Raw genomic sequence first — 144,179 nt, forward strand, 5'->3', positions numbered from 1 at the left:
GTGAGGCTATGACAGTAGCGAGCCTATGACAGTAGCAAGGCTATGACAGTAGCGAGGCTCTGACAGTTGTGAGACTATGACAGTAGCGAGGCTATGACAGTAGTGATGCTGTGACTGTAGTGAGACTATGACAGTAGCGAGACTATGACAGAAGTGAGACTATGACTATAGTGAGGCTATGACAGTAGCGAGACTATGACAGTAGTGAGGCTATGACAGTAGTGAGGCTAGGACAGTAGCGAGACTATGACAGAAGCGAGACAATGACAGTAGTAAGACTATGACAGTAGTGAGGCTATATACAGTAGCGAGACTATGACAGTAGCGAGGCTATGACAGCAGCGAGGCTATGACAGTAGTGAGGCTATATACAGTAGCGAGACTATGACAGTAGCGAGCCTATGACAGTAGTGAGGCTATGACAGTAGCGAGGCTATATACAGTAGTGAGGCTATGACAGTAGCGAGGCTATGACAGTAGCGAGGCTTTATACAGTAGCGAGGCTATATACAGTAGCGAGACTATGACAGTATCGAGGCTATGTACAGTAGCGAGACTATGACAGTAGCGAGGCTATGACAGTAGCGAGGCTATATACAGTAGCGAGACTATGACAGTAGCGAAGCTATGACAGTAGCGAGGCTATATACAGTCGAGAGACTATGACAGTAGCGAGGCTATGATAGTAGCGAGACTATATACAGTAGCAAGACTATGACAGTAGCGAGACTATGACAGTAGTGAGGCTATGACTGTAGTGAGGCTATATACAGTAGCGAGCCTATGACAATAGCGAGGCTATGACAGCAGCGAGGCTATGACAGCAGCGAGGCTATGACAGTGGTGAGGCTATGACAGTAGTGAGGCTATGACAGTAGCGAGCCTATGACAGTAGCGAGGCTATGACAGTAGCGAGGCTATGACAGTTGTGAGACTATGACAGTAGCGAGGCTATGACAGTAGTGATGCTGTGACTGTAGTGAGACTATGACAGTAGCGAGATTATGACAGTTGTGAGACTATGACAGTAGTGAGGCTATATACAGTAGCGAGCCTATGACAGTAGCGAGGCTATGACAGCAGCGAGGCTATGACAGTAGTGAGGCTAGATACAGTAGCGAGATTATGACAGTAGCGAGGCTATGACAGTAGCGAGACTATGACAGTAGCGAGACTATGACAGTAGTGAGGCTATGACAGTAGCGAGGCTATATACAGTAGTGAGGCTATGACAGTAGCGAGGCTATGACAGTAGAGAGGCTTTATACAGTTGCGAGGCTATATACAGTAGCGAGGCTATGACAGTATCGAGACTGTGTACAGTAGCGAGACTATGACAGTAGCGAGACTATGACAGTAGCGAGGCTATTACAGTATAGAGGCTATATACAGTAGCGAGACTATGACAGTAGCGAAGCTATGACAGTAGCGAGGCTATATACAGTAGCAAGACTATGACAGTAGCGAGGCTATATACAGTAGCGAGGCTATATACAGTAGTGAGACTATGACTGTAGTGAGGCTATATACAGTAGCGAGCCTATGACAGTAGCGAGGCTATGACAGTAGTGAGTCTATATACAGTAGCGAGACTATAACAGTAGCGAGGCTATGACAGTAGGGACGCTACGACAGCAGCGAGGCTACGACAGTAGCGAGACTACGACAGTAGCGAGGCTATGACAGTAGCGAGACTATGACAGTAGCGAGACTATGACAGTAGTGAAGCTATGACAGTAGCGAGGCTATATACAGTAGTGAGGCTATGACAGTAGCGAGGCTATGACAGTAGCGAGGCTTTATACAGTAGCGAGGCTATATACAGTAGCGAGACTATGACAGTATCGAGGCTATGTACAGTAGCGAGGCTATGACAGTAGCGAGGCTATAGACAGTAGCGAGTCTAAATACAGTAGCGAGACTATGACAGTAGCGATGCTATGACAGTAGCGAGGCTATATACAGTAGCGAGACTATGACAGTAGCGAGGCTATGATAGTAGCGAGACTATATACAGTAGCAAGACTATGACAGTAGCGAGGCTATATACAGTAGAGAGGCTATGACTGTAGCGAGGCTATGACAGTAGCGAGGCTATATACAGTAGCGAGGCTATATACAGTAGTGAGGCTTTGACAGTAGCGAGACTATGACAGTAGCGAGATTATGACTGTATTGAGTATATGACAGTAGTGAGGCTATATACAGTAGCGAGGCTATGACAGCAGTGAGGCTATGACAATAGTGATGCTATGACAGTAGCGAGCCTATGACAGTGGTGAGGCTGTAAAAGTAGCGAGGCTATGACAGTAGCGAGGCTATATACAGTAGCGAGACTATGACAGTAGCGAGGCTATATACAGTGGCGAGTCTATGATAGTAGTGAGGCTATGACAGTAGCGAGGCTATATACAGTAGTGAGGCTATGACAGTAGCGAGGCTATATACAGTAGTGAGGCTATGACAGTAGCGAGGATATGACCGTGGTGAGGCTATGACAGTAGCGAGGCAATATACAGTAGTGAGGCTATGATAGTAGTGAGGCTATGACAGTAGCGAGACTATATACAGTAGTGAGGCTATGACTGTAGCGAGGCTATGACAGTAGCGACGATATGACAGTAGAGAGGCTATATACAGTGGGGAGATTATGACAGTAGTGAGGCTATGACAGTAGTGAGGCTATGACAGCAGTGAGACTATGACAGTAGCGAGGCTATGACAGTAGCGAGGCTATGACAGTAGTGAGGCTATGACAGTAGTGAGGATATGACAGTAGCGAGGCTATGACAGTAGTGAGGATATGACAGTAGCGAGGATATATACAGTAGTGAGGCTATATACAGTAGTGAGGCTATGACAGTAGCGAGGCTATAACAGTAGTGAGGCTATGACAGCAGTGAGGCTATGACAGTAGCGAGACTATGACAGTTGCGAGCCTATGACAGTAGCGAGGCTATGAAAGTAGCGAGGGTATATACAGTAGCAAGACTATGACTGTAGTGAGGGTATATACAGTAGCGAGCCTATGACAGTAGCGAGGCTATGACAGTAGTGAGTCTATATACAGTAGTGAGACTATGACAGTAGCGAGGCTATGACAGTAGGGACGCTACGACAGCAGCGAGGCTACGACAGTAGCGAGACTACGACAGTAGCGAGGCTATGACAGTAGCGAGACTATGACAGTAGCGAGACTATTACAGTAGTGAAGCTATGACAGTAGCGAGGCTATATACAGTAGTGAGGCTATGACAGTAGCGAGGCTATGACAGTAGCGAGGCTTTATACAGTAGCGAGGCTATATACAGTAGCGAGACTATGACAGTAGCGATGCTATGACAGTAGCGAGGCTATATACAGTAGCGAGACTATGACAGTAGCGAGGCTATGAAAGTAGCGAGGCTATATACAGTAGCAAGACTATGACAGTAGCGAGGCTATATACAGTAGCGAGGCTTTGACAGTAGCGAGGCTATATACAGTAGTGAGACGATGACAGTAGCGAGGCTATGACAGCAGCGAGGCTATGACAGTAGTGAGGCTATATACAGTAGCGAGACTATGACAGTAGCGAGCCTATGACAGTAGTGAGGCTATGACAGTAGCGAGGCTATATACAGTAGTGAGGCTATGACAGTAGCGAGGCTATGACAGTAGCGAGGCTTTATACAGTAGCGAGGCTATATACAGTAGCGAGACTATGACAGTATCGAGGCTATGTACAGTAGCGAGACTATGACAGTAGCGAGGCTATGACAGTAGCGAGGCTATATACAGTAGCGAGACTATGACAGTAGCAAAGCTATGACAGTAGCGAGGCTATATACAGTCGAGAGACTATGACAGTAGCGAGGCTATGATAGTAGCGAGACTATATACAGTAGCAAGACTATGACAGTAGCGAGACTATGACAGTAGTGAGGCTATGACTGTAGTGAGGCTATATACAGTAGCGAGCCTATGACAATAGCGAGGCTATGACAGCAGCGAGGCTATGACAGCAGCGAGGCTATGACAGTGGTGAGGCTATGACAGTAGTGAGGCTATGACAGTAGCGAGCCTATGACAGTAGCGAGGCTATGACAGTAGCGAGGCTATGACAGTTGTGAGACTATGACAGTAGCGAGGCTATGACAGTAGTGATGCTGTGACTGTAGTGAGACTATGACAGTAGCGAGATTATGACAGTTGTGAGACTATGACAGTAGTGAGGATATGACAGTAGCGAGGCTATGACAGTAGTGAGGATATGACAGTAGCGAGGATATATACAGTAGTGAGGCTATATACAGTAGTGAGGCTATGACAGTAGCGAGGCTATAACAGTAGTGAGGCTATGACAGCAGTGAGGCTATGACAGTAGCGAGACTATGACAGTTGCGAGCCTATGACAGTAGCGAGGCTATGAAAGTAGCGAGGCTATATACAGTAGCAAGACTATGACAGTAGCGAGGCTATATACAGTAGCGAGGCTTTGACAGTAGCGAGGCTATATACAGTAGTGAGACGATGACAGTAGCGAGGCTATGACAGCAGCGAGGCTATGACAGTAGTGAGGCTATATACAGTAGCGAGACTATGACAGTAGCGAGCCTATGACAGTAGTGAGGCTATGACAGTAGCGAGGCTATATACAGTAGTGAGGCTATGACAGTAGCGAGGCTATGACAGTAGCGAGGCTTTATACAGTAGCGAGGCTATATACAGTAGCGAGACTATGACAGTATCGAGGCTATGTACAGTAGCGAGACTATGACAGTAGCGAGGCTATGACAGTAGCGAGGCTATATACAGTAGCGAGACTATGACAGTAGCAAAGCTATGACAGTAGCGAGGCTATATACAGTCGAGAGACTATGACAGTAGCGAGGCTATGATAGTAGCGAGACTATATACAGTAGCAAGACTATGACAGTAGCGAGACTATGACAGTAGTGAGGCTATGACTGTAGTGAGGCTATATACAGTAGCGAGCCTATGACAATAGCGAGGCTATGACAGCAGCGAGGCTATGACAGCAGCGAGGCTATGACAGTGGTGAGGCTATGACAGTAGTGAGGCTATGACAGTAGCGAGCCTATGACAGTAGCGAGGCTATGACAGTAGCGAGGCTATGACAGTTGTGAGACTATGACAGTAGCGAGGCTATGACAGTAGTGATGCTGTGACTGCAGTGAGACTATGACAGTAGCGAGATTATGACAGTTGTGAGACTATGACAGTAGTGAGGCTATATACAGTAGCGAGCCTATGACAGTAGCGAGGCTATGACAGCAGCGAGGCTATGACAGTAGCGAGACTATGACAGTAGCGAGACTATGACAGTAGTGAGGCTATGACAGTAGCGAGGCTATATACAGTAGTGAGGCTATGACAGTAGCGAGGCTATGACAGTAGAGAGGCTTTATACAGTTGCGAGGCTATATACAGTAGCGAGGCTATGACAGTATCGAGACTGTGTACAGTAGCGAGACTATGACAGTAGCGAGACTATGACAGTAGCGAGGCTATTACAGTATAGAGGCTATATACAGTAGCGAGACTATGACAGTAGCGAAGCTATGACAGTAGCGAGGCTATATACAGTAGCAAGACTATGACAGTAGCGAGGCTATATACAGTAGCGAGGCTATATACAGTAGTGAGACTATGACTGTAGTGAGGCTATATACAGTAGCGAGCCTATGACAGTAGCGAGGCTATGAGAGTAGTGAGTCTATATACAGTAGCGAGACTATGACAGTAGCGAGGCTATGACAGTAGGGACGCTACGACAGCAGCGAGGCTACGACAGTAGCGAGACTACGACAGTAGCGAGGCTATGACAGTAGCGAGACTATGACAGTAGCGAGACTATGACAGTAGTGAAGCTATGACAGTAGCGAGGCTATATACAGTAGTGAGGCTATGACAGTAGCGAGGCTATGACAGTAGCGAGGCTTTATACAGTAGCGAGGCTATATACAGTAGCGAGACTATGACAGTATCGAGGCTATGTACAGTAGCGAGGCTATGACAGTAGCGAGGCTATAGACAGTAGCGAGTCTAAATACAGTAGCGAGACTATGACAGTAGCGATGCTATGACAGTAGCGAGGCTATATACAGTAGCGAGACTATGACAGTAGCGAGGCTATGATAGTAGCGAGACTATATACAGTAGCAAGACTATGACAGTAGCGAGGCTATAAACAGTAGCGAGGCTATATACAGTAGAGAGGCTATGACTGTAGCGAGGCTATGACAGTAGCGAGGCTATATACAGTAGCGAGGCTATATACAGTAGTGAGGCTTTGACAGTAGCGAGACTATGACAGTAGCGAGATTATGACAGTATTGAGTATATGACAGTAGTGAGGCTATATACAGTAGCGAGGCTATGACAGCAGTGAGGCTATGACAATAGTGATGCTATGACAGTAGCGAGCCTATGACAGTGGTGAGGCTGTAAAAGTAGCGAGGCTATGACAGTAGCGAGGCTATATACAGTAGCGAGACTATGACAGTAGCGAGGCTATATACAGTAGCGAGTCTATGATAGTAGTGAGGCTATGACAGTAGCGAGGCTATATACAGTAGTGAGGCTATGACAGTAGCGAGGCTATATACAGTAGTGAGGCTATGACAGTAGCGAGGATATGACCGTGGTGAGGCTATGACAGTAGCGAGGCAATATACAGTAGTGAGGCTATGATAGTAGTGAGGCTATGACAGTAGCGAGACTATATACAGTAGTGAGGCTATGACTGTAGCGAGGCTATGACAGTAGCGACGATATGACAGTAGAGAGGCTATATACAGTGGGGAGATTATGACAGTAGTGAGGCTATGACAGTAGTGAGGCTATGACAGCAGTGAGACTATGACAGTAGCGAGGCTATGACAGTAGCGAGGCTATGACAGTAGTGAGGCTATGACAGTAGTGAGGATATGACAGTAGCGAGGCTATGACAGTAGTGAGGATATGACAGTAGCGAGGATATATACAGTAGTGAGGCTATATACAGTAGTGAGGCTATGACAGTAGCGAGGCTATGACAGTAGTGAGGCTATGACAGCAGTGAGGCTATGACAGTAGCGAGACTATGACAGTTGCGAGCCTATGACAGTAGCGAGGCTATGAAAGTAGCGAGGCTATATACAGTAGCAAGACTATGACAGTAGCGAGGCTATATACAGTAGCGAGGCTTTGACAGTAGCGAGGCTATATACAGTAGTGAGACGATGACTGTAGTGAGGCTATATACAGTAGCGAGCCTATGACAGTAGCGAGGCTATGACAGCAGGGAGGCTATGACAGTAGTGAGTCTATATACAGTAGCGAGACTATGACAGTAGCGAGGCTATGACAGTAGGGACGCTACGACAGTAGCGAGACTACGACAGTAGCGAGGCTATGACAGTAGCGAGACTATGACAGTAGCGAGACTATGACAGTAGTGAAGCTACGACAGTAGCGAGGCTATATACAGTAGTGAGGCTATATACAGCAGCGAGGCTATGACAGTAGTGAGGCTATGACAGTAGCGAGGCTTTATACAGTAGCGAGGCTATATACAGTAGCGAGACTATGACAGTATCGAGGCTATGTACAGTAGCGAGACTATGACAGTAGCGAGGCTATGTTAGTAGCGAGGCTATAGACAGTAGCGAGTCTATATACAGTAGTGAGACTATGACAGTAGCGAAGCTATGACAGTAGCGAGGCTATATACAGTAGCGAGACTATGACAGTAGCGAGGCTATGATAGTAGCGAGACTATATACAGTAGCAAGACTATGACAGTAGCGAGGCTATATACAGTAGCGAGGCTATATACAGTAATGACAGTAGCGAGATTATGACAGTATTGAGGCTATGACAGTAGTGAGGCTATATACAGTAGCGAGGCTATGACAGCAGTGAGGCTATGACAATAGTGATGCTATGACAGTAGCGAGCCTATGACAGTAGCGAGACAATGACAGTAGTGAGACTATGACAGTAGTGAGGCTATGACAGTAGCGAGGCTATGACAGTAGTGAGACTATATACAGTAGCGAGGCTATATACAGTAGTGAGGCTATGACAGTAGTGAGGCTTTGACAGTAGCGAGGCTATGACAGTGGCGAGGCTTTGACAGTAGCGAGACTATGACAGTAGCGAGCCTATGACAGTAGTGAGGCTATATACAGTAGAGAAGCTATGACAGCAGTGAGGCTATGACAGTGGTGATGCTATGACAGTAGCGAGCCTATGACAGTGGTGAGGCTATAAAAGTAGCGAGGCTATGACAGTAGCGAGGCTATATACAGTAGCGAGACTATGACTGTAGCGAGGCTATATACAGTAGCGAGGCTATGACAGTAGCGAGTCTATATACAGTAGCGAGGCTATGACAGTAGCGAGGCTATGACAGTACCGAGGCTATATACAGTAGCGAGGCTATGACAGTAGAGAGGCTATATACAGTAGCGAGGCTATATACAGTAGTGAGGCTATGACAGTAGCGAGGCTATGACAGTAGCGAGGCTTTATACAGTAGCGAGGCTATATACAGTAGCGAGACTATGACAGTAGCGAGGCTATGACAGTAGCGAGGCTATGACAGTAGCGAGTCTATATACAGTAGCGAGACTATGACAGTAGCGAAGCTATGACAGTAGCTAGGCTATGACAGTAGCGAGACTATGACAGTATTGAGGCTATGATAGTAGCGAGGCTATATACAGTAGCGAGGCTATGACAGTAGTGAGGCTTTGACAGTAGCGAGGCTATGACAGTGGCGAGGCTTTGACAGTAGCGAGACTATGACAGTAGCGAGACTATGACAGTATTGAGGCTATGACAGTAGCAAGGCTATGACAGCAGTGAGACTATAAAAGTAGCGAGGCTATGACAGTAGCGAGGCTATATACAGTAGCGAGACTATGACAGTAGCGAGGCTATATACAGTAGCGAGGCTATGACAGTAGCGAGGCTATATACAGTAGCGAGGCTATTTACAGTAGAGAGGCTATGACAGTAGCGAGACTATGACAGTAGCGAGGCTATATACAGTAGTGAGGCTATATACAGTAGTGGCCTATGACAGTAGTGAGGATTTGACAGTAGCGAGGCTATGACAGTAGCGAGGCTATATACTGTAGCGAGGCTATATACAGTAGAGAGGCTATGACAGTAGCGAGGCTATGACAGTAGTGAGGCTATGACAGTAGAGAGGCTATATACAGTGGTGAGATTATGACAGTAGTGAGGATTTGACAGTAGCGAGGCTATGACAGTATTGAGACTATGACAGTAGTGAGGCTATGACAGTAGCGAGGCTATGACAGTAGCGAGGCAGTAGTGAGGCTATGACAGTAGTGGCCTATGACAGTAGTGAGGATATGACAGTAGCGAGGCTATATACAGTAGCGAGGCTATGACAGTAGCGAGGCTATGACAGTAGTGAGGCTATATACAGTAGCGAGGCTATGACAGTAGCGAGGCTATGACAGTAGCGAGTCTAAATACAGTAGCGAGGCTATGACAGTAGTGAGGCTATGACAGTAGTGAGGATATGACAGTAGTGAGGATATGACAGTAGCGAGTCTATGACAGTAGCGAGGCTATGACATTAGTGAGGCTATGACAATAGTGAGGCTATGACAGTAGCGAGGCTATGACAGTAGCGAGGCTATATACAGTAGCGAGGCTATGACAGTAGTGAGCCTATGACAGTAGTGAGTATATGAGAGTAGTGAGGATATGACAGTAGTGAGGATATGACAGTAGCGAGGCTATGACAGTAGCGAGGCTATGACAGTAGCGAGGCTATAACAGTAGGGAGGCTATGACAGTAGCGAGGCTATGACAGTAGGGAGTCTATGACAGTAGCGAGGCTATGACAGTAGGGAGTCTATGACAGTAGCGAGGCTAGGCTATGACAGTAGCGAGGCTATGACAGTAGTGAGGCTATGACAATAGTGAGGCTATGACAGTAGCGAGGCTATGACAGTAGCGAGGCTATGACAGTAACAAGGCTATGCCAGTAGCGAGTCTATATACGGTAGTAAGACTATGACAGTAGTGAGGCTATGACAGTAGCGAGACTATGACAGTAGTGAGTCTATGACAGTAGCGAGGCTATACACAGGCACCGGTTATTGGGGCTAATTGAGGTATTATGTACATGTAGGTATGATTAAAGTGACTATGTATATATGATAGACAGAGAGTAGCAGTAGCGTCAACCTTCTTATATGGAGGCCAATTTGTCAGATTGTCTTCATCATTACTATTCAAACTATTAAAATATGTTTAACAGTCATTTCTGTCTTTTGTTCTTCTGAATATGCTTCTGGATAGTTAGCTGTTGGTTAGTGTCAACTGTTGTGTTTGATACATTTGTTAGTGAATTGATTTGGTGTAAAACCAGTATACGCATATTAAAGCACACACAAATGTCTAATTATATCTCTTTTATATAGATCCAAGCCATGACATTTTCTACATTCATCCATGTCCATTGTATACTGTACATTCAATTGATTTGACTTTCATTGATAATCAGTAGTTTGCTGCTTTAAATCAATAGAGGATCAATATCAAATGTTTTGCTGATGAACTATTTCATCAATTGTTTACCTTCCCATTATTATATTCAACATGTATTTTTCATTACTTTTGAATCATTCAGAATGACGGTCTGAATCTTCTCAGACAGCCTCCTATCCTAAGATGGTGGACCTCCATTCCTCTCTGCTCTCCTACTAACCCCCTGTGTTATGAGGCATATTCCATATCATGAACCAAATGTAAAAGCAACTTAATCAAACATATTATGATCTTGATTGGTGGCCAACGTGGGAAGTCCTCTCTTCCAGGGGATTTGCTGCAGCTTTGGGTTTGTTGCATTGATTCATCAGGCCTGTGAAGAAAATACACATCCTTGTTGAAGTTCCATAAGAGAATAGAGGCTCACTACAACTAATGGCAGTATTTATGGGACTGGCCTCACCATTTGTTGATTCTATTAATGTTTATCTGACACTGAGAAAACTCCCATTGAAATTTCTTGAGTTTAATACCTGTGTAGAGATCCATAAACACTTACCAAATATTAGTTTGGCTGGTAACCTAAATGGGATGACATTGTAGTTCATATTTAGAATGTTATGAGGCTTACAGTAGCATATTCAGTAACTGACATGTACAACTGTTGTAACTTGAAGACAGTATGTTTTCACACTTGACAAAAACCTGTGTAGAATGTGTTTCAGTTGATTATATTCTCTTTCCTACTGTTGCATTAGACTTACAACTGCTCGAAGTTAAATGTCCATTCTGACATTGAACATCTGCAACAAGAGGACGACCCCAGTAATCCTTTTGTTTACAGTTCAATGTCTGACGTCCATCCTTTAGAAACAGATCCTGTATAAGATCCAACCAATAATAACTCCGTGCGTCCAGTTTGCAGCCCACTTTGTAAAAAGATAATGAATATAAAAGTATTAATGAAGGTTTATACATTGAGTTTGTGATAATATATTTTAGAGTGACTCATTTACAGTACACATTAAACATAATAAGCTAAACTAAATAATAAACAAATGAAAACATTGTGTTAATTAAGTACTGTATATTCTGTCTCTTATTGTTGTGAGTAGTACATCATACATACATGTACATCTGTCACTGGTCACTTCTCCATTCAGACATCGAACATCAGCAACAAAAGGTCGTTCCCAAGTATCTGTTTTTTTACAGAGAAATGTCTGACTCTCTCCTTCCTTCACAAACATATCTTTTTTAAGATCCAGCAGGTAAAATGTCCTTTGATCAATGGTACAGGGAGCTGGTATATAAAGAGTTGATATAAGAGTGTTAACGAAGGTTGATATATTATTAGACAAGACAATTAGGTGTGTGATGGTATCTTGGTAATTTTAGCAAGTGATTCATTTACTTACCTTTACAAATGGGTAGCTTTGACCACGTTTGATCACTATGACACATCACTTGCTCTGGGCCCACAAGTTGATAATAGTTAATGCATTTGAAGGTCAGTGCCATTCGATTTCTGTCAGAGTCACTGATAAAATCCCCATTATCAACTGTTGGCTTCTCTCCACATCTATCAACTGAACAACAAATACAGCTCTTCAGGATTACAAGAATAATGCTCATATTGTTCTGAGACATTTCAGGTCATAAACCAGGCCACTTCCAGGTGAAAGGAATTGTGGTAAAAATGTACTCTAAGCATCCATGTATAATTCATTATGATGCAGCTATAATGCATTATGAGATGTGTAATTAGCATATACAACCCCTGTATGTCTCTTGTAATGATGTCATAATGATCTGGACTAAATATCAGCCAGAAATTGCATATAGAGACATAACAGTCCCACCGTTACGCTGCCAGTGTGATTTAACATTTCTAACCCCTTTTTAAACAAAGTGTATTTGAGCTACAGACTTCTGGGTTGGACCATTGGATTAGTCTATTTCTTCTGCCTCCGTTGGTACCAACCTGTGTGATTAACGAGGGCGTAGCTAGAGTGGTGTCTGTGAGACAAGGGCGGATCCCAAAGGGACCTTTTTTACAAAAACGTCTGTAGAGTCAGAATAGTTTGAGCTACAAACTATTAAAAGCTGTCTACGAACCCGCACGTGTGTCACGACTTCCACCGAAGTTGATTCCCCTCCTTGCTCGGGTGGTGCTCGGCGATCGACGTCACCGGTCTTCTAGCCACCATTGATCAGTTTTTTCATTTTCCATTGGTTTTGTCTGGTCTCCTTACACACCTGTTTCTTATCCCAGTAATTACATGTTGTGTATTTAACCCTCTGTTTCCCCTCATATCCTTGTCGGTGATTGTTTGTTATGTTATGTACGTGTTGTTGATGTATCGGTGAGCGACGGGTTATTGTTTACCCGGATTATTTTTCTACGTTGGTTTTGGAGTTAGTTTTGTTAATAATTACTCAATTTTTTTTAACCACTCTGGTTTCTCCTGCGCCTGACTTCCCTGCCACCTACATACGTTGATTATGACAGAATCACCGACCATTTTTTTGAAGTCAGCAGGAGAAGATATCCCGGACAGGGAGGTGGAAGAGCGCATCCAAGAGAATGCGGACAGACTACTACATCTATGCGCTGCCATAGATCGCGCTGTTCAGATGATGGACCGCTTGGAGAGACGGGAGATTCATCCAGCGCCTCCACCAGCCCAACCAGGGTCGATCCAAAACGCCCCTTGTCAACCTGAACCGGGTGGTATCCGTCTCTAGCCATGCCTCAGGGTTACGACGGAAGTGCTGCCAACTGCCGGGGTTTCCTGCTCCAATTAGAACTTTATCTGGCCACGGTCCACCCAGTTCCATCAGACAGTGAGAAGATTTTCGCCCTTGTCTCGTGCCTCACCGGGAGAGCCCTGGAATGGGCCAGCGCTATGGTTGAAGGAGGAGTTCATCTGCCGTTTCCGGGCAGTCTTCGACCACCCACCCGAGGGCAGAGCGGCGGGTGAGCGCCTCTACCATCTGAGGCAGGAGACGAGGAGCGCCCAGGATTTTGCATTGGAGTTCAGGACCCTGGCAGCCGGTGCAGGATGGAATCACAGGGCCCTGATCGACCATTACCGCTGCAGTCTGCGTGAGGACGTCCGTCGGGAGCTGGCCTGCAGAGACACCACCCTCACCCTCGACCAGCTGGTGGATCTGTCCATCCGTCTGGACAACTTGCTGGCTGCTCGCGGATGTCCAGATCAGGGTCTGGTGGTTCCATCCTCCCGCACCCCCTCTCCTATACCCATGGAACTGGGAGAGAGGGTGCACAGGTAGACCGGAGGGGGTTCCTGCTCGTGCACCATCAGTGACCACAGAGGTCAAACTGCTGGTCGGTGCCGGGTAGGTTCTTCTGGGAATCGAGGTAGCAGGCAGGGCCACCCCAGGTGAGTAGGCACCATTCTCATCCAGAACCCTCTGTTGCCCATATATTTGTGTCTGTTACTTTTCCTGATTTTTTTTCCCCTCATTCCCAGCGTAAGGCACAAGTAGATTCAGGCGCGGTTGGGAACTTTATTTATCAAACGTTGGCTAATAGTTTAGGGATCCCTATTGTACCGGTGAAAGTACCTTTTCCCATTCACACCTTAGATAGTCGACCATTAGGGTCAGGGTTGATTAGGGAGGCCAACTGTTTATGTCAAATAGTTTTGTGTTCTACTTGTAGCGATGGTTGTCCTAAAAAGAAAATGTGAAAACATTTCATTGTGAGGCTAAATATAAGGGCTGGACATGCAGATACATACAAGTCAGATAAATGAAAAGCCAGTTTTTGTTGGGGTCTCAGGACTGATAGGGTTAACCTGTTGGGGATAGGGGGCAGTATTTGCACGGCCGGATAAAAAACGTACCCGATTTAATCTGGTTACTACTCCTGCCCAGTAACTAGAATATGCATATAATTGTTTGATTTGGATGGAAAACACCCTAAAGTTTCTAAAACTGTTTGAATGGTGTCTGTGAGTATAACAGAACTCATTTGGCAGGCCAAAACCTGAGAAGATTCCAAACAGGAAGCGCTCTCTCTGACCATTTCATGGCCTTCTTGATCATCTCTAACCAAAACAGGGGATCTCTGGCATAACGTGACATTTTCTAACGCTCCCATAGGCTCTCAGAATGCGCCAGAACGATGAATGGTGGCTTTGCAGGCCCTGGCTGAAAAACATTAGCGCATTTTGATAGTGGTCGATCTGAGGACAATGAGACTGGAGGCGCGTGCAGGAGCCGACACCATGTTTACTTTCTCTCTCTTTGAATGAAAACAACGACTCCCGGTCGGAATATTATCGCTTTTTTACGAGAAAAATAGCATAAAAATTGATTTTAAACAGCGGTTGACATGCTTTGAAGTACGGTAATGGAATATTTAGAATTTTTTTGTCACGAAACGCGTCGGGCGCGTCACCCTTCTTTACCCTTCGGATAGTGTCTTGAACGCACGAACAAAACGCCGCTATTTGGATATAACTATGGATTATTTGGGACCAAACCAACATTTGTTATTGAAGTAGAAGTCCTGGGAGTGCATTCTGACGAAGAACAGCAAAGGTAATCAAACTTTTCTAATAGTAAATCGGAGTTTGGTGAATACCACACTTGGTGGGTGTCAAAATAGCTAGCCTGTGATGGCCGGGCTATCTACTCAGAATATTGCAAAATGTGCTTTCACCGAAAAGCTATTTTAAAATCGGACATAGCGAGTGCATAAAGGAGTTCTGTATCTATAATTCTTAAAATAATTGTTATGTTTTTTGTGAACGTTTATCGTGAGTAATTTAGTAAATTCACCGGAAGTGTTCGGTGGGAATGCTAGTCACATGCTAGTCACATGCTAATGTAAAAAGCTGGTTTTTGATATAAATATGAACTTGATTGAACAAAACATGCATGTATTGTATAACATAATGTCCTAGGATTGTCATCTGATGAAGATCATCAAAGGTTAGTGCTGCATTTAGCTGTGGTTTGGGTTTATGTGACATTATATGCTAGCTTGAAAAATGGGTGTCTGATTATTTCTGGCTGGGTACTCTGCTGACATAATCTAATGTTTTGCTTTCGTTGTAAAGCCTTTTTGAAATCGGACAGTGTGGTTAGATTAACGAGAGTCTTGTCTTTAAAATGGTGTAAAATAGTCATATGTTTGAGAAATTGAAGTAATAGCATTTCTAAGGTATTTGAATATCGCGCCACGGGATTACACTAGCCCATAGAGTCTTGTTATAAGACATTATAAAGGCTTGTAACAAATATAAAGCATCACACTTGGAAGATTTAAGTAAGTGTTCCTGGACTAGCTTCTGTTTGGTACACTAAATAAGATTATAATATTAAGTCTAATGCTGAAAAGTGGAAAACAGAAAGTTTGAATTACCAGGTAAAAATGGGCCACTAGGTTGTGGTCTGGCAGAGGGTCTGACATTGGATGAGGCCTCATCACCTGTTGGAGACAGTTACAGCACATATCTGTAAAAATGAACCTGGTATGAAATGTGGCATTAGACATTGGAAACCACAAGACATTATAAATATATTGATTCTACAGCATTTTTACTTTTCCTGCATTAGTTTTTTGAGTGATAAAGGCCATGAAACGTAGGGCTCTGATCAATCTGTATCGTGGAATTGCAGCGTTACAGCCTGATGAAATTTAAAGGCAATGTTCCTGCTTTAGCGGAGACTGCATTCACGGTTAACTCTGCATATGTCGACTCAATCGGAAATTAGCTTTACATTTGTAACGCGCAACCTAGTTAAGCTGCATCTGGCCCAGAACAGACGTTTTGCTCTTCATTGTAATCAGAGGGCTGATATCAATACTATACATGCCAGTCTCTATTGGCTGAGAGCTGAGGAAAGACTGACTGCATCATTTCTTCTTTATATAAGAAACATTAAGGTGTTGAAAATCCCAAACTGTTTGCATAGTCAACTTACACACAGCTCTGACACACACACTTATCCAAGTAGACATGCCACCAGGGGTCTTTTCATAGTCCCCAAATCCAGAACAAATTCAAGAAAGCGTACAGTATTATATAGAGCCTTATTGCATGGAACTTCCTTCCATCTCATATTGCTGAAATAAACAGCAAACCTGGTTTCAAAAAACAGATAAAGCAACACCTTGCGGTACAACGCCTCTCTCCGCTATTTGACTTAGATAGTTTGTGTGTCTGCATTGATATGTAGGCTACATGTGCCTTTAAAAAATGTATGTAGTTCTGTCTTTGAGCTGTTCTTGTCTATTGATGTTCTGTATTATGTCATTCTGCATCAGGTTTTGTGTGAACCCAGGAAGAGTAGCTGCTGATTTTGCAACAGCTAATGGGGATCCTAAGAAAATACCAACAATTATTTTTATCAAAAACCTGTAACGTTTCAGCGATCCAGATTGAATAGAGACCTAAGGGTCTCTTACAAATAACATTGTAAATTCACACTATGTATTTAATTAATGAACCTGCTAAGACTTAGTTATAGCAGAATATTGTGGCATTATGGTACCTGCAATCGGTCTAATCAATGCCAGGTTTGTTACAATATTTATGACTGGCTGAACTAAACTGAGGAAGGAATAGGATATATTTTTATGGAATTTCTCATTTGGATGAGATTACCACTAGACGTGCTGTGGTCCCCTCCACTAGACGTGCTGTGGTCCCCTCCACTAGACGTGCCACCATTCCCTCTGTCACTCGAAGTGCTGCTGCCTCCTTCACCTGTTCCACACATGACATGATTAATAACATTAATATAACATGATTAATAACATTAATAACATGAATATAACATGGTTAATAACATGAATATAACATGGTTAATAACATTAATATAACATGGTTAATAACATGAATATAACATGATTAATAACATTAATATAACATGGTTAATAACATTAATATAACATGGTTAATAACAATAATATAACATGATTAATAACATTAATATAACATGGTTAATAACATTAATATAACATGATTAATAACATTAACATAACATGGTTAATAACATTAATTTAACATGATTAATAACATTAATATAACATGATTAATAACATTAATATAACATGGTTAATAACATGAATATAACATGCTTAATAACATTAATATAACATGGTTAATAACATTAATTTAACATGGTTAATAACAATAATATAACATGATTAATAACATTAATATAACATGGTTAATAACATTAATATAACATGGTTAATAACATGAATTTAACATGATTAATAACATTAATATAACATGATTAATAACATTAATATAACATGGTTAATAACATTAATATAACATGGTTAATAACATGAATTTAACATGATTAATAACATTAATATAACATGATTAATAACATTAATATAACATGGTTAATAACATTAATATAACATGGTTAATAACATTAGCTTGAAGGCTGTTACTACAAACTACACAGTTTTGGCCTCAACTGATGTCAATGACCCAATAGATTCATCAGTCTGGGAGGTCTTAGGAATATCAGGGGACATAATGTGTGCAATGTAAAACATCTTATAGAAATGTCACTCCCCAAACAAGAAACCTGCAGGTTTGTTTAGCTCGTTTGACCAGTTACATTGTTCAATATTGCTATTGCCAGTTTATTGCCATAGGGGGTAAACAAAGTTGTTCTTGCCTAAGATACAAAATGACTGGTCACTTTTACCTGTGCTGGGCCACTCTGTGGGGGATGGAGTTAGAACTATTGAGAGGGAGGCAGGGAACAAATATCAATGATTTATTCAGAAGGGTTCAGAAGATAAAACAACCAAAGAAACAGGAGTCACACTATAAAATGATGGCTCTAATGCCAGGACTTCACTTACTGCATGTGGGACCTTTGGTCCATCCTCCAGATAGGCAAACAGTAGAGTCAGTTCCTTCCAAAGTATATGAATCCTGACATTTATAATTTATCGTAGTGTCTTCTGGGAACTTGTCCTGATATTTATGAATGATAACTGCATGGGTCACAACAGGAGGAGGTTTTCCACACACGTTGTCTTTTTCTGTAAAGAACCAAGACAGTGGAAACAAAGACACTAATACATGTTGCTATGTACAGCATCTTTCTCATGCGTGACACTGACACATGCTGCTTCGACTGACAATCACTGGAATGTTTAACAAAATGAAGGAGAATACATGACGAAATGCCACCCTCTGTGGTGAAAGAGGTGAACAAATACAGAATGTAATATTTCATTAAATGTAATGAAAAAGTCCTCATCATGTCCACATAGTGGAGCAAAACAAGGGTTTTCTACAGAGACAACTCTGAGAACACACTCACCTACACAAAGTGGTAATTCTGTCCAGCTCCCATTCTCACACTTAGCTGAGGTAGAGCCCTTAATTTCATGTGTTGAATCACAATCAAACCAAACTCTTTCTCCATTGGGATACCATCCATTCACATTCTGAGGTTTCTCTTTAGCATTAGGGTTATCTGGAGGAATGCAGCTGTTCTCATCTGAAAAACAAAAACATCAACTATAAACATCTTATTGAATCAACTGAGGGAGAAAAGCTAGAGTGAGGTTTGAACCAAACAGCATGTCTGTATTTATCTTAAGGTAGACAAAGTAGATGGACTAGTCTACTATCTGTGCCGTGTGCCAAAAAGAGCTGTATAGACCTTTTCCACTGTCAGGTTTTACCCCGGTGCTTGACCCAAAGTCTCAGGATTTCGTGTTTACAAAGCTGAAGCCTAAGGGCGGCCCCAGAAGGCCATATACACTAAATCATGGCTGCCAGAGGGAGACTGGGGACTTGGGGCAGGGTTTGGAGATGTATTGTGATAGCATGTGATGTAGTTGGGAGAGTCCCTTTTAGGAGAGTTCCTGATAGTACTAGTGACCTAGTGCAATTAGGCTGTTGTACAAGGAGTTCCCTACACATTATGAAAAGAAAGCTTAAACAAAGTCATCAACAGTGTTTCCATCTTCACCTGAACAGAAAACGTGTTAATAAGCAATACAAGATTGTTGGTGACTTCCCAGTACAACATGCAGGTACTAACAGTGAGCAGTATACACTATACTCTATGAGGGCAGCAGGAACCCTCAAAGTCTTTTTTTGAAAGAATGCTCAAATCACTTACCTATGCACTGAGGTATGTGGGACCATTTTCTGTTCTCACACTTAACCATCCCCCACCACCCGTCAGCCACAGGTTTCCAGCCTTTATCGCAGGCATAGTAAAGTTCAGTGCCATGCGGGTACGTTCCTTCATCTGAGTCAAAATAACCTCGATCCAGTTTGGGTTTTAGGCAGCTTCGTTGGGAATCTTGAGCTGAAATGGAGCAACCTTGGCCTAATTATCAAAGGAACAGTAAAGCTGATAACAACCAGATTACTTTATTACACTTTGAATTGTGGCGTTGTGATGCATAAATACATCACAATCCAAAAGTGTATGAGAACACTTTTGACTTTTCAAAAACCTAATGCAGACAAGTTCTTCAGAAAGGGACACTTTTGTATTGTGAATTGTATTTCAGTGTTTGTAAGGTGTTTTAGACATAATTTCAGAATGAACTGTGCCCTATGGTGATAGTGACCAAACACAACATGACTATCAAATACCCAAGTAAGCAAAACACATATCCAAAATCTGTCTTGGGGATTCGACCACAGCCAAGGTGCGAGAAAAGCTTATGTTCAGTTGCATTTTGAATGAAACATCCCTTTAACAATTCCAATGCTTGTGATCGACCCAGAAAATTCATCCTCACCAATGAAAGGCCTTTACCCTGTAATGATCACATGTAATGGAATGGCAGTAAAGATGCCAACCACTTAGAAGTGTATGAAATGTGAGGCTCACGACCATGGAGTCCATCTGTAATAGCCCATAGACAACGTGGGAGCATAAGGTCCACTTGGTTATTTTAATCAAAATTGCCAACAAATGAAATAAACATTTTGTAAAATGAGAAGTGAATGATGCCACGTAACAAAAGCTCTTACCGTGTACTGTGCCGAGACACCAAATCAATAGAACAAAAAACAAACATTTTGGTTGACGCATTTCCCTACAAAATAGATAACCCATGCGACTCTGACAAATGCTTACTGCCGAATAAAGTAAACTGGATTTCACAAATAGTTTAGGTCAGCTGTGTGCAAGTTAATCATTGCCTAGGGCAGTTCCAAACTCTAGAGTTTCCAAATAGGCTATGTATTTTGGCGCATCTGACTGTGTTTCCAACAAAACAGAATTGTTTTGAACAGTAAGGGGTGTAGCTGACTTCAATTGCATTGTCTTATAAATAATGTTTGATGTTGTAGTTGTTGTAGGATTTTATTGGACTGTTCATCATAAATATTGTGAGTTGTGACAGTGCAGTGCCTTTTCGTTTTACAAAAACAAATACCACCAGCAATGATGTGATAAAAGCTGACTGTTTTGAACTCAGAGAGGTGTGAATAAAGCTGACTGTTTTGAATTCAGAGAGGTGTGAATAAAGCTGACTGTTTTGAATTCAGAGAGGTGTGAATAAAGATGAATGTTTTGAACTCAGAGAGGTGTGAATAAAGATGAATGTTTTGAACTCAGAGATGTCAATAAAGCTGACTGTTTTGAACTCAGGGAGGTGTGAATAAAGATGAATGTTTTGAACTCAGAGAGGTGTCAATAAAGCTGACTGTTTTAAACTCAGAGATGTCAATAAAGCTGACTGTTTTGAACTCAGAGATGTCAAGAAAGCTAATTGTTTTGAGCTCAGAAATGTGAATAAAGCTGACTGTTTTAAACTCAGAGATGTCAATAAAGGTGACTGTTTTGAATTCAGAGAGGTGTGTCAAACAGATGTATTCGAGCCTGTCTTATGTAAAGTGTTGGAGAAAGTCCTAGCAGAACAGCTCATGTCATATCTGGATAAGCATCAGTACTTGCACCAGGAACAATTTGGATTCAGACCAAAATACTCCACTGAAACAGCAAGCTGTGTCCTACTGCAGAATATCAAGAAATCACTGGATGAGGGAAATGTGGTCGGGGCAGTCTTCCTTGACCTGAAAAAGGCCTTTGACATAGTGAATCACAGGGTACTGCTCTCCAAACTCCACAAGTTGAATTTATCAGACAAAGCCATCAGCTGGTTTGGTTTACATCTTGGAAAACCGTGGACAATGTGTGGTCATCAATAACACTAAATCCACATTTCATGGGGCACCAGGGGAAACTGCATGGTCCCTCTATGAAAAACCTCTATAGGACAGTCCTCCTTCTCATACAGAGGAGCACATGCATGGAACACTTTATCAGAAGAACATAAACTGCTGAAACATTTTAATACATTCAGAAGAAACACCAAAAACTGGTTGCTATAGCTCCAACAGTACAATCACGTATGAACTGCTGCGTGCAATCAACAGATCAATTAAGACCCGTGTACCTCCATGTTGTAAATATTAGGGATACATACAGTATGTATGAGATTTGTTTTTGTGATAATGTACTGATAATGTACTGATCTGTGATTTTATGTGATTTTTCATTGATTATGTATTTATTTATTTTCTTTTGTGTCAGTTAGAACCCAAGGGGACGGGTGTTGCTAGAAACACTATAGTGCAATGCATCAGAGGACTGTTTGTTCCATGTGTTAGTGGGTTTGTTTGTATTTATCCAAATGGAGGCTGCTGAGGGGAGGACGGCTCATAATAATGGCTGGAATGGAGTCAGTGGAATGGAGTGAATGGAATGAAGTGAATGGAATGGAGTGAATGGAATGGAGTCAGTGGAATTGAGTGAATGGATTGGAGTGAATGGAATGGAGTCAGTGGAATGGAGTGAATGGAATGGAGTCAGTGGAATGGAGTGAATGGATTGGAGTGAATGGAATGGAGTCAGTGGAATGGAGTCAGTGGAATGGAGTGAATGGAATGGAGTCAGTGGAATGGAGTGAATGGAATGGAGTCAGTGGATTGGAGTGAATGGAATGGAGTCAGTGGAATGGAGTGAATGGAATGGAGTGAATGGAATGGAGTGAATGGAATGGAGTCAGTGGATTGGAGTGAATGGAATGGAGTCAGTGGATTGAAGTGAATGGAATGGAGTCAGTGGAATGGAGTGAATGGAATGGAGTGAATGGAATGGAGTCAGTGGAATGGAGTCAGTGGAATGGAGTGAATGGAATGGAGTGAATGGAATGGAGTCAGTGGAATGGAGTCAGTGGAATGGAGTGAATGGAATGGAGTCAGTGGAATGGAGTGAATGGAATGGAGTCAGTGGAATGGAGTGAATGGAATGGAGTGAATGGAATGGAGTCAGTGGAATGGAGTCAGTGGAATGGAGTGAATGGAATGGAGTCAGTGGAATGGAGTGAATGGAATGGAGTCAGTGGATTGGAGTGAATGGAATGGAGTCAGTGGAATGGAGTGAATGGAATGGAGTCAGTGGATTGGAGTGAATGGAATGGAGTCAGTGGAATGGAGTGAATGGAATGGAGTGAATGGAATGGAGTGAATGGAATGGAGTCAGTGGAATGGAGTGAATGGAATGGAGTGAATGGAATGGAGTCAGTAGATTGGAGTGAATGGAATGGAGTCAGTGGAATGGAGTGAATGGAATGGAGTCAGTGGATTGGAGTGAATGGAATGGAGTGAATGGAATGGAGTCAGTGGAATGGAGTGAATGGAATGGAGTGAATGGAATGGAGTGAATGGAATGGAGTCAGTGGAATGGAGTCAGTGGAATGGAGTGAATGGAATGGAGTGAATGGAATGGAGTGAATGGAATGGAGTGAATGGAATGGAGTCAGTGGAATGGAGTGAATGGAATGGAGTGAATGGAATGGAGTCAGTGGATTGGAGTGAATGGAATGGAGTGAATGGAATGGAGTGAATGGAATGGAGTGAATGGAATGGAGTCAGTGGAATGGAGTGAATGGAATGGAGTCAGTGGATTGGAGTGAATGGAATGGAGTGAATGGAATGGAGTCAGTGGATTGGAGTGAATGGAATGGAGTGAATGGAATGGAGTGAATGGAATGGAGTCAGTGGAATGGAGTCAGTGGAATGGAGTGAATGGAATGGAGTCAGTGGATTGGAGTGAATGGAATGGAGTGAATGGAATGGAGTGAATGGAATGGAGTCAGTGGAATGGAGTGAATGGAATGGAGTCAGTGGATTGGAGTGAATGGAATGGAGTGAATGGAATGGAGTCAGTGGATTGGAGTGAATGGAATGGAGTGAATGGAATGGAGTGAATGGAATGGAGTGAATGGAATGGAGTCAGTGGAATGGAGTCAGTGGAATGGAGTGAATGGAATGGAGTCAGTGGATTGGAGTGAATGGAATGGAGTGAATGGAATGGAGTGAATGGAATGGAGTCAGTGGATTGGAGTGAATGGAATGGAGTCAGTGGAATGGAGTGAATGGAATGGAGTGAATGGAATGGAGTGAATGGAATGGAGTCAGTGGATTGGAGTGAATGGAATGGAGTGAATGGAATGGAGTGAATGGAATGGAGTCAGTGGATTGGAGTGAATGGAATGGAGTCAGTGGAATGGAGTGAATGGAATGGAGTGAATGGAATGGAGTGAATGGAATGGAGTGAATGGAATGGAGTCAGTGGATTGGAGTGAATGGAATGGAGTGAATGGAATGGAGTGAATGGAATGGAGTGAATGGAATGGAGTCAGTGGAATGGAGTGAATGGAATGGAGTGAATGGAATGGAGTCAGTGGATTGGAGTGAATGGAATGGAGTCAGTGGAATGGAGTGAATGGAATGGAGTGAATGGAATGGAGTGAATGGAATGGAGTCAGTGGAATGGAGTGAATGGAATGGAGTCAGTGGATTGGAGTGAATGGAATGGAGTGAATGGAATGGAGTGAATGGAATGGAGTCAGTGGAATGGAGTGAATGGAATGGAGTGAATGGAATGGAGTGAATGGAATGGAGTCAGTGGAATGGAGTCAGTGGAATGGAGTGAATGGAATGGAGTCAGTGGATTGGAGTGAATGGAATGGAGTGAATGGAATGGAGTGAATGGAATGGAGTCAGTGGAATGGAGTGAATGGAATGGAGTGAATGGAATGGAGTGAATGGAATGGAGTCAGTGGATTGGAGTGAATGGAATGGAGTGAATGGAATGGAGTGAATGGAATGGAGTGAATGGAATGGAGTCAGTGGAATGGAGTCAGTGGATTGGAGTCAGTGGAATGGAGTGAATGGAATGGAGTCAGTGGAATGGAGTGAATGGAATGGAGTCAGTGGAATGGAGTGAATGGAATGGAGTCAGTGGAATGGCATCAAACACATGTTTAGGATACCATTCTATTCAGTTTCCAATTGGCTCATTCATCCCCCTCTTCTCCTCTGTAACTATTCCCCAGGTCGTTGCTGCAAATGAGAACGTGTTCTCAGTCATATTACCTGGTAAAATAACGGATAAATAAAATAAATAAATTCAGTCCATTCCTGGCCATTATTATGAGCAGTCCTCCCCTCAGCAGCCTCCACTGATCCAAATCAACCAAATAATAATGTAATATATACAGTGCCTTCAGAAAGTATTCACACCCCTTGACTTGGTCTTTTTTTTGTCAACGATCTACACAAAATACTTTGCAATGTCAAAGCGGAAGAAAAATTCGAACAATTGTAAAACATTTTGGAAAAATAAAACACTAATATGCTGTATCGTGATTAGATAAGTATTCACCCCCCTGAGTCAATACACGTTAGAATCACCTTTTGCAGCGATTACAGCTGTGAGTCTTTCTGGGTAAGTCTCTAATGGCATTATAGACCTGGATTGTGTAACATTTGCCCATTATTCTTTTCAAAGTTCTTCAATGTTTTAATTGGATTTGCCCCAAACATAACACTTTGTATTCAGGACAAAAAGTGAATTGCTTTGTCATATTTTTGCAGTATTACTTTAGTGCCTTGTTGCAAACAGGATGCATGTTTTGGAATATTTGTATTCTGTACAGGATTCCTTCTTTTTACTCTGTTATTTAGGTTAGTATTGTGGAGTAACTACAATGTTGTTAATCCATCCTCAACTTTCTAAATTCACAGCCATTAAACTCTGTAACTGTTTTAACTGGTTTCCTTCCTCTCCGGCAACTGAGTTAGGAAGGATGCCTGTATCTTTGTAGAGACTGGGTGTATTGATACACCATCCAAAGTGTAATTAATATATTCACCATGCTCAATGGGATATTCAATGTCTGCTTTTTTTTTACCCATCTACCAATAGGTGCCCTTCTTTGTGAGGCACTGGAAAACCTTCCTGGTCTTTGTGGTTGAATCTGTGTTTGAAATTCACTGCTCAACTGAGGGACCTTCCAGATAATTGTATGTGTCGAGTACAGAGATGAGGAAGTCATTCAAAAGTCTTGTAAAACACAATTATTGCAGACAGAGTCAGTCCATGCAACTTATTATGTGACTTTTTAAGCAAATTATTACTCCTGATCTTATTTAGGCTTGCCATAACAAAGGGGTCGAGTACTTGTTGACTCAAGACATTTCAGCTTTTCCTTTTTTATTAATTTGTAAAAATGTTGATCCAATTAAATCCATTTTAAATGCAGGCTGAAACACACCAAAATGTGGAAAAGGTCAAGGGGTGTGAATACCTTCTGAAGGCACTGTATATATTGAAATCATCCTTAATCATCATCACCAATAAACCGACGACTCCAGTGACTGCAATGTGCGCTTCAGATGTTGCGGACACTGATACCCACGCAAAGCGCCTCAAGAGGTTATAGAATGATGCAATTGGACTTTGGGTGTAGTCGCACGTGCACTGCCAAGGATGCTCAACAATGGGACGATTTTGAATAATTAGCCTATAGCTGCTTCCTTGTTTTCCAAATAATGTAACAACAGTTGTGTGATGTATGCAGTCTTTTCGAGCGCTTGGAGTGAGAAGACACACAATTGTTTTAAAATACAGTCATAAAAGTGTGCATTTGAGATCTGGATTGATGATCTGGATTTTTTTTCGGCTGATGTAGCTACAGCAGAGGAAAACTATGGTTGATTTGGAGAGCGAAGTACCCCCTCTTCCCCCGAAGTATAGATTCAGAGACTTACTCCTCGGGGACCAGAATTTACAAAATGATGACAGGTAGGTTCAGTTTGTTTGACATCATGTTAACTACAATTATAAAAAATGACGTGGTGAAACATTGTTGTAGCTAGTACAAAACCTAAGGTTGGTGGATACATTTTTAAAAACATGTTTACTTGTTCAATACAATAGTAGATTTTGTGTTGTGATTTTGTGTTTTGCAAAGTGTAGTTGGAGAGGGGAAGAGAATGACTATGCTAATGGTGCACCCCTTAGAACAAATCTGTGGGGTTTACATTTGTATAAAGACTTACAGTGTCATGGTGCTGGCATAAGAAGGGAACGAGACTATGATCGGCATACAGCAGTAGTTGATAGTCCAGGGTCAAAGTTTATTTAGAGTTTGTACCTGTAGAATCTTTGCACTTGTGTAGCCCTTTCTTTTAATGTGTGGAATGTTATTCATAATTGAATCATTAATAAACATGATTTGTTTTAAACCGCTGAAAATCAGGTGTTTCTATATCAAACAGTTTTGTTATATTTCAGTCTTCTGTGATGTATATAAAGTGTAATATTGGGCAGCAAACTCAAAATGGAGTACATTTCAACTCTATATCTGACATGGTACAGGTGTCTTCTTTTTTTAAGCCCATAACCATGTGTGTGTCATATACATTTGTTTCAAAGTAGATTTGTTTAAAACCACCAAGAATCACTCTGTGTTACCCTGATTTAGCCCACTGCAGTAAAATGTTAATACCCAGCCTTAGCCATGCTCCAAAACTTAGTAAATATGACATTATTCATTTTATTCACAGAAACAATTTATATTAATTTTTTCCCCAAGGGTGCAAGTAGAATTTTACGCCAATGAAAGTACTTTCAAAGAGAGACTTAAACTGTTCTTCATCAAAAACCAAAGATCAAGTAAGTAATCATTTTTTAAATGTGTAACGTTAGTCACAGTCGAACTACACTATATTCTGTGCCTAAATCTGATTTGTGGGAAACATACACCTTTTGCATCAGTAACAAATAGCATTGGTTATAACTGTTGAACCAGTTATAACCAAGGGACCCAGATGTTCTCCTGGTCAAGTCACATGGTGAGGAAGTACTCCTGACCCTAGGTATGACATTATAACCTCTCTGTCTCTCTGTCTCCCAGGCCTGAGACGACGAGTGTTCGACTTCTCCATAAAGGTCCTGAGCTGTGTCCTATACATGTGTCGTGTGTTGACAGATGACCCATCCAAAGGACATGGCTGGTAAGGACATTCATTCCATGTGTCGTAGGTCTCATTTACATACCACGTGGAGTTCACTGAATTGTCACAGAAAAAGGGATAATTCAAAGAGAATGTAGAAGTATCAGTCATTAGCAGTACTAAACCGTGCCATGGCAATTCTCAATGACAATGATTCTAATGACAATGACAATGATTATTTTATTTCTATGCCTGGAAACAGAGGAAGTGAATGCACTGAACATGTTGTAAATGTTAGAATCCACTGTCAATCAAGGACATCATAACCATGTCTGTGTGGTGACGTGGGAAATAAAACACTGTTGCATCTAGTGGCTGACTATGGGTGTGCTCTTGACCTTTAGTCAGTGTAGCTTTAGTTGGGTTACTTATGTAAGCTTTGTAAAAACTCTCGTGCAGTAAAGTCATCTCATCTGGAAACATAAGCGAATAACAGTCGGGTCGCTGTGTACTTAGTAAGTTGTGATAAAAGGATAATATTTGTATATACTGTCAGTTTACTCGCAGTCGTCCTCCAATCTTTTTTCTATTTCTCAAGTGTTACTGTTCTACTTGAACTTTTTTAATGTATTTTTTATGGTAATACTGATATTGATTACTACATTGTTGGGAAAGAGTGAGCAAGTAAAGGCATTTCACTGTACTTGTGCATGTGACAATAAAAACATGACTGTAGAATGTATTTTTATTCAATAGTATTCTGCACAGTTAGACATTGTTGTTCATTAATTGGCCCTCTTTTTGTTTTCCTTACAGCTGGGGATGCCCTAATCAAACGTACATATTTTTAAAGATTGACTGGTTAGTGTTTAATCTACCCTCTTCTAATCGAGTGTTAAATAAAAGCTAAAGAGAAGGTCCTGTGTAACTCAGTTGGTAGTGCAAGGTGCTTGCAATGCCACAATAGTGGGTTTGATTCCCGGGACCACCCATATGTAAAATGTATGCACGCATGACTGTAAGCCGCTCTGGATGAAATTGTCTGCTAAATTGCATATACTCCGAGTGTACAAAACATTAGGAGAAGCATATTCAGACATGGGCCTAATATATCAGTGGTTGCCTGGTAACAATGCATGGAAGCGTAATATGTCAGTGGTTGCCTGGTAACATGGAGACCAGATCGCTCTCTCAGAGAGGAAACGCACCAGAACAATGTGCTTCTGACCAGAATATGGGCCATTATTTCCTGGTGATTCTGCATGTTGAATTGGCACAAACAGTCTCTGGAACCCAGCAGATGGTCACTGTAACACTGCTTTTAGCCCGTCGTGGTGTGTCCAGCAGTTCAATCTTCTGCTGCCTTGGCTGATGGTATCCTTAATAAATACCAATACAAATCTCCAGCTGTGAACTAACGCACATCTTTTTTCCACCAGGTCTCCCATAATATGGGTCGAACGAAGTCTTGGTATATGGGCGTTACAGGTGAAATTTCTGTCAACCAATTTTCTTCACAATTCGTTAACTTGTAGCTGTGGTTGCGAACAACTGTATGCATGGACACTATGCAATTGCTACTGTTTGTTGTTTGCTTTCCAATAGTGTGAAACAGACTTCATTGAAACAAAGCTTCTACTTCTTCAACAGTTGTCTGTGGCAGTTATCTGTCTTTTTGAAACTATTTTGTTGACCTACCTGAGTTACAAGGTGAGTTCTATCCCACTTTATAGGATGACACTCAGTCTAAGGACACATTCATAGTAATGTCTATTCTACAGTCATATCAATATCACCACTCAATACACAATGTCAATAGATTGTTAAACAGAAGATAAGCCCCCAAAAGGGCTAAAAGAGAAAGAAAGACAGAAAAAAGAAACAGAAAAAAAAGACAGCAAAACAGAAAGAAAAAGACAAAGAATCAAATCAAATCGAATGTATTTATAAAGCCCTTCTTACATCAGCTGATATCTCAAAGTGCTGTACAGAAACCCAGCCTGAAACCCCAAACAGCAAGCAATGCAGGTGTAGAAGCACGGTGGCTAGGAAAAGCTCCCTAGAAAGGCCAAAACCTAGGAAGAAACCTAGAGAGGAACCAGGCTATGAGGGGTTGGCCAGTCCTCTTCTGGCTGTGCCGGGTGGAGATTATAACAGAACATGGCCAAGATGTTCAAATGTTCATAAATGACCAGCATTGTCAAATAATAATAATCATAGTAGTTGTCGAGGGTGCAACAAGTCAGCACCTAGACAGAAAGACAGACAGAAAGACAGACAGAAAGACAGACAGAAAGAAAGACATACAGAAAGACAGACAGAAAGACAGACAAAGAAACATGCCTGTTCTCTACTTTGTCCTCAGGGCAACATTTGGGAGCAGATACTTCGGTTGACGTTCATCCTGGAGACGGTGAACACAGTGCCTTTCCTGCTCACCGTAAGAAAACACACTCTAACAGGGCCTAGGATCAGTTTGACCTTTAAAATCATAATGAATAGGATGGGGGACCTGATCCTAGATCATCACTCCCACTCTGAGACATGAATACGGGCCTTGGACTCTAGCCTGAGAAACACAATGCTACTTTGCAGAGGTACTATGGCTGAAAAGACAAAGGACAAACACGGGTTTTTAAGTCAAACATTCTGTCTCCTCCCACAGTTGTCACAGACAAAGGACAAACACTGTACAGTCACATGGCTTTATATTGTTTTAAGTTGAATTCAAAGTGGTTTTAAGTCAAATTCATATACTGTACTGACTCGTTTTTGACCATGTGGGCAGCCTGACGACAACAACAGGCTGTGGATGGGGTGGCCTAATAACCTCTGTGCTCTTTCAGATCCTTTGGCTTCCTCTGCGGAACCTCTTCATCCCTGTGTTCCTGAACTGCTGGTTGGCCAAGCACGCCTTGGAGAACATGATCGTGAGTGTTAACCTGCCTCAACTCAGATATGGCTGAATCAGCATGGAATGCTGGTGTTGTGGTGCTGCCACCCTCAAATCATACATTACCCCTGGAGTCAGTGGTTCGATCCCCGGTCATGCCACTGATCTACCCCTCTATTTCAACTATTTTGTGATTACATCTACAAAAATACTTATTCTCCTTTACAAAAACAGAGAGTCTTACCAACCACCCATCTTAACCTGTCCTCCTCTCTCACGTAGAATGACCTGCATCGTGCCATCCAGCGAACACAGTCTGCCATGTTCAACCAGGTGCTCATCCTCATCTCCACTCTCTTCTGCCTCATATTCACCTGGTGAGTGAGTGAGTGAGTGTGTGTGTGTGTGTGTGTGTGTGTGTGTGTGTGTGTGTGTGTGTGTGTGTGTGTGTGTGTGTGTGTGTGTGTACCTCTCGGGCTAACTCAATAAGTGGACAGAGTAGATCCATTGGTTTGAACCATCTCTCCAAAAGGTCCTACTGGGTCAGCCCAGACTGAAGTGCTGGTCATTATCTGTGGTTTTCCTCCTCAGAGCTTCAAGCACTTTCAGTCACTTGCCACTAATGCACCACGTCTGACATCATATTTGAGGTCACCAAGTCTACAGACCTATCTTCTCCAGTGCACTCTGTGTACAGTACACGACATTACAATGTTACTTATCTGGGAACCATTCCATCAATATATGGCTTCCTGTTGACTACCACAAGACCATTATTGTAATGTGTGCGATGCCACAAAAGCAAGGTAATGGCAGCAATTACTACTACATCCTGAAGAAATTTGTTTTCTAAGTGTTTTAATGAAACATGAAGGCACAGATTTAAGACAACCAACCTGGCACTCAACAGTGTTTCAGAATATGAAATATCAGCCATGGTTTATATTGTTTATTTTATTTATTTATTTAACATTTATTTAACCAGGCAAGTCATTTAAGAACAAAGTCTTATTTACAATGACGGCCTACCAAAAGGCAAAAGGCCTCCTGCGGAGATACAAATATAGGACAAAACACACATCATGACAAGAGAGACACCACAATACTACATAAAGAGAGACCTAAGACAACTACATAGCATGGCAGCAACACATGACAACAACATGGTAACAACACAACATGGTAGCGGCACAACATGGTAGCAGCATAAAACATGGTACAAACATTATTGGGCACAGACAACAGCACAAAGGACAAGAAGGTAGAGACAACAATATGTCACGCAAAGCAGTAACAACTGTCAGTAAGAGTGTCCATGATTGAGTTGATGTTTCTAAGGTATAATGCTAGAACAATGTTGCTGGTGCTTTTCACTGTGGTAATAGTGTCTTGTCTTGTTACTCTTTGAGGTCTACTGTAGTGCCTGACACCTGTGGAAGTCTGTCTGTCTGTCTGTCTGTCTGTCTGTCTGTCTGTCTGTCTGTCTGTCTGTCTGTCTGTCTGTCTGTCTGTCTGTCTGTCTGTCTGTCTGTCTGTCTGTCTGTCTGTCTGTCTGTCTGTCTGTCTGTCTGTCTGTCTGTCTGTCTGTCTGTCTGTCTGTCTGTCTGTCTGTCATCCTTCCTGTAGACAGTCAGTCAATAGGCCAGATGGTAGTGGAATGAAAGGGTGGCGATTAGCCGTGTTATCTAAGACACTGTTTTCTGTGAATCATATAAAGTCATGCTAGTATTTGTACAGTATAAGAGATGCTGGTTTTCAGTGGCTGATAGTGAAAGCAATGCTAACAGCTCTTCTGAGTGTGCTGTGGTCTGACTATCTCATCTGAACTGATTGCCTTGGGGATAATGACCGCTAAGTGATCTCAGTGGTGCCATTTGCTGCCCTGCACATAATGTGTGTGTGTGTGTGCGTGTGTGTGTGTGTGAGATTGTATTGTTTGTCTCTGTCCCTGTATGGTAATAAAGTAATGCTTATGGTGATACACGCTCACCCACCCACGCGCACACACACACACACACGCACACACACGCACACGCACGCACACGCACACGCACACACACACACACACACACACACACACACACACACACACACACACACACACACACACACACACACACACCTGGTAATCCATCAGTTTCTCAACACAACGTATCTGTTATAGATATATTACGATGTGCTGTATATGATGCAAACAAAACAAAAACAGATATTAAATGAAGTAGCAGAATGTAAGTGTGTCAGGTTGAGACACTTCTGTCTGTGTGGACAGAATATTCCCGTAAAAGTCTGTTTGTTCTGGCTGGTAAATAGAGATTTACAGGAATGACAACATTGCTTCATTCCCTCCCAAAAAAATCCGTCATGTCCACAGAGGAGTGGCCAAGTCTTACTAATACATTTACCGGACCAGTGGGATGAAAGGTTAGGCTACTTCCTATATCAATACATGACTGACGTTCAAACTGAAAAACATAGCAGAGGATTTTTGTTAATAAATACGTCCTCAGATATATCACATGCAGCATACCATTATTAACAATGATGTATGTTGCAGAGGCTTTTGAGAAGATATGAGTGACTATTTACTGTATAGGGTGTTCAATTACACGGCTTGTAGGTTCAGGTTTCTTCTCGACTAAAAACCTTATGGGCCGGTTTCCCGGTCACAGATTAAGCCTAATTTAAAGTGCTTTTTAGTCCATGACTAAACTTAATCTCTCTCCAGGAAACTGACCCTGTGTGTAGCAACAGAAGTTTTTCTTGACCCACTTCATACAGTATGTTTCAATGTAGACACCAGTAGACATTTCCCAGACACAGAGTAAGTCTAGTCTTTGGGAGTCTCCAACGAAAATGCTTCTAAGTCCAAGACTTAGCTTATTCTGTATCTGGGAAACCGGCTCCAAATGACACCACTCCCTTCCTAGCCCCTGTGTTAATGCCTCCCTGTATCCTGGTAGCATCTGTGGCATCCAGCACCTGGAGCGGGCGGGCAAGAAGCTGACGGTGTTCGACTCCTGGTACTTCTGCGTGGTCACCTTCTCCACAGTGGGCTACGGCGACGTCACGCCCAACGTGTGGCCCTCCAAGCTGCTGGTGATCATCATGATCTCTGTAGCCCTGGTGGTGCTGCCCATACAGGTGAGAGTGATGGCCACAAACACACACACACACACACACACAGAGCACACACACACACACACGCTCACACACAAACACAAGTGCAAGCACAAACACACACACACACACACACAATATTACCACACTCCCATATGTTTTCTAAAGGGAAATCAACTGGACTAATGTTAGGACATCTACTATAGGAAATGCCAAATCGATAGAATGCATAACCCATCATATTTTTGTGAGTAGGGAATCAGCTGAACTAGACAAGTATAATATTGTTAGAGGTGTTGTAGACCCATGATATTGGTAGGCCAACAGTATCCATTCTGCTGATCCATGGTATTGGTAGGCCAACAGTATCCATTCTGCTGATCCATGATATTGGTAGGCCAACAGTATCCATTCTGCTGATCCATGGTATTGGTAGGCCAACAGTATCCATTCTGCTGATCCATGGTATTGGTAGACCAACAGTATCCCTTCTGCTGCTGTTTTGCCATTCTCCCTGTAAACAGATTGCCTTACTGAAGACAATAGCTGACATTTACCATGGCCTTTTGTATGGACCAATTTTCAGTGTTCTGTTGAAGCAGCGTTTTTCTAGAACTAGTCCTGGAGACCCACAGCTCTGTCCCAGCTAGCAGTACTAACACACCTGACTCAACTAATCAGGGCTTGATGATTAGTTGATCATCTGAATCAGGTGTGTTAGTATTGGGATGGGGGAAATGCACACACCATAGCTCTATAGGACCAGGATGTAAGAACACAGTGATAAAAGATCAACAGTCATAAATGTGTTAGATTGGGTAAACTGTATGCATTTAGTCATATATTAAAGCCTCTGATTGATTTGAGAATGGTTTTGTGCAGCATTAGCAGTATTGGTAATGTGTTCCTCTGCTGGGCGTTATTGGTCAGTTTGAGCAGCTGGCCTACCTGTGGATGGAGAGACAGAAGTCGGGGGGGAACTACAGCCGTCACCGCGCCCAGACAGAGAAACATGTGGTGCTGTGTGTCAGCTCCCTCAAGATAGACCTCCTGATGGACTTCCTCAACGAGGTCTACGCCCACCCCGGGCTGCAGGTGTGTGTGTGTACATGGGTGGGTGATTGGGTTGGTGTGTGTGTGTGTGTGTACATGGGTGGGTGATTGGGTTGGTGTGTGTGTGTGTGTGTGTGTGTGTGTGTGTGTGTGTGTGTGTGTGTGTGTGTGTGTGTGTGTGTACATGGGTGGGTGATTGGGTTGGTGTGTGTGTGTGTGTGTGTGTGTGTGTGTGTGTGTGTACATGGGTGGGTGATTGGGTTGGTGTGTGTGTGTGTGTGTGTGTGTGTGTGTGTGTGTGTGTGTGTGTGTACATGGGTGGGTGATTGGGTTGGTGTGTGTGTGTGTGTGTGATTGGGTTGGTGTGTGTGTGTGTGTGTGTGTGTGTGTGTGTGTGTGTGTGTGTGTGTGTGTGTGTGTGTGTGTGTGTGTGTGTGTGTGTGTGTGTGTGTGTGTGTGCTTGGGTCTTGTTAATTTGGGGAACGCAAGTAAGGTTTTAAAACACTTTGCAACATAATTTTGCATTTCTTATTGGACAAGCCCAGGTAGTCCCTTGCTGTTTCTGTCCATTTTGCTCCATTTGGTGCCGAATGAACACGTCCCAGGCTGTTCCTCTGTCTTCCTGTCTATCCAGGACTACTATGTCATCATCCTGTGTCCAACAGAGATGGATCCCCAGGTGCGCCGGGTCCTCCAGATCCCCCTGTGGTCCCAGCGGGTCATCTACCTCCAGGGATCGGCCCTCAAGGACCAGGACCTCATACGAGCCAAGTGAGTCACCAACACCAAGGGCTGCGTCTCAATCCGCTAAAACAGTTTCCTCTCTTTTGGTCTTTAGTCACCTTTCCTTCAACTGCACTTATGCGGAAGAGCTGGACTGGTGAAAGCCAATACTGGATAGGAAATGGGCATCCACCTCTTCTGTTTTCAGATCAATGTGGGTAGTTATACAGTTGAAGAGGAGATAAGGAAAGGAAGCCACTGTAGAGTATTGAGATGTACCCACTCAGTATTGAATGTTGTCCTTCTTTTCCAGACTGGACAATGCAGAGGCTTGTTTCATCCTAAGCAGTCGCTGTGAGGTGGACCGCACCGCCGCAGTACGTACATTGCTAATATTACCACTACACAAAGTGTTAAATCAGGGGCAGACTGGGACCAAGAAACCAGCCCACTGGCCTAAAGAGGGTCCAGCCTACCAGGCATTTGGCTGAACTGACCTATGGCCTGTCCATTTCTTTGTTAGATTGAGACTTGCGATTGAGACTCATTAACTTGCTGATACAAAGGCATTTTAGCCAGTCATATTATTAGATGAATAGGCCCATTTCCTATTTTTTTGTCCATCTATGATAATTAAAGGTACAGCTGTTTCCTCTTCTATTCACCCCACAGGACGTTAGTGGAACCTTAATTGGGGAGGATGGGCTCGTGGTAATGACTTTAGTGGAATCAGTAGAATGGTATCAAATATATCAAACACATGGTGTCAAGGTGTTTGATGCCATTCCATTTGCTCCGTTCTGGCTGTTATTATGAGCCGTTCTCCCCTCAGCAGCCTCCACTGAATCACCTACACCAGTAGACCTCCATCTGTCTGTCTGTTTGTTTGTTGTTCTCTCTGGCAGAGTTCTATTAGTGTTCTATTAGAGTTCTATTAGAGTTCTATTACAGTTCTATTACAGTTCTATTAGAGTTCTATTAGTTCTATTAGAGTTATGTTAGTTATATTAGAGTTCTATTAGTTCTATTAGTTCTATTAGAGTTATGTTAGTTCTATTAGAGTTCTATTAGTTATATTAGAGTTATGTTAGTTATATTAGAGTTATGTTAGTTATATTAGAGTTCTATTAGTTCTATTAGTTCTATTAGAGTTATGTTAGTTCTATAAGAGTTATGTTAGTTCTATTAGTTATATTATAGTTATGTTAGTTCTATTATAGTTCTATTAGAGTTATATTAGTTATATTATAGTTCTACTAGAGTTATGTTAGTTCTATTAGTTACATTAGTTCTATTAGAGTTCTGTTAGTTTTATCAGAGTTCTATTAGTTCAAATATAGTAATGTTAGTTCTATTAGTGTTCTATTAGAGTTCTATTAGAGTTCTATTACAGTTCTATTACAGTTCTATTAGAGTTCTATTAGTTCTATTAGAGTTATGTTAGTTATATTAGAGTTCTATTAGTTCTATTAGTTCTATTAGAGTTATGTTAGTTCTATTAGAGTTCTATTAGTTATATTAGAGTTATGTTAGTTATATTAGAGTTATGTTAGTTATATTAGAGTTCTATTAGTTCTATTAGTTCTATTAGAGTTATGTTAGTTCTATAAGAGTTATGTTAGTTCTATTAGTTATATTATAGTTATGTTAGTTCTATTATAGTTCTATTAGAGTTATATTAGTTATATTATAGTTCTACTAGAGTTATGTTAGTTCTATTAGTTACATTAGTTCTATTAGAGTTCTGTTAGTTTTATCAGAGTTCTATTAGTTCAAATATAGTAATGTTAGTTCTATTAGAGTTCTATAAGTTAAATTAAAGTTATATTAGTTATTTTAGAGTTCTATTAGTTCTATTAGAGTTCTATTAGTTGTATTAGAGATCTTTTAGTTCTATTAGTTCTATTAGAGTAATATTAGAGCTCTATTAGTTCTATTAGAGTTATATTAGTTATATTAGAGAAATATTAGTTATATTAGTTTTGTTACAGTTCTATTAGAGTTCTACTAGTTCTATTAGTGTTATGTTAGTTCTATTAGAGTTGTATTAGTTCTATTAGATTTCTATTAGTTATATTCGAGTTATATTAGTTATATTAGTTATACTGGTTCAATTAGAGTTATGTTAGCTCAATTAGAGATCTATTAGTTCTATTAGAGTTTTATTAGAGAAATATTAGTTCTATTAGTTCTATTAGAGTTATGTTAGTTATATTAGAGTTCTATTAGTTATATTAGAGTTCTATTAGAGTTCTATGAGTCCTATTAGAGTTCTATTAGAGTTATGTTAGTTCTATAAGTTACATTAGTTCTATTAGAGCTCTATTAGAGTTCTATTAGAGTTATATTAGAGTTCTATTAGAGTTCTATTAGTTCTATTAGAGTTATATTAGTTATATTAGTTCTATTAGTTCAATTAGAGTTATGTTCGTTCAATTAGAGTTCTATTAGTTCTATTAGAGTTCTATTAGAGAAATATTAGTTCTATTAGTTCTATTAGAGTTCTGTTAGTTCTATTAGAGTTCTATTAGTTCTATTAGCGTTCTATTAGAGTTCTATGTGTTCTATTAGAGTTATATTAGAGTTATGTTAGTTCTATAAGTTACATTAGTTCTATTAGAGCTCTATTAGAGTTCTGTTAGTTCTATTAGAGTTCTATTAGAGTTCTATTAGTTCTATTAGTTCTATTAGAGTTATATTAGAGTTCTATTAGTTATATTAGAGTTATATTAGTTCTATTAGAGCTCTATTAGTTCTATTAGTTCTATTAGAGTTATATTAGTTATATTAGAGTTCTAATAGTTCTATTAGAGAAATATTAGTTATATTACTTTTATTACAGTTCTATTAGAGTTCTATTAGTTCTATTAGGTCTATTAGAGTTATGTTAGTTCTATTAGAGTTCTGTTAGTTCTATTAGAGTTCTATTAGAGTTATGTTAGTTCTATTAGAGTTATGTTAGTTCTATTAGAGTTCTATTAGTTCTATTAGTTCTATTAGTTCTATTTGAGTTATGTTAGTTCTATTAGAGTTATGTTAGTTCTATTAGAGTTCTATTAGTTTTATTAGAGTTATGTTAGTTCTATTAGAGTTATGTTAGTTATATTAGAGTTATGTTAGTTATATTAGAGTTATATTAGTTATATTAGTTATATTAGAGTTATGTTAGTTCTATTAGAGTTATGTTAGTTCTATTAGAGTTCTATTAGTTCTATTAGTTCTATAAGAGTTATGTTAGTTCTATTAGAGTTATGTTAGTTCTATTAGAGTTCTATTAGTTCTATTAGAGTTATGTTAGTTATATTAGAGTTATGTTAGTTCTATTAGAGTTATGTTAGTTATATTAGAGTTATGTTAGTTCTATTAGAGTTCTATTAGTTCTATTAGTTCTATTAGAGTTATGTTAGTTCTATTAGAGTTCTATTAGAGTTCTATTAGTTCCATTAGAGTTATGTTAGTTCTATTAGAGTTCTATTGGTTATATTAGAGTTCTATTGGTTCTATTAGAGTTATATTAGTTCTATTAGAGTTATATTAGTTATATTAGAGTTATATTAGTTATATTAGATCTCTATTAGTTATATCAGAGTTATATTAGTTATATTAGAGTTCTAATAGTTCTATTAGAGAAATATTAGTTATATTAGTTGTATTACAGTTCTATTAGAGTTCTATTAGTTCTATTAGAGTTATGTTAGTTCTATTAGAGTTCTATTAGTTATATTAGAGTTCTATTCATTCTAATAGAGTTCTAATAGAGTTCTATTAGAGTTATGTTAGTTCTATTAGAGCTCTATTAGTTATATTAGAGTTCTATTCGTTCGAATAAAGTTCTAATAGAGTTCTAATATAGTTCTAATAGTGCTATTAGAGTTCTATTAGTTCTATTAGTTCTATTAGAGCAGGGGTTCTTAAACTTTTTCAGCCTGGGACCCAAAATAGAAATTCTGTGTTTTCCTGGGACCCAAGCTTAAGAAAACATGCAACTATACGTAAATATCGGTACACTTCATTGCCTTTATGCCTAAAAAAAAGCAAAATAGACAAAAACAAATAACAATGAAATACCCATAAATATATTTTCATGTTTATTTTTCCCCATTGAAAACACTCATACCTGTCTAGGTTGAAACTGTTGCTGTTAAATACAACAAATAATTTAATTCTGAACTGGAATAAACTGATTGATCACATCACACAGATGTATAACAGAACACACACACACACAGGCTTGTTGATAGTGGAACCCTAAGTAACAGTACAGATAAACAATTCAGGACTACTGTACATCTTTGTCTTGTCCTGACCATAGAAAGCTTTTATTTTCTATGGTAGAGTAGGTCAGGGCGTGACTGGGGGGTTGTTCTAGTTTATATTTTCTATGTGGGTTTCTAGGTTTATTATCTATGTTGGTGATTTGTATGATTCCCAATTAGAGGCAGCTGGTTATCGTTGTCTCTAATTGGGGATCATACTTAAGTAGCATTTTTTCCACCTGTGGGTTATGGGATATTGTTTGTTTTGAGTTAGTGCATGTAGCATCTCTGTAGTCACGGTTCGTTGTTAGTTTATTGTTTATTTGTTTTTGTCTTTGCTTAGTTTCACTTTCTAATAAATAATGTGGAACTCAACATTCGCTGTGCCTTGGTCCGACATTTATTCCAACGAACGTGACAATCATACTGTATACATTATTGCTGATGGAAAGTCTAGGTTGGAACTGTTGCTGTTAAAATATATATATGTTTTTATTCTGAACTGTAATAAACTGATTGATCACATCACACAGATGTAGACCAGAAAACACACAGAGTCCTAATGAAAGGTGTGTAGCTGGCTGAAGTTTTCAACAAGCATGTCTATTCTGGGCTCAGTTTTTGATAGTGCAACACTGAGGTCATGCTCAGCATTGACACTGTTTCTGTACTTGAGAACCCTGACTTGCATAGGTATGTGGTGCCAAACTGGACCAGATCATCTACTGCTTTCTCAGTCACCGCTTCCTGCAGCGGATGAACAACCCAGAACTGTGTGAGTGTTTACCTCAAAAAGCATCTTGCTTCAATCAGTTTATTCCAGTTCAGAATAACAGTTATTATTGTATTTTAACAGCAAGTTCCAATCTAGACTTGTTTTCAACAATAATTTGTACAGTAGGCCTGATCATTTTTAATCTTCATCTGTACTGTTTCTTAGGGTTGAATTATCAGTAGCTAGTTAGCTTGCTTTGGCTAACGTTAGCTAGGGGATTGTTTGAAAGAGAAACTCACATCTACTACTATGAGAGATGGTACTCCCTTATTTCTGCTTATCATCACCTGTTATTAAATTACAACAATGCCTTGCTAGTTGACTTTTCCACTTTCGAAGCACTGTTTCCTGAAGCATTCTGCCCTGTTCTGAAAGAACTCCCTGTGTTTACCGTCATGTTGTGCCTGGGTGTTTGGTCAGGATGTGTCGTTTTATTAATTTGTTCATAGTGAGAGACTCATTACTAAGCACTTACCCACACAAAACACATTGTGGGTGCTCCTCGTTATTTCTCAAAGTTTGTATGAAAGAGACAAAAAGTCATCACTATATTTGGGTGATTCTGCAACTTTGGGCACTTTGGCCCAGCAAGCTTTCAGAAATTAAAATGTATTGAAGCACCATTTTACCGCAGTCATTTGCGATCTCCAGCAGTTGATCTTCTTCTTGCATAGACATGCTGGATTCACCTGGTTTGTTGACAAATGGGTCGCAGATCCATTCCTTGGCAGTTCGTGGGTCTTTTGTGGTTGGGAAGTAGCGCGCAAACTCTTTTAAAAGCAAAGACAGGTGATCGTGCATCAGCTGGGACAATGAAGGCTCGGGCTCAGTCTTTTCCAAAATCCCTGCGAATGTTTGAAACATGTAAAATATACCTCTGTTCACGCGCCGTCCCCACAAATCCAGTTTGGCTTTAAATGCAGCTACTTTATCTGCCAACTTGAAGACAGTTGTCATTTTCCCCTGAAGTGACCGATTGAGTTCATTGAGCAGGTTGAATATGTCGCACAAGTAAGCGAGTTTTGCGACCCATTCCTCGTCACTGAATTGTGCTGCCAGCGGTGACTTTTTTCTGTGAGAAATCTCTGCAGCGGCTCTCGTAATTCAAACACTCTGGCCAGCGATCTCCCTCGGGATAACCATCTTATTTCTGTGTATAAGAGAAGGTGTCTGTGCTCCGCGTTCATTTTTCAAAATAAAACATCGTTCAGACTCAGATAATAAATAAAATGAAAATAATGTAAGTTATTTATTATTTCTCTGCGGCCTGGTACCAAATGACCCACGGACCGGTACCAGTCCGCGGCCCGGGGGTTGGGGACCGCTGTCGTATAGGATAATGTTTTATTTTGTTTCTATGTCTGTGCTGTTTTTATGTGGCATTTTCTAAAAACAAAGAAAAATACTACTTAAGTTTTCCAATTGTGCACACCTTGGAGCATTTCCTAGATTAAAGTCATTTAAAACATGATTAAATAAGATTTTTTTTTAAGTAAAAAGTAATAACATAATGGATTTTTGTCATTTCCACCACGTTCTGTCATTTCCACCACAGTTAAGTTTGTGATGGAAATGACTGATAGAAATGACTGTGATGGAAATGACGCTTCTGCTGTTTTTGGAGAAAAATGACAGACTGCTTAGCATGCTTTGGCCAGTATTACAGCTAGTATATGGTTTACACTAAATACATCAAATATATAAAAAAAAAAATAAATTCTACCACAAATTAAATAAATTGTAGCCTGTTTGGAAATGACTGACAGTAAAAATATTCTCTACACAAGCAATATTTACGTACATTTTTCTTCAACTTCTGGACATCACACCTGGAACAACTGTCCTCTACAGCCATGTGCTTCAGGGTCACAATACGTTTCCATGGTAACTAAATTAACATTCTCTTGACAAAACTTTATTAATGAGGAATTTGCCCTCAGTGGTGGAAATGACACCACTACCAAAGGACAGGTATATTTTGTGTAAATAACAATATAAAGGGCATACTCACAATAAATATTGATATGATTTTATTTAATTGACTCTTTCTCTAGAAGATAACATTACATAATGTGCAATTATTAATGTTTTCTCATAGAAAAACGTAGTAGAAGCTCAGTCTGGGTCAGGGACAAGGGCAAAACAGTGAAATGTAGGTATAAAATGCATCTGAAAAGTAGCTAAAAATACTTGATAGAGAGGTGTTGAAAAAAATATGGGGTGATTGTAGTGTGAACTTAACATATAAAGAATAAAAACATGTATTTTTTTAAATAAAATCCCCAAAATTGACCCTGAGGACATACAAGTTCCCGTTAGTTTCAGAATTACCCATTTGCGTTTCATGACGATTGAGCTCAGTCAGAACTTGTGTCTAGCATGAGCCTATTTCATGACAGCGGTGAGTGATGGCGACTGGGAATAACAAATCAGTGGCTTGAACGATAGCGCGTGGGTCGCGGAGTGATCTTCAAGAAAACTGCAGAAACACACACTTGCGCAGCTGCCAAACTGAGCAGACACCGCTGCTAAGCAGAGAGCGCACTGAACAGAGAGCACAGTTGCACTTGGCCAAATAAATTCCAGTAATTAATGAAATAATTTTACATTTACGTCGCTACCCACCATTCTTTAAGAAACGCTGAATTAGAGTTCTATTAGAGTTCAATTAGAATTCTATTAGAGTTATATTAGAATTTTATTAGAGTTCTATTAGTAATATTAGAGTTCTATTAGTAATATTAGAGCTCTATTAGTAATATTAGAGTTATATTAGTTATATTCGAGTCCTATTAGAGTTCTATTAATTATATTAGAGTTCTATTAGTTATATTAGAGTTATATTTGTTCTATTCGAGTTCTATTAGTTCTATTCGAGTTCTATTAGTTCTATTCGAGTTCTTTTAGAGTTTTATTAGTTCTATTAGAGTTCTATTAGTTCTATTAGAGTTGTATTAGAGTTGTATTAGTTCTATTAGAGTTATTTTAGATCTATTAGAATTCTATTAGAGTTATATTAGTTATATTAGAGTTCTATTACTTATATTCGAGTTTTATTAGAGTTATATTCGTTCTATTCAATTTCTATTAGAGTTATATTAGTTCTATTAGAGCTCAATTAGAGTTATATTAGTTCTGTTGGAGTCCTATTAGAGTTTTATTAGAGCTTTATTAGAGTTCTATTAGTTCTATTAGAGTTTATTAGAACTTTACTTCAAGTGACTGTAGGGTATGAGTCATAGAAAACATGCCTCTAATTTCTGATACAGCAGTTAATTCAGTTTTGTAGAGTTGAAGCTATTGTCTGATCAGACTGGCTATAGCATTGTGGCGCTAAAATACATCTGCCTTTTTTGTTTCAAAATATTTTAATTGCAAAGTGAGTTGACAATACTATGGTACATACCGGCAAGAGCATCACTTATAATAGGACAAGTACCTATACAAGGTAGACGGGGGGACTTTGTATTGCTCATCTTCCGTAAACATACATCTAGTGGCCAGTGTTTTAACCAATGCATAAAGCAATCAATCATAAAACAGTTCAAACAAATAAAAATGAACCTCTAATGTATTATTTTTGTCTTGTTTACCTTTAAGGACCATCAGACCATTTTGCGAGCTTGGGCTGTGAAGGATTTCGCTCCAAAGTGCCCCATTTATGTCCAGATTCTGAAGCCAGAGAATAAATTCCATGTGAAATTTGCAGGTAATGACAGACTAATGTCTTGTTAAGAGACATTTGTTTAGATGTTTCGGGACCTTGGCATACATCTTTCTGAATTGTGGCTCCAATGCCTGGGTAACCCCTCCTCTATGCATTTAGGTTAGTCTGAATAGCTGGGTTTCCATCCAATTGGCAATATTTTCATGTGAATATTCTAAAATCTGCATAAAAACAATATGCTAATTTTCCCACCAGAGATGTTCCATGAAATTTACCTGTTGCATATTGTCACATCCTGACCAGTATAAGGGGTTATTTGTTATTGTAGTTTGGTCAGGACGTGGCAGGGGTGTGTTTGTTTAGAGTGTTTCGGGGTTTGATGGGCTATGTTCTGTTTTAAGAAGGGTGTTTGTTTAGAGTGTTTCGGGGTTTGTTGGGTTATGTTCTTGTTAGTTCTATGTTAGTTCTTGTTAGTCTATTTCTATGTTAGTTCTAGTATGTCTATTTCTATGTGGTGTTTGTTGGGTTGACCTTCAATTGGAAGCAGCTGCTCCTAGTTGATTCTAATTGAAGGTCCTATTTAAGAGGGGTGTTTTTTCTATGGGATTTTGTGGGTAGTTGTTCCTTGTATAGCTGTAAGCCTTACAGGACTGTTTAGCGTCGTTGTTTTTGTATACGTGTGTTTTGTTTTGTTTTTCCTTCTTTCTGCCTAATAAAAAGAAGATGAGTATGCACACTCCCGCTGCGTTTTGGTCAAATCCATACGACACCCGTGACACATATAAAAGGCTCTGCGTGATGACGTAGTGCACATGACAATATACAGTTGAAGTCTGAAGTTTACAGACACTTAGGTTGGAGTCATTAAAACTAGTTTTTCAACCACTCCACAAATTTCTTGTTAACAAACTATAGTTTTGGCAAGTCGGTTAGGACATCTACTTTGTGCGTGACACAGGTAATTTTTCCAACAATTGTTTACAGACAGATTATTTCACTTATAATTCACTGTATCACAATTACAGTGGGTCAGAAGTTTTAATACACTAAGTTGACTGTGCCTTTAAACAGTTTGGAAAATTCCAGAAAATGATGTCATGGCTTTAGAAGTTTCTGATAGGCTAATTGACATAATTTGAGTCAATTGGAGGTGTACCTGTGGATGTATTTCAAGGCCTACCTTCAAACTCAGTGCCTCTTTGCTTGACATCATGGGAAAATCAAAAGAAATCAGCCAAGACCTCAGAAAAAAAATTGTAGACCTCCACAAGTCTGGTTCACACTTGGGAGCAATTTCCAAACGCCTGAAGGTACCACATTCATCTGTACAAACAATAGTATGCAAGTATAAACACCATGGGACCATGCAGCCATCATACCGTTCAGGAAGGAGACGTGTTCTGTCTCCTAGAGATGAACGTACTTTGGTGCGAAAAGTGCAAATCAATCCCAGAACAACAGCAAAGGACCTTGTGAAGATGCTGGAGGAAACAAGTACAAAAGTATCTATATCCACAGTAAAACGAGTCCTATATCGACATAACCTGAAAGGCCGCTCAGCAAGGAAGAAGCCACTGCTCCAAAACCACCATAAAAAAGCCAGACTACGGTTTGCAGCTGCACATGGGGACAAAGATTGTAGTTTTTGTAGAAATGTCCTCTGGTCTGATGAAACAAAAATAGAACTGTTTGGCCATAATGACCATCGTTATGTTTGGAGGAAAAAGGGGGAGGCTTGTAAGCCGAAGAACACCATCCCAACCATGAAGCACGGGGGTGGCAGCATCATGTTGTGGGGTTGTTTTGCTGCAGGAGGGACTGGTGCACTTCACAAAATAGATGGCATCATGAGGTAGGAACATTATGTGGATATATTGAAGCAACATCTCAAGACATCAGTCAGGAAGTTAAAGCTTGGTCGCAAATGGGTCTTGCAACTGGACAATGACCCCAAGCATACTTCCAAAGTTGTGGCAAATTGGCTTAAGGACAACAAAGTCAAGGTATTGGAGTGGCCATCACAAAGCCCTGGCCTCAATCCTATAGAACATTTGTGGGTAGAACTGAAAAAGCATGTGAGAGCAAGGAGACCTACAAACCTGACTCAGTTACACCAGCTCTGTCAGGGGGAATGAGTCAAAATTCACCCAATTTATTGTGGGAAGCTTGTGGAAGGCTACCCGAAGCGTTTGACCCAAGTTAAACAGTTTAAAGGCAATGCTACCAAATGCTAATTGAGTGTATGTAAACTTCTGACCCACTGGGAATGTGATGAAAGAAATAAAAGCTGAAATAAATCATTCTCTCCACTATTACTCGGACATTTCACATTCTTAAAATAAAGTGGTGATCCTAACTGACCTAAGACATTACATTTTTACTAGGATTAAATGTCAGGAATTGTGAAAAACTGAGTTGAAATGTGTTTGGCTAATGTGTATGTAAACTTACGACTTCAACTGTATTTTGTGGTTAAATTCCCATGCACCAAATAAAGACTAAACGTTAAATGGGTTTCTCTCGCATATTCAACTCTACTGATGGTTTTGTACCCCAAAAATGTTTCATTGTATTGCAAGTGTGCCCACTCTGGTATTGGCTCGTGCGCTCTAGCCAACAGCTTGCAGAAACAGTGCGGGTAGGATAGCCTACACTATGAGATTAATGTGGACGAAAGAGCTAAAGACGAAAGGTTATTTTTATTTGTCAAAAGGCAGCCCAGCATCGATCATCTTGTCTCCAGAATAAGACCCTCAATATTTATTGGAAAGGAACATCAATCACCGTGTATACTTTCACCACCTAGTAAACTGCATGCTTTCCCGAGTCGTAGTGGGAGGACCACACACTATATCATTGCGTGACTCCAAGTTTACTTCTTATATGACGGTTATTATATCAATATTTGCTCATTAAAGCATTTTCACCACCATTTCCTGCATATTGAACTTTACCGACACCAAAAAGATCCCACCTTGTCTAGCGTATTTTGTTTTGTCACCATTTTATAAATTTACCGACAAATTTGCTGTTTCCATCAGGCCTGTCGTGACATTTTTTTTTATCCGACATGTACTTTACTTGCATAAAAAGGTTAGATGGAAACCTGGTTATGGAGTCTCATCTCTGTAAGACTCTTTTTAAAACGACATCAAATCTTGTTCCTCTCTGTTTCCCCAGATCATGTAGTGTGTGAGGAGGAATTCAAGTATGCCATGTTGGCCCTGAACTGCATCTGTCCAGCAACCTCCTCCCTCATAACCCTACTGGTCCACACTTCACAGGGCCGGTAAGTTACACAACCACCCTGCACCCTCATATCTAGTCGACTCTTCAATGGTCTACACTCCATAGGATCTGCAAAGTACAGTAGGCAACCCACCTACCACTAAGTCTCTACCCAACAACCCACCAATTCTCTACCCACCAACCCAACCCCCTACCACTAAGTGTCTACCCACTAACCCACCTACCACCAAGTCTCTACCCACCAACCCACCAAGTCTCTACCCACCAACCCCACCCCCTACCCCCAAGTTTCTACCCACCTACCACTAAGTCTCTACCCAACAACCCACCAATTCTCTACCCACCAAACCCCCTACCACTAAGTGTCTAACCACTAACCCACCAACCCACCAAGTCTCCACCCACCAACCCACCAAGTCTCTACCCACCAACCCACCAAGTCTCTACCCACCAACCCACCAAGTCTCCACCCACCAACCCACCAAGTCTCCACCCATCAAGTCTCCACCCACCAACCCACCAAGTCTCCACCCACCAACCCACCAAGTCTCTACCCACCAAGTCTGTGAAAGGGAGAAATGCTACAGACCCTCATATTGTACCTATTTAATTGTCTGCAGCGAAAGCCCAGACTGAACCCAACTAAAAGTAACACTTCATATGAATACCCTCGTAGTGCTTTACACAGCATTATATAGCAGCTCATAAGATGTTATAATTATGCTTGTAATGCATTATGAATAGTGTATTCCCAGGAGGTGTTACCAAACGTTTCTCTGTGTGCTTCAGGGAGGGGCAGCAGTCTCCAGAGGAGTGGCACAGGACTTATGGCAAGTGTTCCGGGAATGAGGTTTACAACATCACCATGAGGGACAGCATCTTCTTCTCAGAATACATGGGGAAAAGCTTCACCTACACCTCCTTCCACGCGCATAAGAAGTAAGTAGCTAACACCAATACCTCTTAGCGTGGTCCCAGGGTCTAGGGTCGCATACTTTCTCTTATTAAGCCTCACTACTGACAAATGACCACATTTTCTTCTGATACCGGTTCCAATGGTTCGATTTTCTGTGCTATTTCAGTTGTATCCATGGATGGGAACAGACATGTGGGCTCAAACTCAATCCCCACTTTTTCACCAACAGTCCACGTATCCCGTACACACAAATAAGATTTAAAACCAGCCCTATTTATGAGTCACTCTCCCTCTTCGTATTGCCCTCTAAACCTCCAGCCTATGTGATCTAACCCTAACCCTATATCTCTATCACTGTCCTCAGGTATGGCGTGTGTCTGATCGGGGTGTGCCGGGAGGACAGTAAGAGCATCCTGCTGAACCCTGGGCCACAGTTTAGAATGAGCCCCAATGACAGCTGCTTCTACATCAACATCACTAAGGAGGAGAACACTACCTTTAAGACCCAGAGGGAGAGGACGGGTAGCCGGCCCTGCTTGCCAGTACACAGTGTAATCGCCTGCATGGGTCAGTAATATGAGTTCCAATACTACCTAGTATGAAGTGATGTATTGGACAAGTATATTAAGCAGTGGTGTAAAGTACTTCAGTAAAAATACTACTTAAGTATATATTTTTTAACTTTACTATAGTATTTTCGAAAAAAAATCATAAATGAATTGACATGTAAGAAACAGAAATATGCCCACAATAAATAGTATGTTGTAAACGTTGTATGTTCTTTGTATCCTTCCTTGTTCAGGCACTGTGGCCATAGACCTCCAGGACACAGGCTGTGGGCCCTCTCTCTGTCTCCCCCCGGAGGACATCAAGGGTAACAGCAGGAGGCCCAGCATCGGCCCAGTGCTAGAGGTGCCAGACACTTCCTCTATGCACACAGGTGACCTCTATAGCGACCAATCAGAGGACGAGACCATGCCCTCCAACGAGGACCTATCAACTGAGGGGTATGTTTTATTTTATTTTTCACAGGAGGTTGGTGGCACCTTAATTGGGTAGGATTCGCTGGTGGTAATGACTGGAGCGGAAAAGGCGGGATGGTATCAAATACATCAAACACATGGTTTTTAATGTGTTTGATGCCATTCCATTTGCTCTGTTCCAGCTTTTATTACTATGAGCTGTTCTCCTCTCAGCAGCCTCCTGTGGTCCAGAATGAAGACCATGCATAGATTGAATCATGTAGGTTAGTGTTGGGCTGGAACAAAAGCTTGCATAACCAGTAGATTTCCAAGACTGGAATTGGAGACCCCTGCGGTAGATGATGCATTGTGAGACAATGATGACATTTGTTTGGCCGTTCACTTGAATGGGAGATCCACATCCTACTGCCCACCCCTGCAGTAAGATATGAATTCTGTATCTGTTTATTTCAAGCTATATGAAAGGCTATCCTCCCAACCTGCCCTACATCGGTAGTTCTCCAACACTGTGCCATCTATTGAAGGAGAAAGTACCATACTGTTGCCTCAGACTGGAAAAGGTAAATTATGCAAGTCACTTATTCAGTTAAATCAATATACTGTAGGTAGTTTTAAGTCATGTTCACCATTTGCACTGTTGAGTCTGGTTTCCAGACACAGATTAAGCCGAGTCCTAATCTAAAAAAGCATGCACAATGGAGAATCGCTATCTGTGTCCAGGAAATCGGCCCACAAGTACAGCCTATGTTAAATATACTGTATATATATATATATATATATATATATATATATAATTTTAAAAAGCTACAACACACAAATATAGGTTTATTTTCCCCACAGGGTTGTGAGCATAACAACTTTGAGGATGCCAAAGCCTACAGCTTTAAGAACAAGCTGATCATTGTGTCGGCTGAGACGGCGGGGAATGGACTGTACAACTTCATCGTCCCGCTTAGAGCTTCCTACAGACTAAAGAAAGAGCTGAACCCCATTGTGCTGCTCCTGGATAATCAGTAAGAAGACCATTTCAAAACATCCTGTTATCCTTTTTATTGAGCTGCCCTCATTGGCCAGGTCTCCCATTTAAAAGAGGTAGGGTTGCAAGATTCCCTTTCCCCATATCCCAGGTTTTCCAGAATATATTCCAGAAATAATTAGGGAATAAGCAGAATCTTTTGCAACCGGAAAAAGAGGTGTCCTGACCTCAATGGGATGTCCTGATGAAATGAAAACATTTCGCTCTTTCTCCCTTTGGGGAATACATCGAAATCTTTTTGTTGATAAACGGAAAGAGACATCTGTTACGAAACACCTAAAAATGTAAGGAATTACATTCGGTGATTTTGAAATAAGCCTACACTTGTAACCTGAATTGATACGTCCCCGCACGATGATTGATGTGTCCATGCACGTCTCGTTCTCGGCCACTCATCTCTGCCTTAGCAAATTTGACACACATCATTTTGGAGTGTATTTTCCAGTAGTTTTCAAGTCCATTCGCTCATTTTTCATGCGACTGGCATGCGGTAATGATAAGTAATATTGTAATAGCCTACAGTTTTAATTATTGTGATAGGCTCATGTTTTACCAGTATGCCATACCCATGGCATACCCCTGGTACCGGTTTACTTTCACCTTGTGATTTTACCTTAAGAAAAGCAGCGCCTCCTACCATATTTAATGTTTTACAAAAGTAACTGTGTCTTTCGGACATGTCTGGTTGGGTACTGTGACATCAAAAATAACAATATCTGTGCATATGGACAATATATATCTATTGAATTTAATTCTATTAAATCCTATTCTGTTCTATTCTATGTTGTCGTGGTGTGTTCTGTTGTCTTTGTTTTGAATCAATTCTAATGTTCCTACACACCGAAGAAGGCTGTACAGCCAAAACGGCTGTAAATGCCATCCCTGATGCAGTAAAACATTGAATAATGAAGTCATCTTTATGAGACATGCAAACCCAATACACATCTTTGTCTGAATTGTGGGGTTTTACCCACCAGCCAAGCCTCTGGGAGAGCACCATGGTTCTCTTCTGATTAGTGTTCTGTTGTCTCACCAGGCCTGACACACAGTTCCTGGAGGCTGTCTGTGGGTTCCCCATGGTTTACTACATGGTGGGCTCCATCGATAAGTATGTGACACACAGCATCATCACACACCTTATAACCTTATACATCATCTTCTTTAGTGCCTGTTCTGCAATTGTATGTGGCACTCTTCCACTTCTTGTCTCCCTGTCATGAGTACATCTCAAGGAAACGGACTGAGTGAACCAAAAAAGCAATTTCTCATAAGTCCTGTGTAGATAGTCACCTTCTTGACAGCCTCCAAGATGCTATCAGTTACGATTCTCTCTCCACAGTGAATCCGTCACAGATAATCTGTCATAGCTAGCTTATATGCAGGGTCCAGAGTTCTTCCTGGTCAGGGAAATGTCTAGTCCTTTATGTCAAGAAGTCAAATGTGTGTGTGTGTGTGTGTGTGTGTGTGTGTGTGTGTGTGTGTGTTTTCCTAGCCTGGATGACCTCCTGCGTTGCGGTGTGTCCTTTGCAGCCAACATGGTGGTGGTGGACAAGGAGAGCACCATGAGTGCAGAAGAGGACTACATGGCTGACGCCAAGACCATCGTCAATGTGCAGACACTGTTCAGGTACCTCAACCCCTATCAATGTACAGACACTGTTCAGGTACCTCAACCCCTATCAATGTGCAGACACTGTTCAGGTACCTCAACCCCTATCAATGTGCAGACACTGTTCAGGTACCTCAACCCCTATCAATGTACAGACACTGTTCAGGTACCTCAACCCCTATCAATGTACAGACACTGTTCAGGTACCTCAACCCCTATCAATGTACAGACACTGTTCAGGTACCTCAACCCCTATCAATGTCCAGACACTGTTCAGGTACCTCAACCCCTATCAATGTGCAGACACTGTTCAGGTACCTCAACCCCTATCAATGTCCAGACACTGTTCAGGTACCTCAACCCCTATCAATGTACAGACACTGTTCAGGTACTTCAACCCCTATCAATGTACAGACACTGTTCAGGTACCTCAACCCCTATCAATGTACAGACACTGTTCAGGTACCTCAACCCCTATCAATGTACAGACACTGTTCAGGTACCTCAACCCCTATCAATGTACAGACACTGTTCAGGTACCTCAACCCCTATCAATGTGCAGACACTGTTCAGGTACCTCAACCCCTATCAATGTCCAGACACTGTTCATGTACCTCAACCCCTATCAATGTCCAGACACTGTTCAGGTACCTCAACCCCTATCAATGTACAGACACTGTTCAGGTACCTCAACCCCTATCAATGTACAGACACTGTTCAGGTACCTCAACCCCTATCAATGTACAGACACTGTTCAGGTACTTCAACCCCTATCAATGTCCAGACACTGTTCAGGTACCTCAACCCCTATCAATGTACAGACACTGTTCAGGTACTTCAACCCCTATCAATGTACAGACACTGTTCAGGTACCTCAACCCCTATCAATGTGCAGACACTGTTCAGGTACCTCAACCCCTATCAATGTACAGACACTGTTCAGGTACCTCAACCCCTATCAATGTCCAGACACTGTTCAGGTACCTCAACCCCTATCAATGTACAGACACTGTTCAGGTACCTCAACCCCTATCAATGTGCAGACACTGTTCAGGTACCTCAACCCCTATCAATGTACAGACACTGTTCAGGTACTTCAACCCCTATCAATGTCCAGACACTGTTCAGGTACCTCAACCCCTATCAATGTGCAGACACTGTTCAGGTACCTCAACCCCTATCAATGTACAGACACTGTTCAGGTACCTCAACCCCTATCAATGTCCAGACACTGTTCAGGTACCTCAACCCCTATCAATGTACAGACACTGTTCAGGTACCTCAACCCCTATCATTGTACAGACACTGGTACCAAAGTCACTGTCATGGTTTTAACCTTTGGTCAAACTATTCTATAATCCAATATACTGGACCACATGTTCACACATTTTATGCAGGCATTTTTATGATATCAAAAGTGTCATACAGGCTAATGTTTTATTAAATCTTTAAACACAGATTAACATTTTATAGGTGGGTTTCAAAGATTAATTATATGACAGTGATTTTCTTTCAACCGTGTAGATTAAAGTACACACTTCATAGCTAGTTTCCTTGGCAACCTTGCCACACTGCATCAGGGAATCCATTTGTTTTCTGATTGCTTTCTTGGTGTCAGACAATTAATCAAAAATGTCAACTCACTTTATAATTTTCACCAGACGACGTAGAAGCTTGCAAAAATACTGAAACACTTTGATTTGTGGTTTATGTTTCATGAATTGCTCCCACTGTTATTATATAACCTATATTTTAAACTGGGTGGTTCGAGTCCTGAATGCTGATTGGCAGACAGCCATGGTATATCAGACCGCATACCACGGGTATGATAAAGCATGTATTTTTACTGCTTTAATTACATTGGTAACCAGTTTATAATAGCAATAAGGTAACTCTTGGGTTTGTGGTATATGGCCAATATACCACGGCTAAGGGCTGTATCCAGCCCAAACGCAACCTTAGCCGTGGTAAATTGGCCAATATACCACGACTAAGGGCTGTATCCAGCCCAAACGCAACCTTAGCCGTGGTAAATTGGCCAATATACCATGGCTAAGGGCTGTATCCAGCCCAAACGCAACCTTAGCCGTGGTAAATTGGCCAATATACCACGGCTAAGGGCTGTATCCAGCCCAAACGCAACCTTAGCCGTGGTAAATTGGCCAATATACCACGGCTAAGGGCTGTATCCAGCCCAAACGCAACCTTAGCCGTGGTAAATTGGCCAATATACCACGGCTAAGGGCTGTATCCAGCCCAAACGCAACCTTAGCCGTGGTAAATTGGCCATATACCACACCTCCTTGTGCCTTATTGCTTAATTAGGTAGCTAGTATATACGGTAGCATCGGTATCAGTTGTTCACTAAATAGTGCTAATCCTATAATGGTGTTAGTACAGTAGATAGCGATGCTGTTTTTCTTCTTGGCTCTCACACGTTTATTAGCTAGGCTATTAATTCATAGTTATTCATTTCATCCAGTCATTCATTTAAGTGAGTATACAAAACATTAAGGACACCTGCTCTTTCCATGACATAGACTGACCAGGTGAATCCAGGTGAAAGTTATGATCCCTTATTGATGTCACTTGTTAAATCCACTTCAGTCAGTGTAGATGAAGGGGAGGAGACAGGTTAAAACATTTTTTTCTTTATCCTTGAGACAATTGAGCCATGGATTGTGTGCCATTCAGAGGGTGAACAAGCAAGACTAAATATTTAAGTTCCTTTGAACGGAGTACGGTAGTACAGTGCATTCTGAAAGTATTCAGACCCGTTGACTTTTCCACATTTTGTTACGTTACAGACTTATTCTAAAATGAATTAAATTGTTTTTTTTTCACTCATCAATCTACACACAATACCCAATAATGACAAAGAAAAACAGGTTTTTAGAAATAAAAATAAAACGTTTTCAGACCCTTTACTCAGTACTTTGTTGAAGCACCTTTGGCAGCGATTACAGCCTCAAGTCTTCTTGGGTATGACGCTACAAGCTTGGCACACATGTATTTGGGGAGTTTCTCCCATTCTTCTCTACAGATCCTCTCAAGCTCTGCTAGGTTGGATGGGGAGTGATGCTCCACAGCTATTTTCAGGTCTCTCCAGAGATGTTTGATTGGGTTCAAGTACAGGCTCTGGCTGGGCCACTCAAGGACATTCACAGACTTGTCCCAAAGCTACTCTGCATTGTGCTGGCTGTGTGCTTAGGGTTGTTGTCCTGTTGGAAGGTGAACTTTCGCCCCAGTCTGAAGTCTTGAGAACTCTGGAGCAGGTTTTCATCAAGGATCTCTCTCTACTTGGCTCTGTTCATCTTTCCCTCGATCCTGACTAGTCTCCCAGTCCCTTCCGTGCTGCAGAGATGATTGTCCTTCTGGAAGGTTCTCCCATCTCCACAGAGGAACTCTGGAGCTCTGTCAGAGTGACTTCTTGGTCACCTCCCTGACCAATGCCTTTCTCCACCGATTGCTTAGTTTGGCCGGGCGGCCAGCTCTAAGAAGAGTCTTGATGGTTCCAAACATCTTCCATTTAAGAATGATGGAGGCCACTGTGTTCTTGGGGACCTTCAAGGCTGGAGAAATTGTTGGGTACCCTTCCCCATATCTGTGCCTCAACACAATCCTGTCTCGGAGCTCTACGGACAATTCCTTCGACCTCATGGCTTGGTTTTTGCTCTGACATGCACTTTCAACTGTCGGACCTTATATAGACAGGTTTGTGCCTTTCTAAATCATGTCCAATCAATTGACTTTACCACAGGTAGACTCCAATCAAGTTGTAGAAACATCTCAAGGATGATCAATGGAAACAGGATGCACCTGAGCTCAATTTCGAGTCTCCTAGCAAAGGGTCTGAATACACATATAAATAAGGTATTTCTGTTTTTTATTTTTAATAAATTAGAAAAAAAATCTAAAAACCTGTTTTCCCTTTGTCATTATGGGGTATTGTGATGTCATTATGGGGTATTGTCTGTAGATTGATGAGGACATTTTTTTATTTAATCCATTTTAGAACAAGGCTGTAACGTAGCAAAATGTGGAAAAAGGGAAGGGGTCTGAATACTTTCTGAATGCATGGTTTTTCACGCTCAACAGTTTCCCATGTGTATCAAGAATGGTCCACCATCCAAAAGACATCCAGCCAACTTGATACATCTGTGGGAAGCATTGGCGTCAACATGGGCCAGAATCCCTGTGGACCGCTTTCGGCACGCTGTAGATATTAGGAAGGCGTTCCTAATGTTTGGTAAACTCAGTGTATTTTGGATGTCACATTTGATTACAAAGTTGACATTTTGTTCTGCCATTGTGATTTTCTGTTTTATTTTGTTCAGTTAATCTCAGCTATATTGTGTTTCTTCTCATCCAGGTTGTTCTCCAGTCTCAGTATCATCACCGAGCTAACCCACCCCGCCAATATGAGGTTTATGCAGTTCAGAGCTAAGGACTGGTACTCTTTGGCTCTCTCTAAACTGGAGAAGGTAAGCCGTCACTGAATGTACACCAACTGTACCTCAAGGCCGAGTTTCAGTCCAAGTCGCGTTATAGAAAAACACACTTGACAGCTGACAATTAGCATTTTAAAAGCAATGTCCCCGACCTTTGCGGAGATTGCATTCATGCTGAAGATGTCAACTCAAGCGTAAATTAAAAGGCGCGTTGTCGACTGTTCAGTGTGCTGCTCTATAACACGCCTTGGATTGAATCCCAGCCTAAACTATGTAGATGTTTCTAGCTCTATAAATGCACAGTTTACAACTAGTTATTCTTGTCTGCAGTAGCAAAGGCTATGGACCAGGGCTGGAGTCAATTCCAGTTAAATTCCAGTCAATTGAGGAAGTAGACTGAAACTCAAATTCTCTTTAATGCTTTTCAATTAGAAAAATGTATAATTGGAATTTGAGTTACTTTCTGAATTGACTGGAATTGAAATGGAATTGACCCCAACCCTGGTACGAAATGTACATTGAGTCGTCTTCAAAGGCTACTGACTATACATTGAGTAGTCTTCAAACAAAGGAAGAGAAGGTTAAACAATCATTATGTGAAGACTGGACAGGACATACAGTACAAGCATAGAATTTTTCCACTGGCCTCTCAAACAACACCAGACGTTGGATCTTTTCTTCTAAGAGAAATGATTATTCCCGTTCGTAGACACATGTGACATGTAACATTTTCAGGGGTAATATGACGGGTATTATGTTATGCGTAGGCATCCTTTCCTTAATAAGATATCAATATGGTTCCTGTTGCGGTGCGTCTTTCACCTCACATCAGTATCGACCACCAGCTGGCGCTCTCTCTCTTTCAAATATCCTAAGCTCTTGTTGAGCATCCCCATTTGATCTGTTCCAGTTGTATCACCTGAAGGACTTGATGATAAGGTGACCAGTTGAATCAGGTTATACTGTACTGCAATAGACTGGTTTATTCAAGGAAAGGTTTGCAGAACGCTGCCCTAACATCCCACTGGGAAAAACTGGTTGAATAAAAGTTACTCCACTTTATCTCATCCAAATAATTCAATGTGATGACATTGAATCAACATGGAAAACTGATTGGATTTGCAAAAAGTAATCAACCTAGGGGATTTTCTTTTTTATACCCAACTTTTAACCTAAATTCAATGACAGGGTGACATGTTTTGTTGAATTCACGTTAGATGACAACTCAACCAAAAGTAAATGAAAACTAGATGTTGAACTGACGTCTGTGCCCAGTGGGATTAGTGTGTTGGTGTTTCTGTCCCCCTGTTACATGTCTATGGGAGTTAAAAGAGCTTTGTGATTCTTGCATGTGTTGAAAAGAGCTCTACAAATAAAATGTATTATTATTTATTAGAAAGAGCGGGAGAAAGGCTCCAACCTGGCCTTCATGTTCCGCCTGCCATTCGCTGCAGGGAGGGTCTTCAGTATCGGCATGCTGGACACTCTCCTCTACCAGGTAACCAGGCAGGACCCACCTGTTCTGTACAGCAGGACACGCCTGTTCTGTACAGCTGGACACTCTCCTCTACCAGGTAACCAGGCAGGACCCACCTGTTCTGTACAGCTGGACACGCCTGTTCTGTACAGCAGGACCCGCCTGTTCTGTACAGCAGGACCCACCTGTTCTGTACAGCAGGACACGCCTGTTCTGTACAGCTGGACACTCTCCTCTACCAGGTAACCAGGCAGGACCCGCCTGTTCTGTACAGCTGGACACGCCTGTTCTGTACAGCAGGACACGCCTGTTCTGTACAGCTGGACCCGCCTGTTCTGTACAGCTGGACCCGCCTGTTCTGTACAGCAGGACACGCCTGTTCTGTACAGCAGGACCCGCCTGTTCTGTACAGCAGGACCCGCCTGTTCTGTACAGCAGGACCCGCCTGTTCTGTACAGCTGGACCCGCCTGTTCTGTACAGCTGGACCCGCCTGTTCTGTACAGCTGGACCCGCCTGTTCTGTACAGCTGGACCCGCCTGTTCTGTACAGCAGGACCCGCCTGTTCTGTACAGCAGGACCCGCCTGTTCTGTACAGCAGGACACGCCTGTTCTGTACAGCTGGACACGCCTGTTCTGTACAGCAGGACACGCCTGTTCTGTACAGCTGGACACGCCTGTTCTGTACAGCAGGACCCGCCTGTTCTGTACAGCAGGACCCGCCTGTTCTGTACAGCAGGACCCGCCTGTTCTGTACAGCAGGACCCTCCTGTTCTGTACAGCAGGACCCTCCTGTTCTGTACAGCAGGACCCTCCTGTTCTGTACAACTGACATGCCTGTTCTGTACAGCTAGACATGCCTGTTCTGTACAGCAGCAGAGAAGATAATAATGTTTCTTGCTGTTGAACTAGCTACCTAAAGAGGGTCATCTCTTTAATTAGCCTACAGAGGCTAATCTCTTTAATTAGCCTACAGAGGGTAATCTCTTTAATTAGCCTACAGAGGGTCATCTCTTTAATTAGCCTACAGAGGGTCATCTCTTTAATTAGCCTACAGAGGGTCATCTCTTGAATTAGCCTACAGAGGGTCATCTCTTGAATTAGCCTACAGAGGGTCATCTCTTGAATTAGCCTACAGAGGGTCATCTCTTGAATTAGCCTACAGAGGGTAATCTCTTTAATTAGTCTACAGAGGGTCATCTCTTTAATTAGCCTACAGAGGCTTATTAAAACAAGGTTATCTCTGTGACACAGACTGACTTTTCTTAAGGGCATGTACTGTAGTGATTATAGTTATTTATTACACAATTTTGTACCTCCCAGATATTTTATGTTAAAATGTGTAACATTCTTATTACTGTTACAATGTGTTCATATGCATCCCAGTGTCCATATAATATAATGCTGTTTTGATTTCTGGATGACCAGGAATGACCCTTCTATGTACTGACTATGCACATGTCCTGTCTGTCTGTCCGTCCTGTCTGTCTGTCCTGTCTGCCATCCCAGTCGTTTGTCAAAGACTATATTATCTCCATCACCAGGCTGCTGCTGGGCCTGGACACCACTCCGGGCTCTGGCTTCCTCTGCTCTGTGAGTTACTCTCTGGGTGCATCTCAATGGTCAAAAGTGGCTTCCTCTCCACGTCTCAGACAGAAGGAGAGAAGACAAAGAAAGGAGGCGTCTTTAGACTATTGAGATTCACCCGTTGTACTGTACAGTAATCCTATGTGTGACAGCACAGCAGCTAAGGACAGAAAATAAACTCAGTGCAGGCTTTACTTGCCTGTCCAAATCCTTACACTGACAGGTAAAAGTGGCTCCACGGTCATTTAAAATCATTGTACAGTTGTTCCTCCTGTAGAGAAATGGAGTTTGAAATGACCTTTTAGATGCAGATCTCTGAGGATGACCTGTGGATCCAGACGTATGGAAGGCTCTATCAGAAACTGTGTTCCACTGTGGGTGACATTCCCATCGGCATCTACAGGACCGAGTCCCAGACAGCAGATTCCTCTGAGGAGGTGCCCTCTAGACCGCAAGGCTGTTTTAACATTGTTGACATTCATTTGTTTGGCTGTGAAATCCCAGTTTATTTTTATTTTTTTGTGTGTGTTAATTACATATTACAGCGGCATTGATTATGCTGTCATTCTGTCGTGTGTGTGTTTTTAAACATTTTCTCATTTCTTACGTATACATGTTTAGTCTGTATGCTTTCATGGTTATTTAAGCATGTTACAACACAGTAAGCTACATTAATGTCATTCATCTCTTTTCTTTTCATTCCCCATCATAAGCAATGCGAGCCATCCTCCCAAGTAAGTTCAGCCCTATTTGTGTGATTCCATGATTCATATTTGTGTGATTCCATGATTCATATTTGTGTGATTCCATGATTCATATTTGTGTGATTCCATGATTCATATTTGTGTGATTCCATGATTCCTATTTGTGTGATTCCATGATTCCTATTTGTGTGATTCCATGATTCCTATTTGTGTGATTCCATGATTCGCGAAAAACAATAGATTTATTTTGCCTAATGTTTGTGCAGATGAGGTAGGTTTTCTTCTTCTGTAATGTGTCTTGGTTAAATTGTGCTTGATAAACGACGCCGAGACTTGCCACTGGTGGTTATATCAGGAAGAAATCAATGTCAAACCAACTTATACATTCTCTGTCCTCACTCTTGATCATTCGCTTTGTTCTGGGTCATTTCATTTGACCCTATTTGACTGTAGACATACCATAGACTTCATTCATGTATATGGCATTGTGTTTTGACCGTACTCAGTCACAGCTCTCGGTGTGCGTGGAGGACTTAGATGACCCCAAGGAGCAGAGAGACCGAGAACTCCCCCCTGTGGCCGGAGGGCTCCACCGCAGCTCCACCTCCAGCGACCCATCGGACGGGAAGGCTCCCCTGCTGAGAAGGAAGAGCGTGCAGTGGGTGCGGAAGCTGAGCTGGAGGGGGACTCGAGGGAACCAGCGGGGGGCTCAGAGGGGGGGACAGCAGGGTCTGAGGGCCAGACGCTCAGAGAGACAGGAGCTGGCCGAGCTGGTCAGCAACAGGATGAAAAGCCTTGGACTCTGGGCCACGGCTTGTGGTGAGAGACCCCACACATGGGGAGGGATGTTTTGGGGGGGATTGCGAGTTGTATTTTCAAGGCCTGGAACAAAATATGTCATGTGTTTGAAACATGACACTTAGTCTTTATGGATGGATGGACAGATAGACTAACAATGGAGATGATTGTCATTTAATATACTATGTCAGCCTTTTGACAGACCAAAATGGACAATGGTGAATGCATACAATTTTATCTGTATTCATGTGGCCAAAGCCTGAAGCTACGCATTCATCAGTGTCCATTTATTTCCATCAAAAGTTAATCTCTTGTCAACTATTTTCCGGTCAGTTGCATACGCAAAAAGGCAGTACGTCTTTTGTTGGACAATCATCTCTAATGTCCATCATCTGTCAAAAGACGACTTCCATTGAAAAACCATTTGTTCAATCAGACATTTTCTGACACAATCTTTGTATTGCCGTAGCCTAAATCATTGGACGTTTCAACTCTGGCCTGTCATTATTGTATTTTTCCAATTCCAGATGACATGAGTGAGAACCAGACCACTCACTCCCACACATACGTGTTGATCAACCCACCTCCTGACACCAGGCTGGAGCTCAATGACATAGTGTAAGTATGGCAGCACATAGAAAAGTAGGGGCCTGAAGAAACAGTTGATGAGATGCAAAAAAGTAAAAGCAATCAATAAAGTTGCAAACTCCATATTACTCCATATTATTACTCCATATTACTCCATATTACTACTCCATATTATTACTCCATATTACTACTCCATATTACTACTCCATATTACTCCATATTACTACTCCATATTATTACTCCATATTACTACTCCATATTACTCCATATTATTACTCCATATTACTACTCCATATTATTACTCCATATTACTACTCCGTATTATTACTCCATATTACTCCATATTACTACTCCATATTATTACTCCATATTATTACTCCATATTACTACTCCATATTATTACTCCATATTACTACTCCATATTACTCCATATTACTACTCCATATTACTACTCCATATTATTACTCCATATTACTACTCCATATTATTACTCCATATTACTACTCCATATTATTACTCCATATTACTACTCCATATATTACTCCATATTACTACTCCATATTACTCCATATTATTACTCCATATTATTACTCCATATTATTACTCCATATTACTACTCCATATTACTACTCCATATTACTACTCCATATTACTCCATATTACTACTCCATATTATTACTCCATATTACTACTCCATATTATTACTCCATATTACTACTCCATATTATTACTCCATATTACTACTCCATATTATTACTCCATATTACTACTCCATATTACTACTCCATATTACTCCATATTACTACTCCATATTATTACTCCATATTATTACTCCATATTACTACTCCATATTACTACTCCATATTATTACTCCATATTACTACTCCATATTACTACTCCATATTACTACTCCATATTACTCCATATTACTCCATATTATTACTCCATATTATTACTCCATAGTACTACTCCATATTACTACTCCATATTACTACTCCATATTATTACTCCATATTACTACTCCATATTACTACTCCATATTACTACTCCATATTACTCCATATTACTCCATATTATTACTCCATATTATTACTCCATATTACTACTCCATATTATTACTCCATATTACTACTCCATATTACTACGCCATATTACTACTCCATATTACTCCATATTATTACTCCATATTATTACTCCATATTATTACTCCATATTACTACTCCATATTATTACTCCATATTATTACTCCATATTACTACTCCATATTACTCCATATTATTACTCCATATTACTACTCCATATTATTACTCCATATTACTACTCCATATTACTACTCCATATTACTCCATATTATTACTCCATATTATTACTCCATATTACTACTCCATATTATTACTCCATATTATTACTCCATATTACTACTCCATATTACTACTCCATATTATTACTCCATATTACTACTCCATATTACTACTCCATATTACTACTCCATATTACTCCATATTATTACTCCATATTATTACTCCATATTATTACTCCATATTACTACTCCATATTATTACTCCATATTACTACTCCATATTACTACGCCATATTACTACTCCATATTACTCCATATTATTACTCCATATTATTACTCCATATTATTACTCCATATTACTACTCCATATTACTCCATATTATTACTCCATATTACTACTCCATATTACTCCATATTATTACTCCATATTACTACTCCATATTACTACTCCATATTACTCCATATTACTACTCCATATTATTACTCCATATTATTACTCCATATTACTACTCCATATTACTACTCCATATTACTACTCCATATTACTACTCCATATTACTCCATATTACTACTCCATATTACTACTCCATATTACTCCATATTACTACTCCATATTACTCCATATTACTCCATATTACTACTCCATATTACTCCATATTACTACTCCATATTATTACTCCATATTACTCCATATTACTACTCCATATTATTACTCCATATTACTACTCCATATTATTACTCCATATTACTACTCCATATTATTACTCCATATTATTACTCCATATTACTACTCCATATTACTCCTCCATATTACTACTCCATATTACTCCATATTACTACTCCATATTACTCCATATTACTACTCCATATTACTCCATATTACTACTCCATATTACTACTCCATATTATTACTCCATATTACTACTCCATATTACTACTCCATATTACTCCATATTATTACTCCATATTATTACTCCATATTACTACTCCATATTATTACTCCATATTACTACTCCATATTATTACTCCATATTATTACTCCATATTACTACTCCATATTACTACTCCATATTATTACTCCATATTACTACTCCATATTACTACTCCATATTACTACTCCATATTACTCCATATTATTACTCCATATTATTACTCCATATTATTACTCCATATTATTACTCCATATTACTACTCCATATTACTACGCCATATTACTACGCCATATTACTACTCCATATTACTCCATATTATTACTCCATATTATTACTCCATATTATTACTCCATATTACTACTCCATATTACTCCATATTATTACTCCATATTACTACTCCATATTACTCCATATTATTACTCCATATTACTACTCCATATTACTACTCCATATTACTCCATATTACTACTCCATATTATTACTCCATATTATTACTCCATATTACTACTCCATATTACTACTCCATATTACTACTCCATATTACTACTCCATATTACTCCATATTACTACTCCATATTACTCCATATTACTACTCCATATTATTACTCCATATTACTACTCCATATTACTCCATATTACTACTCCATATTATTACTCCATATTATTACTCCATATTACTACTCCATATTACTCCTCCATATTACTACTCCATATTACTCCATATTACTACTCCATATTACTCCATATTATTACTCCATATTACTACTCCATATTACTACTCCATATTACTACTCCATATTACCACTCCATATAACTACTCCATATTACTTCTCCATATTACTACTCCATAGTACTACTCCATATTACTACGCCATATTACTACTCCATATTACTCCATAGTACTACTCCATATTACTACTCCATATTACTACTCCATATTAATCCAGATTACCACTCCATATTACTACTCCATATTACTACTCCATAATAATCCTTATTACCACTCCATATTACTCCATAGTACTGCTCCATATTACTCCATATTACTACGCCATATTACTCCATTTTACTACTCCATATTACTCCTTATTACTACGCCATATTACTCCTTATTACTACTCCATATTATTCCATTTTACTCTGTATTACCCACTATTACCACTCCATATTACTACTCCATATTACCACTCCATATTACTACTCCATAATACTCCATATTACTAATCCATATTACTCCATGTTACTACTCCATATTACGCAATATTACTACTCCATACTATTACACCATATTACTACTACATGTTATTACTCCATATAACTACTTCATTTTACTACTCTATATTACGCAATATTACTACTCCATATTACTACACCATATTACATCATATTTTTACTCCTTATTATTACTCCGTATTACTACTCCATATTACTACTCCATGTTATCACTCCATTGTACTTCTCCATAATACTACTCCGTATTATTATTCTGTATTTTTACTCCATAGTAGTACTCCATAGTAGTACTCCATAGTACTACTCCATAGTACTACTCCATATTACTACTCCATATTTCTACTCCACATTACTACTAATCCATATAACTACTCCATATTACTCCACATTACTACTCCATATTACTTCTCCACAGTACTACTCCATACTTACATTCACATATTATTTTGTGACTTAATACCCTATGTTTGGGCACACAGTGTCTTTGTTAGTAATTGAAAAGATCAAACCATTTAGAGTCGCAGAGGAGAGTTCATCATTTCACGTCAACAATAGATTGATTAAGAAGTTCTCCATCCTATCATACAGGTATATCATCCGTTCAGATCCCCTGGGGTACGTCCCTAAGGCTGGGGACAGCAGGGAGAGTCTGGGAAGCAGCACATGTCTTGGGGAGCACACCAAGACAGAGACGCCTTTCTGATCCATACTTACACACAACCTGCCTATACTGTTGTGCTGGGGTTGGTTAAAGGGATAGTTCATTTTTTTGCACCGCTAACTGATACAATCGGTTTCCACTAGCATTGCTACAATACCAAAAACATGAACTATCCCTTTAATGCCATAATTATGTTTTACGTCCTACGGTTCACATTGCATTGTGTAAAGCATGGGGGGTGGGGGGGTAGCAATCAGTATAATTTCAGAACGTATCACCCCATACTGTATCTGCTGTTCAATTGATACTGATGTCTTCAAATCTCTCTCTCTCTCTTTCACAATCTGGTCTTTCCAGATGATATACTCAATGCAGGAACTTAGGGCTTTTAAAGACACTCCATGGGGTCATTGTTTTCACCTTTTGGGGTGTGGGGCAAATTGAACTGTTTAGGCACGCTCTGCAAAGTTCACCTCTGTTCTTAGTATGCAGTATTCTCCATGTTATCATAAGTACTGTCTATTTATTCATTTGTAGAATAATATGTCAATCATGAATTGTTACTATACTCATCTGTTGAATGTTTGTTGTCGTTAATATTGACTGTCATAAATTATGTAATGTTTACTCTCATTATCTATGCACACTTTGAAAAAAAAATAGGGTTGCTTTTGAACTGGATATGGGCAAAACTTTTCTTCCTTGGCTTATAAAGGGGAATTGCACTCAAACTATCTTTTGTGGTATTTTGTTTAATTAGTCCACTGTTGATACAGTCCCAAAATGTTTTGCATGCCAGTAGTCAAGTTGTCAAGATATTGGAATTTTAAGGAGAAAAGTGTCTCCAGCCATTTTGGGACTGTATCAACATTGGACTAATAAAAAAAATACCAAAAGATGCTGTAGTTTTTGTACTTCCCCTTTAAGTTTATTTAGGCCAGGATGTAATGCAAGGCACGTTTAGTACAGCACACTATAACAGACTTAAAGGTAATTTGCCATTGAGTAGGCATGCCCAGTGTTTACTATGATGGCGATGGTACGTCAGGGAAAATGGGAACAGCGAGGAAAATACATTTAAAAGGTGTCGGCTGTATAGGGCACCGTGCTATAACTCGCGTTGCCTTAGTTTCTGTATATATTTGACGGTGTCAGTGCACATTAATCAACATATTATTAATGAATTATAATGAATTATTTTTTTAATCATGTTAGACAGTATGAATGAATTGACGCGCGTCTTTTTACATTCAAAACACGGCATTCAAATGAACAATAGCAAAAAAAAGACACATGGAAATAAGCTTCAAGTGTAAAGGCACCATCATTTTAACTATGTAGTTATTTATGACCATGCATGTATTGAGCCGTTTGTTTCGGTTTGCAGAGCCTCTTTGATTTGATTCAATGATGTCACAACTACATTCCCATGAGGTATTGAGGTGTCATGCTTATACTAACCCATGATCCATATATGAGCTTATTGTACTTAACCCACTGTTTTCCCACTTGTTAAACAGTAATCTGAGTACTATATCCAAGCAATATACAATAATACGATATAGCGCTGCACAACCAAAGTGACCCTTTAGTTTAGCAGATAAAAGACTACCAACAAACAATGTAAGCATTAGACAGATTGAAACAAATTAAGAGCACTGAGTTCATGCTTCTTGAAGCTCCCTGGGACTATGATGTATTGGAATGCTTATGGTGTGAGTACTGTTGTCAAATATTCATATTAAATATGATAAACTACCTCCTGGCTCTCAAGTAGTTCTGCTCCCTGTTGTGCTTGATATCCCATAATATCCTAAATATACTGAACAAAAATATAAATGCAACATGCAACAATTTCTAAGATTTTACTGAGTTACAGTTCATATAAGGAAATAAGTTAATTGAAATAAATTCCTAAGGCCCTAATCTATGGATTTCACATGACTCAGCAGGGGCGCAGCCATGGGTGGGCTTGGGAGGGCATAGGCCCACCCACTGGGAAGCCAGGCCCAACCAATCAGAATACGTTTTTCCCTACAAAAGGGCTTTATTACAGACAGAAATACTCCTCAGTTTCATCAGCTGTCTGGGTGGATGGTCTCAGGACTGGCGTGATTACATGTGGTCTGCGGTTGTGAGACTGGTAAACGCGCTGCCAAATTCTCTAAAACAATGCTTATGGTAGAGAAATTAACATTAAATTCTCTGGCAACAGCTCTGGTGGACATTCCTGCAGTCAGCATGCCAATTGCACACTCCCTCAAAACTTGAGACATCTGTGACATTGTGTTGTGACAAAATTGCACACATTTTAGAGTGGCCTTTTATTGTCCCCAGCACAAGGTGCACCTGTGTAATGATCATGCTGTTTAATCAGCTTCTTGATATGCCACACCTGTCAGATGGATGGATTATCTTGGCAAAGGAGAAATGCTAACTAACAGGGATGTAAATTCATTTTTGAGAGAAATAAGCTTTTTGTGCATATGCACATTTCTGGTATCTTTTATTTCAGCTCATGAAACATGAGACCAATATTTTACCTGTAGTGTTTATATTTTTGTTCAGTATAGTTAGATTTGCTACTATGATAATAGGTTATCATATTGTAGTATTATGACAGGAGACAGAAGTCATAATAGCAACTTAGTATTCAGAAGTAGGTCTACAGAGTGATCGTTATAGAAACAAATGATAACTACAGCAATTAACTAACAAGGATTTCTTGTCGTACAATTTCACCATCAGTAGACCTCATTGGTATGTTTCGCCTATGGCAGCAGAACGGCCAGGACCGGACCTGGGCAATCCTGTCAGGTGCCTGTGCTTGGTGCTCGGAAGGCCTCAGAGTGTGTGTATATACCCGTACGGTTGTGTGTGTCTGTGCGTGCCCATACGCTTGTCGGTGGGTGTGGTGTTAGATAAAGGTGTGTGTGTGTGTGTGTGTGTGTGTGTGTGTGTGTGTGTGTGTGTGTGTGTGTGTGTGTAGTGTTAGATAAATGCTTTAGAGCTCAGAGGAAGACAGCAGAACGTCCCTGAGGAAGGGTTCAGGTTAAGAGGAAGGGAGATGGCAGAGTGATGGCGTTACACTGCCCCTTGAGAGAGCTATCTTAAGTAGTAGACTCTCACATTTATTAGACAGAAGGTACAGCTTGATAAAATGTCACCTATCCCAAACACTCAGACTGCATGTGAAAGAGATCTGTATATGAAATAGATGTTTTACCATTTTACATTGATAGAAGGAATAGTTATTTCAATAGTTATCATTGATTTCTGACCGCAATAAGACTAACCAGATAATGGTATGAGATAATGCTTATGAAAATCAACCTGCAGATCAGAAAACTAGGAGACAGAAGCACTCTTGGCTTGTCTCATAGCCAAATCAAATCTTTGTATTTATTTTTTGCATCCTCCCTAGGCCTAATGGCATCCTATGTAATTCATTATCTAGAACACAAAGTAATTGTCTTGTGTTATGCTGTCTGAGAATGTTCGCCAGTATCACAAACCTGCCCATAGGGATTCACACAGCAACACACCCTACATCTTTGTGTTGTTTTTCTTTTCGAGGGAGATTAGAATTGTATCGAGAACTAGACACATAGCTGTTCTTTGATCTGCAGCAATAGTCTACCTACCAACTCTCGCTCCATGGGGTATCCAATCGCTGCTAGACCGTCTTAGTCTGAATTTAATCAAAGGGACGAGATCAGTGAAAATCATCATAAATTAATATTGGGGAAAGTACTCCAATGGGCTTAGATTTGGATCAGTTCTGCTTCACTCCGCTTCCTTCACACCCTTTTACATGTTCCTTTAATTAATGAATCATTTTAATCAAAACACGTCTCACCACCACCACTCATCTCATTCTATCAGATCTTCAAAACATAAACAGCCTTGTTTAAAAAAAAATAAAGGACAAGTCCTTATTGAAGAGCTGCTAAAATGCCTAGATGCCAGGAAAAAGCAAGGGACACATAAGGTAGTGGCCTAGCAGGGAGCTTACAGTTACATAAAAAAAGCTGCTAATGTATTCTGCTGATATCGTTCAGCGCTGAGGTGTCAACGCCTTTTCAAGTGTTAGTGTCCAGAGCCACAGCAAACGATCCCTTAACTTGGGTGAACATGGAGTAAAGGCTAAGTACGCACCAGTGTGGGGCCCCCCGTGTTGAGGGTCAGCAAGTGAGAGAAGGAGGGGGAGAGAGGGAGGGGAGAGAATTTGACTTGGTTAAGCTTTTCTAGAGGATGTACAATGGTTCCAGACACTACCCCACACATCCTGTCTCAGACCTTATCTCCTCCATGGCAGAAGGAGGGAGTGACTGGGCACAGACATTGTGGAGACAACTAATTGGTTAATCACGCCAGCCCTTCACATGGTTTGCAGTAGGTAAAGACACATATTCACATATGAAGACAATGTTCCCTCCTGTCCTCTTCTCTTTCTGATATTCTGCATAGCAACGGGGACGTTATAGACAAGCCTGACTTCTCCCCTCTCTGGGCCACAGGTGACTGAGGCCCATATGAGGGAGGAAGTGCAACTGCAAACACCAGAGTCTGAAGGGATACATTCAAATAACAAGAGTTCAACAGTTTAATCACATAAGCATGTTATGCAGATAAGACATCTTAATGATCTATGTTACCGAGCTAATTCTGATTATCCTCCACATTACCCTTTCAAGGGACGGAGTCTCTTCCTGAGACATCAGAACAGTAACATGATATCTTACTAACATTTGTTGCAGAGTATATGAATTATAAAAATAAATACTCAATGTCGAGTACCTTATTTCTATGTAAGCTTCCTCCGTTGGGAAACTGAGTTTACAACCTTTATTCCTCAAGACATACTTGCACATGTTTAATCCCACAGAATAATACATTGTTGAGGAAAATACAGAAATAAGAAACAGAAATGAGAAACACTCCCTAAGTTACAGGAGAATCAGTGTCTAAACACAGGCCTCATCACAACAGATAGGACAGTCATCTCTCTGAACACGCCCACAGACATAACAGATTGTAGAATTATCTGTGCAGTCTGATTCAATGTCTGGGGATGGTGGATGGGCCGCATCGCCCTCTTCTCTCTAGTCTTCACCCAAGGTGGGAGGGAGTCCTGCCATGGGACTGTTGCATCCTCCGTTGGAGCAGGTCCCGCCGTCATCGGTGTCAGCACGGCCGCAGCGATCAGGCAGGTCACCCCAAGGCGCCCACCAAGATGAGGGGTGTCTCCTCACGGTCCTCCCATGGCCATTTGGTCAGTGACTTCCAGTGTCCTGGGTCCTCCATCCTCAGGGTCTGGTGGGCAGTATGGCACCTTCCTGCAGTGGCTGGCGTGGATCCAAGTAGACCTCTCAGCTACACGAACAGCAGTGGGGGTAATCAGCAACACCTGGTATGGTCCAGTCCACCTCTGCTGGTTCCAATGCCTACGTCTCAGGTCTTTCACCACCACCCAGTCACCTGGTTGCAGTTTGTGCAGGATCCCCACCAGAGGCTGGGGCTGAGCCGCTTTCACCCTGGGGAAAATAGCCTTCAGAACATTAAGAGCAGTACAATAACTGACCATGTCATCGTCACAGCCCATCAGTGTCAACTTGTTCTCTGGGAAAGGGGAATTTGATCATTTTCATTTTTCTACCTGTCAGAATCTCGTGAGGAGCCAGTAGGGCCCTTCAGGGTTCGGATGAGCCGACATAGGCATGGGAATCCGTCTTCCCATGTTGTTAGTCATACAAATCACACATTTTGCACAAAATTGTTCAGCAAACACAGAAAACCCAGGTGCAAACCAAAATGTATTTACAAAATCAACTACCCTCCCCTTTGACACATGGGCTCTACCATGTGACAATGTGTTAGGACTGGTAACGTGTTAGAACGTGTTAGGACTGGTAACCCAGCAGGGCCCAGCTGGAGTTTCTACACCTGATCGTATGTACGAAGTCATTTCCACTTCCTTGATTCAGGTGGACCTACAGAGGATTGTAAGTCAGATATATAAGTAGTTGAGAAAAAGTTAACAGGAAGTGAAACCATCTGTAACACATCTGCTGCTTTGCTGCCAAATCAGCAACTGTGTTGCCCTTGGAGACAGGAGCAAAAGAGTTAGTATGAGCCAAACATTTACATACAGCTATTTCAGAAGGGAGAAGAATAGCTTTCAAAAGGTTATCAAAAAGTTTAAATTGAGAAATTGTTTCCCCAGAGGACATGAGGAACCCATGCTGTTTCCACAGGGTGAAATCTGACCTTGGTTTTGATACCATGTCAATCAGAGGTGTGCAGTCGTGGGGTTCTCCGTCCATGTTCAGCAACAGTGTTGCTGGATTGAGCCTGAGTCAACACAGGAGACATAAAACCATTCTTGTCACACACAAACAGATTGAAAGGGTTTAGAATGTGCACAGGGAGACCGAGACATGGAGAAGTAGTCATGAGTTGTTTCAGTTTTGTCAGGACAGTCATTCATTTTATTTTATGATTCATATCCATCTTGTGACCATAAATGAGATCTGAGAGAGGCTGGACAACCTTGGCCTAGTCAGGCAGCCACGCCCTACAGTACACTGTCATACCAGTCAGTGACATCATGGGTGGTTTGGTAACTGGCTGTGGGACAGAGATAATAGCCTGTACTCTCTCTGGACCCCAGCTGTCTGCCATTGGTATGGTATCATGTCCTAAAATACTTTACAGTTTTTACTTTAGTTTTTATTGATACTTTGTGGTCTCTGCCAGAAAGATCAGAGGTGCTTGAGTGTCAGTTTCACATGCCTGAAGAGTACAGTAACAAGTCATCAACGTACTATAAAACCCTCCAAATGTTGTGCCAATGCAGCTGAAAAGATTGCAGGTGTCTCAGTGTACTTCTTTCCGAGGAACGTGAAAGCAAACCAGAACTGTGACTCTGGTGCAACGGGAATGCTAAAAAAAAAAATGCGTCAGCCAAATCAATAACAGAAAACCAATTAGCTGTGGCTGGGACTGCAGATAACGTAGTTGGATTGGGAACCATAGGGGCAAAGACAGCATTCTTAAACTGGCCTTAATCTTGAACTAAACGGCAATCCCCTGAGGCTTTCCTTACTGACAAGACAGGGGTATCAAGGTGACTCTGGACACAAGACTAACGCTCCGTACTCTAGCAATGAAGCATGTACCGGAGTAATACCAGCAACAGCTTCTTTACTGACTGGATACTGTGCTCTGGAGGGGCACCTGGTATCTGTAGCAGTAACCCCAAGCATTCACCAGTCCCTTCATCCAAACCCCAGTATCCGCCCACTCAACTCTGTCTGATTTTGCCAGGGAAACGTGTGGTGCGCTATCCTCAAACCTGTAGAGCTATTGCTGTGCAGGGGTTAAATTAACCCCTAGAGCACAGAAATCACTGGTACAACACAGACCCTCACACTGTACTGATTCTGATGCCACACTTTCTAAAAGCCATTTGTTATCATATCTCAGGTCTCTTGTCAATGGTGAAAAATGATAGGTGCAATGTAAGTCTGCTTCAGACATGAAACTTCCCTCGTGGCCCCAATGGGTTTTAGCCATTAAGAAAACACGAGCAATACTGGGCACCTCATTATCAACGTCCCATGAATAATACCAGTCACAAAACTCAGACATCAGCATCAATTGCTCCCTCTCCTCCTCATGTATAACAGTGAGCCGTGAGGGGACACACATTACATTAAAACCTAATTTGCACAAGTGGTCCCTGCCCGTTAGATTGACCAGGCAGTGATTAGAGTAGAGTAATTGGTGTTGACATTTTTGCTCACAAATGTAGACAGACAGAAGCATAGCTACATGTTCTCTGAATCTGAGGCCTGAAGCCCCAACAGTTTTGACTGTTTCACTAGACATGGGAGGCTTTTTCATAGCCTTTCAATTAATGGCAGACATAGCAGCCCCAGTGTCAACAAGAAATATTATTGACTCACCATTGACGCAAGCCTCCACAGTTGGCTCAAATCGAGGAAAGGTATGGCTCTGGTTGTTCTACTGGTTCAGATGATTCTCCGTGTTCTTTCCCTGTCCCCTCATCATGTCAATTCTCCTCCTCCTGTTCCTGTCCTGGATTGTACAGGGTCATCTGTGCAGGCGGCCCCGTCTGCCAGGCCACAGGTTGGCCTCTGCCTCGAGGGCCCCCTTGTCGACCCCACTGTTGCTGAGAGGCCCCCGTTTGGGTGTTGGGTGGCGGCTAACATAGCTGTTGTTGAGCAGAGGGTGTCCACGCAGGCCCTCCTCTCCCCCTTCCTCTAGGTTGTGACTCTTTCTGTCCGCTTGTTTGGCTCCTCCTGTGGTCTGAGAGTTGACGTCATCCCCAACACCAGCATGGCCAGTCCAGAGAGGAGTTTGTCCACCGCTGCTGCTAAGGGAGATTCATAAGTGAGGGGAGGCACGGGGGGGGGGGGGGGCATTAGAGTGTCTAGTTTGATCCCGGAGTCACCTCTTCACTGTTGAGACTGGTGTTTTGCATGTAGTATTTAATGAAGCTGCCAGTTGAAGACTTGTACTTGTCCTCTTGCTCAGTTGTGCACCGGGGCCTCCCACTCTTTCTATTCTGGTTAGAGCCAGTTTGCGCTGTTCTGTGAAGGGAGTAGTACACAGCGTCGTACGAGATCTTCAGTTTCTTGGCAATTTCTCGCATGGAATAGCCTTCATTTCTCAGAACAAGAATAGACTGATTAGTTTCAGAAGAAAGTTCTTTGTTTCTGGCCATTTTGAGTCTGTAATTGAACCCACAAATGCTGATGCCCCAGATACTCAACTAGTTTAAAGACCAGTTTTATTGCTTCTTTTATCAGGACAACAGTTTTCAGCAGCACTAACTGCAAAAGGGTTTTCTAATGATCAATTAGCCTTTTAAAATGATAAACTTGGATTAGCTAACACAACGTGCCATTGGAACACGGGAGTGATGGTTGCTGATAATGGGCCTCTGTAGGCCTATGTAGATATTCCATAATACAATCTGCTGTTTCCAGCTACAATAGTCATTTACAACATTAACAATGTCTACACTGTACAGTGGCTTGCAAAAGTATTCACCCCCTTGGCATTTTTCCCAATGTTGTTGCCTTACAACCTGGAATTAAAACAGATGTTTGGGGGGGGTTTGTATCATTTGATTTACACAACATGCCTACCATTTTGAAGATGCAAAATATTTTTTATTGTGAAACAAACAAGAAATAAGACAAAAAAAAACAGAAAACTTGAGGGTGCATAACTATTCAACCCCCCCAAAGTAAAAACTTTACAGAGCCACAATTTGCAGCAATTACAGCTGCAAGTCCCTTGGGGTAATGCTCTTTAAGCTTGGCACATCTAGCCCCTGAGATTTTTGCCCATTCGTTAAGGCAAAACTACTCCAGCTCCTTCAAGTTGGATGGGTTCCGCTGGTATACAGCAATCTTTAAGTCATACCACAGATTCTCAATTGGATTGAGATCTCGGCTTTGACTAGGCCATTCCAAAACATTTAAATGTTTCCCTTTAAACCACTCGAGTGTTGCTTTAGCAGTATACTTAGGGTCATTGTCCTGCTGGAAGGTGAACCTCTGTCCCAGTCTCAAATCTCTGGAAGACTGAAACATGTTTCCCTCAAAAATGTCCCTGTATTTAGCACCATCCATCATTCCTTAAATTCTGACCAGTTTCCCAGTCCCTGCCAATGAAAAACATCCCCACAGCATAATGCTGCCACCACCATGCTTCACTGTGGGGATGGTGTTCTCGAGGTGATGAGAGGTGTTGGGTTTGCGCCAGACATAGCGTTTGGCCAAAATGCTTAATTTTAGTCTCATCTGACCAGAGTACCTTCTTCCATATGTTTGGGGAGTCTCCCACATGCCTTTTGGGGAACACCAAATGTGTTTGCTTATTTTTTTCTGGCCAGTCCTCCGTAAAGCCCAGCTCTGTGGAGTGTACGGCTTAAAGTGGTCGCATGGACAGATACTCCAATCTCTGCTGTGGAGCTTTGCAGCTCCTTCAGGGTTATCTTGGCCTCCTCTCTGATTAATGCCCTCCTTGCCTGGTCTGTGAGTTTTTGTGGGCGGCCCTCTCTTGGCAGGTTTGTTGTGGTGCCATATTCTTTCCATGTTTAAATAATGGATTTATTGGAGCTCTGTGGGATGTTCAAAGTTTAGGATATTTTTTTATAACCCAACCCTGATCATTACTTCTCCACAACTTTGTCCCTGACCTGTTTCTTGGTCTTCATGGTGCCGCTTGCTTGGTGGTGTTGCAGACTCTGAGGCCTTTCAGAACAGGTGTATACATACTGAGATAATGTGACAGATCATGTGACACTTAGATTGCACACAGGTGGACTTTATTTAACTAATTATGTGACTTCTGAAGGTAATTGGTTGCACCAGATCTTATTCAGGGGTTTCACAGCAAAGGGGGTGAATACATATGCATGCACCACATTTCCGTTTTTTATGTTTTATAATTTTTTTAAACAAGTCATTTTTTTTCATTTCACTTCACCAATTTGGACTATTTTGTGTATGTCCATTACATGAAGTCCAAATAATAATCCGTTTAAATTACAGGTTGAAATCCAACAAAATAGGAAAAAAGCCAAGGGGAATGAATACTTTTGCAAGGCACTGTATTTCTGATCAATTTGATGTTATTTTAATGGACAAAATATGTGCTTTTCTTTCAAAAACAAGGACATTTCTAAGTGACCCCAAACTTTTGAACTGTAGTGTATATATTTTTAACAATGTGCGGGATGTGGTATCCACTCGGCTCACTTCCTCTCAGATCTTAGGTGGGTCCATCTGCTTCGTTCATGGACTGTGGTCTCCCTGAGATCCCAAGTTTGAGGGATCCCTCATGCACTATTTATCCAGGTCATCAGGAGCGGTCACCAAGCGGTCACCACATCCCATCCTCGTTGCCAAATGTGGTGGTTATTTCTTTATTATCAAATGACGAGAGACAAACTTATCACACAAGTCAGAGTTATACTTAACTTCTTGGGGCTATGTGGGACGTTAGCGTGCCCCCCGTGGCGCACCCTATCAACAGCAGGTGCATTTCAAGAGCGGCAAATTTGAAACCAAATAAATGTCAAAATTCAGATTTCTCAAACATACAACTAACTTACAGCCTTTGAAAGATAAACATCTCCTTAATCTAACCACGTTTTCCGATTTCAAAAAGGTTTTACGGGGAAAGCATAAAGTTAGGTTATGTTAGGAGAGTACATTGACAATAGTCAATGTGTGTACTGTATTGTCAATTCAAAGACAGGCGTCACCAAAACCATAAAATCAGCTAAAATTATGCACTAACCTTTTACAATCTCCATCAGATGACACTCCTAGGACATTATGTTAGACAATGCATGCATTTTTAGTTCTATCAAGTTCATATTTATATCTAAAAACAGCGTTTTACTATGGCGTTGATGTTCAGGAAATCGTTTCCCTCCAATACCGGCAGTCAAGTCATGACAACAAAATAATTAATTAATATTAGAAAACATTGGTAAAATATTATATTGTCATTCAAAGAATTATAGATTTACATCTCTTGAACGCAATGGACTTGCCAGATTTAAAATTAACCTTACTGGGAAATCACACTTTGCAATAATCTGAGCACTGCGCCAGAAAAATACGCATTGCGATACAGACTAACCGCCATGTTGGAGAGATCTAAAATCGAAAATACTATGTAAATAATCCATTACCTTTGATTCTCTTCATCAGATGTCACTTCCAAAGAGTCCCAGGTCCATAACGAATGTAGTTTTGTTCAAAAAAGCTCATCATTTATGTCCAAAAACCTCCGTGTTGTAGCACATGATCTAAGCCAGCCGGACTTCACTTCACTTCAAGAACGGAAAAAATATATTTCCGTTCGTTCAAACATGTCAAACGTTGTATCGCATAAATCATTAGGGCCTTTTTTAACCAGAACATGAATAAAATTCAAGGCGGACCATTGGGTTCTCTTTTAAAACGTTTCGGAATGAGAGTACCCACCATCAACTCGCGCGCCAGGTGAGTAATGGGCCATCACGTTCCATGACTCTTATTCGGTCAGATCTCAGAGTAGAATACTCAAAACACTTTGTAAAGGCTGGGGACATCTTGTGGAAGCAATAGGAAGTGCCAGAATATTCCTAACCCCCTTTGTTTTTCAATGGCATAGGCTCAAAGTCAATTCAACACATCAGGTATCCACTTCCTGTCAGAATCTGTCTCAGGGTTTTGCCTGCCAAATGAGTTCTGTTATACTCACAGACACCATTCAAACAGTTTTTGAAACTTTAGGGTGTTTTCTATCCAAACCTGAACAATAATATGCATATTCTAGCTTCTGAGTTGGTGTAATAGGCAGTTAAAAATGGGCACATATTTTTTCAAAAATTCTCAATACTGCCCCCTATACCCTAACAGGTTAAACTAAATCTTTATTCACTTATTAATAAGGAAAGCAGGTCACAATACACACACAAGTGAATGATGTGAGTGCTCTGCAATAACGAGGCTGGTCAACTCAACACTCTTGACTGTTGGGTTGAGAGCCTCAACACAAAGAATACAAAGATATTTTATAGCAAAGATACAAGTCTACATGACAAACAACAGATGTATGGAATGGGTCACAAGGTGAGACTTGATATATAAGAAAGGAGTATCCCCCAGCCAAATAGCATTTGCTTTGAAGACTGTTCTTATTGTACAGAGTTTGGCCCCTAAGACAAGGCTCTTATCTCATTCCTGGTACCTCACAGTACAGAAACACCAACTCATTCTATTGCATAAATCAATTGTCAGCTCCAGATACCCCTATCTTAACATCTTACATCTAGACGTTCCGCTAGCGGAACACCTGTTCCAATATCCAATGATGGGCGTGGCGCGAAATACAAAGTCCTCGAAAATCCGAAAACTTCCATTTTTCAAACATATGACTATTTTACACCATTTTAAAGACAAGACTCTCCTTTATCTAACCACACTGTCCGATTTCAAAAAGGCTTTACAGCGAAAGCAAAACATTAGATTATGTCAGCAGAGTACCCAGCCAGAAATAATCAGACACCCATTTTTCAAGCTAGCATATAATGTCACAAAGAACAAAACCACAGCTAAATGCAGCACTAACCTTTGATGATCTTCATCAGCTGACACTCCTAGGACATTATGTTATACAATACATGCATGTTTTGTTCAATCAAGTTCATATTTATATCAAAAAACAGCTTTTTACATTAGCATGTGACGTTCAGAACTAGCATACCCACTGAAACTTCCGGTGAATTTACTAAATTACTCACGATAAACGTTCACAAAAAACATAATTATTTTAAGAATTATAGATACAGAACTCCTTCATGCAATCGCTATGTCCGATTTTAAAATAGCTTTTCGGTGAAAGCACATTTTGCAATATTCTGAGTAGATAGCTCGCCATCACGGGCTAGCTATTTTGACACCCACCAAGTTTAGCCCTCACCAAACTCAGATTTACTATAAGAAAAATTGGATTACCTTTGCTGTTCTTCATCAGAATGCACTCCCGGGACTTCTACTTCAATAACAAATGTTGGTTTGGTTCCAAATAATCCATAGTTATATCCAAATAGCGGCGTTTTGTTGTGCGTTCAAGACACTATCCGAAGGGTGACGAAGGGTGACGCGCCCGACGCGTTTCGTGACAAAAAATTCAAAATATTCCATTACCGTACTTCGAAGCATGTCAACCGCTGTTTAAAATCAATTTTTATGCAATTTTTCTCGTAAAAAAGCGATAATATTCCAACCGGGAGTCGTTGTTTTTGTTCAAAGACTGAAAATAAAAACATGGTGTCGGCTCGTGCACGCGCCTCCAGTCTCATTGTTCTCAGATCGACCACTATCCAAATGCGCTACTGTTTTTCAGCCAGACAGCAGAGTCATCATTCATCGTTCTGCCGCCTTCTGAGAGCCTATGGGAGCCGTAGGAAGTGTCACGTTACAGCAGAGATCCTCAGTTTTCAATAAAGAGAGTGTAGAAGGCCAAGAAATGGTCAGAGAGGGCACTTCCTGTAAGGAATCTTCTCAGGTTTTGACCTGCCAAATGAGTTCTGTTATACTCACAGACACCATTCAAACAGTTTTAGAAACTTTGGAGTGTTTTCTATCCAAAGCTAATAATTCTATGCATATTATAGTTTCTGGGCAGGAGTAATAATCAGATTAAATCGGGTACGTTTTTTATCCGGCCGTGAAAATACTGCCCCCTTTCCATAACAGGTTTTAAGCAAAACCCATGTCCTTGACCATACACCTAGACTAGCTGCAGGGATCTGGAGTAGAACCCATCCCTTTGCAAAAACACAGCCTTACTAATGTTTTACTGTTTGTTAAGTATATATAATTGTTAACTATTATTATTAAACAAATCAGATAAATACATGATTTGCCTCTCACAGAGCTCAATGAGGGGAGTGAGCCTCTGGGTCATGCACTATCCCAGGATAGGTGTAACATCAGAGATGATGTACAATGGTTCCAGACACTACCCCACACATCATGTCTCAGGCCTTATCTCTCCCAAGGTCGAAGGAGGGAGTGACTGGCGCACAGACATTGTGGAGACAAGTAATTGGTTCCCCATTAATCACGCCATCCCTTCACATGGTTTGCAGTAGGTAAAGACACATATTCACATACAAAGACAATGTTCCCTCTTGTCCTCTTCTCTTTCTGATATTCTGCATAGCAACAGGGACGTTATAGACAAGCCTGACTTCTCCCCTCTCTAGGCCCCAGGTGACTGAGGCCCATATGAGGGAGGAAGTGCAACTGCAAACACCAGAGTCCGAAGGGATACATTCTAATAACAAGAGTTCAACAGTTCAATCATATAAGCATGTTATGCAGATAAGACATCTTAATGATCTATGTTACCGAGCTAATTCTGATTCTTCCGCCACACACACTTGCTGACAGAGTGAGGGTTGGAGGTAATTAGTGCTCCTCCGTATATAAGCCCTGGAGTCCAAGCCTTAATCTCCATTGATTTCACCACTATCTATTTTACACACAGCAATTTGTTACAATCTCATTCCTGGCCCTTTTTGATTGACGGGGAAGCTCAATTGCCTCTCCATCAATTCCTGCTTTGGCTCCTCCTCCATCGTTGTTTTCCCTCAGCTGATGACGATGCTCCCAAACTGGCTTGGTAATACACAAGCTGATGAAGGCTATGATTCAAACAATGGCACTGTTCCAATACTCCAGAAACACATCCGTCCTTCCTACCCACTTTGAGATAATCACAGATATGAATTGGTGCAAGTAATAGGATGGTTACATTTTACTTTTTTTTTTACATTTTAGTCATTTAGCAGACGCTCTTATCCAGAGCGACTTACAGTAGTGGTTACCATGCTTACAGCTATCAAATCAATTTTAGACCTGTGATTACCTCAACAAAACAAGGAAGGACAGATGCATTTTGAACAGGGCCAATATGTGGTGCCTGTCTGGGGAGGAAATGTGTTGGGAGATTGATTTCATTTGTCTTTCTCACTGGGTAGTAGTGATGTGGAAAATGTACCATCCTTAGAAATCGACAGATAGATATATTATTTATTTAGTAGTCTTCTATAATTTATCCTCCCATCTGATTGTTTACTGCGATCCGTTCATTTGAAATAAAAGATGCCTGTGATCTTCCTTGTCTCCCCATATGATGTTTTCTTGAAAAGCGACAAAAATGAAGTAGGTTTTAGAAATGAGAGTGAGTGTATGAGCTCAGCAGACAAACAAGCATCACCTCGTCAATAAATAGTATGACTGGATGTGATTCTACGATTCAATGTTATGTTGGGTTTTTTTCATTCAACTTTTTCACTCCGGACGTTTTATCTGGACGTGGTTCGTCAAGACCTCCACCAGCCGAAGCTAAGTAGTAACATTAACATGATGCCTTCTAATTGCAGTCGTTGTACTCATAATATACAAGAGAACGATCGCCTTATGGCGAGGATAGCTGTGCTGCAAGCCCAGCTTCAGACGCAATCGTTAGGCAAGGGTCATTTCAGTGTAGGAAAGGATGAAGCAGCGTCTGTGCCACCAGTAAGTACAGATAGTAACGTTAGTATAAATCCCCTCGCACGGTCCCCGCAGCCGGACAACTTTCTCATGGCTTCTGGAGGGAAATGCTGTAGGAATGCTCAACCGGTGTCGCTTATTCAGCCGACAGAAACTTTCAGCCGGTTCTCCCCATTAAGCAGCGAGTCGGAGTCAGAGGCCGAGCCTTCTCTGGTCTCTGCTCCTCCCGTTACGGGGTCTGAGACGCCGAAGCCTCTCACCATTAGCTCTGACAAATTGAAAACCCTAGTCATTGGCGACTCCATTACCCGCAGTATTAGACTTAAAACTAATCATCCAGCGATCATACACTGTTTACCAGGGGGCAGGGCTACCGACGTTAAGGCTAATCTGAAGATGGTGCTGGCTAAAGCTAAAACTGGCGAGTGTAGAGAGTATAGAGATATTGTTATCCACGTCGGCACCAACGATGTTAGGATGAAACAGTCAGAAGTCACCAAGCGCAACATAGTTCAGCGTGTAAATCAGCTAGAAAGATGTGTCGGCATCGAGTAATTGTCTCTGGCCCCCTCCCAGTTAGGGGGAGTGATGAGCTCTACAGCAGAGTCTCACAACTCAATCGCTGGTTGAAAACTGTTTTCTGCCCCTCCCAAAAGATAGAATTTGTAGATAATTGGCCCTATTTCTGGGACTCACCCACAAACAGGACCAAGCCTGGCCTGTCGAGGAGTGACAGACTCCATCCTAGCTGGAGGGGTGCTCTCATCTTATCTACGAACATAGACAGGGCTCTAACTCCCCTAGCTCCACAATGAAATAGGGTGCAGGCCAGGCAGCAGGCTGTTAGCCAGCCTGCCAGCTTAGTGGAGTCTGCCACTAGCACAGTCAGTGTAGTCAGCTGAGCTATCCCCATTGAGACAGTGTCTGTGCCTCGATCTAGGTTGGACAAAACTAAACATGGCGGTGTTCGCCTCAGCAATCTCACTAGAATAAAGACCTCCTCCATTCCTGCCATTATTGAAAGAGATCGTGATACCTCACATCTCAAAATAGGGTTACTTAATGTTAGATCCCTCACTTCCAAGGCAGTTATAGTCAATGAACTAATCACTGATCCTGACTAGCCTGTCCAACTGTGGCTCAGTTGGTAGAGCATGGTGTTTGCAATGGTGTTTGCAATGCCAGGGTTGTGGGTTCGATTCCCACGGGGGGCCAGTACGGGAAAAAAAATAATTTATGAAATTAATTGAAATGTATGCATTCACTACTGTAAGTCGCTCTGGATAAGAGTGTCTGCTAAATGACTAAAATGTAAATGTAAAATAATCTTGATGTGATTGGCCTGACTGAAACATGGCTTAAGCCTGATGAATTTAGTGTGTAAAATGAGGCCTCACCTCCTGGTTACACTAGTGACCATATCCCCCGCGCATCCCACAGAGGTGTTGCTAACATTTACAATAGCAAATTTCAATTTACACAAAAAAACAAGTTTTTGTCTTTTGAGCTTCTAGTCATGAAATCTATGCAGCCTACTCAATCACTTTTTATAGCTACTGTTTACAGGCCTCCTGGGCCATATACAGCGTTCCTCACTGAGTTCCCTGAATTCCTATCAGACCTTGCAGTCATAGCAGATAATATTCAAATTTTTGGTGACATTAATATTCACATGGAAAAGTCTACAGACCCACTCCAAAAGGCTTTCGGAGCCATCATCGACTCAGTGGGTTTTGTCCAACATGTCTCCGGACCTACTCACTGCCACAGTCATACTCTGGACCTAGTTTTGTCCCATGGAATAAATGTTTTGATTCTTAAATATTTTTCCTCATAATCCTGGACTATCGGACCACCATTTTGTTACGTTTGCAATCGCAACAAATAATCTGCTCAGACCCCAACCAAGGAGCATCAAAAGTCGCGCTATAAATTCTCAGACAACCCAAAGATTCCTTGACGCCCTTCCAGACTCCCTCTGCCTACCCAAGGACATCAGAGGACAAAAATCAGTTAACCACCTAACTGAGGAACTCAATTTAACCTTGCGCATTACCCTAGATGCAGTTGCACCCCTAAAAACAAAAAACTTTTGTTATAAGAAACTAGCTCCCTGGTATACAGAAAATACCCGAGCTCTGAAGCAAGCTTCCAGAAAATTGGAACGGAAATGGCGCCACACCAAACTGGAAGTCTTCCGACTAGCTTGGAAAGACAGTACCGTGCAGTATCGAAGAGCCCTCATTGCTGCTCGATCATCCTATTTTTCCAACTCAATTGAGGAAAATAAGAACAAACCAAAATGTATTTTTGATACTGTCACAAAACTAACTAAAAAGCAGCATTCCCCAAGAGAGGATGGCTTTCACTTCAGCAGTAATAAATTCATGAACTTCTTTGAGGAAAAGATCATGATCATTAGAAAGCAAATTATGGACTCCTCTTTAAATCTGTGTATTCCTCCAAAGCTTAGTTGTCCTGAGTCTGCACAACTCTGCCAGGACCTAGGATCAAGGGAGACACTCAAGTGTTTTAGTACTATATCTCTTGACACAATGATGAAAATAATCATGGCCTCTAAACCTTCAAGCTGCATACTGGACCCTATTCCAACTAAACTACTGAAAGAGCTGCTTCCTGTGCTTGGCCCTCCTATGTTGAACATAATAAATGGCTCGCTATCCACCGGATGTGTACCAAACTCACTAAAAGTGGCAGTAATAAAGCCTCTCTTGAAAAAGCCAAACCTTGACACAGAAAACATAAAAAACTATCGGCCTATGGCGAAGCCCCAAAATTGCCCTTGCTGGAAGCCTGTGTTTCAGACATAAGGAAGTGGATGGCTGCAAACGTTCTACTTTTAAACTCGGACAAAACAGAGATGCTTGTTCTAGGTCCCAAGAAACAAAGAGATCTTCTGTTGAATCTGACAATTAATCTTGATGGTGGTACAGTTGTCTCAAATAAAACTAAGGACCTCGGCGTTACTCTGGACCCTGTTATAATATCCACCCGGCACAGCCAGAAGAGGACTGGCCACCCCTCATAGCCTGGTTCCTCTCTAGGTTTCTTCCTAGGTTTTTGGCTAGGGACAATTAGGAGGCCTGCGTCTTGTGACCGTAGCGTACATGTAGGTATGTACGGCAGGACCAAATCGGAAAGATAGGTAGGAGCAAGCCCATGTAATGCTTTGTAGGTTAGCAGTAAAACCTTGAAATCAGCCCTTGCCTTAACAGGAAGCCAGTGTAGGGAGGCTAGCACTGGAGTAATAACAACAGATGGACTACAACTAATAACAACAGATGGACTACAACTAATAACAACAGATGGACTTCAACTAATAACAACAGATGGACTTCAACTAATAACAACAGATGGACTTCAACTAATAACAACAGATGGACTTCAACTAATAACAGATGGACTACAACTAATAACAACAGATGGACTACAACTAATAACAGATGGACTACAACTAATCACAACAGATGGACTACAACTAATAACAGATGGACTACAACTAATAACAACAGATGGACTACAACTAATAACAACAGGGGATAACTTTATGACATCAGATCACGTCTGTGCTCCTACCTGAGGCTTACCAAGGATTCCCTTTTCATAAGATCCTTCTCTCTGTACAGTAGAAACACATGTCAAACACACTATATATATATATATATATATATATATATACATACATACATACATACATACATACATACATACATACATACATACATACATACATACACACACACACACACACACACTAAAATAAAAGACAGTCATTTCTATCTATGTATCCTACCTTTTAGTTCACACTCCAACAACACATTTTACACAATAGTTATGACAGAACAGATATTTTTGATGAGGTTGCTTGAATAACCTTTTGTACACAACTACCGTTGTGGCCATGTTTTGTTCCCCGAGCCACTTAGTTATCACTTTTGCCTTATGGCAAGGTGCTCCATCATGCTGGAAAAGGCATTGTTCGTCACCAGACTGTTCCTGGATGGTTGGGAGAAGTTGCTCTCGGAGAATGTGTTGGTACCATTCTTTATTTATGGCTGTGTTCTTAGGCAAAATTGTGAGTGAGCCCACTCCCTTGGCTGAGAAGCAACCCCACACATGAATGGTCTCAGGATGCTTTACTGTTGGCATGACACAGGACTAATGGTAGCGCTCACCTTGTCTTCTCCGGACAAGCTTTTTTCCGGATGCCCCAAACAATCGGAAAGGGGATTCATCAGAGAAAATGACTGTACCCCAGTCCTCAGCAGTCCAATCCCTGTACCTTTTGCAGAAAATCAGTCTGTCCCTGATGTTTTTCCTGGAGAGAAGTGGCTTCTTTGCTGCCCTTCTTGACACCAGGCCATCCTCCAAAAGTCTTCGCCTCACTGTGCGTGCAGATGCACTCTCCCCATTTCCCTCCCTCTCCCTATCGCCCTCCCTCTCCCCATCTCCCTCCATCTCCCCCTCTCTCCCCCCATCTCCCTCCCTCTCCCCATATCTCCCTCCCTCTCCCCATCTCCCTCCCTCTCTCTCCCCATCTCCCCCCACATCTCCCCATCTCCCTCCCTCTCCCCATATCCCTCCCTCTCCCCATCTGCTACCCTTTCCCACCCTCTCTCCATCTCCCTCCTTCTCTATCCCTATCTCTATCCCCATCTCCCTCCCTCCCTCCCTCTCTATCCCTATCTCTATCCCCATCTCCCTCCCCATCTCCCTCTCTCTCCATCTCCATATCTCCCCATATCACTCCCTCTCCCCATCTCCCTTCCTCCCTCCCTCTTCCTCCCTCTCTCTCCCCATATTCCTCCCTCTCCCCATCTGCCACCCTTTCCCTCCCTCTCCCCATCTCCCTCCCTCTCCCCATTTCACTCCCTCTCTCTCCACATCTCCCCCCTCTCCCCATATCTCCCTCCCTCCCTCCCTCTCTATCCCTATCTCTATCCCCGTCTCCCCCCCTCCCTCCCTCTCCCCATATTCCTCCCTCTCCCCATCTCACTCCCTCTCTCTCCCCATCACCCCCCTCTCCCTCTACCCATATCTCCCCCCTCCCTCCCTCTCCCCATATTCCTCCCTCTCCCCATCTGCCACCCTTTCCCACCCTCTCCCCATCTCCCTCCCTCTCCCCATTTCCCTCCCTCTCCCCATTTCCCTCTCCATCGTCCCATTTCCCTCTCCCCATCTCCCTCCATCTCCCCATCTCACTCCCTCAATCTCCCTCCCTCTCCCCATCCCCATCTCACTCCCACTCCCTCTCCCCATATCTCTCTCCATCTCCTTCCCTGTCCTTCTCCCCATCTCCCTCCCTCCCTCTCCCCCTGTCTCCCTCCATCTCCCCATCAGACCACATTATTTTATTTCTCATGTTCTGAGAGTCCTTTAGGTGCCTTTTGGCAAACTCCAAGCGAGCTGTCATGTGCCTTTTACTGAGGAATGGCTTCCATCTGGCCACTCTATCATAAAGGCCTGATTGGTGGAGTGCCGCAGAGGTGGTTGTCCTTCTGGAAGGTTCTCCCATCTCCACAGAGGAACTCTGGAGCTCTGTCAGCGTGACCATCGAGTTCTTGGTCGCATCCCTGACCAAGGCCCTTGCTCAGTTTGGCTGGGCGGCCAGCTCTAGGGAGAGTCTTGATGGTTCCAAACTTCTTCCACTTAAGAATGATGGAGGCCACTGTGTTCTTGGGGACCTTCAATGCTGCAGACATTTTTTGGTACCCTTCCCCAGATCGGTGCCTCGACACAATCCTGTCTTGGAGCTCTACAGACAATTCCTTCAACCTCATGGCTTGGTTTTTGCTCTGACATGCACTGTCAACTGTGAGACCTTATATAGACGGGTGTGTGCCTTTCCAAATCATGTCCAATCAATTGAATTTACCACAGGTGGACTCCAATCAAGTTGTAGAAACATCTCAAGGATGATCAATGGAAACAGGATGCACATGAGCTCAATTTCGAGTCTCATAGCAAAGGGTCTGAATACTTATGTAAGTAAGCTATTTCTGTTTGAATATTTTTAATACATTTGCTAATATTCTATAAGCTTGTTTTCACTTTGTCATTTTGGGGTATTGTGTGTAAATTGATGAGGATTTAATTTTTGTTTTAATCCATTTCAGAATGAGGCTGTAACGTAACAAAATGTGGAAAAAGTGAAGGGGTCTTAATACTTCCTGAAAGCACTGTATCTTACCAAGGATCCAAAAGACTTCCCCACACTTCAGTCTAATTTGTTGTGTTGATTCTGACTGATGGTTGTTGATGAGTGCTGTGTCTGTGACCTCCAGTGAGCCAAGCTGTGGCGTGAACGAGTTCACGGTGTATCCCCCCTGGCCCTGTCTGGAGCCCCGGAGCCTGGGAACCAGAGGAGGGGCCATGGGATCATCCTATCTGCCTGAATATCTGCATTCCTACCTGGGGAAAGGACATGAACACAGCAGCACCTCCAGGACAAATACTTCCTCTGACTGAAACACTAAAGCCACGGATTTGGAGCAAGCGCATCCAATTAACCCCCGAGACGGACCTGAGGATGATACCACGGAGATCGACTCGTACATGCCTATCAAAGCTGAAAGCCCATTGTGCCGTCCCCAATGGCACCATCTCTCTACATAATGCACTACTGTGGGGCCTGGTGAAAAGTAGTGCACTATATAGGGAATATGGTGCCATTTGAGACGCAACCCATCTACGAAGAATGTGGAAGGGGAGATAAAGCTTTTCACCACTCTCAAAGCCTTATTGTACAACATTCTTCTTTCCACAGCTATTTCGAAATACACCACAACAATTACTCTTGGAGGATTAGATTTCTGCTCGATTTCTGTCTATCGCATGTGATATATGTTATGGTGACTCCCGTATAGATCATTCTCAGCCTCTGTATGAGTACATTAGAATGCTGCATCAGCAGTCATACTATACAAATATTCCCATTCTCCCTCCCATCACCCACCTCTACAGTCCCATCACCCACCTCTACAGTCCCATCACCCAGATCTAGAGTCCCATTCCCTCTCCCATCACCCAGATCTACAGAGTCCCATTCCCTCTCCCATCACCCACCTCTACAGAGTCCCATTCCCTCTCCCATCACCCACCTCTACAGAGTCCCATTCCCTCTCCCATCACCCACCTCTACAGAGTCCCATTCCCTCTCCCATCACCCACCTGCCTCTACGATCGTTCATGGCTCAAAGGTCAAAGCTGTCGAATCAATTGTGGAGGGAGAACGGTCCTGAAACTGTCAGTCTGGTTATGTGTTTGATATTCATCATAGGTTTGATGTACCCTACAGACACAAGCGAGGAGGATTTTTCACACCAGAAGCGCACACGATCCCACTATTGAAATAAGGTGACAGTTTGAGAGGAATAGGTGAGCCATTCTTTTTTTCCCGTAATGAAATGAATATGCAGACTACGCAGTCGAGCGAGGAAAAGGAAGGATGTCCTCCTGAGTCATCCTTGTAAATAGATTGAGGGGGACTTTTTAATACTAGCAACTGTACGATTGTGTGTAACCATAACTACCAACCATGTCGAATAGATGGAGCGGAAATATACTGGAGATAACTGATGATGTGACTATACAGTCACGTGTACTGTGCATAGCAAATGGTCCACTATACAGTCACGTGTACTGTGCATAGCAAATGGTCCACTATACAGTCACGTGTACTGTGCATAGCAAATGGTCCACTATACAGTCACGTGTACTGTGGATAGCAAATGGTCCACTATACAGTCACGTGTACTGTGCATAGCAAATGGTCCACTATACAGTCACGTGTACTGTGCATAGCAAATGGTCCACTATACAGTCACGTGTACTGTGCATAGCAAATGGTCCACTATACAGTCACGTGTACTGTGCATAGCAAATGGTCCACTATACAGTCACGTGTACTGTGCATAGCAAATGGTCCACTATACAGTCACGTGTACTGTGCATAGCAAATGGTCCACTATACAGTCACGTGTACTGTGCATAGCAAATGGTCCACTATAGAGTCACGTGTACTGTGCATAGCAAATGGTCCACTATACAGTCACGTGTACTGTGCATAGCAAATGGTCCACTATACAGTCACGTGTACTGTGCATAGCAAATGGGTGACTGTTGCCATTGATAGGATTCTCCCCTACAGTATACCTTAATGATTCACCCGCATTCCCAAACAAACTTACATCAGATGTCAAATGACACACTCAAACTTGATTAAAAACCCCGGGAGATTAATTGTAATACTTTCAAAATGTTAATCTGGCAAAAAAAAAACAGCAAACAAGTGACATTTCCCATGTGTCACACATCAGGCTTAGCAGTAGGGTCTCTACCCATGAGAATAGCTGCCAATAACATGCCTACTTGAATCTTAATTCAACACGATAAGACACAGCATCAACATACAGAGTAGCATTACATATACAATCCTTAGTTTGTTTCATGACATAAACGACAGACCCACCACTTGGTTCGGTATAAAGCAGAGAAATTGGGCTGGGGAATTGAAACTACTCTCACATTTATAGATGGAGCTAATCAATGGAGTACCTTATATTTTGGGGTATGATAGGGGAAGAAACATTTCTAAGCCCATGAGGCATTAACCTATATTCTTCTAGAAGCAATGGGTATAAATCATTAATATCCCAGATTGTGCCTTTAAAACTGTCACTCCATCCAAACTAGAAAAGGGCAATTCTCCATGGGCCAATTACAATGTGCTGCAGTAACCTTTCTGGGTCACAGCTCATAGATATCCTGTTCCTTTTCTTTAAAGGGACACTGGGCTTTAGATTTTATGTTTTCCCCACTCCCAGCAGCTTCATTCATTTGAGTGGTAAATCAGACTTGGAGCCCATTAAAACAGTGTCCGGGAACTAGGGGGAGAGAAACACACCAGGGACCTCTTTAAAGGAAGTAGGCACCAGCTGGCTTCTTCTCTTGTTTTTCTGTTTTTCATTGTTGGGTTCTAACTAGAAATATACTTATTCCTGTCACTATATAAAGAACTTGTTGATTACTTTTTTTTTATTAAAAGAATGTTATTTAACCTTTATTTAACTAGGCAAGTCAGTTATGTTACACATATGATAACTGTTTATGTTCTGTGTCAATGAAGGTTCAGTAAGGAATGTGTATGGAAAGTTACTAAGGGAGACGAAGGGCAACAGTTAGTCTCTGATAAGGCAGGCCAGCAGCGGAACTACGGAGGGGCGAGGAATTCAACAGTCTAGTTAGTCTCTGATAAGGCAGGCCAGCAGCGGAACTACGGAGGGGCGAGGAATTCAACAGTCTAGTTAGTCTCTGATAAGGCAGGCCAGCAGCGGAACTACGGAGGGGCGAGGAATTTGGCTTGAGGTCAAGTCAACAGATGTAGTGAGAAGAAACCTCTGGGAGGGGGGCCAGAGGGACCCACCCCAAAGACCCTCCTACTACAGTCCTATCTCACACACACACACTTCCAAGCCCACGAAAGTTCTAGAATCAGGAAGGGCCATAACTACACCAGTGAGAGGAGCCAATTAAGTTCCTGCCTAGCAACAGAGATGTATTGGCTGTCTAGATGTGTAGGGAATTGACCGTGCCTAGTAGGAGGTTATAAATAAACACTACTGTTCAAAAGTTAAGGGGTCACTTAGAAATGTCCTTGTTTTTTAAAGAAAAGCATATTTTTTGTTCATTAAAATAACATCAAATTGATCAGAAATACAGTGTAGACATTGTTAATGCTGTAAATGACTATTGTAGCTGGAAACAGCAGATTTTTTTATGGAATATCTACATAGGCGTACAGAGGCCCATTATCAGCAACCATCACTCCTGTGTTCCAACGGCACGTTGTGTTAGCTAATCCAAGTTTATAATTTTAAAAGGCTAATTAATCATTAGAAAACCCTTTTGCAATTATGTTATTAACTCCGCCAGAGTCTCTCTTTGGGTCACTCTGCCGGTCCCAAGCCAGGATAAAGGAGGAGGGTTGGAATTGTGACATAAAAAAAAACAAGAATCGACAAGTTCATTTGTAGTTCTAAACATATTTAGAGTGTTTTTTACTCACTTTTTGTCTCCCACGAAGTTATTCCTCTCTCCGACAGCGTCCATCACAATTACATGCACAATTATGCAAATTTAGTGATGATGTCATTTGGCAACTTCTAGCGATGACGTCCTTGTCGATTGTAGACGCATCTGCACCACCCTTCAGGTGAGCAAGACATCTGTCTGGCCAACTCCACTCCTGGACTTCACTTGGCAAATATTATAATGCGTTAATATTGTAACTTACCTCTGTGCTGCTGGGGGTTGTTTCTAAATTATGACTCAACATTCCTACCTATTTATAAAAATGTATCATCTGTGGCACTAGAGATGAGATCAGATATCCAATTTCGACAACTGCACCCCCGAGTCAATCAATCTTTATTTGGTCAGATCACCTTCACATCCCATAATAAACATAACCACAGAGTGTGGCGGGTCATTGTTTACACCAGTGTCGTCTACATTCTTGCACATGGAATCTCTTAGAATGGCGCTGCAATGTATAGCAGATTTTACGGGCTCCTGACCAATTCGGCAATTGTTTTGTTTTTTTGCTCCATGTTCTCTGTATTGTTAGGAAGGTCTCGTAAGTAAGCATTTCACTGTTCGTCTACCTACGCCTGTTTTACGAAGTATGTGACTAACACAATTTGAGTTAACTTCATAGCGAAAACATTTTGATGACGGAAGACGAGCGTTAAATTCTGGACAAATGCATGAAGTCTCTTAAGGTTTGTCCGCTTTCTCCCGATTGGCATCTAATGAATAGGACCTAGAGACATGGCTCTGAATTTACAGGAAGCCTGATCTGCTCTGTTCTCCATCTTCGACACTACTACCTGGTTGTGTTCCAGGTTCCATTTCAGGGTGCTGTACATTTCGGGGCGGCAGGTAGTCTAGTGGTTAGATCATTGGGCCAGTAACCGAAAGGTTGCTAGATCGAATCCCTGAACTGACAAGGTAAAAACCTGTCGTTCTGCCCCTGAACAAGACAGTTAACCCACTGTTCCTAGGCCGTAATTGTAAATAATGTTCTTAACTGACTTGCCTAGTTAAAAAAGAAAAAAAAAGTAGTCTGACTCATTTGGCAACAATTGGTTGACTCACCATGTCTTTTTCCCACCACATTTTAGACACTGGCATAGGAGTTTTTGTTGTTCTAAAGTAGCTGATATACTGAGGTATTTTATTTTACAAAGCTGGCTGATTACACACCCATTTTTAAACTTAAGATTATTCTTCAAAGCCACTGTTCCATTTACCAACAGTAAATAGAGGTAAGACCGGTAATATGATGTTACAAGTTCAGTTGTCATCAGTTTCCCTAGTGGAGTTCAGATCATATGGGCAGAAAAAAAATCTCTGCATGGTAAAAGTAAATAGCAACACATTCAAGACACGTTCCTCTACCAGCTTTATGACCCATTTGCACTGTGAACACACAACATAATGCAATGTTCGCCATCATTCCTTTCATTTGCGCCACACAAAAAAAACACTTGGAGCAAAGGTTGGAATTGACTGTCTGAAAAATGTGAACACATCAATACCACTGAATCATAAAGATCTTTGATATGCATCAATAAGAGAGACTAGCTTCTTTGATTTTCTTCAAAGTATGTTCAGAAAGTTTGGCTCTTATATCATATATAGATTTGTATCGCATAGAACATCATTCAGATGCTACAGGGCTGCATCATAGTGGCCAAAAGCAGCGCCATTGAGGAACTCCACCATTTTTTAAGTAGTCAACTTGGTGGGACTTCCTATGTGTTAAGGAAGTATTGCAAAATCCATTCAGGTCACCAGAAGGGATCAGCAAATGAATTTAGCTGGTGAGCAAACATTCCATAACTGCAGGTGGCAGTAAATCGACCGTGGCCTTGTTCAAACAACACACTCCAGGTGGTAGTGTGTACCCTTTGTTTACCAACACAGAAGTAGTAGATTAAGAAAATTGACATCAAAATGGAGATGGCATCAAAGGCGCTGCCTATGCACTTTGACACCATAATAACAGAAACAAAGAGCCCTCTATAATTCTCTATGGGCTGCCTACCTACACTTTGTCAAAATGGGTTTCCATCACAAATGGCACCATATTCCATTCATAGTGCACTATCTTTGACCAGGGCCCTGTGTTTAGATACTGGGTAGACAAAGTAGTGCGCTATATATGGAGTAGGGTGCCATTTGAGAGGCAGCCTGGGGGGGAGGGGGAGGGTTCCTTTATTAAGTAAAAACACAGGAAAATGAATCTGACAGAGGTCTCATACCCTTTATGGTTAACAGTGATTTTAATTTGCACCACTCGATTTCCAAAGGGCTTCTTAGCCAGCTCATGTTTCACATGGAATGTACAGGATTCATTTCACAAAGGAAATAGTACGAGAAGAGGTTTCTTCTCTCAACTCCATCTATCCATCCCCCCTCGTCCGCTCTGACCCTCCATCTCACTCTCTCTTCAACCTCGGTCTCCACAGAAAGATGCTCTGATGTTAGAAAATAGTTTTGATAGTTTTTTTTTTTTTTTTACATTAGAACTTGAAAAAACATTGGAAGCTCCAACTTCCATGTCCAGAGTGACATACTGCATCTGCTGCTTGTAACTATGGAGACCAGGTAGAAGGTATTTTCCTGAAGGACTATCTGAACACGGGGGCTTTTTCTGGGAGCCCAAAGTGCTAGTAGGGTACCCAGTCTCTTCTAGAGGTAGTCCTGGTAGGGAGGAGGAAGGGGGGGCTAGGTTTGGGGCAGGGGGTTCATTAATGCCTTGACGGGACCTGTGGAGGAAGGAGGCAGCTGTCCAGGCTCAGAACCTCAGGTGGGACTTGTGTTTTACCATGTATCTGTAGGTGGAACAGGACGAGAACACCTGGTCAGTAGGAGCTCATGCATTCTACAATGTCATCTTATTGAAATATACTGTACATCCCAACTGTGTCTAACGCCAGAGAACATTTACAGATGGAGCTAAATAATCTATGTATATGAGTGCTAACATTTACAATAACCCATCTACACAGAAATCTTCCTTCCACTTATTTTCCCCTTTAGTAATTTTCCCCAGACATTTTATTGAAAATATATCCCAGATTAGAGGGAGGGGAGGGTACATGACAGAGGAGAGGTGGGTTTAATATCAACCCCATTGCGTCACGAGCATACATGTGCACAAATGTGCTTTCAAGAACACACCTGTCGAGGGTCTCCCAGAACTTCAGAAACATGGGCCGGTCGAGATGGCGCTTGTGGTGGCTCAGCTCCAACACGGTGACATCCCACTTCTGAACGTTGGGATCCATCTTCTGCTCGTCATACTTCAGATGAAAGGCTCTTACTGCAGGGAGACCACAAGGTCAATTAGGTAGGACCAATACTAGTTGAGACTTGGGTTGTACAGGTTAGTTTGCAAATATGCATTAACCTAAGTCCAGTTCATTGAACAGGTATAACAGGTTAGGAGCCAAAGACCCGTATGGGTGGCACTTTAACTGGGTAACCACACTAATTACCAGTAGTTACCTGCAACAAGAAATTCAATTACCTTGTCAAAAATGCTACCCGTGTGTATAACAGCAAGAGAAATGGGAGGAATCTCACTTTTAGCAAAAATGTCCACAGGAGATCCGTCAGGCAACAGCCAAGGCCAACCTTTGAACTGCCAGGCAGGGCCCTGCACGAACACAGCCACCACACGATCCCTGCACAACACAAAGTCAGTATCAACTTTCTAACCTTGGCAGACATTCTGATTGCAGATTGCGGGTGAATTTTTCGCAGGCGGCGGGCAGCTGAGCGTTGGGCCAGTGACCCGAAAGGTTGCAGGTTCGCATCCCCAAGCTGACTAGGTGAAAAATCTGTCGATGTGCTCGAGCAAGGCACTTAACCCTAATTGCTCCAGGGTCGCCGTTGATAACGGCAGACCCTGGCCATGAACCAACTCTCCAAAAAGGCGTCCCAGGGGGAGTTGGAATATGCAAAGAAAACTAAAAACATATCCAATTTACACATGCGTAGTAATACACACTTGTACATGTGTGAAATAGAACAAATATAAGCACCCACCAAATTATAAACTGTGTGGTTCGAGCCATGAATGCTGATCGGCTGACAGCCATGGTATATCAGACCGTATACCATGGGTATGAAAAAAAACATTTATTTTTACTGGTCTAATTACATTGGTAACCAGTTTATTATAGCAATAAGGCACCTCAGGGTTATATTTAAGCAATAAGGCCCGGGGAGGTGTGATATATGGCCAATATACCACGGCTAAGGGCCATGTCCAGGCACTCTGCGTTGCATCGTGCTCAAGAACAGCCCTTAGCCGTGGTATATTGGCCATATACCACACCTCTTCGGGCCTTATTGCTTAATTATAAACAAAACCAAAAAGACATAATACAACATGTCACTGTACTGAATGTGTGTAGTCCAGTAAAATGGCAGTACGCATTGTAAGCCAGATTTAGAGGATAGTCATTTGTAAACTTTTGAGGGGCTGGTTGCTATAGTGGTGTAGCAGTATGTGGATGTAGGGTACTTTCATGTACAGCCAAGCATTACAACAATATTGTCAGGTACTGTCGATCATATAAACTCAGCAAAAAAGAAAAGTCCCTTTTCAGGACCCTGTCTTTGAAAGATAATTAGTAAAAATCCAATTAACTTCACAGATCCTCAATGTAAAGGGTTTAACCTCTATGGGCTAGGTGGCACGTCACCGTCCCACTCTATTCAACAGCCAGTGGAAGAGCGTGGCGCAAAATACAAAACCTCAAATGCAATAATTTCTATTTTTCAAACATACAACTATTTTACACCATTTTAAAGACAAGACACTCGTTAATCTAACCACATTGTCCGATTTCAAAAAGGCTTTACAGCGAAAGCAAAACATTAGATTATGTTAGGAGACTTCTTGGCGCTGACGGAAACATGGATTACCACAGAAAACACTGCTACTCCTACTGCTCTCTCCTCGTCTGACCACGTGTTCTCGCACACCACGAGAGCATCTGGTCAGCGGGGTGGTGGCACTGGAATCCTCATCTCTCCCAAGTGGACATTCTCTCTTTCTCCCCTGACCCATCTGTCTATCTCCTCCTTTGAATTCCATGCTGTCACAATCACTAGCCCATTCAAGCTAAACATCCTTACCATTTATCGCCCTCCAGGTTCCCTTGGAGAGTTCATCAATGAGCTTGACGCCTTGATAAGTTCCTTTCCTGAGGATGGCTCACCCCTCACAGTTCTGGGTGACTTTAACCTCCCTACGTCTACCTTTGACTCATTTCTCTGCCTCCTCCTTTCCACTCCTCTCCTCTTTTGACCTCACCCTCTCACTGTCTCCCCCTACTCACAAGGCAGGCAATACGCTTGACCTCATCTTCACTAGATGCTGTTCTTCTACTAATCTCACTGCAACTCCCCTCCAAGTCTCCGATCACTACCTTGTATCCTTTTCCCTCTCGCTCTCCTCCAACACAACTCACTCTGCCCCTACTCAGATGGTATTGCGCCGTCGCAACCTTCGCTCTCTCTCCCCTGCCATCCTATCATCTCTTCCCTCTGCTCAAACCTTCTCCAACCAATCTCCTGATTCTGCCTCCTCAACCCTCCTCTCCTCCCTTTCTGCATCCTTTGACTCTCTATGTCCCCTATCCTCCCGACTGGCTCGGTCCTCCCCTCCTGCTCCGTGGCTTGATGACTCATTGCGAGCTCACAGAACAGGGCTCCGGGCAGCCGAGCGGAAATGGAGGAAAACTAGCCTCCCTGCGGACCTGGCATCTTTTCACTCCCCCTCTACATTTTCCTCCTCTGTTTCTGCTGCTAAAGCCACTTTCTACCACTCTAACTTCCAAGCATCTGCCTCTAACCCTAGGAAGCTCTTTGCCACCTTCTCCTCCCTCCTGAATCCTCCCCCCTCCTCCCTCTCTGCGGATGACTTCATCAACCATTTTGAAAAGGTCGACGACATCCGATCCTCGTTTGTTAAATCAAACGACACCGCTGGTCCTGCTCACATTGCCCTACTCTATGCTTTGACCTCTTTCTCCCCTCTCTCTCCAGATGAAATCTTGCGTCTTGTGATGGCCGGCCGCCCAACAATCTGCCCGCTTGACCCTATCCCCTCCAGACCATTTCCGGAGACCTTCTCCCTTACCTCACCCCACTCATCAACTCATCCTTGACCACTGGCTACGTCCCTTCCGTCTTCAAGAGAGCGAGAGTTGCACCCCTTCTCAAAAAACCTACACTCGATCCCTCCGATGTCAACAACTACAGACCAGTATCCCTTCTTTCTTTTCTCTCCAAAACTCTTGAACGTGCCGTCCTTGGCCAGCTCTCCTGCCATCTCTCTCAGAATAACCTTCTTGATCCAAATCAGTCAGGTTTCAAGGCTGGTCATTCAACTGAGACTGCTCTTCTCTGTGACACGGAGGCTCTCCGCACTGCTAAAGCTAACTCTCTCTCCTCTGCTCTCATCCTTCTAGACCTATCTGCTGCCTTTGATACTGTGAACCATCAGATCCTCCTCTCCACCCTCTCCGAGTTGGGTATCTCCGGCGCGGCTCACTCTTGGATTGCGTCCTACCTGACAGGTTGCTCCTACCAGGTTGCGTGGTGAGAATCCGTCTCCGCATCACGTGCTCTCACCACTGGTGTCCCCTAGGGCTCAGTTCTAGGCCCTCTCCTATTCTCGCTATACACCAAGTCACTTGGCTCTGTCATATCCTCACATGGTCTCTCCTATCATTGCTACGCAGACGACACACAATTAATCTTCTCCTTTCCCCCTTCTGATAACCAGGTGGCGAATCACATCTCTGCATGTCTGGCAGACATATCAGTGTGGATGACGGATCACCCCCTCAAGCTGAACCTCGGCAAGACGGAGCTGCTCTTCCTCCCGGGGAAGGACTGCCCTTTCCATGATCTTGCCATCACGGTGGACAACTCCATTGTGTCCTCCTCCCAGAGTGCTAAGAGCCTCGGCGTGACCATGGACAACACCCTGTCGTTCTCCGCTTACATCAAGCGGTGACCCGATCCTGTAGGTTCATGCTCTACAACATTCGCAGAGTACGACCCTGCCTTACACAGGAAGCGGCGCAGGTCCTAATCCAGTCAGTTGTCACCTCCCGTCTGGATTACTGCAACTCGCTGTTGGCTGGGCTCCCTGCCTGTGCCATTAAACCCCTACAACTCATCCAGAACGCCGCAGCCCGTCTGGTGTTCAACCTTCCCAAGTTCTCTCACGTCACCCCGCTCCTCCGCACACACCACTGGCTTCCAGTTGAAACTCGCATCTGCTACAAGACCATGGCGCTTGCCTACGGAGCTGTGAGAGGAACGGCACCTCCGTACCTTCAGGCTCTGATCAGTCCCTACACCCAACCAAGGGCACTGCGTTCATCCACCTCTGGCCTGCTGGCCCCCCTACCTCTGCGGAAGCACAGTTCCTGCTCAGCCCAGTCAAAACTGTTCGCTGCTCTGGCACCCCAATGGTGGAACAAGCTCCCTCACGACGCCACGACAGTGGAGTCAATCACCACCTTCCGGAGACACCTGAAACCCCACCTCTTTAAAGAATACCTGGGATAGGATAAAGTAATCCTTCTACCCCCCCCCCCCCCCCAAAAAAGATAGATGTACTATTGTAAAGTGGTTGTTCCACTGGATATCACAAGGTGAATGCACCAATTTGTAAGTCGCTCTGGATAAGAACGTCTGCTAAATGACGTAAATGTAAATAGGGTCCCCTGGGAAACACTGACCAACACTTTGGTTCCTACCCTGACATAACTCCTACCTGGCTTTTTCCATTTGTTGTCATGCCAAATAGCAACCATAGAAATATAATGATTATTCTAATTCTATGACTCAGTGTTTTGATCTATATCACAAGTCAAATAGCAATGTTTGGTAGAAAAATTGCAATTAGATTTTTTGCTCAAATCGTGCAACCCCACTAACAACCTGGTATCATCACCAGTATATGCAAACATTTGGTGGGTATGGCACAGAAAGTAAAATGGATACCTTCTTCAAAATATGTGCTTCAAAAGCAAGTATGATTCATATAGGCCCAAAGTAGGCAATATCTCAATCAACTAGAAACATCTATTTTTCTGGTGCTCCTACATTTGTGTGGTGCTCCTAACTTTAAGTTAGGAGCACCAGTGCTATTAATGAAAAATGTTAATTTAGAGCCCTGTGTAGTCCTGTACAGTCCTGGTGACTCAACAGTCCTACTGAGTACAATGCATGTATGGACGATAATGAACCATCATGTACGGTCCTGGTGATGATACAGAGTGGAACATATGTATGGAAGATGACAAATGATCATGTCTGGTGGTGGTGACTCACCAGTCCTGCGGTGCTAGTTTGAGGGGCTGATCAATAACCCTGTAGGGCACGGTGACGCTGAGCGTTGCCCCCCCGGGCTGAATCTGGTCCTTACGTCTCTGGAGCAGCACCTCATTGTCCCGCTGGATGCCCTGCTTCTTCTTCTCCTCTGACGTCACAAACCTGACAGAGGGAGGGCAATGAAAAAATAAACATGTTGGTTAATATCAATTCAGTATGAGAGGATGTCAGAAAGCAGGAATTACGGATTGCTGAGAAATCTTATCACTGACGCATGTATAACCAAGTTCAACAGTGCATTACTGTTATCAACTGTTCTTCAGAAAGGGGGGCAAAGCTAAAAATAAGTATTTTTTGGGGACGATGAAGGTGACATAGCTTTATGGATATATGCAAATCTCAAAGGCATTATAATTCTAATAATGAAGTTGTGTTTTTGGAATTTATTTTATACATATTAATAATTGGTAGTAGTGGTCCCAAGAGGACAAATGTGGACAACTTTGGTGTGTGATAAGATCAAGTTACTAAGTGTCCCAAATAATGAAGTCTTATTTCCAGCACAGATTTTATTTTTAGCCCAGTCTGAATGGTTTCCACTTGGCCGTCATTCGTTCCAGCCTCTGCCTTCAAAGCCCTCCCTCCATTGTCTCCCTAGCACACTAACTACAAAAAACAAGTCCCATCTTCTCCCAGTCACACTAAAAAGACATCCCCGGTAGGGTTGTTTTAGTTTTTTTGCCTGTTTTGAAACTTAGCAATTGCTAGCCTCTCCATACACAAAACAAGGTGTATCATGAGGTCCCTGGCAATTCGCAGCCCTAGTAGTTAACGTATCAAAATTGTCAGCGAGTCATTTTTGACCAAATGTGCAGCTCCCGCTCTTTCGTTTTGTAGGGCAGTATTGGAGAACCAGTTCCTTGACCTAATTATGTTTATTCTCTTTGATGATAAAGGCCAATAATAAGCGCTCATTTTCTTTTACCAAAAGTAATTCCCACCCCCTAATAAAACACCCTGTTTTTAAATGTAACCGGACACTATGACCTCAGGCAACAGGCTGGCTTAGTAACCAACAGCTATGTGCAGCTATGGTAGCAATGTTTAGAAGAAGCAGTCATGTGTTCGCAGAGCAGGGGGCGTTTATAAAGAGCGGTCATGTATTCGCAGAGCTGGGGGCATTTATAAAGTGCTGTCATGTATTCACAGAGCATGGGGTGGGTAGCTAGACCCTGTGTTCTGCCGTCAGGGCTCTCCCTGGTTATAGCTCTCCCTCCACCTCCATGCTGCTCATCCACACAGCCGGAGCCAGCGACATCTTATGACGTCCAGTGATTTATGACGCCAATTAAACTGCAAAATAGCAATTACTCCACTCATGTGCGTCTGTACGCACCTTCAATGAACACGCCGGTGCATTTCACCTTCGTGAGGTGTGGAGGTGGCGAACAATGACATTGCAGAGGGTTTCATTGTTTAAGCCTCACTTGTGAAGTACTGTTATTAATCAAATAAGAACGTGTATTTTTCTTGGATAAAACTCGACTTAATGTCATGTACCTTAAACGTTTACCACTTAGACAAATGCTTGTGCACATTTCAACGGATAGGGGTTTGGCTCAGTCAAACACCTGCTTCCTATTTAGCACTTTATGCTCGATGTATTTGTACAAAGCAGAAGACAATTAAAATGATTGATAAATGACCAACACCCAGCACCACAAATAGAGTTGCATAAATACTGTGTGTGTGTGTATTGATGATGACTTACCAGGGTTGAACACCAAAAGGATTTGTCAACGTTTTTCCCTGTAGACACAGACACAATACTTACTTGAGGTCCTGCAGGAGGTCCTTGGCATTGAGCATGGTGATGAGGGATGTGGTGGCAGCTGGGATGATGACTATGGGAGTCCTAGAGCCTGCAATGAAACAGGAACACAATATGCATTAGTTCATATATTCCCATTTAAGAACATTCATCAATAACACACACACACACACACACGTGTAGCAGTACTTACCCTTCTTTTGATTTGGTGGGGGTCTGGCTTGGGAAACTGCAGGGAGAAGGATACAACATATGAAATGTGTTAGAGGACACAGCTCTGGCTTCTATTCAGCTTTCAACAGAAAGCCATAGACCAGGTAAAGCCAATGCACTGCTTTCGTGATCCAATTCCTAAAAAAAAAAAACTTAATGGAGTTGGCTTACGGAAGACACGTATTATCAAACCAAATGTACTGCTGCTCTGTTTACCGATTTCAGTTTCACTTGTTCGTTCCGAGACACGACCTATAGCTATTTTTTGTCTCCATGTGTTTAGAGGCTTTGATACAATGAGTAGCGAGCAGCTGCTTTAGCATGTTTCCTGTATTTCACTATAGCAAAGCAGCTCTTACTATGGTTTATTTTATAGTTAAAGTGCCCATATTCACAAAGAGTCTCAGATTATGAGTGTTGATCTAGGATCAGGTCACCACTGTTCATATAATTAAATTCATTCTCTGAAAAAGGCAAAACTGATCCTATATAAGCGCTCCAACTCTGAGACTATGAATATAGGCCCAGATCTCATCCAACAGAGCCATGTGTGTCATCAGAGGCTTCCAAAAATAGATTTTCCTATTAGGTTTTAAAAGCTTGCATCTCTTTTCCACCAAGAACAGACACAAACCAGCATTGATTCTGCCCGAGATACATTTATGCTGGTTGTTGCCTTGATTATTAATATATTTTCTGACAGGAGAGATGACAGTCGCATTAATGCATTTTTTAACAATTAGCAAAAAAAGACATTGAAATGTGATGTTCACAAATCAAATTAAAAAGTCAAGTAGTCATTAAAAAGGGACATAACACTCAAGTCAAAATGTTTCCGATTGTTTCATAACTCAAAAGCGGTCCTCTTGAGTTAAGTCCACAACCCAGGCCATGTTTGAACATGATGCAGTTATATGCCACAATCCAAAATGAATGGAAAGGATAAGCACCATGTAATTTCCTAACTCCATTTTTTCAGGATTAGAGAGCTGGGTCTACACATTCAATGGCGTGAGATGTGGACACATCTTGACTGTAAAGTCACATTGAATTCCGCCCTGTATTCAGAACAGAAAAAGTAACAACACTTTTAAACTAATGTGTTGTGTAATGTGGTGAGTTCCTTAAAGCTGAATTTCAGCATTCCTTCCTCCAGGCCAGTGTTTGTGACATCTGCTACTTTATCAAACTGAGCTCATCTATTAATCTACATCAGCGGTGCGGTGGAAATGTGTCAAATTCTGGCTGTCAGGCTATTGCTCACAACGTGGACGGGTGTCACACACACACCGAACGTGACTTTTCCTCTACACAGCCACGCCGATGTCAGAAAAGGATAGCAGAACAAACTTGCGATTCAAGGGCCTGAGCGGTGACCTCCAGCTTCGGACCTCATGTCCGCTCTGCACTTCCCCGATAAATTTGGGTGGAAACAATGACGGACGCTCGATGACAGCTGCCAAACACTGGTCTGACGGCGCTCCTTGGAGGACTTTGGCGTTTGGTGAAGGTGTGCAACCTTGAAGCAATTGACAGTTGTCCCAAGAAAGGTTTTGAAAAGAGTATCCAGAGACGGGTTAAAGCAACAACAAAAATCCCAAGACTGAAACTTATGTCGATCTCAGATGGATTGTCTGGGGCAAAGTTAATCTCCCCTTTCATGTAAGAAAGTCATGACCATCATGCTTTTACGGAAAGAGGATAATTTTGTACATGTATTAAACTGCAAGTTTGACCAATTTCAGTCCCCTTGTTTAGGGGGTCGGGTCCGGGGTCCTCCCCCGGGATATTTTTTACGTAGGAGGACTGGTGACTTTTTATAAAGGACATTCTCCTCTAAAATTATGCGGACACCATCTAAATTATAATTTCCATCTCCAGAAATGGGCCAAATAACATATTAGTAAAAAAAAAAAAAAACAGCATTATTTTAACATACTGGAAATAGCCTACTGGAAATAGCCTAATTATCAGATGTGCTATTAGCAATAAGCATCAACACCTGTACCCCAACTGATTAAGCAGTGGCTATAAAATGTACAAGGACAAACCCCATGCTAAAGCCTACCTGCATTAATCCCATTGGACACAATTGTTATGATTACAAATTATTAGTATTTTATTATGATTATATAAATAATTATCCACTCAAAGCATTTATTACAAAGTAAATATATATTTTGTAGAACAGACATGTTTGTCTGTATTAGGCTACGCCCCCCCGCCACTTGATTTGCTCTCTGGGCCCACCGGGAAGGTGGAGTTTGTACTTTCAGACATGAAATGGTTCAAAATGTTAACAGCTGGCCTACCCGGCACGCAAGGCAGCTGAATCAGGTGCACCTACCGCCAACAGCCAGAGACCCCAAAAAATAAAACCGCTTTATCATTTAAAAAAAAATGTTTGGCAATCGACTAGGAATGCAATCGCCCGGTTTGTGACCACTACTCTAGAAAGTTGAGTGAAGTTCAAACTCGTGTTCCTCTCCGTGGGCTGATATATATTTCTTCTGCGAGGCAGTCCCAGGGGAGGCTACTGCTTAGAGGGAACATTGAGTACAGGGCATGCAGTCCAGCCCATTAACAACATTCTCCATTCAACCAATAAAGAGAGGGCCTTGAATCACACACACACCATGTTATAAGTCCAGCGTGACAACATGGTGTGCAGGGTTTCATTCCAGCCCAGCACCAAAACTTACTTTCTGGACCAGGGTTGGTGGTGACCACTGATATAGGAGTTTTGAATGACTTGTAAAGCCATCTCTACGAAGGCCTACTTTAAACACGTCGTTTCCATTTGATCTACTTTGGTGCTGCTAGATACAGACCTGGTCTGGGGACGGGCTGCAGGGCTGGTGTCTGGGCCTTCCTGGCAGACGCTCCCTCCTGAAACACAAACACACTGGTCAAGCTGCAGCTAGGGATGGCACAGTATAACCAACGGTTACGGATGAAGACCGTCATGAAAACTAAAATAAACATGAAATCTGTCCCGGTACCCCATGTATATAGCCTCGTTATGGTTATTTAATTGTGTAACAAAAACTAGAGTAAGAAAAAAAATGTATTTTTTTTTGCAACATACCCAAATCTAACTACCTGTATCTAAGGACCTGAAGCAAGAAAATGCATATTATTGATACAATTTGAAAACACTGAAGTTTGTGGAAATGTGAAATTAATGTAGGACATCCGACGAGCGTCAGAGCCGGTGTAGTACAATTCGATCTTAGTGCTGTATTGACGCTTTGCCTGTTTGATGGTTCTTCGGAGGGCATAGCGGGATTTCTTATAAGCTTTTGGGTTAGAGTCCCACTCCTTGAAAGCGGCAGATCTAGCCTTTAGCTCAGTGCGGATGTTGCCTGTAATCCATGGCTTCTGGCTGGGGTATGTACGTACGGTCACTGTGGGGACGACGTCATCGATGCACTTATTGATGAAGCCAATGACTGATGTGGTGTACTCCTCAATGCTGTCTGAGAAATCCCGGAACATATTCCAATCTGTGCTAGCAAAACAGTCCTGCAGGTTAGCATCTGCTTCATCTGACCACTTTCTTATTTACCAAGTCACTGGTGCTTCCTGCTTTAATATTTGATTGTATGCAGGAATCAGAAGGATAGAATTATGGTCAGATTTGCCAAATGGAGGGCGAGCTTTGTTTGCGTGGAGCAAAGGTGGTCCAGAGTTGTTTTCCCCCTCTGGTTGCACAGGTGACATGCTGATAGAAATTTGGTAAAACGGATTTAAGTTTCCATGCATTAAAGTCCCTGGCTACTAGGAGCACCACCTCTGGGTGAGCTGTTATCAAACCAGTTGCCGTGATAAGTTTGTTGTGCACTCAAACAATTGCATGGTATTTTTTTCACTTTAATAGCTACTGTTAATTGGAAACTGCAGATATATGGGCAGAAAGTGTAAATTCTTGTTAATCTAAGACATGTCTTGGTCCCGGAAAGTTGGCTGTTGTATATAACGTCATTCTAGTCACATTAGCGCACGTTAGCAACAACCATCCTGGTTTAGGGACACCCATCCTGTAGAGGTTAAAGGTCTCCACCGGTTGTATTCGGCGCATGTGACAAAAGAAAAAAGGGTAAAAACAGTTGACTGACGACGGGATGGCCTGACATTCCTGCGGTTGAGTGTTTCTGCGGTTATATGGACTCTTAACACCCCCCCACCCCCCCCCCCCACAATGCAGCAGCAGCACACATAGAAGTAGAATGAATAGAACCCTGTCAATTTAACTGGTAAACTCATGGATACACTAAATCAAGTATGGGTAGGTGCAGCCCAATATGGTGCACAGAGTATGGGCGAGTTGAAAGGAGTGGGTGTATGGAAAGCCAATCAGCTAATTGTGCAGATTTGCTGCCACTCAAGACCTGTGTGTGGCTGATTGGGCTGCACGACGAGTCGATAAGTTGGCGACCAGTGCACCGTTGTATCTACGTGCCTGCTGTGGGGGCATTTTCTATTAAACCTTACTTATGCTTTTGTACTAAAATATCCATCTTTTAGCCTAGGCATTGGGCTTGAGTTTGTTAAATAAACTAACTCATAAGATACGTGTGTGTGTGTGTGTGTGTGTGTGTGTGTGTGTGTGTGTGTGTGTGTGTGTGTGTGTATTAATAGAGGCCTGTTCTAACGGCTCTGTGTGTGTAGAAAGACCCATGATGTCTGGGAGCTTAGCCAAGACTTGACAGAAACTGACCGGTCCCTCTTAAGATAACTGGAGACAGAGTAAAGGTTATATCCTGCACAATAGTGATAAAGCTGTTGCTCTGTTCAGAGCCTGTTTCTGGGAAAAAAAGGTTAATCCTGTGTGTGTGTGACCAGTAGAACCATACATCATCTGGGCCGACAATCAAAAGCACTTGTTTGACCAACTTGGGGGAACCGTTGAGCTACTGATAGAGGAAGTATGAAGTTTGCGACAGACTGAGGCAACCTTTTCTCCCCTCACACAAACATACATAGGGTCACATGTTTTGCAGATGCTTGCATGGGGTAGCTTGACTATATAAATGATCCTGTACTCTTTGTACAGCAGGCTCTCACTCCATTTCACCTGCGTGAAATACGACCAGCCTCATTATAATACCTTTTTTTTTTTTTTTAAAGTAATACCTTGATTGATTATTGACCTTTGCCTCGCCTCATTAGTTAAAAAGGTAGAATTTCCACCACACTTCCATCCTGCTTCCTATTGGGTATCAAAGTCGTGTTGCTGGCGGTGGCAATTTTTTCCACCCCTCATATGATTTTATTTCAAATAGGACAGCAGCCTAAACAAATAAATAATATTGATAACCAGCTAGATGTCACCTTGATACATACAGTCTACTAGTCAATGAGGAGGGCATGAACGGCAACACCGGGACACAGTGCCCTTCGCTCCCGCTTGACAAGCACTTACTGTCCAGCAACTGCGTGGGAAGTAGCTACCTAGTCAGTTGGTCTCAGTAAGTAGACACATACCACGCATGAAGCAACAGTACACCCAATTATCTGTGTAAAACTAAGGCCGGACAAAGTTGAATTACGGTTTAACGGATGCCCTGCCTTAACTCCGCACCCTGCAAAATAAATAAATATTTAAAAAAATATATGCGGTGGCAATATATGCAGAGCTTTGTTTATAATGCACTGTCCGCTCAACCTTGAGGCTTTCCCCAAGTTGATGCGCAAGAGACCAAACAGCCTCCGATCATGTTCCAGCCTCGGATTGGACAGTGAAACACACACACTCACACCTGCAGGCGACGTGCAGATGTTTCATTTCTCTCCCATGTCGTCATGGCTGAAGCCAGTGCAAATTCCTACTGTGTGTGTCCAAGTTAAACGTGGGACGTCACTCATTATAAAACAGTCGGTTAAATTCATGTTTAATGCATCATTTTCAGATCTATTAGAAGCGATTAATAGACGCAACATCATTGAACCAATTGACTGGCCAGAGAGCAGGGCATTCATCAGCAAAGACACAGTGCAAGCTGACAACCAAATTGAAGTCAAAATGATAGATGAAATTGAAGTGTCAGCTGTATGGTGATTTGCGATTCATAACTTACATTTTTCCGGTACTACCAGTAATAGCGAGCCACTGGTAACACCAGGACGGAATGCATTTGAGGTGATTACAAGCCGCCAAGAACAGCTAGCATGTCAAGGAAAATACATCACCAGTGGCATGCGCACACCTCGTGCAGATCAGCAGCTCCACAATGATGTGATCGCATGTCTCCAAGGTGGGGGCTTTATGTGGCAGCCAGACGAGACAATCAGAGGCCGCGATGAGAAAATTACTGGGTCCGAATTTAGTCAAGCTTGCTCCATATAGAGTGATGCTTCTAATTGTGCATGTTATAAACAATATTTTTTATTTTGATGATAGGCTATACTCTACGGCTGAATTGATGTATTTTTTTCAATGCTCCATTAATTTGGCAGACCTAACTTGATTGACCCCCCCTTTCTACAAAGCCTAGTCTATGAGAGGCCTAATCATATTTGTATGAATATTTTGTTAACGGCTATAGAGATGTATTCAGGTAATGAACTCATTAATATGCATCAACATTTTAATTGATTACAATTATTTGTCAATCATTCTTTAATTATATTTTCATTATAGTGTTCTCTATTAGCCTACACATCAAAATCACGAGACTGGATTGCACTTAAAACAAAAAATTTTTATCAGGAATAATGAAACTGTCACAAGTTATACTTCCCATTGTGTTTCCTTTCTCATGGTTATAACACTGACATCTGCATTCTTTAAGAAAAATTGTCGGTTTTCGCATGGAATAATATAACTCGAAGCTCACATTAGGCCCAAGAGCCTGCACAAGCACATAGGACAATGTGGTAAAGTACTGTTATTCCTAATCCACTTTATGTTCATACACACACACTTGAAGTTTAAATGTATTTGGCTAAGGTGTATGTAAACGCAGTTTCAAATTCCTGACATTTAATCCTAGTAATAATTCCCTGTTTTAGGCCAGTTAGGATCACTACTATTTTAAGAATGTGAAATGTCAGAATAATAGTAGAGAGAATTATTTATTTCAGCTTTTCTTTCTTTCATCACATTCCCAGTGGGTCAGAAGTTACATACACTCAATTAGTATTTGGTAGCATTGCCTTTAAATTGTTTAACTTGGGTCAAACGTTTCGGGTAGCCTTCCACAAGCTTCCCACAATAAATTGGGCGAATTTTGACCCATTCCACCTGACAGAGCTAGTGTAACTGAGTCAGGTTTGTAGGCCTCCTTGCTCGCACACTCTTTTTCAGTTCTGCCCACAAATGTTCTATAGGATTGAGGTCAGGGCTTTGTGATGGCCACTCCAATACCTTGACTGTGTGGTCCTTAAGCCATTTTGCCACAACTTGGAAGTATGCTTGGGGTTATTGTCCATTTGGAAGACCCAATTGTCATCAAGCTTTAACTTCCTGACTGATGTCTTGAGATGTTGCTTCAATATATCCACAATTTTCCCTCCTCATGATGCCATCCATTTTATGAAGTGCACCAGTCCCTCCTGCAGAAAAGCACGCCCACAACATGATGCTGCCACCCCTGTGTTTCACGTTTGGGATGGTGTTCTTCAGCTTGCTAGCCTCACCCTTTTTCCTCCAAACAGATGGTCATTATGGCCAAACAGTTCCATTTTTGTTTTATCAGACCAGAGAACATTTCTCCAAAAAGTATGATCTTTGTACCCATTTGCAGTTGCAAACTGTAGTCTGGCTTTTTTTATGGCGGTTTTGGAGCAGTGGCTTCTTCCTTGCTGAGTGGCCTTTCAGGTTGTGTCAATATAGGACTCGTTTTACTGTGGATATAGATACTTTTGTACCCGTTTTCTCCAGCATCATCACAAGGTCTTTTGTTGTTCTGGGATTGAGTTGCACTTTTCGCACCAAAGTGCGTTCATCTCTAGGAGACAGAACGCGTCTCCTTCCTGAGCGGTATGACGGCTGCATGGTCCCATGGTGTTTATACTTGCATACTATTGTTTGTACAGAAGAATGTGGTACCTTCAGGCGTTTGGAAATTACTCCCAAGGATGAATCAGACTTGTGGAGGTCTACAATTAGTTCTGATGTCTTGGCTGATTTCTTTTGATTTTCCCATGATGTCAAGCAAAGAGGCACTGAGTTTGAAGGTAGGCCTTGAAATACATCCACAGGTACACCCCCAATTGACTCAAATGGCCTCCCAGACGCTTCTAAAGCCATGACATCATTTTCTGGAATTTTCCAAGCTGTTTAAAAGGCACAGTCAACTTAGTGTATGTAAACTTCTGACCCACTGGAATTGTGATACAGTGAATTATAAGTTAAATAATCTGTCTCAACAATTATTGGGAAAATTACTTGTCCTAACCGACTTGCCAAAACTATAGTTTGTTAAAACCTGTTACGGCTAGACGTTCCACTAGCGGAACATCGACAACATTCGGTGAAATATTTAACTTTCATAAAATGCAATACATCAAAATAAAAGCTTAACTTCTTGTTATTCCAGCTCCAGTGTCAGATTTCAAAAAGGCTTTACGGCGAAAGCAAACCATGCGATTATCTGAGGACAGCGCCCCATCATACAAATGCATGACAAACATTTCAACCAGGGAGGTGCGACACGAAAGTCAGAAATAACAATATAATTCATGTCTTATCTTTGAAGATCTTCTTCTGTTGGCACTCAAATGTCCCAGAAACATCACAAATGGTCCTTTTGTTTGATAAATTCCTTCTTTATATTCCCAAAATGTCCATTTATTTGGCGCTTTTGATTCAGAAATACACCGGTTCCAACTCGCCCAATATGACTACAAATGATCTAATAAGTTACCTGTAAACGTCGTCCAAACATTTCAAACAACTTTCCTAATCCAACCTTAGGTATCCTAAAACGTAAAGAATCACTAAAATTTAAGACGGAATATACTGTGTTCAATAGCAAATAAAATCAACGTGGAGCAAGCTCCAGGTCGCGCGCAACAAACAATAGAGTCCACTTGGCTTGACACTCAATGAACAGCCCTACTTCTTCATTTCTTAAAAGAGAAACATCAACCAATTTCTAAAGACTTGACATCTAGTGGAAGCCATTGGAACTGCAACCAGGTGCCTCAGTTTCCCATAGAAAACGAACTGAAAATATTGACCTCAATTTTTATTTTATTTTTTCCTGGATGGTTTGTCCTCGGGGTTTCGCCTGCCAAATAATGTCTGAATATAAACAGAACTTACTTTAACAGTTTTAGAAACTTGAGTGTTTTCTATCCAAATCTACCAATTATATGCATATCCTAGCTTCTGGGCCTGAGTAACAGGCAGTTTACTTTGGGCACGCTTTTCATCCTGATGTGAAAATAGTGCCCCCTAGCCCGAAGAGGTTTTAACAAACTTGGAGTGGTTGAAAAACAAGTTCTAATGACTCCAACCTAAGTGTATGTAAACCTACGACTTCAACTGTACATATACATAATTTTGCTCGCTCGCTTCACTTTTCTGGGGGGAAAATCCATCAAAACAAGTGAATCAATTTTGTCTAGCCTAACACGGTAGTGCAATGTACGGTAGTTGAGTCAGTCTGACAGCGAGGTAATAAAACGAAAAGGGAAACAGCACTTGACACCCATCCTGTTTTCCATATTGGTCTGCAGCTGTACACGTCTCCAAACAATGGCTGTCTGGTATTGTGATGCAATAATTTCCATGGTAATATAGATTGTTCATTCAAATGATAACAAATAAGGCTCATGCAATGAAATGTAATTTTTTGTAATGTTAGTTGAGTTTAAATCAACTAACAACATTGCACAGACTTCCTGCTTTGCTCCTATGGGTACAAGATCCAACTCGACATACTGGCAGAAAGAAGGTAAGTTCCATCCAACTCATGGTCTCTAACATATTCATTAGGGATGTGCAGCTTTCCCTTTCAAGATGATTGAATTACCCATCTAGATACATGGGCACCAATACCTTTAAATAGAGGAAAGAATCGATGCACTAACATTTGTTGCATAAAACCATTAATTTTCTATTCTAAATTAAAATCTGCTGCTGGGCTTCTACGAGCTGGATCTGTTTGAGCCGACGTGTGTGTGTGTGTGTGTGTGTGTGTGGGGTGCTATTTTAGCCTCAAAACACCAAACAGACCCTCCATATTCCACCCCACTAGAAGCTTCTCACATCCCTCTCGCACACAAAAACCTGAAGGGGAAAGAATTGAGATAAAGCCAGGGTGGCAGGGTGAAATAGCATTTTGTTGTGCTCCAGCGAGAACACGCTACAGTTACAATTGTCACTCCGGTAAAAAAAAAGGGAAAAAAAAAGGCATTTAGCTTAAGGTTTGGAGTCCCTGCAAATGCTCTGGAGAAGATCAGCTATTGAGAGTGACTACATTTAATTTAACTAGGCAAGTCAGTTAAAGAACACATTTACAACGAGACACCACAACACTACATAGAGACCTAAGACAACATGCCTTGGGAGAGGAGCACTGTAACCCTCCCCTCAAATTCTTTCGTCCTTCATCGGGGTGTGGGAATTAATAGTTCAGAAACCCTCCCCCTCTTTCGGAGCCATGGGTAGTGTGTGAGACGTGGAGCATACTAATCACCAAGCCTGCAGCTGTCTATCAGACCGTACAGAGAAAATAGCCCTGCCCCCTCAGTACTACCCACCAGAGAGAGAGGGAAAGAGGAAGCGCGAGGGCAGAAAAGATAAGAGCAGTGAAAACAGATGCAGAGTGCCTGAGAGAACCAGAGACGTACAGAGGAAAGAACAGGCAGGTATACATTCATCTGTCACTCTGCCTAGCAACGTAGCAAGGGAGCGACTGGAGTGGGGTGCAGAGTACGGGACAACTTTGCCCCGCTCAGCAGCAGTACCGGTGATCTGCTGGATCTCATCTCTACGGCTCTGTTAGCCTCAAGTTAGCAGCAGCACTGAAAACGAGACTGCATCGCTGGTGCTCCAACTACACACAGTGTTCCCATGTGAGTAATATTGAACTGAAACCAAGGGAGGGACGGTTCTGCGTGTGGGCATGTTTGCAGTAAGAGGAATAACTGAGAAAACATAGCAGAGGAACAACGGCGTCCAAACCTGAGGACCGGATCCATAGAAGCAGTGGCCGCGTGATTGGGCCAACCATCCAGTGGGAGAAGAGCAGCGATAGAAGTGTAACTGTGCGACGGTGATGAGAGCCAAGGTGTGTTGTGGGAAGGGAGAAGAGGATATAGATACATCTTTCAATCTAGGGGCAGCACTGGGCAGAGGCATGGGGAGGTTGTTTTACCCTGAAAGATGTGCAGAGCAATCCCTCCGTCCTCCTCCGAAACGACTTGCACTGGGAACAGGTATGTCTTCTGGTCCGGCGAGCTCAATTCCAGCAACAACACAGCTGACATATACTCACATACTTCAACAACATAGTTGTAGTAAAAACTGCCAAGTACACAGTTTCCGGCTTGTTTTTGTTTATAACATATTGGTGTGTTAGTGTTTCTTTGTGTTCCTGAGGATGTTTCCTTGAGGGCTTAACACCTCTTGTGCATGCACAAAACAACCCTTTCTCTGGGGGGGGCGCATCTTAAGAGGGCAGCATGTAATCCAGTCGAATGCGAGAGAACCCACCACTCCAGGGGGCTACTGGCACAAAAAGGGCAAATGGAGCATTGCTTTTACAGCAATCTAAACCAAATCTACTTAATGCCGGAGCAAAGTTTTCCTAACAATGTCAGTCAGCTTGAGTTGTGCCAAATGTGACCACTTCCCATCTCAGTATGAATTCCTCCAATTGTCAGAGAAGCTCACTATCTAGTCCACCCACCTATAGGTGTTCACCTTTGGGGGGAAAAAAAAAAGATGTTTCACAAGGAGATACACAAATAACCCTAAATGACACGTAAATGTATGCAAAGCAATATCAAAATGAGTCCTTTTCTCCTCATCTCCAAACAAATACTTTTCCCAAGCAGCTTTATCAGTGCCTCCAGTGTACATGGTATACAGCAGATCAGAAGCGTCGTTGACTGGTCTGACTCAATTGACAGATGAGTTCTTACACGAACATCGTTAGTCATCTCTGACCTGACATCTGCTCAGAATGACCTATTAATAAACACGTAGCCGTCTCACCGCTGCTCTTTTCTTAATCACTAAAACGATTGATGCTATCTCTCAAAAATCAGTCGCAGTCTAGAGTTTCATACAATACACAATTCAACTGCAGCAGAGGTGGAAAAACTAATGGCTCTCCAACTCTGTCAAAGACCAGACAGTGTTAGCGCCACACCCAGCCCGTTTGACACTTGGCCAGTTTTACATAGTGTGAATGACAGTTCCCTGATTTCTGAGAGAGCTGTTGGTGAGACTCATTAGCCAGTCTAATCTCTAAATTACATGCTAAACAGGGCTCATAAGCTTTGAAGAGCTGATTACACTTCTCACAATTAATAATTCATTAGTAGATTAATGGTGTTATGGTCAAGACACACCAATACAAATCGCTCAGGTCACCCCACACCAAGCGTTTGATGGTTTCAGCTTGGGTGTTAACAATCAGTTACAATTATACAGCAAATAGAAATCAAACTGGATGGACATCAGAAATAGAGGATGGCCAGGTCTAAAAACAAAATAGAACTGTAGTAAAATAGATTGTGTATGTAAAACGTATATAGTATTTATAAGCTGGAAGTAGAAGCCTAAGTGTTGTTTATTAGTTTACTCCAATTACGGGAGAGGTGGTAGAGTTTGCGGGAAATTATAAAAGGAAAATATATTTTTTATAATTTTCGTACGTACGTACCGTTCAAAAGTTGTGTCAATTAGAAATGTCCTTGTTTACCATGAAAAACACATGAAATGAGTTGCAAAATGAATAGGAAATATAGTCAAGACATTGACAAGGTTATAAATAATGATTTTTAATTGAAATAATGGGTCCTTCAAACTTTACTTTCATCAAAGAACCCTCCATTTGCAGCAATTACAGCCTTGTAGACCTTTAGCATTCTAGTTGGCAATTTGTTGAGGTAATCTGAAGAGATTTCACCCCATGCTACCTGAGGCACCTCCCATAAATTGGATTGGCTTGATAGGCACTTCTTACCATACGGTCAAGCTGCTCCCACAACAGCTCAACAGGGTTGAGATCCGGTGACTGTGCTGGTCACTCCATTATAGACAGAATACCAGCTGACTGCTTCTTCCCTAAATAGTTCTTGCATAGCTTGGAGCTGTGCTTTGGGTCATTGTACTGTTGTAGGAGGAAATTGGCTCCAATTAAGCGCAGTCCACAGGGTATTGGATGGCGTTGCAAAATTAAGTGATAGCCTTCCTTCAAGATCCCTTTTACCCTGTACAAATCCCCCACTTTACCACCACCAAAGCACCCACAGACCATCACATTGCCTCCACCATGCTTGACAGACGGCGTCAAGCACTCCTCCAGCATATTTTCAGTTTTTCTGCATCTCACGAAAGTTCTTCTTTGTGATCCAAAGACCTCAAACTTAGATTTATCTGTCCATAACACTTTTTTACAATCTTCCATTGTCCAGTATCTGTTCTTTTGCACATCTTAATATTTTCTTTATATTGGCCGGTCAGATACGTTTTTCTTTGCAACTATGCCTAGAAGGCCAGCATCCTGGAGTCGCCTCTTCACTGTTGACGTTGAGACTGGTGCTTTGCGGGTACTATATAATGAAGCTGCCAGTTGAGGACTTGTGAGGCGCCTGTTTCTCAAACAAGACACTAATATACGTGTCCTCTTGCTCAGTTTTGCTGGTTAGAGCCAGTTAGTGCAGTTCTGTGAAGGGAATAGTACGAGATGTTCAGTTTATCGCATGGAGTAACCTTCCTTTCTCAGAACCAGAATCTTCGGAAACTCGTCAGTCTAAAGTACTTTGTTTCTGGCCATTTTGAGCCTGTAATTGAACCCCCAAAAGGTGATGCTCCAGACACAAAAAGGTGATGCTCCAGAGGTGATGCTCCAAAGGTGATGCTCCAGACAGTTTTATCGCTTCTTTAAATCTGCGCAACAGTTTTCAGCTGTACTAACAATTGCAAAAGGGTTTTCTAATGATCAGTTGGCCTTTAAAAATGATAAAAACTTGGATTAGCTAACAACGTGCCATTGGAACACAGGAGTGATGGTTGCTGATAATGGGCCTCTGTACAGTTGAAGTCGGAAGTTTACATACACCTTAGCCAAGTACATTTAAACTCAGTACCACAATTCCTGACATTTAATCCTAGTAAAAATTCCCTGTCTTAGGTCAGTTAAAATCACCACTTTATTTTAAGAACTTGAAATGTCAGAATAATAGTAGAGAATTATTTCTTTCAACTTTTACTTCTTTCATCACATTCCCAGTGGGTAAGAAGTTTACATACACTCAATTAGTATTTGGTAGCATTGCCTTTAAATTGTTTAACTTGGGTCAAATGTCGCAGGTAGCCTTCCACAATAAGTTGGGTGAACGTTGCCCATTCCTCCTGACAGAGTTGGTGTAACTGAGTCAGGTTTGTAGGCCTCGTTGCTCGCACAGGCTTTTTCAGTTCTGCCCACACATTTTCTATGGGATTGAGGTCAGGGCTTTGTGATGGCCACTCCAATACCTTGACTGTGTGATCCTTAAGCCATTTTGCCACAACTTTGAAAGTATGCTTGGGGTCATTGTCCATTTGGAAGACCCATTTGCGACCAAGCTTTAACTTCCTGACTGATGTCTTGAGATGTTGCTTCAATATATCCACATATTTTTCTTCTATTTTGTGAAGTGCACCAGTCCCTCCTGCAGCAAAGCACGCCAACAACATGCTGCCGCCACCCCGTGCTTCACAGTTGGGATGGTGTTCTTCAGCTTGCAAGCATCCCCCTTTTTCCTCCAAACATAACGATGGTCATTATGACCAAACAGTTCTATTGTTGTTTCATCAGACCAAAGAACAATTCTTTGAAAAGTATGATCTTTGTCCCCATGTGCAGTTGCAAACCGTAGTCTGGCTTTTTTATGGCGGTTTTGGAGCAGTGGCTTCTTCCTTGCTGAGCGGCCTTTCAGGTTATGTTGATATAGGATTAGTTTTACTGTGGATATAGATACTTTTGTACCCGTTTCCTCCAGCATCTGCACAAGGTCCTTTGCTGTTCTGGGATTGATTTGCACTTTTCGCACATTCATCTCTAGGAGACAGAACGTGTCTCCATCCTGAGCGGTATGACGGCTGCGTGGTCCCACGATGTTTATACTTGCGTACTATTGTTTGTACAGATGAATGTGGTACCTTCAGGCATTTGTAAATTGCTCGCAAGGATGAACCAGACTTGTGGAGGTCTACAATCTTTTTTCTGAGGTCTTGGCTGATATCTTTTGATTTTCCCATGTCGTCAAGCAAAGAGGCACTGAGTTTGAAGGTAGGCCTTGAAATACATTCACAGGTACACCTCCAATTGACTCAAATGATGTCAATTAGCCTATCAGAAGCTTCTAAAGCCATTACATTTTCTGGAACTTTCCAAGCTGTTTAAAGGCACAGTCAACTTAGTGTATGTAAATCTTTAACCCACTGGAATTGTGAAACAGTGAATTATAAGTGAAATAATCTGTCTGTAAACAATTGTTGGAAAAATGACTTGTGTCATGCACAAAGTAGATGTCCTAACCAACTTGCCAAAACTATAGTTAACAAGAAATTTGTGGAGTTTTAATGACTCCAATCTAAGTGTATATGTTAACTTCCGACTTCAATTGTAGATATTCCATTTAAAAAAAATAAACGTTTCCAGCTACAATAGTCATTTACAGCATTAACGTCTACACTATTTCTGATCAATTTGATGTTATTTTAAATGGACAAAAAGTGTTTCTTTCAAAAACAAGGACATTTCTAACTGACTCCAAAACTTTTGAACGATAGTGTATGTATAAAAATATATATTTACCAGAAAAATATGGGGGATTGGAAATGCAGACAATTACATTGATTGAAGCTACAATCTGCAATATTAAAGCTGATCGACCTCATATATAAATAACTTGTTTTTCTCCTAGATAAACCCTCTGTTGAAGACTGCACTTCATCTCAGAGCATGAAGCTGGTTGAAACATACAGGCAGGACTGACATCTGACTAGCAATTTAAAGTGACTTGAATGGAAGAACAGCATGCACCACCCCAGGTGTAGTTCCCTCAGGAACTCCCGACACGTCACCCTGTCGTCGGCAATAAAGGTTTGTTCGCACACGACAAGCACCTGACCAGGTGTCGCCGGTGCCCAAGTGAGGTGGTGCACACAGCCACCATGCAGTGGAGGAGGCGCTACTGCTGCACGCACGTCACCAGGCTCCTGTCTCTCCTCTCCTTGCTGGTGGTCCTGGTCATCTTGAGTCATCAGGACTGGCTGCCGGGCATCAAGGGCCCAACATTGCGGAGGAAGAACCCAGTGGCTTACACTGAGGGAGGACTACACTCCAAAGACAAAAGAAATCACAGCTCCTCACAGATTCAATGGAGGGATGCACCGGTTCCCCCAGCACCTCCGAAAATGAATGCCAACCTCAGTTACCGTCAGGGGGACTCCTCTCCGCAGCAGGTTATGGGACTGGAGAGCTCGCTGGCGACTAATGCTAGCTTGAGCGGAGAGGTCGGGCTAGCGGGCCTGCTGACATCGGAACCCTACCCGTACATCATCAACGAGCCCAACAAGTGCTGGGAGGGCGGCCCAGAACCCTTACTGGTGCTGCTGATAGCCACGGAGACCCAGCAGGTGGAGGCCAGGGAGGCCATCCGGCAAACATGGGGAAACGAGAGTGTGGTCCCAGGCCTTGTCCGGCTCTTCTTGCTGGGCGTGAAGGAGGGTGAGGTGGGCCGCCTGCAGCAGAGCAGCCTGGAGACCGAGAGCAGGAGGCACCATGACATCATCCAGCAGGACTTCATGGACACGTACAACAACCTGACCATCAAAACCCTGATGGGCATGCACTGGGTGGCCGCGCACTGCCCGGGCGCCAATTACGTCATGAAGACAGACAGTGACATGTTTGTCAACACGGAGTATCTCGTCCAGAAGCTGCTCCGGCCCAAAAATCAGCCCAAACGTGACTATTTCACAGGCTACCTGATGAAGGGCTATGCACCCAACAGGAATAAGAACAGCAAGTGGTACATGTCCCCTGAGCTGTATCCCAGTGATAGGTACCCCACCTTCTGCTCAGGAACTGGCTACGTGTTCTCGGGGGACCTGGCGGGGAAGATCTACAGGGCCTCTCTAGGCATTCGCAGGCTGCATCTGGAGGACGTCTACATGGGCATCTGCCTGGCCAAGCTGCGGATCGAACCCACACCGCCACCCAATGAGTTCCTGTTCAACCACTGGCGGGTGTCCTACTCCAGCTGCAAGTACAGCCACCTCATAACCTCCCACCAGTTTCACCCCAACGAACTGCTCAAGTACTGGCACCACCTGCAGCGCAACAAGCACAACGCCTGCATCAACACACCCAACGACTAGATGGGCAGGTTTCACCAGAGGAGACTGCATGGGTACAGAATATTTGGTGACAAAGGATCAAGGGTGATGTTAGATCATGGCCTGTGCAGAGTCACTGGCAAGATGTAACCGAGTAAAGCACGTTTTTGGACAAACTAATGGTTGAGGAGGACAGTCATTTTTTTTTTAATGGCACTACAGTTCATATTTTTTTGTTTAATATATTAATTTTAAATAAAAATGTATGCGTCAGTATAGAGAGGACCTGAATTAAAGCCGCTACACAAACAGCGCGATGGAGCGTCATATACAGGCCGTTCCAACATTTAAGCCACAAAGTACATAGAACTACGTGTGAAAATGATGCTCCATCGCTGTTTGCGTGTGAAGGGCCCATTATATTTGAACAGGGGATACTGATAAAGCTTAGACTGTATTGGTGGACTGTCACGGTCTGGTATCCATTGTGTTCAACTTGGGTTTAAATCATTTCCCTTTTTTTTAATTTTTTTATGTTGGGTTTCAAAGAGCCTTCAAGGGTACTTCAATTATTCCCCCAAAAGATCTTTGGGCATACTTGAGCAGTGGTAAAACCACTTCTAGTGCCAAATAAAGAATGTCAAGTATCAAAAACCAAAAGGAACATTGAATCATCTCACAAGTAGCAGTTGACATGTAGAAAGAATGAAAGACAGGATATCTGCAAGAGTAGAGCATGTGGTTGAGAGGAAACAGATCTGGGTGGAACACAGAGCATAAGATTAACTGTCAAATGCGAGTAGATTGACATATTGGCGGGTAAGAATGTATTTCACCAGCCACATTAGCAGGTGGTCAATTTGCAGGGCTCTACAGTACGAGCATTACATATGCGAATAACAAGTCAAAAGTCAAGTATAAGCACATGTGCAACTTAGAAAAATACTGCAGTATCTGTTTACAAAGTATTTCTGCTGTTTTGTTTCATAGCTACTAATAGATAATACTACACCCCACCTCACACAGCAACACTGCCTGGCAGGGGAGCTGAGCTCACTGAGTGAAGTACTGAGAATCATTTTTGGAGGTGGTGCGAACAGGCATTTACTCAAAAGTCTACAAAGTGAGACTATGTCCTTGTGTTTCTTCGCTATTTACATTGTTTTGTTTTCAAGCTTGGTTGTTTTTCAACGTTAGTTCGACAAAGCGAAGAGCCGTTGCTCAGATCCCAAATCTCCCAGAAACACGTGACAGGAGTCTAGTGTCCCCATTACCACAGTAACCTCCGGTCTCTGATAATTTAAATTGAGCAATGTACCACATTACTTCTTACTAATTAATGTATTGTTTTAGAAACATTACAAAGCATGGTCATCCGTATTTTTTAAATTGTATTTTTTATGTAATTATGGTCCCAATTTTTGGGGGGGCTGGTAAAAAATAATAATAATAAATATATATATATATATATATATATATATATATATATATATATATATATATATATATATATATATATATATATATATATATATATATATATATATATATATATATATATATATATATATATATATATATATATATATATATATATATATATAAAAATAGAGACACACTACATAAACTCCCAGTCATTTATTGAGTAAATCACCAATGTTTCGGCATCACTGTGCCTCCTTCAGCATCACCCTACAACGATGGGGTTGTTCAATTCCTGCATGGACTAAACATCCTGAATATATGTTAAACTACAAGCCGACTAGGGTAACAGAAGACGAAAGGATGATCTTACCGTCACAGACTTCAGGGTCATGCCGTGGTATGTTCCCATGGTGTCAATCTTGAAACCCTCCGTTTCTAAGGACACAATTAGTTCATCAATATTGAATCTTACTTTTCATAAAGTTTATCTTCATTTGTTCATTACTGCGTAAGGAAATTAAATGGATAACACTAAAATATATATTTACTTCACAAATTAAAGCACCATCTATGAACATATACCTTGCATGCGTACGTGACTAGAGACACAAACTTTCATTCAGGTCAGCTAAAACTAATGCACACACACACACAAAATGTTACTATTCATGCCCATATTTACACAGTAGCACACGTCACATGACAATATGTGCCCTGGTCCCACTCAATAAAGCTGGGAGGATATGGGCAAAAATTCATATCACGATAAATGTCCTGCATTGATGCAATAACAATAAATAGATATTCAATTTTATAACATTCATGTGCACTTCTCTTGAAACTACTACCGTAATTTCCGGACTATAAGCCGCTACTTTTTTCCCACGCTTTGAACCTCGCGGCTTAAACAATGACGAGGCTAATATACGGATTTTTTCCCGCTTTCAAAAAAAACACATTCTGTGACGTGCTCAGTTTTTGGCGGCATGAAGCTTTCATTAGACCAATGAAATTGCCGAACGGGTTAAGGTCAAACAACTTTTTTGTTTACTGTTTAGATTAAATCGAGCGCTCTCAAACTTCCCATCATTCTGATTACGGTAGTCATTTTGTCACCCTCATCATGGCAAAGACACGGAGAAATGCATATGATGCAGCTTTCAAGTTGAAGGCGATTGATCTGACTGTTGGAAAAGGAAATAGAGCTGCTGCACGGGAGCTTGGTCTGGAGCAATGACTTTCTTGGTAGGCTACTGTTTACTGCTAATTTTTTATTTTTTGTTACAAGCCGTGTTTCGTTAAAGCCTATTTATTTTTGTTACAAGCCGTTTTTCGTTAAAGCCTGTGTAAAGTTCATTTGTTTCAATGTACCGGTAGGCACCTGCGGCTTATAGACTTGTGCGGCTTATTTATGTTCAAAATAATAATTTGTAAAAAAATTCAGTGGGTGCGGCTTATATTCAGGTGCGCTCAATAGTCCGGAAATTACGGTAACTAGTTTGATTGTAGGCATCAATTGTCCCATTAACAATCACCTATAGTAGCAAACTTATTTCATTTAAAAACATCACATTTTTCTACTATAGGCTACTTATCATAATGAACGATAATCAGCAAAATGCCTGCGATAAGTGATCATTTTCAGTTTATCATCCCAGCTCTACCACTCACCCTCTTTTCCTTTGAATCTCTCCTGATCGTATCGGTTATAAGCAGCTGGGACAGGCTGTTTGTTCCTTATGGACTGGTCCTTGAGGGAAGATAAGAGGTCACACTTAAAACACAGGTCATTTCCAATGAAGGATCCAAAGAGAGACAGCTATAACGGACAGTTCAGTGGTAATACTACGCTCAACCCTGCTTCGACGGGTTAAATACTCATTGACCTTTTTCTGGAGAAACTCCCAGTTAATTTCAAGCTCCATTTCTTGGAGAAATTAGAACAGGGAGGTATTCATTTATGTTTATGGAATTCCTCAGCTAAAGCCTTTACTGGTTAAGGAAGTCATTCTCAATTATGCATGTATTACATCACAATGGCAAAAATGAAAATCACATGGCTGAATTCCTAGGATGCAAAAGTGTGTATCCAAAATCAAACTAAAAAGGTACATCTACATCAGTTTATATCCAGAATCAAACATGGGCTGTTCCTTACCACCTGAGTGGTGTTCTGTGCTGGTCTCTGCTCAGGGGCGCGTCCCTCCTCCCTGGCCTTTACCGATTGAAGGATGGCAAAGATGTTTTTGGAGAAGTTCTGCAAGAGCATAAGATTTATCAGCACAGTGTAAAAAAAAAAAGAAAAAAAAAAAAAGGTAGACGAGACGTCAGTGTAAAAAAGGTAGACGAGATATCTACTGTTCTGTTTAATAACAGAACAGCAGATATCACCACCAAACCATACATTTCCCTTGAGGTGATGCTGCCACCTGCAGGCATTAAAAGAACACTGAAGTGTGAAAACAGATAAGCCAAAGATTGTTGATCAGCTACGGATATGGACCATTACCTCCGCCCTTCAAGGCTAGGACTGGGGAAGCTGATCCAAACACGGTAATGTCTACATGGAGTGAATACATGCTTGTTCTTCCCATGTGGCTGGGTTCCTCCTAATAATGTCCAGATGTCCATCTCATTGCCTTAACCCATCAGAGTCTAAGCTGGGGGGGGTTCTACTAAGCTATAAGAAATTGTATTAATGTGGTCATACCAAGGATCATTTACCTATTTGATTGAATTTTAAGACCCCTTGAAGTATAAAAATATATATATAATAAAAAAATGATATGAAAAAGTATTTTTGGCCTTACTGCTATTAGCCCATACAACCGCATTGAATAACAGATTCACTACATGGAACAGATAGTCCCCCAAAAATATCAAAAGAAAGTTTGTTCTGAAGTCTCTTCTATATAGTAGATATTTTTTTAAATAATAAAAAAAAGTGTTTGAACATGCATTTAACCCCATGTTCTTTGCATTGAACAGTATAAATACTTCCATACATTTTTTCAACTGGTACCGGGGGACCTTCAGACAAGTCTTGTGAGGCCTGTGGGTGTCCCAGAGCAAAACAGACATGTACAGTACCAGTCAAAAGTTGACACCAACTCATTCAAGGGGTTTTCTATCATTTATTTTTACATTGCATCCCTGTTGACTATTATTCTACGAACTGGCGAGGGACCAAAAAGGGGACACTAGGGGGAAAGGTTAACTAATTAAACAAAGAATATGATCTACATGATCAGTGTGTGTGTGTAAAATAAAAAAGGTTAATGTGAACCTAACTCACAGCTAAAAAAAAGTAAAATCCAATGTTATTTGTTGCCTAGACTTTACTGCAAATGACACTCAAGTCTTGAGAAAAAAAACAATATACTAATATTGCATTTAGCCATGACAGCCTTTATAATATAATGTTTATAATAGAATGCTTGTAACTACACACATCTAACTATTGCACTTTGGAAAAACAACATCTTAATGAAAATATGAAAAACAGGCATTCTATTTTTGCTCTATTATAGTGGCCACTATGTTAGACATTAATCAAGTGCACAAGGCTACATGTGTGCAAAAATAACATTCACTGAGTAAAACATTAAATGATCCCCCCCACTCAGACGCAAGTGTTACTGTCAAATTCAACACAACAAAAGCAATCTCGTCGGGCTACACTATTGCATTGTACACTTTCTGCCTTTTCTACAATATGCCAGCATGATATCAATTATGCCAACCAAGGGTCTCTTTCAGGCACAGAGTACACCTGGCATAGCCCTTTTAATCCACTGTATTGAAAAAGTGAGAAAGCGGGAAAGTGTATGGTGTTCCTTTCACCTCACCTCTATATTGGCATCCAGCTTAAACCAGGCCCAGCTCCAGCTACACTTCATCCATGAATCCACTTGTTTAACAAGCAATGCATCATTTTCACCTAATTCTCTCATTCTGAATATTAACCACATACTGTAGAGGGAAAACATTACTTCACAGATAGTTCATTAGCTAGTTAACATTTCACACAGATTCCCAGGGTCCAGTAAGCTACTAACGCATTATAACTTGAAGAACAGCAAGGAGTCGTATACCAGTTAATACTATAGCGAATTGGTCAGGTTACTAATGTTAGCTCATCTGATGTAAAGTTAGCTAGCTAACATTAGCTGTCTGACTTTATTAGCAAGCTAATTTTCACACCATAAACTCAATTATTTCATCAGTTAAGTTGACTGCCCGTTCCATGATCTCGCCATCACGGTTGACAACTCCATTGTGTCCTCCTCCCAGAGTGCTAAGAGCCTTGGCGTGACCCTGGACAACACCCTGTCGTTCTCCGCTAACATCAAGGCGGTGACCCGATCCTGTAGGTTCATGCTCTACAACATTCGCAGAGTACGACCCTGCCTTACACAGGAAGCGGCGCAGGTCCTAATCCAGGCACTTGTCATCTCCCGTCTGGATTACTGCAACTCGCTGTTGGCTGGGCTCCCTGCCTGTGCCAATAAACCCCTACAACTCATCCAGAACGCCGCAGCCCATCTGGTGTTCAACCTTCCCAAGTTCTCTCACGTCACCCCGCTCCTCCGCACACTCCACTGGCTTCCAGTTGAAGCTCGCATCTGCTACAAGACCATGGTGCTTGCCTACGGAGCTGTGAGGGGAATGGCACCTCCGTACCTTCAGGCTCTGATCAGTCCCTACACCCAAACAAGGGCACTGCGTTCATCCACCTCTGGCCTGCTGCCCCCCCTACCTCTGCGGAAGCACAGTTCCCGCTCAGCCCAGTCAAAGCTCCCTCACGACGCCAGGACAGTGGAGTCAATCACCACCTTCCGGAGACACCTGAAACCCCACCTCTTTAAGGAATACCTGGGATAGGATATAGTAATCCTTCTACCCCCCCCCCAAAAAAAGATAGATGCACTATTGTAAAGTGGTTGTTCCACTGGATAACATAAGGTGAATGCACCAATTTGTAAGTCGCTCTGGATAAGAGCGTCTGCTAAATGACGTAAATGTAAAATGTAAAAAAGAGTGTGCAAAGCTGTCATCAAGGCAAAGGGTGGCTAGTTTGAAGACTACTTGTTGAACACTTTTTTAGTTACTACATGATTCATGTGTTATTTCATAGTTTTGATGTCTTCACTATTATTCTACAATGTAGAAAATAGTAAAAAAAATTAGAAAAACCCTTGAATGAGTAGGTGTGTCCAAACTTTTGACAGGTATTGTACATGTTCGTGAGGGCTCAATAGTTTGTAGGCAAAACCGTTTGAACGCTACATACAATTTTGTGAAAATACCCATTTTTGGGATGTCTCATTGTCTGACAAACACTGATCTAGCGCGGTCACCTTTCAAGTTCAACATAGGCGGATGAGGTTGATTGAGACGCATCCACAGGGGTATGGAAATTAACCTTAGGGGGTTAATGACAGCATGACCCTCGCTCCCCCCAGCCATAGACACTCTAGGGGTTGACCTCTGACCTTTCCAGTGCTCTGTAGGATGGTGGTCCTGGTCCTCCACACCCGCTCCCTGCTGACTATGTCCCTGGTCACGTCCACCTCTGCATCCACAAAGCTCCTCTGCTTCAGTGTGATATCCTCATCCAGGTCTGTCTTGATGGTGGAGCGCTTCTTGGCCATAATCTTGGCTTTGATGGCAGCGATCTTCTCCACGGACATGGCCTCAGACAGTGACCTGGGGGCAGAGGTGATCTCTATTAGCCCTTACTTCACCAGCTAAGCTGACAGAACACATGAATAATTAGGTGGCTGCTTACATTTGTCCTATACAAGAATATATTATATGCATGTGTGAATTGGAAATGTTTTTTTGTTTAGTTTTTTTTGCATTTCCCACTCCCCTGAGATGATAATTTAGTGGGGGGAGAAAAAAAAACGTTCTAATAAAAAGCTAAGCTGCCTCGAGTAGAAATTAATGTTTGGGGTTGATTGAGCAGTGAATTTAAATAATGCAGTGTTTAGTGAATAAGGCAAACTTCCTGGTTTGTATTTATGTCAGCCTGCTCTCATTGGGATACCGTAGCATCTTAAAACCTATGTAGCAATGGTGAATGGCTTCATGATAACGGCCCATATTTTGTAACTATGGACGTTCAATGACAGTACCTTCATACCCATCCTAACGCTAGTCATAAGACTGCTCTGCCCAGGCCAACAGCAGATTATAAACATTACTAGCTACTTTCATCAATTGCTTAGGACCAATATTTTCGGTTTATTGTGTTTTGGTATTTTTAACAAATCTATACTCGCAATTCAGCTCGATGCTGGCAGTTTCATTATGTTGTTGAACCGTAAAAATAAAAAATAAAAAATATATATATTTCAAAATAAACTTGACTGGATGATGGAAGGGTGTAGGCACCTCATACCTGATCTGGTCAGTTTGCACTATGCCCTCTTTGTGGCCTTCCAGTCTAGCAGCCAGACGCTCCTTGTCCAGTCGCACTCGTTCCTCATCCTAGATAACAACAGAATGTGTTAGAATGGTAAAATGCTCCGTATGATGAAAGATAATCATGTATTCAATTTGGGCAGGGATCATATTCTCAAAATGTATGAATTCACTGTACTGTAAATTGCTTTGGATAAAAATGTCTTAACAAGCAAGTCATCTGGCATCTTGTTAAACAGGATACCTATAAATAATTCATTTTGAGCTGAGGAGTACGTTCTATAAAGAACTGAGCTGAGGAGTCTGAATGGCGCCGGTCAAAGATGATATACATACCTCAATCCTTGGTTTTTTGGCTTCGGATGACACCTCATCTGATGCTCGTTTGACTGATGATGCAATACAGGATTAATTAGCCAACTTGTGCAAAATTATGCAATACCTTTCCAATTCTAATCTGCAAAATATCTAAAATGACTCTCACCAAGCTGATTGCATGTGCAACACAGGCCAATGGTGAACAAAATAGTATATTAGGCCTTACAGCATGGACTGTTGATATATCCGTTTCAAGGGAACACATTTTCTAATATACATGGATTAAATCATTCAATCAATGGAAGAGTTGTCATATTCAAAATGCTAAAACTACCTTGCGTTGGCCTTTGCAAACCAATCTCTATGGGGGCACTTCTGTCGATACTTGTCGAAGTAGCTGTGAAGAGAAATCAAAAAGGAAATTGCTTTAGTACAATAATTTCAATGGAATCTACGTGTGTGCATTAATTTCACTGTATTAAATCTGATTTGGTTTCAATTTATACTTACAACTTTCCCCATTGAGATAGGACAGCAAGCCCTTTCTATCAGGTCTTCTGACAACCGGAATGTTCTCTGTCTAGGGGGTGATCAGAAAACCCAAGTAAATCACAATGAAATACAACACAATTTACCAAGGTCACAACAACGCCTCTGGCAATGACAATCAATAGACCACTGGCAACACTGAGAAGACAGAACATCCATGGCACATGACAGCAGTACTCAACTAACTCTATACAACTCTCACTTGCAGTGAGGACATTAAATCTACTTACTGCAGCCCTTCGCACATAGGATGGATGAGGGAGATGCACATTGTTGAGCAGGAACAAAATGGAGTCCAGAGTATAGTACTCCTTGGGCTGACCCTCCTTTCCAGTTCTGAAAATCATTACAATCAGCTTTAGCATTGCAAAATTAAACTAACTTTCCCAAAATTCCTATGTTTTCCAGAAATGTTTATTAGAAGATTCACGGAATAAACATGAAATCGGGAATCCTTCGACCAGGATTTCTGGAAAACCAGGGAATGTTGGGAAAGTTAAAAGAATTTTGTAACACTAGTCAGCGTTGACCAGTAGTTTTGCACATTGTTTACAGTTGTTTCAGTAAAATCCAGGTGCCCTCTTGTGGAACTAATCTGGAATTTAGTCACAATGCATGCATTAATAGTGAAGGCTTAGATAAATAGTTTAAATCCTGTATTTTGTTAATGACGTTACACACAAATAGTGACCAGGACGACTGTCACAGCTTTCCAATGACACTTCCAACTGGCCCAACTTGTTGGGTTAAAATGAGGTTGTCCAACTATTTCATGTCATTCGGCCTGAACGACTGGTTGTTCTGCAAAAACCAGGAAATACTTAGCTAGCTAGCTGACACAGAACATCAACGTAACGTCTAGCTGGCAAGCTAGAAATGTAAAAACACGGTGACAGGTACGGTCACCTGAGGAAATCAATAGTTAGTTGCAATACTGTAACTTAACTACCGCGGGTTTGCAAACATGACAGCTGGCTTATGACAATGTTGCCTGGGTAGTGGCTTTTACACAAAGCAATTAACGTTAGATAGTTAGCTAGTGTGCTAGTTAAACCCCCCAAACTAACAATAAATGATAACTGCATTTGCTATCTTTCGGTGCAAATAGTAGCTAGCACCTTTTAAACACAGCAAGAAAAGTTTTAGCATCAACAACCTTATCGCGCTAACATTAACGTTAGCTATTAACGTTACTAGCTAGCCTAGCTACAACAGGCCGATTGAAGCGAGTAATTTACCAATTTATAAGCAAAATTAACATACCCCCAAATGACATAGTTAGTCTTGACATTTTTGGGCCAAGAGAACTCTCCAAAGATAACTTCGTCTCCTTTGGCGACGATTTCTTTTTTCTGGATGTTGTATTGGCGAAGAACACTCAACACGTCCGCCATCTTCACTTGTCTTCATGTAACTAGCGAGCGTGATTGCAAGGCCCCCAGTCACCTATCAACAGAATGCAATGTGGTCTCACAGAATGCCTGATCCCAATTTCCAGTTGTATTTGTGTTCAGTGTCAATGGATAGGTCTATTCTCAAACAAATTGCATAACATTTCACTTTTTGTTTTATTATAATCTCTGTTCTCCATATATAAAATGCATAAATGTATCATGATTCATTTATGGCCATTATGCCTAAAAAGAAAAATTGAATTCCCTTCTATAGCCACAAAATACTTGCTTGCCTTCTCTGTAAAAGGTACATTTTGTAAAGTAAATACACACATGGTAAAGAAATGTCCATGAAACACTTTATTAAGGTTTGCATTGACACTATGGCTAATGTAAATGGCATGCAATATGAACTGAAATCACCTTTCAGTTGAAAGAGGAATGGATTAGTCATGTGACAGTAAGGCCTACGTTTAGAATTTATTCAGTTCAACTTTCTCTATCAATATGGACTGTGGCCATTCTATCTCCACCTGTCAATGTGCCCCACTGTATTCTCTACTATCGCAAATGACTCCAAAGTATTATTACCTCAGAATGAATGCATTATTAGAGTCTAGAGCATTTTCAAATGTAGCATGTTCTGTTAACTACGTTCGAACCGATGTCCTCAGATGGGCTTCTATCTCAACTCATGGGGTTGGGACCAACTTGGGAACTGGTGGGGCCTTAATAGACTGACATTTTGTGCCATACTTTATATTGAATAAGATGAAATCAACACAAAGTAAAAAGGTCTTTAGAAATCACAGTTACCAGGTCTGAATTTGTTTTGTCTAAATTAGGGTTGATCTGAAATGACAGAAGACAGAAAATAACAATTCAATAAACCACAGTTAATACTTTCCACTTGCGCTATTTTAGCTTCAGCCAACATTCTCCCATTGAATTGACTGCTAAAAGGTAAAGCATTTTAGTGTTCTCATTTTATTTATTCAATATTTGAAGAATTATAAAGCATTGCATTTTAAATATCTACAGTGTTACACAAGTATGACAAAGATACATTCAGTGGGATCTATTACAATGGAAAAGTAGCTAGTGAGTTTCTATGGAACATTAGTAAGTATTTGGATAACTGACATTCTAACATTAGTGCTTGTTTATCATAAACCTCCTACACTGGAATACTTTTAATGTGCGTCTAGCAGCTTCAGTCTTCAGACTATTAAATGGTCTTGTTTAGACCTTCAACAACATGATACAGCAATAGAAAAAGCCATTGGTAATCCATAAAATCAATAGATTCCAGGGTCGAGATCATTAGGCACCAAATAGAAAACCAATTGAAACAGGGAGGGTACTTCCTGCACTTGTTCAATAAGAAACGTTTATTTTAAATTTTACATTGTACAAGATTTTAAAACCTTTTCGAACGTCTGCCCTAATGAACATGACCCAGGGAATAAACCAATTTTGCAGGTTTGCCAAAAACTGCCAGTGACAAATGATGACAGTCACTCTCTCATCTCTTGGCATCAAATACTTCCTTGTTTTGACTTGTGACAAAGCAAATGAAACTAAATGGATTCGCATGTTACATGTTTAAGTGCACCAAGTGTATTCTATCATGTGTTTGACCTAATAAAAAAACAAAAAATATATACTGCAATCGAACAAAATAAGTTGCTTAGTCTTCTATATAGTGATTAGACCAATTGAAGAAGTCAAAAGAGACGAGGCAGGTTGCCTAGCGGTTAAGCACATTGGGCCAGTAACCAAAAGGTCACTGGTTCGAATCCCTGAACAGACTAAGTGAAATATCTGTTGATTTGCTCCTGTAAGTCACTCAGGATAAGTGAGTTTGCTAAATGATGAAAATTGACAGATTAAAAAAGGGCTCTATGTTCACATCAAACTTGCTATAACATATCAAAGGAGATTGGTGGCACCTTAATTGGGGTGGACAGGCTTGTAGTAATGACTGGGGTGGAAAAAGTGAAATGGTATCAAACGGTGTTCCAGCCATTATTTTGAGCCATCCTCCAGTGGTAGATGTATACAGGGATTCCTTCTTACATAAACTCCCCTACGTATTTATTTGGACGGTGAAGCTAAAACTTTGAATTTGGCTCTATACTCCAGCATTTTGGATTTGAGCTCAAATGTTAGATATGAGGTGTGAGTATTTATTTAACTAGGCAAGTCAGTTAAGAACAAATTCTTATTTGCAACGACGGCCTACCCCGGCCAAACTCTAACCCAGACGACGCTGGGACAATTGTGCACCGCCCTATGGGACTCCCAATCACGGCCGGTTGTGATACAGCCTGGAATCTAACCAGGGTCTGTAGTGACACCTCTAGCACGGAGAGGCAGTGCCTTAGACCGCTGTGCCCAAAAAGTACAGATGTCACTTTTTATTTGAGAGTATTTTCATCTGTTTTACCGTTTAGAAATGAAGCACTTGATGCATCATACCCCCAAGACATGCTAAACTCTCAACATGACCAATAGGGAGACCTTATCATTTTTTTGAGGTTATGATAAATTGAAGAAATCGTTATTGGAAATATCAACTTAAAAAAAAAATCTGCTCTCTGCGTCGTTTCCAGCCACATCCATTTCAAGGTATTTCCACCAATTCTCTCCATATTTTTCTTTCTCGTCTTTGCACTGTCCAGAATCTGTTCTCAGATCAGGTCCAGGGCTAGGTTACGGATGACCTCTATGGCTCCCAGGTCAAAGCCGCAGAGGTCCAGCATGCCCCTGTCCTCGGCGGGATCAGCGATGGATAGACCGTTGGAGGTCAACCCACACACCATAAGTTTGGAGAAGATACCCATTTTCTAGCAAAAACAAAACACAATCGAGACCCTTTTAAATCCATATACTGTGCATACTGTCTATTCACACCATTATATATACACACAGTGCCTTTGGAAAGTATTCAGACCCCTTGACTTTTTCCACATTTTGATATGTTACAGCCTTATACTAAAATTGATTAAATTAAATATTTTCCTCAAGTCTACACAACACCCCATAATGACAAAGCAAGAACAGATTTAGAAATGTATGACAACAAAAAAACACCTTGTTTACATAAGTATTCAGACACTGCTATGAGACTCGAAATTGAGCTCAAGTGCATCCAGTTTCCATTGATCATCCTTGAGATGGACTCCAATAAAGTTGAAGAAACACATGTGGTAAATTCACACCTGCATATACAGTGCCTTGCAAAAGAATCCACCCCCTTGATGTTTTTCCTATTTTGATGCATTAGAACCTGTAATTTAAATTGATTTTTATTTGGATTTCATGTAATGGACATACACAAAATAGTCCAAATTGGTGAAAAAAAAATTCTAAAAACGGAAAAGTGGTGCGTGCATATGTATTCACCCCCTTTGCTATGAAGATCCTAAGTAAGATCTGGTGCAACCAATTACCTTCAGAAGTCACATAATTAGTTAAAGTCCACCTGTGTGCAATCTAATGCTTTTGGAAGAAGCTAGCTAGCTAACGAAGAATAACAAAGAATATCTAGTTAACAGAAGAAAAGAAAGAGAAAATCAGGACAGAAGAAAAAGGATATCAAAGTGAAACAGTTCTCTAAAGACACAAGAGACAATAATACAAGAAACAACACTTCTGTAGCTTGTCAACTATGTGTCTGTCTATCCCTGTTCTCTCCCCTCTGCACAGGCCATACAAACGCTTCACACCGCGTGGCCGCTGCCACTCTAACCTGGTGGTCCCAGCGCGCACGACCCACGTGGAGTTCCAGGTCTCCGGCAGCCTCTGGAACTGCCGGTCTGCAGCCAACAAGGCTGAGTTCATACCAGCCCTTTCAAGCTTAACATCCTTATCATTTATCGCCCTCCAGGTTCCCTTGGAGAGTTCATCAATGAGCTTGACGCCTTGATAAGTTCCTTTCCTGAGGATGGCTCACCTCTCACAGTTCTGGGTGACTTTAACCTCCCCACGTCTACCTTTGACTCATTCCTCTCTGCCTCCTTCTTTCCACTCCTCTCCTCTTTTGACCTCACCCTCTCACCTTCCCCCCCTACTCACAAGGCAGGCAATACGCTTGACCTCATCTTTACTAGATGCTGTTCTTCCACTAATCTCATTGCAACTCCCCTCCAAATCTCCGACCACTACCTTGTATCCTTTTCCCTCTCGCTCTCATCCAACACTTCTCACTCTGCCCCTACTCGGATGGTATTGCGCCGTCCCAACCTTCACTCTCTCTCTCCCGCTACTCTCTAATCTCTTCCATCCTATCATCTCTTCCCTCTGCTCAAACCTTCTCCAACCTATCTCCTGATTCTGCCTCCTCAACCCTCCTCTCCTCCCTTTCTGCATCCTTTGATTTTCTCTGTCCCCTATCCTCCAGGCCGGCTCGGTCCTCCCCTCCTGCTCCGTGGCTCGACGACTCACTGCGAGCTCACAGAACAGAGCTCCGGGCAGCCGAGCGGAAATGGAGGAAAACTCGCCTCCCTGCGGACCTGGCATCCTTTCACTCCCTCCTCTCTACATTCTCCTCTTCTGTCTCTGTTGCTAAAGCCACTTTCTACCACTCTAAATTCCAAGCATCTGCCTCTAACCCTAGGAAGCTCTTTGCTACCTTCTCCTCCCTCCTGAATCCTCCTCCCCCTCCCCCCCCCCCCCCCCCCTCCTCCCTCTCTGCGGATGACTTCGTCAACCATTTTGAAAAGAAGGTTGACGATATCCGATCCTCGTTTGCTAAGTCAAACGATCCTGCTCACACTGCCCTACCCTGTGCTTTGACCTCTTTCTCCCCTCTCTCTCCAGATGAAATCTCGCGTCTTGTGACGGCCGGCCGTCCAACAACCTGCCCACTTGACCCTATCCCCTCCTCTCTTCTCCAGACCATTTCCGGAGACCTTCTCCCCTACCTCACCTCGCTCATCAACCCATCCTTGACCGCTGGCTACGTCCCTTCCGTCTTCGAGAGCGAGAGTTGCACCCCTTCTGAAAAAACCTACACTCGATCCCTCCCATGTCAACAACTACAGACCAGTATCCCTTCTTTCTTTTCTCTCCAAAACTCTTGAACGTGCCGTCCTTGGCCAGCTCTCCTGCTATCTCTCTCAGAATGACCTTCTTGATCCTAATCAGTCAGGTTTCAAGACTGGGCATTCAACTGAGACTGCTCTTCTCTGTGTCACGGAGGCTCTCCGCACTGCAAAAGCTAACTCTCTCTCCTCTGCTCTCATCCTTCTAGACCTATCTGCTGCCTTTGATACTGTGAACCATCAGATCCTCCTCTCCACCCTCTCCGAGTTGGGCATCTCCGGCGCGGCCCACGCTTGGATTGCGTCCTACCTGACAGGTCGCTCCTACCAGGTGTCGTGGCGAGAATCTGTCTCCGCACCATGCGCTCTCACCACTGGTGTCCCCCAGGGCTCTGTTCTAGGCCCTCTCCTATTCTCGCTATACACCAAGTCACTTGGCTCTGTCATATCCTCACATGGTCTCTCCTATCATTGCTATGCAGACGACACACAATTAATCTTCTCCTTTCCCCCTTCTGATAACCAGGCGGCGAATCGCATCTCTGCATGTCTGGCAGACATATCAGTGTGGATGACGGATCACCACCTCAAGCTGAACCTCGGCAAGACGGAGCTGCTTTTCCTCCCGGGGAAGGACTGCCCGTTCCATGATCTCGCCATCACGGTTGACAACTCCCTTGTGTCCTCCTCCCAGAGTGCTAAGAACCTTGGCGTGATCCTGGACAACACCCTGTCGTTCTCCACTAACATCAAGGCGGTGACCCGATCCTGTAGGTTCATGCTCTACAACATTCGCAGAGTACGACCCTGCCTCACACAGGAAGCGACGCAGGTCCTAATCCAGGCACTTGTCATCTCCCGTCTGGATTACTGCAACTCGCTGTTGGCTGGGCTCCCTGCCTGTGCCATTAAACCCCTACAACTCATCCAGAACGCCGCAGCCCGTCTGGTGTTCAACCTTCCCAAGTTCTCTCACGTCACCCCGCTCCTCCGCTCTCTCCACTGGCTTCCAGTTGAAGCTCGCATCCGCTACAAGACCATGGTGCTTGCCTACGGAGCTGTGAGGGGAACGGCACCTCCATACCTTCAGGCTCTGATCAGGCCTTACACCCAAACAAGGGCACTGCGTTCATCCACCTCTGGCCTGCTGGCCCCCCTACCTCTGAGGAAGCACGGTTCCCGCTCAGCCCAGTCCAAACTGTTCGCTGCTCTGGCACCCCAATGGTGGAACAAGCTCCCTCACGACGCCAGGACAGCGGAGTCAATCACCACCTTCCGGAGACACCTGAAACCCCACCTCTTTAAGGAATACCTGGGATAGGATAAAGTAATCCTTCTAATCCCCCCCACCTTAAATGATTTAGATGCACTATTGTAAAGTGGTTGTTCCACTGGATATCATAAGGTGAATGCACCAATTTGTAAGTCGCTCTGGATAAGAGCGTCTGCTAAATGACTTAAATGTAAATGTAAGTGTCACACACACAAAATAAATGTCCCTTTTTCAGGACCCTGTCTTTCAAAGATAATTCGTAAAAATCGAAGTAACTTCACAGATCTTCATTGTAAAGGGTTTAAACAGTGTTTCCCATGCTTGTTCAATTAACCATAAACAATTAATGAACATGCACATGTGGAACGGTCATTAAGACACTAACAGCTTACAGACGGTAGGCAATTAAGGTCACAGTTATGAAAACTTAGGACACTAAAGAGGCCTTTCTACTGACTCTGAAAAACATAAAAAGAAAGATGCCCAGGGTCCCTGCTCATCTGCATGAACGTGCTTTAGGCATGCTGCAAGGAGGCATGAGGACTGCAGATAAGGCCAGGGCAATAAATTGCAATGTCCGTACTGTGAGACGCCTAAGATAGCGCTACAGGGAGACACGACGGACAGCTGATCATCCTCGCAGTGGCAGACCACGTGTAACAACACCTGCACAGGATCGGTACATCCAAACATCACACCTGAGGGACAGAATGGCAACCACAACTGCCCGAGTTACACCAGGAATGCACAATCCCTCCATCAGTGCTCAGGCTGTCTGCAATAGGCGGAGAGAGGCTGGACTGAGGGCTTGTAGGCATGTTGTAAGGCAGGTCCTCACCAGACATCACCGGCAACAACGTCGCCTATGGGCACAAACCCAACGTCGCTGGAGCAGACAGGACTGGCAAAAAGTGGTCTTCACTGACGAGTCACGGTTTTGTCTGACCAGGGGTGATGGTCGGATTCGCATTTATCGTCAAAGGAATGAGCGTTACACCGAGGCATGTACTCTGGAGCGGGATCGATTTAGAGGTGGAGGCTCCATCATGGTGTGTCACAGCATCATCGGACTGAGCTTGTTGTCATTGCCTGCAATCTCAACGCTGTGCGTTACAGGGAAGACATCCTCTTCCCTCATGTGGTACCCTTCCTGCAGGCTCATCCTGACATGACCCTCCAGCATGACAATGCCACCAGCAATACTGCTCATTCTGTGCGTGATTTCCTGCGAGACAGGAATGTCAGTGTTCTGCCACGACCAGCGAAGAGCCCAGATCTCAATCCCATTGAGCACGTCTGGAACCTGTTGGATCAGAGGGTGAGGGCTAGGGCCATTCCCCCCAAGAAATGTCCGGTAACTCGCAGGTTTTCCTTGGTGGAAGAGTGGGGTAACATCTCACAGCAAGAACTAGCAAATCTGGTGCAGTCCATGAGGAGGAGATGCACTGCAGAACTTAATGCAGCTGGTGGCCACACCAGAAACTGACTGTTACGTTTGATTTTGACCCCCCCTTTGTTCAGGGACACATTATTCAATTTCTGTTAGTCACATGTCTGTGGAACTTGTTAAGTTTGTCTCAGTTGTTGAATATTGTTATGTTCATACAAATATTTACACATGTTAAGTTAATGAAAATAAACGCAGCGAGAGGATGTTTCCTTTTTTGCTGAGATAGATAGATAGATAGATAGATAGATAGATAGATTTGAAGTCAGAAGTTTACATACACTCAGGTTGGAGTCATTAAAAACTCATTTTTCGACCACTCCACACATTTCTTGTTAATAAACTATAGTTTTGGCAAGTCGGTTAGGACATCTACTTTGTGCATGACAAGTCATTTTTCCAACAATTGTTTACAGACAGATTATTTCACTGTATCACAATTTCAGTGGGTCAGACGTTTACATACACTAAGTTGACTGTGCCTTTAAACAGCTTGGAACATTCCAGAAAATGATGTTATGGCTTTAGAAGCGTCTGATAAGCCAATTGACATAATTTGAGACAATTGGAGGTGTAGCTGTGGATGTATACTTAAACAACACATCCTAGATCTGAATGAAAGAAATAATCTTATTAAATACTTTTTTCTTTACATAGTTGAATGTGTTGACAACAAAATCACACAAAAATAATCAATGGAAATCCAAATTTATCAACCTATGGAGGTCTGGATTTGGAGTCACACTCAAAATTAAAGTGGAAAACCACACTACAGGCTGATCCAACTTTGATGTAATGTCCTTAAAACAAGTCAAAATGAGGCTCAGTAGTGTGTGTGGCCTCCACGTGCCTGTATGACCTCCCTACAACGCCTGGGCATGCTCCTGATGAGGTGGCGGATGGTCTCCTGAGGGATCTCCTCCCAGACCTGGACTAAAGCATCCGCCAACTCCTGGACAGTCTGTGGTGCAACGTGGCGTTGGTGGATGGAGCGAGACATGATGTCCCAGATGTGTTCAATTAGATTCAGGTCTGGGGAACGGGCAGGCCAGTCCATAGCATCAATGCCTTCCTCTTGCAGGAACTGCTGACACACTCCAGCCACATGAGGTCTAGCATTGTCTTGCATTAGGAGGAAGCCAGGGCCAACCGCACCAGCATATGGTCTCACAAGGGGTCTGAGGATCTCATCTCGGTACCTAATGGCAGTCAGGCTACCTCTGGCGAGCACATGGAGGGCTGTGCGGCCCCCCAAAGAAATGCCACCCCATGACTGACCCACCGCCAAACCGGTCATGCTGGAAGATGTTGCAGGCAGCAGAACGTTCTCCACGGCGTCTCCAGACTCTGTCACGTCTGTCACGTGCTCAGTGTGAACCTGCTTTCATCTGTGAAGAGCACAGGGCGCCAGTGGCGAATTTGCCAATCTTGGTGTTCTCTGGCAAATGCCAAACGTCCTGCACAGTGTTGGGCTGTAAGCACAACCCCCACCTGTGGACGTCGGGCCCTCATACCACCCTCATGGAGTCTGTTTCTGACCATTTGAGCAGACACATGCACATTTGTGGCCTGCTGGAGGTCATTTTGCAGGGCTCTGGCAGTGCTCCTCCTGCTCCTCCTTGCACAAAGGCGGAGGTAGCGGTCCTGCTGCTGGGTTGTTGCCCTCCTACGGCCTCCTCCACGTCTCCTGATGTACTGGCCTGTCTCCTGGTAGCGCCTCCATGCTCTGGACACTACGCTGACAGACACAGCAAACCTTCTTGCCACAGCTCGCATTGATGTGCCATCCTGGATGAGCTGCACTACCTGAGCCACTTGTGTGGGTTGTAGACTCCGTCTCATGCTACCACTAGAGTGAAAGCACCGCCAGCATTCAAAAGTGACCAAAACATCAGCCAGGAAGCATAGGAACTGAGAAGTGGTCTGTGGTCCCCACCTGCAGAACCACTCCTTTATTGGGGGTGTCTTGCGAATTGCCTATCATTTCCACCTGTTGTCTATTCCATTTGCACAACAGCATGTGAAATTTATTGTCAATCAGTGTTGCTTCCTAAGTGGACAGTTTGATTTCACAGAAGTGTGATTGACTTGGAGTTACATTGTGTTGTTTAAGTGTTCCCTTTATTTTTTTGAGCAGTGTATTTCAAGGCCTAGCTTCAAACTCAGTGCCTCTTTGCTTGACATCATGGGAAAATCAAAAGAAATCAGCCAAGACCTCAGAAAAAAATTGTAGACTTCCACAAGTCTGGTTCATCCTTGGGAGCAATTTCCAAACGCCTGAAGGTGCCACATTCATCTGTACAAATAATAGTAAGCAAGTATAAACATCTTGGGACCACGGAGCCGTCATACCGCTCAGGAAGGAGACACATTATGTCTCCTAGAGATGAACGTACTAGAGGTGAATGTACGAATTGTCCGTAGAGCTCCAAGACAGGATTGTGTCGAGGCACAGATCTGGGGAAGGGTACCAAAACATTTCTGCAGCATTGAAGGCCCCCAATAACACAGTGGCCTCCATCATTCTTAAATGGAAGAAGTTTGGAACCACCAAGACTCTTCCTAGAGCTGGCCGCCAGGCCAAACTGAGCAATCGGGGGAGAAGGGCCTAGGTGACCAAGAACCCGATGGTCACTGACAGGGCTCTAGAGTTCCTCTGTGGAGATGGGAGAACCTTCCAGAAGGACAACCATCTCTGCAGCACTCCACCATTCAGGCCTTTATGGTAGAGTGGCCAGACAGAAGCCACTCCTCAGTAAAAGGTACATGACAGCCAACTTGGAGTTTTCCAAAAGGCACCTAAAAGGACTCTCAGACTATGAGAAACAAGATTCTCTGGTCTGATAAAACCAAGATTGAACTCTTTGGCCTGAATGCCAAGTGTCACATCTGGAGGAAACCTGAGACCATCCCTACGGTGAAGCACGGTGGCGGCAGCATCATGCTGTGCGGATGTTTTTCAGCGGAAGGGACTAGGAGACTAGTCAGGATCGAGACAAAGATGATCGGAGCAAAGTACAGAGATACTTGATGAAAACCTGCTCCAGAGTGCTCAGGACCTCAGACTGGGGCAAAGGTTCACCTTCCAACAGAACAATGACCCTAAGCAAACAGCCAAGACAACGCAGGAGTGGCTTCGGGACAAGTCTCAGAAAGTCCTTGAGAGACCCAACCAGAGCCCAGACTTGAACCCAATCGAACATATCTGGAGAGACCTGAAAATATCTGTGAAGCAACGCTCCCCATCCAACCTGAGAGGATCTGCAGAGAAGAATGAGAGAAACTCCCCAAATACAGGGTATCGTCATACCCAAGAAGACTTGAGGCTGTAATCAGTGCCAAAGGTGCGTCAACAAAGTACTGAGTAAAGGGTCTGAATACTTACATAAATGTGATATTTAGAATAAATTAGCAAACATTCCTACAAGCATCTTTTTGCTTTGTCATTATGGGGTATTGTGTGTAGATTGAGGGCAAAAAAACAATTTCATCAATTTTAGATTAAGGCTGTAACTTAACAAAATGTGGAAAAAGTCAAGGCGTCTGAATACTTTCCGAATGCACTGTATATATACACACAGTACCAATCAAAAGTTTGGACACACCTACTCATTCAAGGGTTTTTCTTCATTTTTACTATTTTCTACACTGTCTAATAATATTGAACAAAAAGTATGAAATAACAAACATGGAATCATGTAGTAACCAAAAAAAGTGTTAAACAAATAAATATATTTTTGATTCTTCAAAGTAGCCACCCTTTGGCTTGATGACAGCTTTGCACACTCTTAACTAGCTTCATGAGGTCATCACCTGGAATGCATTTAACAGGTGTGCCTTGTTAAAAAGTTAATTTGTGGAATTTCTTTCCTTCTTAATGCGTTTGAGCCAATCAGCTGTGTTGTGACAAAATAGGGTTGGTATACAGAAGATAGAACCTACTTGGCAAAAGTCCAAGTCCATATTATGGCAAGAACAGCTCAAATAAACTAAGATAAATGACAGTCCATCATTACTTTAAGACATGAAGGTCAGTCAATATGGAACATTTCAAGAACTTTGAAAGTTTCTTCAAGTGCAGTTGCAAAAACCATCAAGCGCTATGATGAAACTGGCTCTCACGAGGACCGTCACAGGAAAGGAAGACCCAGAGTTACATCTGCTGCAAAGGATAAGTTCATTAGAATTTGCAGCCCAAATAAATGCTTCAGAGTTCAAGTAACAGACATCTCAACATCAACTGTTCAGAGGAGACTGCATGAATCAGGCCTTCATGGTCAAATTGCTGCAAAGAAACCACTACTAAAGGACACCAATAAGAAGAGACTTGCCTGGGCCAAGAAACATGAGCAATAGACATTAGACCGGTGGAAATCTGTCGCTTGGTCTGACGAGTCCAAATTTTCGATTTTTGGTTCCAACTGCCGTGTCTTTCTGAGACGCAGAGCAGGTGAATGTATGATCTGCGCATGTGTGGTTCCCACCGTGAAGCATGGAGGTGGTGGTGTGATGGTGCTTTGCTGGTGACACGGTCTGATTTATTTAGAATTCAAGGCACACTAAACCAGCATGGCTACCACAGCATTCTGCAGCGATATGCCATCCCATCTAGTTTGCACTTAGTGGGAATATAATTTGTTTTTCAACAGGACAATGACGCAAACACACCTCCAGGCTGTGGAAAAGCTATTTGACCAGAAGGAGAGTGATGGAGTGCGGCATCAGATGACCTGGCCTCCACAATCACCCGACATCAACCCAATTGAGATGATTTGGTATGAGTTGGACCACAGAGAGAAGGAAAAGCAGCCAACAAGTGCTCAGCATACGTGGGAACTCCTTCAAGACTGTTGGATAAGCATTCCAGGTGAAGCTGGTTGAGAAAATGCCAAGAGTGTGCAAAGCTGTTAACAAGGCAAAGGGAGGCTACTTTTGATTTGTTTAACACTTTTGTTTCGCACATGATTCCATGTGTGTTATTTCATAGTTTATGTCTTCACTATTTTTCTACAATGTAGAAAATAGTAAAATAAAAACCCTTGAATGAGTAGGTGTCCAAACTTTTGACTGGTACATATATTTATATTCCAGACTCTGACTAGGCTTGGGCAATATACCATTCATTTTATTTATTTCACCTTTATTTAACCAGGTAAGCTAGTTGAGAACAAGTTCTCATTTACAACTGCGACCTGGCCAAGATAAAGCAAAGCAGTTCGACACATACAACAACACAGAGTTACACATGGAATAAACACACAGTCAATAGTACAGTAGAAAAAGTGTATATACAGTGTGTGCAAATGAGGTAAGGCAATAAATAGGCCATGGTGGCGAAGTAACTACAATATAGCAATTAAACACTGGAATTGTAGATGTGCAGAAGATGAATGTGCAAGTAGAGATACTGGGGTGCAAAGGAGCAAGATAAATAAATAAATACAGTATGGGGATGAGGTAGATGGATGGGCTGTTTACAGATGGGCTATGTACAGGTGCAGTGATCTGTGAGCTGCTCTGACATCTGGTGCTCAAAACTAGTGAGGGAGATATGAGTCTCCAGCTTCAGTGATTTTTGCAGTTTGTTCCAGTCATTGGCAGCAGAGAACTGGAAGGAAAGGCGGCCAAAGGAAGAATTGGCTTTGGGGGTGACCAGTGAGATATACCTGCTGGAGCGCGTGCTACGGGTGGGTGCTGCAATGGAGACCAGTGAGCTGAGATAAGGCGGGGCTTTACCTAGCAGAGACTTGTAGATGACCTGGAGCCAGTGGGTATGGCGGCGAGTATGAAGCGAGGACCAGCCAACGAAAGCGTACAGGTCGCAGTGGTGGGTAGTGTATGGGGCTTTGGTGACAAAATGGATGGCACTGTGATAGACTGCATCCAATTTGTTGAGTAGAGTGTTGGAGGCTATTTTGTAAATGACATCGCCAAAGTCGAGGATCGGTAGCATGGTCAGTTTTACGAGGGGATGTTTGGCAGCATGAGTGAAGGATGCTTTGTTGCGATATGGGAAGCCGATTCTAGATTTAATTTTGGATTGGAGATGCTTAATGTGAGTCTGGAAGGAGAGTTTACAGTCTAACTAGACACCTAGGTATTTGTAGTTGTCCACATATTCTAAGTCAGAACCATCCAGAGTAGTGATGCTGGACGGGCGGGCAGGTGCGGGCAGCGATCGGTTGAAGAGCATGCATTTAGTTTTACTTGCATTTAAGAGCAGTTGGAGGCCGCAGAATGAGAGTTGTATATGACATTGAAGCTCGTCTGGAGGTTAGTTAACACAGTGTCCAAAGGGCCAGAGGTATACAGAATGGTGTCGTCCGCATAGAGGTGGATCAGAGAATCACCAGCAGC

The 144,179-nt window shown here is 42.1% G+C and overlaps 5 protein-coding genes across 17 annotated transcripts in view; 2 read left to right on the plus strand and 3 right to left on the minus strand.

The window, feature by feature from the left end:
- Positions 1-10,430: 10,430 nt before the first annotated feature.
- On the minus strand, positions 10,431-20,660 carry LOC115170075 (complement factor H). Of its 4 annotated transcripts, none has more exons than XM_029726329.1 (12): positions 20,538-20,660; positions 19,669-19,860; positions 18,859-19,038; positions 18,392-18,574; positions 18,232-18,267; positions 17,190-17,267; positions 15,920-15,985; positions 11,940-12,110; positions 11,651-11,824; positions 11,286-11,450; positions 11,081-11,103; positions 10,431-10,894 (listed from the first exon to the last, which is right to left on the minus strand). In XM_029726329.1, exons 1-11 carry the CDS (start codon positions 20,620-20,622, stop codon positions 11,087-11,089), a joined length of 1,347 nt encoding a protein of 448 aa, XP_029582189.1. In that variant the 5' UTR covers positions 20,623-20,660; the 3' UTR covers positions 10,431-10,894; positions 11,081-11,086. The 4 variants fall into 4 exon arrangements, with proteins under 4 accessions (XP_029582189.1, XP_029582188.1, XP_029582191.1 ...); XM_029726328.1 differs by having other exon boundaries at positions 17,166-17,267; XM_029726331.1 differs by lacking the exons at positions 11,651-11,824; positions 11,940-12,110.
- A 5,512-nt stretch (positions 20,661-26,172) lies between these two features.
- LOC115170076 (potassium channel subfamily T member 2) lies at positions 26,173-67,587 on the plus strand. Of its 3 annotated transcripts, XM_029726333.1 has the most exons (30): positions 26,179-26,664; positions 27,458-27,537; positions 27,779-27,878; positions 28,635-28,679; positions 29,258-29,306; positions 29,469-29,528; positions 30,184-30,258; positions 30,665-30,748; positions 30,994-31,088; positions 33,675-33,855; positions 34,762-34,926; positions 35,519-35,655; positions 35,921-35,984; positions 44,239-44,347; positions 47,486-47,594; positions 48,344-48,493; positions 48,835-49,037; positions 49,273-49,477; positions 49,908-50,013; positions 50,294-50,466; positions 51,526-51,597; positions 51,982-52,116; positions 56,471-56,582; positions 57,946-58,047; positions 59,534-59,617; positions 59,917-60,048; positions 60,325-60,345; positions 60,822-61,134; positions 61,641-61,731; positions 65,755-67,587. In XM_029726333.1, exons 1-30 carry the CDS (start codon positions 26,570-26,572, stop codon positions 65,867-65,869), a joined length of 3,462 nt encoding a protein of 1,153 aa, XP_029582193.1. In that variant the 5' UTR covers positions 26,179-26,569; the 3' UTR covers positions 65,870-67,587. The 3 variants fall into 3 exon arrangements, with proteins under 3 accessions (XP_029582194.1, XP_029582195.1, XP_029582193.1); XM_029726335.1 differs by lacking the exons at positions 61,641-61,731; positions 65,755-67,587 and having other exon boundaries at positions 26,175-26,664; positions 57,946-58,268; positions 60,822-60,969; XM_029726334.1 differs by lacking the exons at positions 60,325-60,345; positions 60,822-61,134; positions 61,641-61,731; positions 65,755-67,587 and having other exon boundaries at positions 26,173-26,664; positions 57,946-58,268; positions 59,917-60,300.
- A 25,811-nt stretch (positions 67,588-93,398) lies between these two features.
- On the minus strand, positions 93,399-130,098 carry cdc73 (cell division cycle 73, Paf1/RNA polymerase II complex component, homolog (S. cerevisiae)). Its single transcript, XM_029726344.1, has 17 exons — positions 129,924-130,098; positions 128,891-128,996; positions 128,622-128,691; positions 128,446-128,508; positions 128,130-128,182; positions 127,771-127,859; positions 126,860-127,073; positions 123,523-123,621; positions 123,036-123,114; positions 121,735-121,799; positions 105,259-105,316; positions 102,408-102,443; positions 102,218-102,305; positions 100,384-100,545; positions 95,605-95,705; positions 95,200-95,341; positions 93,399-94,850 (listed from the first exon to the last, which is right to left on the minus strand). Exons 1-17 carry the CDS (start codon positions 130,052-130,054, stop codon positions 94,814-94,816), a joined length of 1,593 nt encoding a protein of 530 aa, XP_029582204.1. The 5' UTR covers positions 130,055-130,098; the 3' UTR covers positions 93,399-94,813.
- Positions 112,938-120,599, plus strand: LOC115170079 (beta-1,3-galactosyltransferase 2). 2 transcript variants are annotated; one of them, XM_029726345.1, is made up of 2 exons: positions 112,938-113,818; positions 118,523-120,599. In XM_029726345.1, the coding sequence occupies exon 2, from the start codon at positions 118,773-118,775 to the stop codon at positions 119,979-119,981; it is 1,209 nt and encodes a 402-aa protein (XP_029582205.1). In that variant the 5' UTR covers positions 112,938-113,818; positions 118,523-118,772; the 3' UTR covers positions 119,982-120,599. The 2 variants fall into 2 exon arrangements, with proteins under 2 accessions (XP_029582205.1, XP_029582206.1); XM_029726346.1 differs by having other exon boundaries at positions 112,938-113,670.
- Positions 130,099-130,401: 303 nt separating the features above from the next.
- The window catches only part of ro60 (Ro60, Y RNA binding protein), a 28,997-nt gene continuing 15,219 nt past the window's right edge, over positions 130,402-144,179 (minus strand). For all 7 annotated transcript variants that reach the window (XM_029726339.1, XM_029726336.1, XM_029726338.1 and 4 more), the window contains one exon: positions 130,402-132,903. In XM_029726339.1, coding sequence (XP_029582199.1) covers positions 132,748-132,903 — 156 coding nt within the window. In that variant the 3' untranslated portion in view covers positions 130,402-132,747. The remainder of the gene's footprint in view (positions 132,904-144,179) is intronic.

The sequence above is a fragment of the Salmo trutta genome, chromosome 31 (genome assembly GCF_901001165.1).
Source record: "Salmo trutta chromosome 31, fSalTru1.1, whole genome shotgun sequence".
Lineage (NCBI taxonomy): Eukaryota > Metazoa > Chordata > Actinopteri > Salmoniformes > Salmonidae > Salmo > Salmo trutta.

What these genes read in the sequence shown, in the direction of transcription:
- LOC115170076 (XM_029726333.1), top strand. Translation starts at nt 26,570, where the DNA reads ATGGTTGATTTGGAGAGCGAAGTACCCCCTCTTCCCCCGAAGTATAGA. An exon ending in TGGACACTCTCCTCTACCAG is followed by an intron (nt 58,048 to 59,533) that starts GTAACCAGGCAG and finishes CTGCCATCCCAG; the next exon opens with TCGTTTGTCAAAGACTATAT. An exon ending in CTGGAGCTCAATGACATAGT is followed by an intron (nt 61,732 to 65,754) that starts GTAAGTATGGCA and finishes CCTATCATACAG; the next exon opens with GTATATCATCCGTTCAGATC.
- LOC115170075 (XM_029726328.1), bottom strand. Translation starts at nt 20,622, where the DNA reads ATGGGTTATCTATTTTGTAGGGAAATGCGTCAACCAAAATGTTTGTTT. An exon ending in GACCAAAGGTCCCACATGCA is followed by an intron (nt 18,268 to 18,391) that starts GTAAGTGAAGTC and finishes CCCTCTCAATAG; the next exon opens with TTCTAACTCCATCCCCCACA. An exon ending in CACAGAGTGGCCCAGCACAG is followed by an intron (nt 17,268 to 18,231) that starts GTAAAAGTGACC and finishes TGTGTGGAACAG; the next exon opens with GTGAAGGAGGCAGCAGCACT.
- LOC115170079 (XM_029726345.1), top strand. Translation starts at nt 118,773, where the DNA reads ATGCAGTGGAGGAGGCGCTACTGCTGCACGCACGTCACCAGGCTCCTG.
- cdc73 (XM_029726344.1), bottom strand. Translation starts at nt 130,054, where the DNA reads ATGGCGGACGTGTTGAGTGTTCTTCGCCAATACAACATCCAGAAAAAA. An exon ending in GTGCAAACTGACCAGATCAG is followed by an intron (nt 127,074 to 127,770) that starts GTATGAGGTGCC and finishes CTCTGCCCCCAG; the next exon opens with GTCACTGTCTGAGGCCATGT. An exon ending in TTCTGGGAGACCCTCGACAG is followed by an intron (nt 94,851 to 95,199) that starts GTGTGTTCTTGA and finishes TTCCACCTACAG; the next exon opens with ATACATGGTAAAACACAAGT.